The sequence below is a fragment of the Gobio gobio genome (genome assembly GCF_949357685.1).
Source record: "Gobio gobio genome assembly, chromosome: 1".
In the NCBI taxonomy this organism is placed as follows: Eukaryota; Metazoa; Chordata; class Actinopteri; order Cypriniformes; family Gobionidae; genus Gobio; species Gobio gobio.
In genome coordinates, this window is record NC_137097.1 from 61,205,985 (window position 1) to 61,327,880 (window position 121,896).

The window sequence follows — 121,896 nt, forward strand, 5'->3', positions numbered from 1 at the left end:
TATATATATAGGCCTATATATATATATATATATATATATATATATATATATATATATATATAATTTTTTTTTTACTTTTATGTTATTTATAGGTCTTATGCATGTTGAGTTATTCAACAACACCTTAGACAAATTTAAATACTGAAATAAAAATATTATTAAAAATATTACAAACAGAAAGTACCCCTAATAATTCTCTTTAATATTAATAAAAATGAATATTAGAAATTGAATAATCCAGGTCATCATCTTTTTTTATCTTTTTTTTTATTATTAGACATTTAGGACACACAAAAAAAACATCCAACATCTTTTTGGATGTCTCGTTATAGACAATAATTATTACTTAATGAAAGAAGACAGTGTAAACAATTTAATTTTTTTCTTTTTTAAAACTATTTTTTGTATTGATTGCAAACAGATGCCATTAATGATATACAACTTTGTATACAATACACAAAATGTATCAACAATATGTTCAATGTCATCTGAACACACACAAGAGAAGAAAAATGATTAGCTAAAAAAATAATAATAATAATAACAAAGGAAAAATAGGAGAAGATAGAAAAAAAGACCATGAGGGTAAGATATTATTTTATACATCAGTTAGAGTGTGCAAATTAAAGTCATTACAAATCGAGGTTGTTTTATTTGCTTGCTTATTTACTGAGGATCAATTAGTCTAGTGTTAAAGTACATTTTAAATTCTTTCAACAAAAAAAATAAAAAATTGGTTTGTTGTTGGTGAATTTAAATTTATAGAATTTGCCAAGGAAATAATAAATTATATTTATAACAAAGCAAGCTTTGTTTTTAGTGTGGCCAGAGTCAAAGTATCCAAAAATAATGTCTTTAAAGGCCAGTGATAGATCTTGCTTGATATTATCTTTAACCCTCAAGCCACCCTCGCATAACTGCCCTTAATCCCGCTCTCGTGGACACATTTGGGGTCACTAGTGTGATTCCAATTTTTTTTTTTTTATGTTATATCACCATCTTTGATAATATTAATTATATCAATTTATGCCTTTTTTGTGATTTTCGGGGTGTTAATGAATTTATTTACCTCCAAAAGTACCATATTTTTTTTTGTAAAATATGCTTATTTTTGTTATCTGTAATATTTCTTTGACTTCAGTAACATATCAGCAAGTCCAGAGAGCCAAAACCTAAAAACGTGGTGACTTTGGTGACATCTGGTGACCTGTGATGGTATTCATTTCTTTTTAAAGCTAAAATATCAATAGCCACTAGATGGCAATAGAACTCAAAGGCTGCATATGGGCTGAACTCTGTAAACCAATGTTTTAACAATTTTATTTTTTTAATTGCCCAGTTATTGGCTCATTTAATTCCTTTGTTTGTGTATGTGTGAGTGACTGTTTTTTATTTGAAAAAAATAAAAAAATAAAACTCACTCTGTTATATAGGCTTATTCAATGGCTTTCAATGCAATGCTTTTCTGGATGTGTGTGTGTGTGTGTGTGTGTGTGTGTGTGTGTGTGTGTGTGTGTGTGTGTGTGTGTGTGTGTGTGTGTGTGTGTGTGTGTGTGTGTGTGTGTGTGTGTGTGTGTGTGTGTGTGTGTGTGTGTGTGTGTGTGTGTGTGTGTGTGTGTTTGCCACATTGAGAATGTTGTATAGGCTCACTCCTTCATATGTGCGTATGTATGAACTGCATTGTGTTGGATTTATAGATTTTTATTGGACAAAATATTCGGAATTACAGTTTTTTCCATTCATTCCCATGGGTGCCCATTTTTGTCCACGAAGGCGGGATTAAGGACTTTTTTTCAAGCTCTTAAAGGAACACTCCACTTTTAAAAAAAAAAAAAAATAGGCTCATTTCACAGGTCCCCTAGAGTTTTATAGTTGAGTTTTACCGTTTTTGGATCCATTCAGCCGATCTTTGTATCTGGCGGTAGCACTTTTAGCATAGCTTAGCATACCATTAGCCATTAGCCATCAGTCCATTAGCATCTCATTCAAAAAATGACCAAAGACACTTTCAATATTTTTCCTATTTAAAACTTGACTCTTCTACAGTTACATCGTGTGCTAAGACCAACTGAAAATGAAAAGTTGCGATTTTCTACACCTATATGGCTAGGAACTACTTTCTCATTCCTGCGTAATAGTCGCAGATCTTCGCGGCCGTACCATGGCTGCAGCAGCACAATGATATTACAGCGCCTGAAAGTAGCCCCCAGCTAGGTAACTTTCAATGTGACCGGCACTAAGTTCGTGTAGTTGCAGAGAAAGTTTCAGGCTTGCAGCCGACAAATTGTGTTGTGGATTTACCTGTGTGATTAGCCATGGTTCTGTGTGTTGTAAAGGGCTGTGATAGTAAGTCGAAGGTGTAAACTACCACCATTTTTCACAGCATACCAACAAATAATTGCGCTGCTGCAGCCATGGTACGGCCGCGAAGATCCGCGACTATTACGCAGGAATGAGAAAGTAGTTCCTAGCCGTATAGGTGTAGAAAATCGCAACTCTTCATTTTCAGTTTGTCTTAGCACACGATGTAACTGTAGAAGAGTCAAGTTTTAAAAAGGGAAAAATATTGAAAGTGTCTTTGGTCATTTTTTGAATGAGATGCTAATTGACTGATCAGAATCAATGATCTATGCTAAACTATGCTGTGCTACCGCCAGAGACAAAGATCGGCTGAATGGATTCAAAAACGGTAAAACTCAACTATTTAACTCTAGGGGACTTGTAAAATGAGCCTATTTTCAAAAAAAGTGTTCCTTTAACATTGTAGAATCGAGTCAAATCTTTGTGTGTGTGTGTGTGTTCAGGTGGCAAACTTAGGAAAAGTAGCCAAATCCCGCTCAGATTAAGGAAAGTAGCCTATTTAAAAAAAAAAAAAAAAAAAACAGATGTTGCCCTCATTTGTCCAGAAGACGGCTTTAGGGTTAGTAAATGTGTCGATATTTTTCCGCAGGTCGTCATCATCATCAGTCCCCCGCAACTTGTCTGTTGTGTGACGTCACTGAAATGTCTGTCGCAATCTCGGCAACAGAGGGAGGCAGAGAGCAACAAAACAGTGCTCTAATCCTACAGGTTTGATATGCAGGTTAATAAATACATCACATATTTTCGTGAATTCAAAGACGTTCGTTTGACTCACGTCGTACATAATCACGTTCTTCCGTTTAACTGACGCATTAAAGGCATGGCGAAAAGATGTTAACTCTGTCATATAGCGACTCGTGGGTTTCTAAGAACGTCCCTTCCTTGTTTCTATAATTGGAAAGGACTTCTAGGAAAATAGTAACTGCCAGCTCCATATCCAGTTCCGCGTGTTTAACTTCGCCCCCTTTTAAAGCAAAAGAAAAGCATCAGGCGTCATGACAGTCGCACGTGAGCGATTTTACATACTGCCACCCATTGATGATCATTAATAGACTCGAGGATGTCAGCGAGGAAATTTAGCGCACAATTGGCGTGTGTGTTGCTGAAAATGGCATCTCCCCCTGCACGGCCCCTGCTTGGTGACCATGAAGCAAGAGATCTTAACATGCACAGAGACAGAGTCGGTCTGCTCCTCTAGACGCTTGCTCATCTCACCAGCAGGAGCACGTATAGCGCGCACTTAAAGAAACAATATCTGATTCAAATCAGCCAGATGTTTCTCTCAGTCCCTCAGTGCTTTGTTCGTTCGAGGTAAGTTTCAAGCGCTATTACATAGATGTGCGTTTTGCGCGTCTTTTCGACGGCAGGTGTGATTCGGAATCGGGGTAGAATACTTATCAGTTCCATTGATGATGTCATAATAGACATTCTGCTAACCGTTACAATGGGAATTCTGCGTTTGAATTCGAAAGGGACGGATAGAGATGGTGTGTGTGATGTGTCTTTCAAAGCGACAGCGTGACATTATAGGTGCATATCGCTGCTTTTCACGGATGTTGCTTCCCGACAGAGGCAGACAGATTGTGTCTGAGAGAGTACCTGAACTCTCCGGGGAGCCGAACACACTGTCTGGGACTCAACTGACGCCCAGTTGTCTCCTAACAAAAAGCTCTTAATAGGGGTTTTAAAAAAGCTTTTTAACGTCTTCCTCAAGCCGTATGCTTGAAAAGAACTGAAGTTCATGCGATAGCTTTTGTAGACACTGACATTTTTCACTTGGAGCCATGGCTCAGGAAGGTCGCTTGCTTGTTATTTAATGGTCAAATGTCTTAAAAACAAGCCTGAAATATCAAATGAATAAACATGCATGGCATTAGTGCTTCTCACATTATGCAGCTTCACTGGAAAAAGCACGTTTCACTGTTTCAATCAGGGGTTATTATCAGTCAGATATAGTAATATGTCCATATGGCAGTTATATGATAATGTAAGTTATGTGGTTAGTATTTGTCACTATTTGATGCTCAGAAGCTGATTGTAAATTATAGAGCAAATCGATGTATTAGCCTTTGTTTAATTGTGGTGTAGGTGTTTAAGTGTGCCCAAATTTTTCTGAATGGTTTCATGCATATAGTCATGTTAATAGTGTCCTATGTGTACAAGTTCTGCATTTATTTCCCCCAGGTTTTAGTTTTTTTTTCTTGAAAATCGTATTTGAATGTGCGGCAACTATAGTTGCCGGTGGGCAAATATGTTGTATGCACCCCTTCAATGTCAAATTTGACTAGGAGGAGAACATTTGGCATCTAACTCAAAATAACTGCTTTCAATCTTTATTCATAAACAAATTTATTGTGTATAAATGTTGAAGAACATTCGATGCAAACTCAAAAAAGCTGCATCTATCTTATAAGCTGTTGAATATGAAAATACAACAAACCACAAATACATTTGTCTTAAAGTGGTGGAACATAGTGGAGAACAAAATGCAGCCATGAAGTTGCCCTAACAGGGCATTGTGTATCAAAAAGTTAAATGACGAAAAATCTATATAACAAAAATAAATAAATAGTTCCATAGTATTCAATGGCTGACTGTAGTAGATGATTTCATATAATAATGTAAATGTAAACTCATTACTTGTCTGAATTTCCACATTATAATGGAATCATAAGCTGCTAGTCATAAAGAGAATTAGGGTCCTTGACCGATTAGAATGAAACGCATCCAAACTAGATGAAGGGTCCTCAATATTTTGGCCCTTACAAGACATAATATCATACAATATGATATTTTTCCCTATCGAATTAAGGTCTACTGTACAGTAGAGATGTCAGTTAAAGGGTTAAGTTATGTGTTAGGTGAGATATTATGAAAGCAAAAAGCACTAAAGACCAAAAATCTTTTATTAACCTGTTAACACAGTATACCCCATTTCCCCATTATATGTACTTACAAGTCATTTGCCCACCAGCAACTATAGTTGCCGCTTGGACTTTTGACTAATTGTACAAAAAAACTATAGATCTCTTGTAAGAATTGTTTTGTTTGGATGATTCTAGAGACCTTCACGGTTATGTAGATATATATATATGTCAACAAAAAATACTTATTAGTAACATGAAAATAACCTTTGTTTAGGAGGGTTTGCCTTGGTTATGCTTCCTGGAAGCAGGGGTAGGAAGTTGGTAGTCTCATGTGACTGGAAGGAAGTTAATGCCTTTTTTTTTTTCTTGAAATCCTTTATTTGGTTGTTTTCTTGCGTGTCATTGAGATTAAAAACATGGATACTATCTAGAAAAATACTTACAAAAGGAAAATGACAACTATACGGCAACTATAGTTGCCGGTGGGCTTAAATGGGTTAATGTTTACATTTATGAAAAGGCATTGTGATTTCAGTGACGGGACTTTGGGGGCAAGATGAGTATTGATCTCAATCCAACTGGCCCGCAAAGTCCCGCTTCTGGGACACGCTCTCACAGCATGGCAAGAGTAAATACACTAGTTATTTCTCCATCAACTGTTTCAATCACGGGTTCTCAATTTAAACTGCATTACGTCACGTCCACATGTTTGTGCCTGATGATAGCGAGTCAAATGGTTTTATTGCATAAAAGTTGTGTTAGTCACAAAATCAACACGCTGTGTATTGGAAATGCATGTGATCTGAAATGTAATGCCGCAGGGAGAATGAGGGGCTTTTGGGGGCACTTGTGTTTCAGTTTCACCATCATAATGCCCCTAAAAATCCTTATTGCTCTTGCACTGATCACCATTTATAAGTTAGATGTTTATATGCATATGTTGTGAAGGCCTAGTCTGCAGATGAATTTTGATTTTGGGCATAGAATGAGTTGTGAATTCCTACTGACTGATGGCCACAGAACACGTCTGCCTAAGCTATACATTAAATGGACATTGCTAATTTCCACTCGTTCTGTAATATCATACATTATGTTTGGTGCTCAATTATGTTATACTGCACCGAAGGCAGCTCACTAAATGCCTTAAGCATCTGCTGCATCTACTCAAGCGTTCTGTCATCCAGCTGATGGTGGCAACAATCGGGTTTCATTCTCGGTCTCCATTTTATGTCATGCACAGTTTTATCCTCTTGCCGAAACATTTAGAAAGGGCCCGTCCCCCGAGGGTCGCTCAAACAGACAGAACGGTCAAGGAATTGCTACAGTCTGAGTAAAATGTCTATGGAAATTATTATGTGTCTGTCATTGCGAAGAATGCTGGTCATGAATGGCTAGGAGTTTGACATCCTGCTGCATCCATTCATGTCAGTCATGATTTAATTATGAGACGCTGCCCAGAGCTATTGCTGACAAAAAAACGAACGAAGAGACAGGAGTAATGCTGCTATGTGCTTCGTGTAAACAATATGGGCATTTATATGACAAGGACATTTTCCTGTCAAGTCAAAAGAGCGATCGTCAAAAACACAGTGGAAAAAACGCAAAAGCAACTCCCTTTAGTGCACTCCAAAACATATCATGCCATGTTATTATAAGAACAAGGGGTCTATTGCTAGTTGAGGGAACAGGATGTGATTCCAAGAATGTGAAGAGTCTAATGCCACATGCGAGTAGGGGATAGTTTTGTTGCAACTTGCCAAACCTTCACATACTCTGTGTATTTTTAGTCGTCTTTATTAGAATTAAATGCTCTAATGATCACTGTATAGTAACATTACATTTGCAGGCGTTTTGGCGTGCACATCTTTCAAATCTCTGGGCAACGGGCTCAAGTCCTGCTGGAATTGGCTGTGGTGCTTTCTCTGTTCTGTGGCTCTGTTATGGCTCAACTCGTGGTAATAGGAGAAAGGGAGAGTTTCAGATGGGAAAGTAATTATTGACACCCCACAGAGCCAACAGTTCATCCTTCCTCGCTCAACTCACTTCACATGACACAGTCGTGGTGTCTGTGTCCGTAATAGACTTCAGTGGCACACGTTTCTGTATGTTAATGTCTATATGAATTAGAAAGTGAACACTGAATGATTTCCAGCCACTCTCAGAGTATACTCTTAGAAATAAAGACTCCAAAAGGGGGTTTTCGCGGTGAAAGCGGAATCATTTTGGGTTCACAAAAGAACCTTTTAGTTTATAAAAACATTTTAATAATCTTTTTTTTAACCACTAAGAACCTTTTGTGAAATGGGAAGGTTCCATGTCACCATAAATGCCAATAAATAACCTTTATGTTTAAGAGTGATATTTAAACTAATAAAATCTGTCAAAGACAAAGATCTTAAAAACTCGAAACCTCTCTTAAACAGTGTTGAATTTCTTGCAAAGTCACTCGCTCATTGTTCCTTCTGACGTCATTAAGGCTCTGAATCAGTTTTAAGGAATGCACTGGAGAGCCATTTGTGCTGAGTTGGCAGTTTTCATTAACAGTCTTACACGAAATGGTTTGGTTTGTCAAAAACCCCATGTAGAATCTTGCCCTGACAAAAAGAGCCTTCACGCTTCTTAAAATGGAGAATATGTCGAAATTCCTGGAAATATGTGTTCCCCCTTCGCCGCCCATGTTTGCTCTTGTTTTATTTATTGTACACAAATAGAAGTTAAGCTTGTTAGCAGCAGTGAAGCCATTGTTTCTGCATGGATCTGTCACCACTGTCAGTTTCAGTTATTTGATAAACGTAGAAAAGCCCATTATATCTAATTATCAACTAAGCCACTATAATAGCTTTATTTAAATAAATAAAAAACTCATTAAAAGATTGTATAATTTGCTCAAACAAGTGAACCTCTTGAGAAGTCTTGGGTTGGAGAATCATGTGAGAACTCACAGCTTATTCCATCATTTTTATTATGCTTTTTTTTATGTGCGTTACTTTGGAAACAGGCTGCAAAAAGTGTTCCTCTCTTCTGTAATCTACGTCTCTCACCTTTTTTTCTCAAGGTACAGCTGGGCTATACCAAAAAAAGGTTCACCTGTCTAGGATTTCAGTGCTAAGGTTATTCAATGGATTAATAAACGATAATTATTTAATGTGATTGACTATATAGAATGAATGTAATTTTGAAATGTACATAAGAATAATGTATTTTTTCAATATAGTCTGTTAGTTAACAGAATATCAGACGCTGAGAGGTTTGAACATAATGAACTGAATCCACTGGGAAATAAACTTGTCTCGAAACAATGAGCTGAGAATGCAATTATTACAGTTTAAAAACTAATGCAAACAACCAAATCATCAGTATGGCTCACAATAGGACTGTAAAAAAAATTTAAACAGTTATGATGATATTTATCGGTAGCCATAATAAGAGAAGTAATTCATACATGCAGCTTTCTTCATAAAAGTAGGAAATATACACCATTAAACATGACTGTTACACTGCTTGTAAATACTAATAGGTTTATCTTCAACGTCAAGTTATAAACATGTCATAATTCTTCTACTGGGGCACCAACTGGTTTGAAATACCATCCCGCGCGATGATTCTCACAGGTCTCAGCAGAGCAAGATAGAAAAATCACACGTGACAAGTTGCCGTTGCGCAACGCAAGAGGAATATGTTTACCGTTTCTTGCCCTACAGTTATATTTAGAAATCAACAGAAAGTTTGAACAGAAGAGAGCATGAGACAGCCCCTGGAGTATATCGAGCCATGAGAGTATATCTGTATCTGAGACTGATCAATCTGCAGCTAAAGCCTTTCAATTTCACTTTGATGTAATTTTGCTGATTATTCAGAATATGTCATGGTTCACGGGTGTTTGTTTCTCATTTTGTCTTATTTTGTGTTTCCCTCTTTGGCCTGGTTGGCTGTCAGCGTTGCTAGGTCAAATCATTGCACTAATAAGCTACCTGTTTGACATTCTTCAACACACATACACACACACACACACACACACATACATATATATATATATATATATATATATATATATATATATATATATATATATATATATATATATATATATATATATATATATATATATATATATATATATATATATATATATATATGCCTGTTTTTCCACTACTTTTTTGTCAAAATTGTATAGGGTCAGTCACGACCCGAGGTGTGCAGGATTGTACTTTTTTTTAATCTACACAATAATAAATGAATCTATAATGACAAAATAAGTGCAATTTAGCTTTATGAAATGTCTGATACACTATGATGAAGTGACGTTTCACTCATAGTTACCATATACGAAACAATGATAATAATAATCTGCAAAATTTGAAATGGCTCAGCGATTTACTGCAGAGCAAGTAGTGAATACATTCAAATATTACTGTCACTTGATGATGGATCTGGTGAAGGAAGCTGTCAGTGATCAAAATATTTAAAGTAAAATATTTTGAAGACGTTGAAAATTAGTTTTGAGAATATGTGTGAGATCGCCAATATGAGCCAGATGCTGAATATACTGGTAAATGAGCTCTGACGAGGACAGTGTTGATGGTATAAAACATCTGCTCAAACTGAACCCTTCCAAGCTCCAAAAGGTAACGAAATATGTTTTATTTTATTTTTCTGTAATTGTTACTCAAATATCAGGAGTTTTATATTTTATCGCGACAGGTAGAGATCTAAGGGTTAATTCAAGATGCATTTACTAAAGTAGTAAAATGCCATGAGATTTTATGACCTCGGGGTGGGGGGTGGGGTCTAAAATAAGTGAGTTTTTGCTTAGTTGTTGCCTCTGGCTTGGCGTGCTCAGTTGGGGACACTAAATTTTTCAACTAAACATCTAAATAAATCTAATTAATAAACTAAATTAACCATTTAAACTAAATTACTGATCTAATTATTGATCTAAAGCCCACACTGTCACTGTATGATAATTGAAATGAACCGATGACATCACCGTTTTTTCCAGAATGGCTATACAGCTGAATAAAATTATGCTGCATTATTTTCTTAAATTTTAAGTTCTTTGACTTAAAAGAAGCAACATTATCTACCAGTGGGGTAATAAAAATAATATTGTTTCTGTTTGAATTTTCTTCTTACCACATTGGCAGATAATTGATTTTTTTTTTAACAACAACTCAATTAATTTTGATTTATTTCCCCAGAAAACAAGACAAAATATCTATAATTTTTCTCATCTAAATACATGACTAGAAAAGCCAGATACCTGTAGGGGTACTGCCTTACTTCCCCATGCACACACTGGACAGCTGTGGTGGTTGCATAGTCAACATTTGAAACAAAGTATGGCTTTAGGAGAGACAGGGAACTACCAGTGTCCAACAGTGCTTTCAGACAATGTCCATCAACAGTTACATCAAACAAAACTTGACTCTCCCCTCTAGAGTCATTATCTGTGTCCTCTACCCTAGGGACATAACAAAATCGTGTCAACTTTACCTTTCGCATAGGACACACTAGCCGTGTTTCCACTGTCGGGCCAGTGCGATCCAGGGCTTTCATCGGGCCGGGCTAATAGCCTCGGACCTGTAGCACCAAGCCCAAAACCACTCTGCGTTTCCACTTTCGGGCTAGAAGCTCGGCAGCGCTTCACTAAAACCCGCCCGTAACACGCCGCTCTGGAACAACGTCACACAAACACTTAATCTCATCAACAAAAGGAAGTTTTATTAGAAAACTACTCAGAAAGAAATCACTGGAAACAAGTTGTGAGATCACAAAACAAACATGATAAAAGTGTCCTTTGTTGGCATTTTTGTTGTTTACTTAAATATTTAAAACCCAAGCATCAATGTTTTACAATAATAAGTGATACATTGATCATGAAAGATTAATCTGTCGAGATCGCACATTAGTCCCACAGAAATAAAGTGGTATTTACCGTTATTTCACAAAAGAAAGCGGACACGCATGCTTATTCAGTCGCGTCTGTTTCTGTTTATTTGTGGTCACAGGACAGTTTATCACATTTAGAAAGAACAATCACTTCTACATATTTTCCAATAAAAATACGACTGGAGCTTTAGCAATCTCTCCCGTGTCAGTGTCCCAATACAGTTATATTTTCAGTCAGAGAAACAGAGGAAGCTACATGTTTGTGCTTGTTTTATTTATTGTACACAAATAGAAGTCAAGCTTGTTAGTAGTGAAGCCATTGTTTCTGCATGGATCTGTCACCACTGTCAGTTTCAATTATTTGATAAAAGTAGAAAATCCCATTATATCTAATTATCTAAATAGCTTTATTTAGTTGCTTTATTTTATGACATGCAGAACTAAATATGGATATCAGACAGTTCGGTATAAAGAGACGCACTGACAGATAAAATAAATACATGATTGTGAAATGCATATGTATGCCTATATGATACTGATTTCTTCAAGCAGTCGTATCTACCATGTTTACTATGGTGGTTAGCGCAAATAGTCTTTTGCATGGCATATAAATAGTGCCTTATACATATAAATATCTCCCTTATACAGTGATCAGAATCCACATTGGATCACAAACAGAAGTTATTCAAACACTTGCTGCTGTCTGAAAGTGAGTTTTGAGCTAAAATGAGTTTAAAAGTCTTTAATGCTGATGCTCTGGTATATGAAATAAAGCGCGGCGCCAGCACTGCCGCCTCCAGACTCGGAAAAACCCCACCTTTATTCGTAACCACTCCTCAAGCCGGAGCTGGCCCGTTTTGGACCAAGGTATTCGGCGGGCCAAAAAACGCTGGCCTGCGATCAAGCCCCTGCTGTTGACAATAGAAACACACCAGTTCTTGTCTTACTGTAGATCAGTGGTTCCCAACCACGTTCCTGGAGGCCCACCATCAGTGCACATTTTGCATGTCTCCTCAATCACACCTGATTCAGGTCACCAGCTCATTATAAGTGACTCCAAAACCCAATGTGGGTGTGTCAGACAAAGGAGACATGTAAAATGTGCACTGTTGGTGGGTCTCCAGGAACGTGGTTGGGAATTTTGTTTTTTGTACACTGTTAATGCTTTCAGCTGGACCTGTACAGTTTTAACCCCAACAGTGTCTGGTCTCACATACACAGTACCTTTGAGTTGTTGAGAGCGTGGACTCCCGCGGTGAGCATTCATATACTGAAGAGCCAGCTTCGCTGCTACCATTCCTGTTGTCGGTTCATGTTCCCGTACCCAGGTTCGGCTGTCATAAGGAAGCACACGAAGCAGCTGCTCCAAGATGATGGTCTCCCCGATCTCCTCCTTAGTGGGAAGATCATGTCTCACCCAACGACAGTAAAGGGTCCTCAGACGGTTGTAAGTCTCCGTCGGGGTCTCACCAGCAGGAATCATGGATGCCCAGAATCGCTGTCAGTAGGTCTCTGGTGAGAGATGTTGAATTTCTCCAAGAGTGCTTCCTTCAGGTCAGCGTACACTCCTGCTTCGTCCTATTCCATTGCCATGTATGCCTCCAAAGCCTGTCAAGTCAGCAATGGAACCAGACGATAGCTCTATTCTTCCTCGGGCCATCCCCAATTCTTGGCCAGGTGTCCGAAGCGCTGAAGATAACTCTCAATGTCCTTCCCCTGTATCCTTGGCAGTTCACTCATTAGCCTTGGCTGGCTTGCAGCTTGACTTTCTGGGGTGTCTGGGCGGCGAGTGGGTGCATTTCTGGAAGCAGCCTGTGTCAGAAGATCCATCTGCAAGCTCTCGACATCGCTAGGGGTTTCAGCAGGTCTAACAGACTAGCCCCTGGAGTTCTAGCTGATGCTGCTCCTCATTTTGCTGCTGTGCATCGAGGAACTGACTTATCAGACTCAGCAGTCCCTCATTGGACGTTGAATCCATTGCGTCTGCTTTAATCCATGGTGTGTAGAACTCAGATGAAACTCTAGGAAACACCTCTGCCCCCTCTTCATCCTCCGTCGACTCTACGGTGTCCCAGACTGGATCCTCCTCGGCGACCGCTTTCACCTGTGAGCGTAATCCACCTCGGGTTCTTTTGCCTTTCGGCACCTTCTTGCGGGTAGCCATCCCACCGCTGCCACCAAATGTCACAAAGCGACCCCTAGGTATCTGCTTTGGATAGAGTGAAGGTTCGTTTGTGAAAATAAAAGATGGTTCTACCCACAACAGCACTGTCGTGCAAGGTGTAATTTATTTACAGCACCGAAGATAGATACAAAAGTCCACGCGTGATGGTATGAAGAGATATATACAGTGTAAACTTCAAAACCCCAAAATTATAGTGTCAAAGAAACAACAAACTGGAAAAAAAAAGATATACGTATACAAAATATACACAAAGTGTATCTTCAATATACTCGCTCCAGTAGATTGCTCATGGCACCACAGTTGCACGCTCGCATTTGACTTGGTTAACAAGTGATACATTTGAGTCTGGCCTCTCCTTTTATGGGCCAGACTCCGCCCCTTCTATGGACATACCATTTCTTTGGTCATTAAAATCATCAATAGTCCATCAAACTTCACATATATACAATAGACAGGTTTAAACACAAATCCTCATATAAACATAATAAAACACATAACATAACACGACTGACACTTTCTTCCTAATTTGTCAGTCTCCCTCCAAACAACACAAATGGTTTCGCCAGACTTTGAGCGTAGTGCGCCGGCGCGGCGTTAACAGAGACGTCATAAGCGTGCGCCGCTCAATCAATCGGTTTTGCCGGCGCCACAAACCAGTCCAATTACACCAAAACACCTGTGACACATGACAAACAAATCACAGAATACATGACACAAACGAGACAAACAAATAAATGCATGTGGTGTACTATGAATGATCGGAAAACGACTGTAGCAGGGAAATGGAAAATGTAGTGTGTGAAACTGTCCAGGGGCTATCGGCTGCGTGTGCACCCGTTCCGCCGAGAAACCAAATGGAGAGGAGGGGAAAACAGTGTGTTAACTATTTGTGTAGTGTGGTATACGTGTATGTGCGTGCACTGTGCCCAGCGGGAATGTATACTTTATCACAGATCTGACCAAGATGGATCCAGTAAGTGCTTTTGAAATGAGAGATATTTTGGCTAGCAACAATTCTCAAATGGAATGCCAAGATGAATAAATCATGGTGGCCGGTCGATTTGTTCAGGCTTTGGTAGCGCAGGTTGCCAAGTTGTCTGCCCAGTTCCAACAACTGAAGACCGAGACTGTGAACCCGCCCACTGCGCCTAACCCACCGTCCGTTTCCCCCACTGGAGACCTCACAGCTCATCATAGTGAACTTCAACTACCACCTCAAGGAGCCTATTCTGGTGAGCCACATTTGTGTTGTCCATTTCTGGCTAAGCATTCTCTGTTTTCTGCTCTCCAGCCATCTGCTTTTCTCTCTGAGGAGTCTAAAGTGGCTCTAGTTATTACGCTGCTGGCTGGTTCGATGGGGAACTGTGGTATAGGAATGGAAACGTCAATGCTGGTCCTCATTCCAGTCTTTCTCAGAGGAACTCGAGATGGTTTTTCGACCATGCTGTCTCCGGTAGAGAAGCGGTGTGGGTGCTGGCAGAGCTGCACCAAGGGAACCGGTCTTTGACAGAATATTCCATTGAGATTTGCACGCTGGCTGCAGAGTGCAACTGGAACGAGGAGGCGCAGTGGGACATGGGTTGCATGGGTTGGCTGACTGTATACAACAAGAAATCTCTGGAAGTACCATTTTCCTCAGATGATCTGGTTGATCTAGATTGGATCAAAGTGCATGCTCATCTTCAACAATGAGACCATTGTTCTCTTTTATGGACTTCACATTAGCCCATTAACTCAAGATCCCCATCATTCCTTTAGCTCAACCTATTTTAGTCAACACCCTCAGCAGTCAATCAATAACCTCCATTTTTCATTTTACCACACCGGTGAGTCTAACCATTTCTGGCAATCATACAGAAGAAAGCCCTTTTATGCTTGACACTCCTCTTGTCCTGGTAGTTCTTGGACATCCCTGGCTCATGCTCCATAATCCTCACATAAACTGGTCTCAGAATACTGTGTTATCTTGGAGCAATTATGGTCATGCTTCTTGTGTGTTGTCTGTGTGCTCCCCTGTGTCTTGTTCTGTGTTGCAGGATTATCCTATGGACCTGTGTAACGTACCCAAGAGTACCTTGACCTTGAAGAGGGTGTTTGGTAAGTCAAGAGCTGCTTCTCTTCATTTACACTGTCCCTATGACTGTGCTATAGACTACAGACTTGCCAGGTACATCTCCAGCCAAGGGCAGTTTATATTCGCTCTCCACTCAAGAGAGAGAGGCCATGGAGAAATATATTTCTGATTCTCTGGTAGCCAAACTCATCTGCCCTCATCTGCAGGTGCAAGGTTCTTTGTGAAAAGAAGGTTGGTTCCCTGGGACCTTGCATAGACTATCAGGGGCTGAATAACTTCACGGTAAAAAATAATTGCGTATCCTTTGCCATTGATTCTATAGTGAAAACCATAAGAGTGTGATCACACAAAATGTGTTTTTGCTTTTGTAAACCACACAATATCCAACTGCAGAGCCACAGCACTGATGAATGGAAAAGAAAAAGCAGCAAGGTGGCACAAGGGCAAAGATGTTGGTCTAGTATGCTTACATAGAAAAACATTTACATTAAAAAGCTGCTCAGTGGAACACAAAAACTGTATACTCTAAATGGACCCATTCACACCAAGTTGTAAAAATCATTCTGAATTTATGAACGATGATTGATCAAAATGTTGAGAGCCAATTAGTATCCAATAGACTCTAAAGAATACTTAATTTTCCCTGTTCTGCTTCTGAGCCTTTCAGAGTATACTCCTTGCCTGTGAGCGTGGAAAGATGTGTTTGAAACGTGGGCATTATCTAGTAGTGGACGTTTGGGTTAGGGTTATGGTTCACACTAAAAATGATGCACACCCTGATTTTGCGTAGACACATTCCTGGGCCAACATATTTTGTTGATCCTGGAACAACATTCCTGTCCGAAAATGTAGTTAATCAGAGGCAAATGATGGTGAATAACACTGATGAAGCACCTAACCCTGGTTGCAAGCCTAAACTTGACATAAACTGAAAACTTGTCCCTCAAATCTGATTGGTTGATTAGAATGTTGTTCCGGAATTGATCCACTAACATGTTACACTTGGTGGAATCAGGTTCTGAAACAATGATATGAATCTATAATAACGATAACTACACTGTAAAAAAAAATCAGGTCTCCAATTGAAAATTTCCTAGTGACCGATCACATAAAAATGTTTTAGTTGGCCAAATTGAATTTCCGTGAATTCAATTGCATCAATTCACAGAAATTCAATTTGGCCAACTGAAACATTTAGATGTGATCAGTCACTAGAAAATTTTCAATTGGAAACCTGAATTTTTTTTTACAGTGTACTGTATATGAGCATCCACACCTAGGGATTCTATTGTTCTGTTTATAATAAGTGTGCACTGCAGTTTTGTTGTCTCACTTCAAATGCTTTTTATTGTTCATGAGCTGGAAATTGATCATTCTGAAAGTCCAACTATATCTATGTAGATAACATTATAGTTGTGGTTTGAACTCTCCTATCCACCTCATTTTGCCACGCGGAAGCTATTTTCTGTGAAAGTGCGATACTTTTGATTAATTTGCCGCTATAGGAAAATAACTAGAAGAATAACAAAGCACGCTAAACAGTAAAACTATTTCCGCTACAAACTAGTGTGTTTAGGGTTATGATAATAAATTAAAATAATATGATAACACATATCAGTTTGCGATATAAAACGATATAATAGACTGTTTTTGTACAGGTAAAATATCTGGAAAGGGATGAGACTGGAAGCCTTGACGCATTCAGATTACAAGATATTAGAATTAGAAAAATGTTAGGCCTAATAAAACGTTATAGTTAAGATTTGAAAGAGTCGTTCCCTGTTTTCTGACTTCACTTGTTCGAATTCTAAACAGCCCACAGCGAATACTGAAATTGCTTGTATATTATCAAGACAAATGTGGCGTTCTAGCATTCACAAAGCTACTGCTACTATATTGATACATCTTCTCTGTTTTTATTGTCTTGTTTGTTGGCCACTGTTGTTAATGGCAAGCCCAAAAGCAGATAGTTTGCCACCACAACAGAGATAACATGATCATTAACAGTATGAAGCATTAAAGACAAGGGTTTACAAAATAAATATCTTTTAACAAACAAGCTATGTTGCCTTGCCATCTGGTGAGCATTTTAAAGAGATTACAGACCTGACAATGCTGGTTTTGTTGTTGATTTGCCAGTGGGCTCAGTAATGGATCATGCACTTTGGTTGGCTACACTGCCTTTGTGGTTATCACGAGCCCATCACACACTGGCTACATGCTCCTGTGATACAGCAAATTGGCTTCTGACTGCTGCTGCAAACATCTTATTTCTCTACCGTCTCTGCAATAGCCATGTTTCCACTGTCGGGCCAGTGCGATCCAGGGCTTTCATCGGGCCGGGCTGGGCTAATAGCCTCGGACCTGTAGCACCAAGCCCAAAACCACTCTGCGTTTGCCCTTTCGGGCTAGAAGCTCGGCAGCGCTTCACTAAAACCCGCCCGTAACACGCCGCTCTGGAACAACGTCACACAAACACTTAATCTCATCAACAAATGGAAGTTTTATTAGAAAACTAGTCAGAAAGAAATCACTGGAAACAAGTAGTGAGATCACAAAACAAACATTTTTGTTGTTTACTTAAAGATTTAAAACCCAAGCATCGATGTTTTACAATAATAAGTGATACATTGATCATTATTAATTAATTCGTCGAGATTACACATTAGTCCCACTTTACCGTTATTTCACAAAAGAAAGATGACACGCTTAATTATTCAGTCGCGTCTGTTTCTGTTTATTAGTAGTCACAGGACAGTTTATCACATTTAGAAAGAACAATCACTTATGCATATTTTCCAACAAAAATACGACCTGAGCAGCTTTAGCACTCTATCCCGTGTCAGTGTCCCAATACAGTGAAACAGAGGAAGCTCCCGAAATCCGGAGTTGCTTTATTTTATGACATATGCAGAGTTAAATATGGATAGACAGTTCGGTATAAACAGACGAGACACACTGACAGATCAAATAAATACATGATTGCGATAAACTATATGATACTGTGTGTCTGATTTCTTCAAGCAGTCGTATTTACCATGTTTACTATGGTAATGGTTAGCGCAAATAGTCATGGCACATAAATATTTCTCCCTTATACAGTGATCAGAATCCACATCGGATCACAAACAGAAGTTATTCTAACACTCACTGCTGTCTGAAAGTGAGTTTTGAGCTAAAATTATTTTAAAAGTCTTTAATTCTGGTATATGAAATCATACACGCCCGCGGCACTGTCATCTCCAGACTCAGCTGGCCTGCTTTGGACCAAGGTATTTGGCGGGCCAAAAAACCCTGGCCGTTGGCCCCGAGGAAGCCCCGACGAGGCCCAATCAAGCCCCGGAAGTGACAGTGGAAACGCGACTGGCCTTGGCACGCACAAGCATGGCCGCTTTTGGCCCGACAGCTAATGGCAGGAGTTTTTTCCCACAATGGATTATTCAAATTCATTTCCACAGAGCTTTCTCCTCTGTCATAGTGCGGCACTTATAGTGGAAGTGAATGGGGCCAAGACATGAACAATAGGAGTGCACTGTAAAAATAAATGTTTGTTTAACTTAAAAAAGTAAGAGTTCATTAAAGTTAAATATTTTAGTTAATTCAATGAAGGAGATTGATTTAATCAACAGACACTCAAAATATTCTTGTAGTTGATTTGACAAAAGAAAAAAAATCGTGATAAATCATGAAAATAATTATTTTACAGTGTGTTAACATAATATTGGTTAAAAAATGCTTATTAATTTCTTCTGTGTAAATAAGTTGTATCCAATTTTACAACTTCATTGCCATCTATTTAAAAAAAACAAAAAAACATAATAATTTAAACAGCTTTACAGCTCAAATAATATACAAGTTTTATCAGAATAATTAAAATAACCTTATATTTTCGCGGTAATTTACTGCTTTTCAAATCTCAAAAATGAACTTCGTTTACTTACATTGTAAGTGCCTCCATTTTTGTCTCTTTTTTTGTTGTCTCTTTTTGAAAGAAAATGAGGGATGAGATTAAATTATCCCGAATGCTGTCGATTGAGCTTAACTTGTACTATTCCAAAGACATTTCAAAATGGCATCCGGACTGAGCTCCTCACCTCCCTATATTACATAAAGAAGTACATGTTAATTACAGTACATGTGAAGTTATCTACTGAGAGGTGTTGTGATTCCCTTGATCTTAAAGTGATCTAGGGGTTGAGGAAAATGCTGACTGGCTCTATTGTCTATGATTGCTTTGCAAGACCTCAATTTTATGATCCATACATCCTCTTCCTGCAGGGGTATTACCGCGTGGCAAACCATTAGTCTGCATTCTTTGTATCTGTAATGCTCCTGTTGTGTGGGAGAGAAGTGTAGCCGTGCTGTCATGAGTCATGGGGTCAGGGAGAAGCAAGAGAGACACACACACACACACACACACACATTAGACAAAGCTGTAGCGAGCAGTCCAAGCAGTTCAGCTCTTAACTAAAACCACATGCCACCCCCTCATAGCCAAACCAAATGAATGAATGTCTATTTTGAATAAAAGCTGAGCCCAGCTTCATGCATTAAGGTGGCTGGCAGTCATCTGATATTCATTTGCTAGCGTGTTTGTCTCATCGCTGCTATTTTTCTTGTCTGTGTTCGCAGCGAGGAGCTGTTGGAAGTCTTTGGGTTTCAGGGGGATCTCGCTGCAATGATTCCCAAGTGGTAGTCCTTGAAGATTTACTTCCTGTGTGCTCTTGTGGCTCCTGTGTCTTGGGCCTTTTTCAAGGGGAAATGAGAAAGGAAGCCAGTGCACATGGCTTTTATTTCTGAGTCACATCCTCAGTGTTTCAGCCCACCAAAAGGATTTATAGGTTCAAAGTGAAGGATGAGATGTGCATAAATTACATGACAGTTTGTGCAACATCTGAAAAGACAGAGGGCAGTTATGGATCAGTTGTAGCGCTTGCCTATCTTTCATGTACATGTTTATATGACAAGGCCAGAGAAGACTTTAGACTGAAACAGATGAGACAGGTTAAGACTTGAGTCACTGCTCCCAGAGAAACAGCCAGTTGTTAAAAAAAAAGATTCACTGTATGCTATACAAGTCCAGACATTACTCTCATCAGTCAATTCAAACGAAAGAATCAATCACAGATCCATGTCATTTTCATCTATCTATTTATCTATATCTATCTATCTATCTATCTATCTATCTATCTATCTATCTATCTATCTATCTATCTATCTATCTATCTTTCTATCTATCTATCTATCTATCTATCTATCTATCGATCGATCGATCGATCGATCGATCGATCGATCGATCGATCGATCGATCGATCTATCTATCTATCTATCTATCTATCTATCTATCTATCTATCTATCTATCTATCTATCTATCTATCTATCTATCTATCTATCTATCTATCTATCTATCTATCTATCTATCTATCTATCTATCTGTCTGTCTGTCTGTCTGTCTGTCTGTCTGTCTGTCTGTCTGTCTGTCTGTCTGTCTGTCTGTCTGTCTGTCTGTCTGTCTGTCTGTCTGTCTGTCTGTCTGTCTGTCTGTCTGTCTGTCTGTCTGTCTGTCTGTCTGTCTGTCTGTCTGTCTGTCCGTCCGTCCGTCCGTCCGTCCGTCCGTCCGTCCGTCCGTCCGTCCATCCATCCATCCATCCATCCATCCATCCATCCATCCATCCATCCTCTAGCTATCTATCTATCTATCTATCTATCTATCTATCTATCTATCTATCTATCTATCTATCTATCTATCTATCTATCTATCTATCTATCTATCTATCTATCTATCTATCTATCTATCTATCTATCTATCTATCTATCTGTCTGTCTGTCTGTCTGTCTATCTCTATCTGTCTGTCTGTCTCTCTGTCTGTCACTATCTATCTATCTGTCTATCTGTCTGTCTGTCTGTCTGTCTGTCTGTCTGTCTGTCTGTCTGTCTCTATCTGTCTGTCTGTCTATCTATCTATCTATCTATCTATCTATCTATCTATCTATCTATCTATCTATCTATCTATCTATCTATCTATCTATCTATCTATCTATCTATCTATCTATCTATCTGTCTTACTTTATTTACAAATTTCTTTACGAGTGTCTTTATAAATCCTTTTTGTTTATTTTTTTTTTTTACAATCATTCTGTCCAATGTTCAAAACATTGCATTGTGCATTCATATCTTTAGAGAAACCTTGCACTTACAGAAGCATTGGTTCAAGCTAATTTATGAAATTCCATAGGAACAGTATTTTAGATCACCCACACACAAGATAGTGTAGTTGGATGTATAATCATTAAATATTGTAGTACCAAATATGTAATACATTACCTCAAAGTACCTCAAGCTTTTTAGTGTTTTTGTGAAGAAATTGTTTCCGAAGGCAAAGGCTAAGTCATTTGTGGCAGAGGCAACGATTAATTGAATAAAAGCTCTTCTAGCATATGAATTGGCTTCTCTGAGCTAGCAGTAGCATGTTGAATGAACAGCACACCAAAACAAACGTTCATTCACCCAAACCATCCTAACAGTCTTGCAATTTGAACAAAATTGATGGAAAACCCATGAAAAAATACAATTATACTTGAAATGTTGACTTTGCATGGCTACTGGCAAATAATCACAGAAAAAACATGGAAAATGTTAGTTAAAGTCATGAGACTACAGGTCAGCTGATACACACCATCTATACTCACTGGGCTGTTGCTTAGGGTCCAGGACCAAAAAAAAAGCTACAGATTCTTTCCTTGCGCCGGTTGCCAGGTGGGAAACAGTTAGAGGAGCTCCATATGCTAGCTATATTCTCCAGAGACGCCAATTAGATCCATCTCTCAGGGTGTGAAAGCCACAGCAATATGCTATCGTGTTACACCAATTAAGCCCTGGTCAACCTTATCATGTGATCATAATGCTTTCTAGACAGCCAAAAGTAGAGTTTAAAGCCCTTTTCTGGAAGGAAATGAGGAATGCTGGATTTCTTTGAAGAGTATACTACTAATGCCAAGCTCCAAGTAAACCCACTGATGCAACCAAAGGAGCTGTTCGAGTGCAGGTCATTAAACCTTGAGAGTAATTATATGACTTGCTGGCTATTATGAAGGTGATCATCTTGGCTGGATTACACATGGGAACTAAATTATACAGTATTTTTGGAAGAGAAGCAATTACACCCTTAGCAAAACTGTTGTAATATTACAGCGTTTTATTACCATCTTAAAGAAGTCACCACTCATGCTCTGTATACTGTAGGTTTCTAAATGTTTAATTTATTTTCTGTTGGAATACATTATTACTAACACAAACTTTGTGATCTCTAGATTAATTTAAATGTTCAGAAGAAGCCGGAGACCTCCCTGTTCTCCTTTGCCAGCAGCTACTTGTTAAAGGTACTTAAAGGGTCCGATTGGGATATTTCTTCCTAGTTTTCTAGTTAACTGTCAATTGAGTCCAGGTAAATGGGACCATTTCACAGTTGTACTAAGAATTTATGGTTATCTTTGCATGTTGCATTTCCCATGTGGAAATTCTTTTCCCATTCTTTTTCTATTTTAATACTTTATTATTGACATTAGTGCAATATGTCCATAATGGTATAGTTATTCTGTGTGAACTTGAGGGGAAATGATAGTGTTGTAGTCAAGACCACCTAATCCGAGACAAAAACCAATGTGTGTTGAGACCAAGACTTTGAGGGGTTGAGACCAACACCAAGGCAGGGCGAGACCGAGTCGAGACCAGCGCTCCTTAAATCGATAAAGATCCACATTACCGCCTGAGAAATTACTTATTTTTAATCAATAAATATAATTAGAATAAGACACTATATAGAGCTGTTACCAATCAAATGAATTTACCCAATTACATAAATGATGTTAACAAATAAATCAGACAATGCACTGGCAATTTATTAATATCCCAGCAGTTGTGGTCTTGACTGGTCTTGAAACAAATTCGAGTCCTCTAAGTCTGAGACCGAGACAAGACCCAGTACAAATGTGGTCGAGACCGAGACAAGACCAAGACCTTCAAAAAATGGTTTTAAGACCGGTCTCAAGTCTTGAGTACTACAACACTAGGAAATTACTTAAAGGGTTAGTTCACCCAAAAATGAAAGTTCTGTCATTAATTACTTACCCTCATGTCGTTCGACACCCGTAAGACCTTGAAGTGAAGAAATTAAGATATTTTAGTTGAAATCTGATGGCTCTGAATGGCCTCCATTGGCACAATGGCACTTTACACTCTCAAGACAAGCGCCCCATTTTTTAGGAATTCTTTGAAAACGATATACCCAAATGAAAATGTCTGCAGCTCTTAAACCCTATGGTCTATATTCATAAACCTGGTCTTATTTTAAACTAGACACTTGAAATATTGCTACCCAAGAGTCATAATAACTCAAAGTAATATGGGAACAGAGTAATATACATGTAAATATACATGTAAGTGACTCATGTTTTTTGTTTTTTGTTTTCACTTAGGGAAAAAAATATTATAATTTAATGTTAAGAGCCTGAAAATAACTTAAATATAAAACTGAATGTCTAATCATGTCATGATTCAAATATGAGGATGATTCTCTCAGTAATGTAGCTTCTGTGAGCTTTTATGTCAAGAAAAGTCTAGGCGTCATTTCAAAAAGGCCATTTATTTCAGAACATTTGCTATTGTAAAGAGTAGTTTTTCATTCAAATAAATCTGCAATAAACTGCAATATACTACTAATTATAATGGATAAACAGTTACTGAAAAACTAAAAGCAACTATTTACAGAGATTACAAAGTGTAAAAAACTCATTTAGCTGATGGGAAGCGTCTGTGAGAGACAGCGCGCTCCACTGCAGTTGCGCCATGGAGAACGCGCAGCCAGCGCAAAAACAGTATTCACCAAAGCCTACTTACGCAAACTGCGCAAGATAATGCCTTTTGATTGGTTACTAAGTCCATCAATCAAACCTTTGTTGGAAAGGCATTGGCTGGGCACCGAGTGCCTTTATCCAACGAAAACCATGGGCGCAATGATTGACAGCTCACCAAGCCTGTAAGGCGCTTCCTCTATATGATGCATCACAGAAGAGTCTCTGGCTGTGTCCCAATTCGGGGGCTGCATCCTTCAAAGGCCGCATTTGAAGGCCGATTGCGTCACTGCAGCGCGACGAAGGCTGTCCCAATTCGAAGAGGCCTTCAAATGCAGCCTGCCGTTCGTGTTGCCAAGTCCGCGTCTTTTCAGCCGAATTAGGCTACTTTTAAGTTGTTTCCGCGGGTGAAAAAGTATTTCCGCGGGTTTGTTTCTACCCCATAAGTATGATTTCGCCGCTCCAACACCCCCAAACGTACAACTCCAGTGGAGAATTTGGCCGCTCGATGGAGAAAATCGCATTGGCAGTTTTGGACTACTTTTGTTGCAGAGACTTGGCAACCCTACCCACCGTCCTTCTCCCAGGCCGCGAAGGATAGAACCATAGGATAGAACCAACCAGAACAAGTGGATCCTTCGCGGTGTATTCCTCTGCCCATCCCGCGGCCGAGGAATACACTTATAAATGTAAGTATTGTGTTTTTTCATTTACTCAAATAACCAACGAAACGTTTTAAAAGCCGGTGGTCTTTATTTCTGTATTACCACTGCACGGCTTTATTCGTTACGTGATCTGATGTAATATTTCGTTTTGTTTTATGGATGAAGTTTTATGGATGACAGCTTTATTAAAATGAGGGCAGCAAATGAGTATTTATTTACCGGGCCGAAAAACTCGGCCAGTGTGGATTGGAGTACGACCCATTTGTAGTATTTCCATAGGTTCTTGTGTAGGTAGGCTATAGGGAGGCTTTATCCTATACAAACCCCACAAAAAAAAGAATATAGAGTTTGAGTATCTATAAATATGATTTCTGGAGTATTTTGTATGTTTGTAGGCTACTGATGCATCATATTTTTTTAATTTTCTTAAGATTGCACCCCTGCCTTGCAGGTTAAAAAAAAAATTACAACTTAAAAACAAACAAACAAAGTAACGTTATGCAAGTTAACAGACACATCTTTACTGAAATGTATTGTGCTGTTGTGTTTGTTATTGAGTGACATGTTTATTTCCTCTGCCTTAGTATTGAAAGTGTCCTGGGACAGGTGAGGAATTGGGAAACTTGGCCATGGTTTGTCTTCATGAATGAGGTGTTGGGACAACCCCACTGTCCTCATTGCCTCCATCCCTGAGGACACACCAGGGCCAAGTTCAGCAGAGGATGACCAAGATGAGGAGCAACTCCACCAAGAGGAAACGAGACCGAGAGGATGAGCTGATGGAGAGACTGAGAGGATGAGCTGATGGAGAGACTGAGAGGATGAGCTGATGGAGATACTGAGGGAGGACATGAAGAGACAGACAGAGGAGAGCAGGGAGAGAATGGACTGATTGTTTTCTCTTCTTGAGAGATTGTTGAGAACTAAAATTTTGGTTTTGTAAATTAAAATGTGTAAATTAAATATTATCGTTCTACATATTATTTTTGTAATGCAAGTTATAATTTGTAAATGAAATAAATAATTCTGTACATTTATGTCAATTCATTTGTAAATGAAACAATGTTCTATACATTTTTATTTACAGTACTTTTTACAACTATTTACATAAGTTACGTTTAAGATTAGAAAAACAAAATACATTTTAAAATTAACAGTACATAAAACAGATGGAAGAAAATGTTTTTATGTAGTCTTTTATTGAGCTGGGCTTTATTGACCCTGGTGAAGCCTCTGTCAGCGGGACATCATCTGGGATCAGTGCATTTTCCACTGTCTACCAACAGGTTTGCAGTGCTGACTTATTCGACGGCTGCCATGTAGCTAATATGTTTTCAGAAAGAGGGAAGACTAAATTAAATTACCTCACATCCTCAAAGCAAACCATAAAATATTTTAACATGCATAACTGTTCTATGAGCTGAACTCTGACTGCAGAACAGCGGCCCTCCAAGACCAACGGTGCCTATCCCTCATCTAGAAGACATATTTATTTAAGATAGTGTATTTTATTTTTAGATTCTTTTTTAAACGATAACTAATAACGAAATCTAATAATCATGTGTAAAAAGTCAGTTTTTCATAAAACCACAATATTTGCCTCTGAGATGAAGTTGAATAAAAATCTGAGGTACTTCACAATTATACTCAAATACAGAGTAAATGCATTTCGTTACATTATTAGTAATATTTAGCAACTGTTGACAGCTGCTGTTGAAGAGAACTGAAATGAACATTTATACTGGACTTTAAAGTTATATTCAACTGCCTAAAAACAAAACCACTAAATATGTAGTAAACTATATAAAATCGTATGTTGGTAACATATTTAGTCAACATTTTATTTTTATCAGTAGATACATTAGATTACTGGAGTAAATTGAAACACAATACTAGCATTTAAAAGTGTAATCTGGCAATTTCTCTTCAAAAATGTGACGTCGCGGCGCGCAATGAATCCTGGGTTAGGCAAGGCTGCGAAGCATCCATCCAACTATCCTTCATTTCATGGGAAAAGAAGGACGCATTTGCAGGCCGTATTTTGAAGGATCCTTCGAAGGACCTACGAATTGGGACAGCCTTCGTCGCGCCGCGGTGACGCAATCCGCTATACCTTCCACTGTAAACGAGCCTCGGTGCGTCCTTTGGAGGCCGCGTCGGCCGCGCACTTCAAAGGACACGGCCTTCAAAGGATGCAGCCCTTGAATTGGGACACAGCTTCTGATTGAAGGAGAGAGACGAGGGAGGGTTTAAAATACGTGGGAGAAGCTATTCTAGCAGGGGGAGTTTGCCAGACACGGAATAGAATCGATATTTCATTGAAAATGGACATGATTGATCACGCTAACTCAAAACTCTCTTGCAAACAACGGAGGATTTTTAGTTTTTTCCCTATTTTTTCGTTGTTTTGGATTAAAAAGTGGGATGCATTTTGAAGAATGGACTCTTACACAGAGATGTATGCGGGTGTTTATTGGATTCGTCCGATCTGATCTGAACGACAGGAGATGAAAGATGAGTAACGCTGATATTATGCTAATGTTTACATGGACGGTCCTTTAGCGTTTCATTTAACCCTTTCCTCTCTGGTGTATTTATTGCAAAAACAAGTTCAGAACATGAATCTTGAGTGTTTTAGCTTTCAAATGATGCATAGTTTGTGATAGTTGATTGAATATTTTGTATAAAACAAAAGTAAATAAAAGTACACACCCCCCCACTTCCGTCAACCCCCCCGTCCACGATCCGATGCGGGTTAAGAAGTTAAAAGGTACTAAAGACATCGTTACAAAGTCCATCTCACTACAGTGGTTCTAAAATAACTTTATGAATCGGCGAGAATAGTTTTTGTGCGCAAAAAAACCCTAAATAACGAATTACATAGTGATGACGATTTCAAAACAAGGCATCATGAAGCTTCGAAGCGCTATGAATCAGTGAGCCGAAACATGATTCGGATCGCGTGTCAAAGGGCCAAACTGCTGAAATTTGGCGATTCAAACCGCTGATTCGACTCGCTGATTCATAATGCTTCGAAGCTTCATGATGCCTTGTTTTGAGATCGTCATCACTATGTAAGTCATTATTTAGGGTTTTTTTGCGCACAAAAACTATTCTCGCCGATTCATAAAGTTATTTTAGAACCACTGTAGTGAGATGGACTTTGTAACGACGTCTTTAGTACCTTTTAAGGGTCTTGAGAGTGTAAAGTGCCATTGTGCCAATGGAGGCCATTCAGAGCCATCAGAGTTCAACTAAAATATCTTCATTTCTGTTCCGAAGATGAACGGAGGTCTTACGGGTGTCGAACGACATGAGGGTAAGTAATTAATGACAGAACTTTCATTTTTGGGTGAACTAACCCTTTAATTCACTACTGTTCAAAAGTTTTTTTTAAAAGATTTACATTTATGCATTTAGCAGACACTTTTATCCAAAGCGACTTACAACTGAGGAATACAGGAAGCGATCCGTCATGAAGAGGCGAAGAAACACAAAAAGTGCCTGAAATACTACGTTTTGGACATTACTTAGAGTAGCATAAGCTAGAATAGGGAGGGAATAGAGGAAAATATCATTTTTATGCGGGTGCTGAGCTTGTGGTGGATCTGTAAGCAAGTGCCAACGCCTTGAACTTGATGTGAGCAGCGAGAGGTAGCCAGTGCAGAGAGATGAAGAGAGGTGTGACGTGGGCCCTTTTGGGTTCGTTGAAGACAAGACGTGCTGCTGCGTTTTGAATCATTTGAAGCGTTTGGATCGCACATGATGGAAGTCCAGCCAGAAGCGCATTGCAGTAGTCAAGCCTAGAAATGACCAGGACCTGGATGAGAAGCTGTGTTGCATGCTCTGTTAGGAATGGTCTGATCTTCCTGATGTTGTCTAGGGCAAACCTGCATGACGAGCTGTCTTTGCAATGTGGTCTTTGAAGGACAGCTGGTCATCAAAGGTTACTCCAAGATTTCTGACCGACCCTGAAGTTGTAATCAAAGATGAACCTAGCTGGATGGTGAAGTCGTGTTGTTGAGTGGGATTGTCAGGGAAGACGAGATGCTCAGTCTTTTCCCGGTTGAGCTGCAGGTGATGTTCTTTCATCCATGCCAAGATGTCCGCCAGACAGCTCGAAATTCGTGCAGCTACTGTGTGATATTTTTTTTTATTCAGCAAGGATTCATTAAATTTATCGAAAGTGACAGAGATGTATTATATTACAAAAGATTTCCATTTCAAATAAAGGCTTTTTTTAAACTTTATAGTCATCAAAGAATACTGAAAAAAATTACAGTATCCAAAAAAATATTAAGCAGAACAACGTTGATGACATAATAATAAGAAATGTTTCTTAAGCAGCAAATCAGCATAAAATAATTATTTCTGAAGGATCATGTGACACTTCAGCTTTGACATCCCAGAAATAAATACTATTTTGCAATATATTAACATAGAAAACGTTTATTTAAAACATAAAAAAACAACAACAAAAAACGCACTAACCCGGAAATTTTGAATGATAATTTACATCCACTAAATATACCTTGGGACCATGCCAGTTAAAGAAAAGAACATTTGGGAGAAAAGGCTTTTTCTTTTTTTCAAACCTTGCTATCTGCATTTAATCCAATGACATTAAAGAGTATTTAAGTGCCCCTTAAAATCAAACACATTGTGAGGCCACTGTATTTGGAGATTGTTGTGTAAAATCTATCAATATACTGTCTTATATTGTGTCAGAAGTTCTGCAAAGGTGATTGAATCCATTTTACAAGTGGAAAAATAAAGGTATCATGGTTCAAGCATGTTTAGATACCCCTTACCTTTCTGTCATTAATATTATCTTTACCCGGCCTGTACAAATGCATCAGTTGAAGTTGGTTTTGCTGTTTTTCAGCTTCCAGCAGCCAGATGCACTTTATGGTGATGGATAAAGAAAACCACATGCTCAAAGAGTTTAAAAAAGTCAAACAAGTAAGAGCATTGTCTACAATTTCAAGATGCTCTCAAAGGAAGTAAACAAGCTGACATGCAGACGTGAAATTGAAAACCCTCTTGTTTCCCTCCCTCCATGTGACTGCAGAGGCATATGACTTCCATAACTTCATCGCTCATTAACCGCTGATGGCAGGACACAATTGAGTGAGTGTTTGTGGAACTTGCCCCAGATATTCAGGTCTCAGTCCTGGCTGTTGGGCAGATCTTCTCCTGTTTCAGATAGCTTCACCCTGCCTGACAACAGACCGTGAGGAACTTCACATGAGAGTCCCGTGTAAGGATACAAAGGCCAGTTATGTCCATTTAAACCCCTTAACAAGCACCACAACAAACAAAAGACAGATTAGAGTGATCAATCATGCTGGTATGATTAAATTATATAATCTCCACGTGAGCTAACAATTGAGTTACTTTTACAGATGTGTGCAGACAGTGGAATAGCTACGAAGAAGCACTTAAAATTAATCTTCATTATGGATTTGCAGACTTTGTTAAGTCATGAACGGAGCGAGTATTGTTTAGACCAAAATGCAAAGCCTATGAGTCAGAGGTATCTTAAAAAAAAAAAACAATATTGCCTATTAGCATTAAGCGCATGCATGAAAAACGACTTTGGGTTAGTCATAGTCCGGGCTTCACTGGAATCTCATTAAAAAAAGCAATGTATTGTATAATATAATTTAGATATTGATTAGGCCTATATTATGGTGTGTATATTTTTCCAATGACGCTGATAACGATAAAACAATAAAGTGAAAACGACCAAAATCCTTTTGTTGTCTGTGGTTTGTGTGTAAATGAAAACTGATGCAATAATGCCACCTAGAGGTAAGTTTCATGCGACCAATGACCATCGTGATTTTTCCCTCCACTGCTCTAGTTTCATTCAGTTCATACATTCACGTAAAAAGACAACAAGCTCTATTAATGATCTTGATGTCATTTCTGCGTAATGCTGGAATGAGAGCGAGGGTAAGGACGCACACCATTTATGAGGAGACTTTTAAGGACACAGGGTGGGGGAGCTAGATTTCCTCTTTGGCCTAGAAAAGACAACAAAAGCTTTGCCAGCTTCAGAATTCTCATCATTCCCTGGATATTAACACATTCATTTTAGGTAAAAGAAACTGCACACCAGACCAGCTATGGTCATATTCGAAGCTCCACCATGATCCATTCATCTTGTTGTATGCTGGATCAGTCCAGTAACTCTTTATCATTACATAGAAGTTCTCTTAGACATAAACTGTGTATTAATGCTAATTATGTTCCTTTCTAGGACTTGCAATGTAATGAGAGTCTGAACGTATTCATGTCATATGTTAAGTAAGTTATATTTAAAGGTTCACAATCACATTCAAAGACTTTTCCAATATTTCATGATTTACTAAATGCATTTTTAAAAAATATATATATTTTAGTCACAATGTACCTGATAAAGTATTTTAGAGCCTGGCACAACTAGAAAAGTGTGTATTCATTATGATAATGCACAGAGATTTTGTTTATATACTTTAGGTTTAGAAATCATACTTCACACCAGGTTTTTCAAAGACAGTGTAAATCCAGGTTCTTCAAAGAAAAGATAAATGTTGTTTAGCAGGTGAATTAAAATAATATCCTTTTTGTTTATTTTTTTTTTTTTTGTGGCTTTGGCTTATTTTAATGACTGTTTTGCCCGTTTTAAATCATTTTAAACCATCTTAAGCACCATTTGGTAGTTTGCTGAGGCCCCCTAGTGGGCTCCAGACCCCCAGTCCCCTGGTTGAAAACCACTAGGTTAAAGGAATAGTTCTCCCAAATATACTAATTATCCCATAATTTACTCACCCTCAAGCCATCCTAGGTGTATTTTACTTGCCGTGTGGATTACTTTTATAATGGATGGATACACAATTTTGGGCTGCCATTCACTGCCATTATAATGCTTGGATTAGCCAGGACATATTTTTAATATAACTCCGATTGTATTCGTCTGAAAGAAGAATGTCATATACACCTAGACTTGAGGGTGAGTAAATCATGGGGTCATTTTCATTTTTGGGTGAACTATCACTTTTTTAAGTGTTATCTGCATGTTGATTTTACAAAATGTATTATAATTTCTTTTGGCATAAACAATGGTTTGAATTTTTGTTTTTTTTACCCTTTACATTATTGCTGTGTCATGAATTTTGTTTTATAGTTGTTTTGCTGTTGATTTTTTTCAGCACCAAAAAAAAGCCATTAAAGGGGCTATTCGTAAAGAATTCTCATGTATTAATCTTTTTTTTATTATTATTGTGTGAACAGCTTGTAACGAAACTTTAAAAACGAGACTTTCCTCGACCTCCTATCAACGCCTGTAGACTGATTTTTATGTGAAGAACTCAGGATGTTTTTGCCGGGAAAATGGTGTCATTATGGAGTGTGTGCATGAATGTGTGGAAACATTAGTAAGGGGTAAAGGGTGTGGATTCTGAAATCCACTGCCGCTTCAATATACCTATATATATATATATATATATATATATATATATATATATATATATATATATATATATATATATATATATATATATATATATATATCCTAATTAAATGTATAATCAAAGCATTAACCTCCTATATTATTATAATGATTTTGAATTATTCTTTCCAGTTATGATATTACTTAATCAATAGAACCACTGATTGTTTATTGTTTCTTCATATATGTTTTCTAAAGTTTGTATTTGGTCTCTAAGGAGTGACTGAGGATTATATTATATAGTAACAGTGCTTACTCACTTAGCCCGGATGAAATAATTGTCTTTCATTTTATATTAATTTCCTTTTACTGAAACACTAAAGAATAAAGATGAATATTGCTTGTACTTCTCTCTGAGGAGAAGAACATGTTATCTGTATGTTTTGGAGAACTATGTTGTTTTCAGTAGATGCAAGCCTTTGTATCTGTGTTTGTGCGTTAGGGTTCTGTATTGCAGATCAGTATTAGAGGTGTACAACGGGCATGTTGTTCTGGACAAGCTGGCACCTGCTCCAGACCTGGAAGGTCACTACGCGCCTAATTCTGGGGTGAAAGCACCAACAAGTGATCTGTGGGATGGCATCTGATTAACTGGCATTGTGTGGAAATTTACTATGACTATCTATTTTCTCTTAGCCAATAAGAATAATTCAATCTGAAGTAATGACGTAGCTAGACCTTGAAAACAGTATAACTGTTGGGAAATTGTATGTACGAAAACAGGTCGAGGAAGAGCGCGGCCTACAAACTCCTTGTGAGACTTGGAGCTGGCTTCTGCTGATGAAACGGCAAGCTATTCTTCAGTAAATATTTATTTAATTAATTGCACTCCTGACTCTTGGTCTTCATTCTTCACAATTGGTCTTGGGTTATTATACCCATCACAACTAAGTGCCTAACCTGATCCCTAACCCTAAACCTAATTATAACCTTATCCCTAAAACTAAGTCTTGACCCTCAAACAGGCCTTTAAAGAGGTCTCAGAAAGTGAGGACATTTTGGCAGGTACTCACTTTCTGAGACCCCTTTAAAGGCCTGTTTGAGGGTCAAGTTTTAGGGATAAGGTCCCCATCTCTGCTGATCTAAAACTCAAACTGCTCCTCACAAAGATAGTTGATAGTACAAAGATAGTACAAGTACACCCACCCACACACACGTGTTTTCATGTTTTAAGGGGAATTTCATGAAATTTTGTTCCTTAAAGTCACTTTGGATGCTAATTGTCTGCAAAATGCATAATGTAAAAGTGAATATCAGATTGAATTACACTGAATCTGTCCCAGATGCAATCAACTGCTTCTGTCTGTAAAGGTGTGAACCACTCCATACAATTGGAACATCAAAGGGACTGTTTCTCAGGAAGTGCCAGACCTTGTCAGATGTCTTGTGTATTGAAGCGTTTTGTGTATTGTAGGGTCTGCATGAGGAGGTCCTAACAAGTATGGTACTTATTGTTTGTGACACATTTGTCTAAAATGATTTAACGGGATAGTTCACCCAAAAATGGAAATTCTGTCATCATTTACTCACCCTCAAGTTGCTCCAAACCTGTATGAGTTTCTTTGTTCTGCTGAGCACAAAAGAAGATATGATTAACCCTCTGGTGCTCTTCGTTTAGGGGTTGCATTGGTTGTCATAAGTGACCGGACACCTACACATTTTTCTTCAATAATATTTTTTCTTTTTAATTTTGTATTTTGAGATGATTTGATGGTATTTTTTAATATGTGTGCAATAATTATGGTCTATTTTTGCCATTGAAAATAATACAAATTGTTTTGTACATTTTTTTTGTTTTTTATTATTGCAGTATTTCAGGTTAAAATAGAGACTAGGCCTTCAAAATAATTTTTTTTTTAAGGTAGATTAGCGCCCTCTTTTGGAATTATTTAAGAAATCATGCGACCATGGGTGTAATCACTAGAGGTCTCAATGGAGAGGCTTGAGAATTCCCAAGTTCTATTTGGAACACATTTAATGATTTTTTTTTTTTTTTTTTTTTGATGTATTTGATTATATATTTAATAAATCTCAAAGACTATTTATTATAAAGTTTTAGATATTTTTTTTTGGTTAGAAATATAGATTTTTCTCTGTGAATTTGTGTTTTTGCAGATTTCCCATTCATTTCCTATGGTGGTCATTTTTGACCGAAGAGCACAAGTGGGAATATTTTTTTTACGACCACTTAGCATGCTCGAATCAATCTTTTTGTGTGTTAACATACCTAATGCTAGAAAAGTCATCAAGTTTCATATCATTCTGATGAAGCTATGATTTTTAAAAATTCTAAATGTGGTTCATAGGTTCAGTTTTTCATAGGGGTGTGTGTGTATAAGTGTGTGTGTGTGTGTGTGAGTGGATGTGTCAATATCACACTCTTGATGTTTTAGAGTGTCACCCCTTTACTGCTGTGTACTTTTTTTTCAGCATCGTGGCCGACTTGTAGATTGTACACACAAATATTCGGAGAATTTTTGTGTTTTTGCCGATTTCCCATTCATTTCCTATGGTCGGTCATTTATGACCGAAGACAATGAACGCTACTTTTTTTTTTACGACCAATTAGCATGCTCGAATCATGACCCCCAATTGTTTTGTGTGTTTACATACCTAATGCTAGAAAAGTCACCAAGTTTCATATTATTCTGATGAAGCAGTGATTTTTAAAAATTCAAAACAGAAAATGTTCCGGTCAGAAATGACCGAAGAGCACCAGAGGGTTAAGAATATGGGTATCCAAACAGTTTATGGGCCCCAATGACTTCCATATGGGGGAAAAAACACTTTGGAAGTCAATGCACTGTATATAAAAAAATGCTGCCTTAAATTAAGTACAATCAACTTGGATGTTTAAACCATTTCAACTTAAATTACATTAAACAGTTGAATCTTGTATATCTTGTTTAACCTAGAAATACAGGTTTGGAACAACTTGAGAGTGAGTAAATGGTTCATTTTTGGGTGAACTAATCCTTTAATAAACCTATCCTGAGAAACACTAATGTGACAACTAGCCCAGGTCACCCCTACAATCTAAAATGGTGAAGTGTCATTCAGAAAACCCTGATGTCATGACTGTAATTTGGCTATATATAAAGGATGACCAAAATTGTGATTATTTTGCACAGATTTTAATCCATTCACTTTTGGAAGTCAACTATGTAAATATAAAATACATTTATATGTAGAAAATGGAAATCCTTTTAACAATATAAATTCAAACTAATAGACATCAAACATACAAGCTCTACAAGATTTGTTTACCAAATGTTGTCCATTAGTAAATGTTGCAGGTGGGATGAACACATCCACAGAGGAAATCGGGCCACAGGGTGTACTTTCGGTTGAACGGAGCTTTTCTGAGGCATCTGGCTGCTTCCCTGTCACATCGGCAGAGGATTTTCGCACATCTGTCATTAAGCGTATCTGCGTTGAAGACACACAAATGTAAATTGTCGGCTGTGTAAAATGAGCAGTTTACATATAGAGTGAAGGAAACCATCAATTAAAATGATCACTTTATGGCTCTAAACAATATACTGTAAATCTCATGAGTGTTGTCTATAGCACATTATGGTGTTTACCGCAGGAACGAGATCCTAAAATATCCCGTGGTTTGGTTAAGAACACTACCGTCTTTTTAGCCTGAAGTGTCCCATCTGTTATAATACACACCCTGTATTACTACTACTTCCTCAAGCTGAAGGAAAACAAAACAGATTCTTTTCCACCCATTTTCCTCTTTACTGACTTGTCCTGTTTCTCATTTAGATCAGGCTTTTATAACGTAAAAAGTCATTCTTAAAGAATGCAAATATGGCGTTTAAGATCTAAATAGCACATCATACCACAGTCAGCCTGCTCGTCGTCGCACGTCCACTGATACCTGTCGGTTTTTGTTTGACAGCCCGCAAATTCTGCATCCCCATAACAGCAGTCATGCTTGTGACAACACCTAGAGAAGAACACATCCCCTTGAGATCATCTTTAATGAAACGGCACAGAAGACCAAGCCCAGTTCTGTCTGGTTTTTAATTGTTTATTCATTATGTAACGTATAATTCAAGTAGACTTGCAAAAATACGACACAGACGACTGATAAAATGCTGACTCTGTAAGATTAGATCTATGGAATGTGCCGCAATAATAGCAGGTTTGTTTATTATTTTTCATCTCGCTGTCTTCTCCCGAAAAGCTCTTTCTCTGGTTGCAGTGAAATTGGTCTCTGCATCCTAAACTGAGGTTAAGGGAATCAGTTATTTTGTGTGTGGGAGAGCTGGGAGTATTCTTATAATACATCTTTCCAGATGCCTGCGGGAATGCCACAGAAATGGACACACTGTGACCGAGATGCATGGAGTAAATTTAAAAAAAGAACAGGCAAATTGATCCATTGCATAGAGAAGTGCTTGCAATCACAGCTTATTTGTTGGAGAACTGCATTGTTATTAGGTATCGTGGTGTCTTACCAGTCCGCTCGGTCTCTGGGCCACCCTTGACCCCCGAGACCGCAGTAACATCCGTACATCACATAAGATAAAGCCGATCGTCCCGTGCTGCACTTGATAACCCCAGCTAGTTCCAGCAGACCCCTTTTACTCCTTGAAGACCGCTGAGGCTGCAGGGAAGCCATACTGACTAAAAAAATATAAAAGGGTGAATTTAGCCTATTCGTTATAATGTAACCAATTTTGACCAACACTGAGTAAACAAACTAAGTCTCACAGTAAACGTTTATCTTCATGTACTTCTATTGTCCAGAGTTTCCCAAGGAAAGAATAGGACCATTTTTCACCAATGCAGTGTTAGATTCCACCGATTAAGTGTTAGATTCCATTTGTGTGGGATTTCTTAAAGGGTTAGTACAACCAAAAATAAAAATTATGTCAATAATTACTCATCCTCATGTCGTTTCAAACCCGTAAGATCTTCAGAACACAAATTAAGATATTTTTGTATTAAATCTGAGAGCTCTCTGACCCCTCCATAGACTGCAACATAATTGCCACTTTCAATGTCCAGAAAGGTAGTAAAGACATCATTCAAATAGTCCATGTGACTCCAGTGGTTCAACCTTAATGTTATAAAGCGATGAGAATACTTTTTGTGTATACAAAAGTAACCCCCTCCCATTTTTTTTTAATTAATTATTAAAATTATTTAATAATTTATTCTCTTCAGTGTCAGTCTCTATAACACTGTTCACATTGTAAACACAGCGCAGCGCTTCCGGGTTCTACGTCAGAACGCCGGCTCAGTATTGGCCGGCTCCTGCGTCACATGCATGTTGCCCGCATGAACAGCGTCGGAGATAGACACAGAAGTGAAGAAATTGTTGAATAAAGTTGTTATTTTAGTTTTTTTGCGCACAGAAAGTATTCTCGTCGCTTCGTAACATTAAGGTTGAACCACTGTACACTGTAAAAAAAATTCAGGTCTCCAATTGAAAATTTTCTAGTGAGCGATCAAATCTAAATTTTTCCGTAGGCCAAATTGAATTTCTGTGAATTGATGCAATTTAATTCAATTAAAATTCAAGAAATTCAATTTGGCCAACTGAAAATTTTAGATGTGATCGCTCACTAGAAAATTTTCAATTGGAGACCTGATTTTTTTTTACAGTGTAGTCACATGGACTATTTTAATGAAGTCTTAACTACCTTTCTGGGCCTTGAAAGGGGTAATAACGTAGCCTTCTAAATTCACGCTCTAGTCATAACATTTTTTTATTTTATTTTTTTATTTTTATTTGCGGAAACCACTGTGGTAGATTTTCTTTTTACTTAGTTTTGTCCACTCTGCATAAATAAATAAATCTTCAACTTACACTTTGTATCTTTAAAGTCATTTAAAAAATAATAATTTAAAGAGTAGCTAGATGCATTTTAAAAATTCTTAAAATACTTTCATATTTTAAAAAATACTAAATGCATTTACTCATTCTATTTTTAATAATATATATAAAAAAGTATCTAGGCTATTATATATTAATATGATATGTAATATTTACATACACACACTGCAGGTGTCTAGTGCTGCCCTAATCTCACTTTTTAAATTAGCTAAATGAATAAATGTAGATTATTTAAGAAGAAAGCAGTGAGAGTGTTAAAAGAGATGTGAGCAGCCTCACCTGTAAAGAGCAGGAATGTGTGATACAGCGCAGGCATTGTGCTCAGAGTCACAGGTAACAGTCCAGTCTCTATTCAGTCTCGGATAAACAGACTTCCTCAGTGCTGGGTTTATTTTAGATGCTGAGTAATCTCAGGACATCCCTCCTACTGTAATCCTCGCACTCTCTCTCACTCACACGCTGCTGGAGGCTGCTGTTTCCTCTTTCCTCAGGGTTAAAATTAAGCTCTGTTAAAGTTAAAGTCTGAGAATGTTGGATAATGTGCCCCCTCTGTCTGATGACTGGTTGTGTGTTCAGCTCGGGACCGCCCTATGGTGGCTGTGTGGCTCTTCCATACAAACAGCTTGAGCTGGATGAGCTGCCAACTGGAAACTAGTCATGATCGAACACGCCAGCAGCAGCAGCAGCAGCAGCAGCACGTGCGGTTATTTACTCTCTCCTGCATCTGTAAACGATTAAATCTATTCATAAACTCACCCCAGGCCACACAGTAGCCTCTGGATAACTGAAATCATTTTGATAATCTTAACTCTGTATACACCCGACTTAGTATTTTGCATGTTGTATACTCAACTATGGCTATGCTATATTGAATATTATGATTGGTCAGAGGCAACACTGAAAACTATTTCCAAACTTGTGTTCTGTCTTTTCAGTCACCACGCCCTCTTTCTTCTCACAAAATAATTTAAATCCAATTATATGATTTAAACGCATTTTAAAATTAATATTATAGGTCTGAAAGCTTGTTTCAGCGACACAGAATAAAACATTTAGACAATTGCGACGTTTTATTTCACACTTGAGCGTTTCTGTAACGAAATTCTGAGGATAAAAAGTCAGAATTGTGAGATAAAAAGTCGCAATTACCTTTTTTAATTTTGTGGCGGAAACAAGTTTCCATTCCATGCCCCTGAATTAATGTATTTATTTTTAGGTAAATTAGCACTTATTATAGGCAATTTAAACTCTTTATTATTAGACTCTCGGCTTGTTTTCTTTCGTTTTTTAAAAAATGTCTATTTCCTAAATGTATTATGTATTTCACAGTTGTCATGAAGGGCAAAATTAGCTATATAGACCAAAAGCACAATTTATGCCAGGCTGTAAACATGCTTTTTTTCTGCTGTAAAGTTGGGGCTCAATGAGATTCTGCTCAATGGGAGCCTGTCCCTAGTGGTCATTCGATGAATTGCAGATTAAGTCACTTCCGTGTTGGCTTCAATTGCTTTTCTTGGTTTTATATTTATTAATTGTTTTGTATGATTATTGTTTTGTGGTTATGTGTGAAACTTTATATGCTGCCGTCTTGACCAGGTCTCCCTGGAAGAGGAGATTTAATATCTCAATGGGGTCTCCTGGTTAACCCTTACAAATAAATACCGCCGTTTTTTTGAAGTAAAACTGCAGTTGTTACAAGTAGAAACATGCTGTTTTTTTTGGACACGAAAAAATGCAATATTGCAGTTTTACTGCAGTTTTACTACTTCATTATACTGGAAATCTACAGTTTTATCAAAAAAGTGACTTGAGTAAGTTGAAGTGCTCTTTAAGCACCACACTTAAGTAGAAGTACTAAAGTATTCAACATTTGTTGTACTTAAGTATTGCAAGTAGTTTATTTTAAAATGTTCTACTCAAGTACTGAAAGTAAAAGTACAAGTATTGTGTTATGTAGTTATTAAAGAAAGTAGTCAAAAGTTTGAACATCATATTGTTTTTATTATTTCAAATGATTAAGCTAAAGGACAATCACAATGTTGGTAGGTAATTTTTCTACACATTGCCATATAAATAACCTGAAAATACTGTAGTTCATTAAGATTAAATCGTACTATAACCACTCTTACTAAAATAAAATGGGGTAAGCACACTTATATTCTCATTTCAAGAGGTGTTCTGAGTAAATGATTTGTTTGTAACACTTTACGATATGGTTTGATTTGTTAACATTACATTAGTTAATGTATTAGACTAATAACTAACATGAACTAACCATGATCATACATTTGTTACTGTATTTATTAATCTTTGTTAATCTTAGTTAATAAAAATACAGCTGTTCATTGTTTGTATATGTTACTTCACAGTGCACATTAACTATGTAAACAAATAGAGAGCAATTTGAGCGCAAGACGCTCGTGTTGTTTTAAAGACAGTGAATGCGCGCTCGCGCGGGGCTCTCTCTCGCACTCTCGCCCGCGCTCTCTCTCATAAGCGGTAATGTGGGTTTGGAATGGAATGATTCGTAACATTTTTATAATTGTAACGAGTAACGATGCAGCACATAAAAAATATCGGAGTAAAAGTATTAAACTAATCGAAAATATGTACTGAAGTAAAAGTGGAAGTAGGAGAAAAAAATAATACTCTAATAAAGTACAGATACTGCCTTTTAGTACTTAAGTACAGTAGTGAAGTAGTTCTACTTCGTTACTATACATCTCTGCATTGTACTGCAGTTATACTACTAGCAGGGCTCTCAAGTCTCACGCATTGGGCGTGAGACACACGCATTTCAACCCGTTCACACGCTCACACGCCACACCTTGTATTTCTCACGCAGAGAAATTTCCAGGATAATGCCCACCAAATTGCGCTGCTATTAGAGGAATCAAGTGACTTCCACATATAGAGCTCAGAAGGCCCTGCCACGCACCAGCCAATCAAATAAAAAATACAGCTTCCGAACAGCCAATCAGAAAATAGCATTGCTGTATCCGGGTAAGATTTAGATATTCCCGCAACAACAAAGTTTACATTCTGCCACCTACTGGTGGTTTAGTTTAGTGTTTTCTTTACAACATTTCTTAATTGTATATTCAAAAATATTCTTAATTTTATATTCAAAAATATTTAAAACAATCTCATAGAATTTTTCAGTGTAAATTATTTAATTTGATTGACAACAGCCCTACAGTGTCTTATTAATAGATCAAATTTAAGTATATAAAATGAAAACTGAAGCATAGCCTATATTTAATAAGATTATGGGAAAATGCCCTTCATAAAAGGTAAAAATATCAAAAAGATATGCAGATTTAAATATCTCAAATCTGATTGAACACTGGTGAGACTATTGCTTCAGAATAAATTATATTTACAACACAGTAAATTCTGCAAAAAAATATTCCAAATTATTATGGATTATTAATTTACCTCTTCCCTGACATCTTTCTTTGAAATAGAGAAATGCAAGAATTAATACTATGCGCACGCACGCACGCACACACACACACACACACAGAAATGTTAAATTAAATAAAATACAAATATTATTTATTTATTTATTTATACAAATTAGTGTCATTTTTCAGATCAGAACCCCCACCCAAACCCCTGCTGCCGTCGCCAAAATCTCACTCTGAACTCAGTTCAAAACTTGAGAGCCCTGTACTACATTATACTGCAGTTTTACTTAAATGTACTGCAGTTATTGTTTGTAAGGGAAATAAATGATAAATAAACGCAGGAGATCACGCCGGCTGTTTTCCTTCAATGTACTGCAGTTCTTGTTTGTAAGGGAAATAAAGGATAAATAAATAAATAAATAAACGCAGGAGATCACGCCGGCTGTTTTCCAGTGTGTCCAAAAGAGGGCGCTGTAACCATCTTCAACTATTAACCGAAAAAGTGAACAAGACGTCATGAAGATCACGTTGCCCAAAGAAGAGGCAGGGTTGACGAACACATGAAAACATTAGTGATTGTATGGAACAGTCTTTTTCCTGTTGGTAATTTATCTACTTAAGGTGAGTGTTTTTACAGTAGTAATAAATAGAGTTGTTCGCCTACATACATATGCTTGGGCGGCCGCTGCTCAGCCGAGTGAGTGGGCAGAGGTGCGCGGTAAAATGCTATCATGCTAGTTTACCTAGCGACTGTTCACACAAGAGTTTGCACGACCAACCGTTTGGCTAGCACACATGATCTACGTGTTCCTGACTTCACGGAAAAACAGGTCAGAGCCTCGGTGCCAGTTTTACAGCAACAAAATACCCATTGGAATTTTCAGTTTGTGACAACATTTGGGCATTACAGTGGCTGTGTTTCAATACCAAGTGAGTCTCCTTTCTAGACAGTAACTTACATTTAACGTTAGTCGTCGAGGAAACCTTATGGACCGCCGTGTAGTTAGGCGGCTCACTTGCCTTTGAGACACAGCCAGTTTACTTATTTCGAGAGCTTTGTAATGCTACTTTTTATGAACTATGTGAGAAGTTTCAATTTGGTTAAATCAACCAATATCGGACGCCGCTTCTCAGTGACTCGAGTCATGGATCCCCATGTCTGTCGCCAAGTGGGCTTATGTATGTTAGTTAAGTATGTTATTTTTTTATACCGAGTGCCTTATTGTTTTCTCTTTTGAGTAACGTTAGGGTGTTTTGCAAAATCGGACTAAACGAGTCAAACTCGACAAATCTTTGAACTGTTATTTATATCTGTCGTTATGTAGGCCGAGAACCGACGAAAGAGCTAATGATAACAACATTTCAGTAATGGCCCTGGTATGTAATATGTAATTTTAGCATTGTTTGTATTGTAAAGACTTTGCAATTAGTTCTAAACGACACAGATGTTTTATGAGCTAAATTACTCTTTCAAGAAACTAACAATCGAAAATATGCTTTAAAGGGATAACTTAGTTCACCCAAAAATGAAAATTATGCAATTATTTACTCATCCTCAAGCCATCCTAGGTGTATATGACTCCTCTTTCAGCCGAAATGGAGTTCTATTAAAAATATCCTGGCCCTTCTAAGCTTTTGAAGCCCAAAAAAATGCATCCATCATCACTAAAATAATCCACACGACTCCAGTGTGTTTATAAATGCCTTCTGAAGCAGAGTGATGGGTTTTTGTAAAAAATGGCAATTGTTTTAGGAAGATGACGATATTTAAAACTTAATAAACTATAATCTCAGGCTTCCGGCAACGGTCGTAGTTTCGGCGAAAGAGTGAACTCTGACCCGACGTATGGCGCAGACGATAGCTTATGCTCAGGTGAGAATTGACGAAAGTGGAAGCGCAGAGGATAGAACAAAACAAATCGCTGGTCATGAATTAAAAACGAGACATTTTAGAGAAAAATATTCAGAGGACTTCGATATAAGAGAAGAGGAGCGATGTCAGGTCAGAGGTCATCCTTCCGCCAGAACTCGACACTCGTGAACGTGTACGACTGTTGCCGGAAGCCAATGATAAATTATATAATTTTAATTTTTGCGTGAACTAATCCCTGAAACGGCAACGTGTGTTGTGTAAACCTGTTGGAACATACACATGAACACTTGTCTGGCTATCACCAGACCAAGCTCAATTTAAGATTGAACATTGGTCTGGGGAGTCTGCTCTGTATTTTCTACTGCACAAGAGGCGTGATAAACGATATCTGTCATCGTGTTAAACCCGCCAAAGCGCGCCAGGTGGATTAGCCAGTTTGTGATTGGTTCCCGCCAAAGTGTAACAGAAGCAGTAGAAATGAATGTACAGGTTTCCAGACTGAGCTGCAGGGCGAAATCAAATCGCCGGATACATGAACACCTTTAGAACATGTTGTACGTCATGTAAATACGCCGTCGTTCAGTTGCTGAATCCGTTCTTCGAAACGAACTGTTCTAAAGAATCAATTTGTGCAAATAAGTGAAGCAGCACTAATGTGGTGGGTGAGAATGCAATTTTGGCTCTTAACAGAGAGTGGAACAGAAATACTTTTCCATTACTGTACTGTTGTGCTATAAGATGCAGGCGTCAATGCATGGTACTAATACAAATCTGCCTTAAATCAATATATCTGTCTGATCTCTTTATATAAATGCAGGCGTTGACCATAGTCAAGTCCTACAGGCACATGGGAAGATGTCAGCCATATGCCAGGACCGAAGCAGCCGGTGGCAGGACATTCAGAAAGGCCTACAATTCATTCAGTAAGTGTTCTGCTTTTAAGTCTTGGTATAAACCTGTGAACACCAGTGGGCTTTGATCATGAAGAAAAGGACAGTTTGTGTTCTAGAGGAAAAGCGAGAGAAATAGTTTGGGACTGACTTCATCCACTGATGGCTATTTCTGTCCTATGAAAAGAATTTGGTTGCAGTTCAAACAATTTATGGAATGCAAATTAACCACAACTTTGTCACCTAACCCTTCACAATGAGATGGGGGTTTTTTTTCTCTCCGCAAATCTATCATTGCTCATGTTCCTTGCACCTGTGTTTTAATAGTCTCATGTTTTCTTTATCTTCTGCTTAATTGTAGATCGACCCTGCCTTTTCCTGGCTCTCAGGAGCAGTATGAGGTATGTGTGTCTCACTCACAATCAGTCCAGCATTGATTGCAGTTTTGCATTAGATGTTTGTGTCATGCATCGATTTATTCCTCCAGGTGTTCATTCAGAGTTTGGTGAGGAATCTGTTTGGCGAGGCAAATGATGTGTTCCTTGAAGGCGAATGGGCACGTTCTGTTGAATTATACACAGAGGCCTTAAACATAGCAGAGTATGCAGAATCGGAGGACATCATCATCCCTCTAGAGATAAAGGAGAAGCTTCATGCGAACCGTGCTGCGTCCTACTTGAACATTGTAAGGATATGCGTTCACTTGTATGTATACAGCTATGCGACTTTTATTTAGCAAGGATGCATTCAATTGTTCATGATTTCTATTTGAAATAAAAGCTGCTCTTTAGCTTTCTATTCATGTAAGGATCATGGGGAAAAAGTCGTAGTTTCCACAAAAGTATTAAGCAGCACATCCACATCTGTTTTCTACATTGATACTAATCAGAAATGTTTCTTGAGCAGCAAATCATCATTAGAATAATTTCTGAAGGATCATGTGATACTGAAGACTGTTGCAATGATGCTGAAATTTCAGCTTCGATCACAGGAATGAATTGCATATTGAAATATGATAAAACTGTTCTTTTAAATCTTAATAATATTTCACAATATTACAGATTTTTGATCAAATAAATGCATTCTTCCTGAGCTATCTTAAATGTTGGGTTCATTTAGCCTGATAAGCCAGACCGACATCAAGATGTTGGGTCTGGGAACGCACCATTGGCAGGGCTCAATCCGAGGGGCGGGATAAACGGTTGTCTTTCAAATTCCCTCTGCACGCAATAGGATAGCGCTACAACCAACCAGAGCAACGAAGAAGGTGAAGCGGAGCTAGTTGAGAGATTAAAATTTTGCCGTATCCGGTCGGCAAAACTCTGAACACATCTTCCTTTCTTAAGAATGACTTCAGTGCCGTTCTGTTCTTTTCTCAAAGAAAAGCCAGAGTAGCGGACAAAGCCGATTCGAAAGGCCGCTGTTCGCTAGCTTCTTTGTTTACGAGTAGCAAGCGGAACCGCCACAACGCCACTATGTTCAGCCTGACCAGAGTTTGTTTTTTCCAGCTCGCAAGGCAACGGAGAGTTGCTAGATGACCCTGGCTGCAAATTAGATTTGCTGCCGCTAGGGTGTGTCTAGATTTCTAGACTAGGGTGCATTGTTATTATTAATGAAAAGCAGCTACTACAAAACAGTACAATGACAAACTTAAAACAGAACTTTTCATTAACAAATAAGCACGGCTTGATTGTGTGTGTGTGTGTGTGTTAGTTAGTTAGAAGTGTTACATGCGGATGCTGTAACGCTGAACACCGTGTAGCACCGATTATCGCAGCAAGCCTACTAGAGGTTCTGACAAAAATATGTTTATTTAAAAATATTTAATTTTAACTATTTACAGAGAAATCGGTTCGAATTAATGTTTCAAGGACTTGCTCATGAAGACTTCACTTGTTTCATTGCAGGATGAATCAGGGTTTTTTTTTTTTTTTAGGAATCGTTCGAATGAATATTCAATGACAAATACCTTTTTAACAGTCACTTATTGCGTGGAACAACGTAATTGTAACGATTTAATTGATACAATAAAAGCATCAAGTTACTTTCGAAAGGCGATTTAGTCTATTTTGTTAACTTGTTGTTGATCGCATGGTTGTTTGAATCGAGATTGCGATTAATCATGCAGCTCTATTTCATAAAATATTTGGTAGTATACAAACAGTGTATTATTTCCATTAGTGTTTGACAACTGCGTATGCTGCAAAGTTAATTGTCCCATTTGTTTTTTTTAATTCACTGAAATGTGTTTGTGGTTATTGATGCAGGGGCTGCACGATCAAGCCCTAGAGGACTCTGAAAAAGCTCTTCAACTCAATGAAAGCAACTATAAAGCACTTTACCGGAAAGCTCGATGTCTGAAAGAAATGGGAAGACATCAAGAGGCTTATGAGGCAGTTGCTAAATGCTCCTTGGCGGTGCCTCAGGTCAGAGAACTTTACATTGAGGTTTTAATCAAGTACTTTTTGCATTACTTGCCTTGGTTCCTCATGTTTCATTTGCTTTGCAGGACACTCGTGTGATTGAAATGACCCAGGAGCTTGCCAAAATGTTGGGATTGAAAATCCGTAAGGCTTATGTGAGAAACAAGGTAAAAAAATACATATATAATTTACAGAGAAAAAAACCCCCAAACCAAAATAATCTTGAGGCTTGTCTACTTTCTATCTTTATCAGGAGGAAAATAATTGAATTGGTTAGAATTGTGGTAGAAAAATGTAAATCTCATAATCTGTAATTATTTGGCCCTGACCAGTCTTTTTTCCCCCTTTCTTTTTCTTCTTGAAATCAGCCTGCCTTAAATGTTTTGCCTGGTGCAAGTCTATCAGGTGCGGTTAATGATAAGGTGAGATGCTAAATGTCTGTGTGTGTTTTAAAATGAAAATAAAAATACATTTCTGCAAAACATACTGAGCTGCTTTTTTTCCTAACAGCATTCTCAATGCTCTGCCTCTGTGGAGGATATTGAAATGGGTAAGACAGTGTATTTCTCATATTACTGTTAAAAAGTTTGGGGAGATTAATTGAATTTATTTATTTTAAAGAAATGTATACTTGTATTCAGCAAGGATGCATTAAATTGATCAAAAGTGACGGACTTTTATAGTGTTACAAAAGATTTCGGTTTCAAATAAATGCTGTACTTCTGTTCATCAAAGAATTCTGAGGGAAAAACGTATCAAGGTTGCCGCAAAAATATGGGGAAAAAAACAAACAAATAAATTACATTTTAATGTATATTGAAAACATGTATTTTAAATTGTAGTAATACTTCACAATATCACTGTTTTTACTGCATATTTGATAATAAATGCAGCCTTGGTGAGCAAAATAGACTTATTTCAAAAACATAACATCTTACAAACCCCAAATGGAAGTGTATATAATAAATTTTTGAATCGGTTGCAGTCAGCTCATTACCGCCTCCTTGTCTCCATAGAAGTGGGCCAGTCTATGCAGGGTATGGACGTCCCAGTACCAGTCAGCATGCCAGTGTGTTCTAAAGTAAGTGAGATGGAAGAAGTCGAGTCTAAGCCACCCGTCGGTGTCATCTCACCACCAGTCCCAGTTGAGACCCATCACCCAGAACCTATTCCCATGCCATTACATATGCCTATGGTTAATGGAACCAGGCCTCATGACTCTTATGGAGTACCAGACACCCACATGGACTATGATACAGATATTATTGGGGATGATCTGGATGAGCTGTTGGACAGAGCAAGTCCTTCTAATTCTTTGGTAAGATAAAGGACTGCGTTTGTGCGTTTGTGCATGCGAGAAATCATGTTGATGTTTGTCTCTTTTACCCCAACCAGGATATTCCTACAGTGGAGGGACCTATTCCTTTACCGACCAGTATTGCCGTCAGTAGTTCGTTACGGAGTCCTCTGCTCATGCCTTCCCATCTGGGCCATCCGTTTTTGAGTATGGCTCCACAGTGCACAATAAATTTGCCTGCACCATACCACAAGCCAATTTCATCGTATTCTCTTGGTCTGGATACATTTTCCTCAGCATTGGATTCATTGGATAGTTTGTCGATTTCAGAGTCTCAGACAGGTGTGTTGCTCAGCGGTCTTAAAATGAAAAAAAAGGGTCCAAAATTACAGTTTTGCCTCACCTGCAAATGCTGATTGAATTCGGATAATTTACCAGCATCAATTGTGTGTTACCAGTAATTAAACCGCAAACTGTCACTACAGTGCTGCAGGAATGAGTCCTAAAATCCAGGAACGAGTAAGCTGGTTCCATCGTCACAAAGTCAATGGATTTTTGGCTAAATGCCTGAAATATGGTCTGTTGAATGTAAGCTCAAAATATTGTCATGGCTTATTCTACAACATTAAGTACAAATACCTCACTCAAGATTTTATTAAGCTTTTACGTGTCTTGAAGGAGGTGGTTGCTAAGTGCAGGGCCGGCCCGTGGCATAGGCGGAATAGGCAAATGCTAGGGGCGCCACACATCCATAGGGGCGCCAAAATGTATTACTGGTACTATTTTATTCATATTAATTTGAAATATTAGCTACCAAATAAAGCGCAAAAAAACTTAACTAAGTCATCCGCATCTTCCCGGTCCGCCTCATCAATCTCCCCCGCCGAGCTACTTGAAGTGCGTCAGAAATATAACGCGCGATCAGTTTAACGTTGGGAACTTGTGTCGCGTCGCCTCTCGCCGCATCTGATGTAGACAGGATTGCTTTTATTTTTTAGGGTGCTTGGCCGCTCGCGCCAGTTGTAGACACGGTGAAAGTTTCCTGATAATTTATGACAGATGGCCGAATTGTAGTGTCATAAAAAACAGAAGCCCTCTGATGCAGGCAAGATAAGGGAAACGCTGCAAAAATGCTCTTATTTAGTATTTTTGTCTTGTTTCCAGTCTAAATATCTAAAAATTCTTAAACCAAGATGCATTTACTAGATAAGTAAAATAATTTTTTTTCTTAAGTGAGTTTATGCTTAAAACAAGCTAGATTAACTGCCAATGGGGTGAGAAAAAAAATCTTGTTTCTGATTGAAATCTTGTTTCTTGTTTCTGTCCCAAACAGAAATAAGAATTTTTCTCACCCCATTTAGCAGATAATTGTGCTAGTTTTAAGCTAAAACTCACTTAATTTTGATTTTTTTCCCCCCAGAAAACAAGGAAAAAATTATCTAATGTCATTTTACTAGTAAATACATCTTGATTTAAGAATTTTTTGATGTTTGGACTGGACACAAGAAATAATTACTAAATAAGAAGAGCATTTTTTGCAGTGTTAAGACAGAGGTAAAGTGATGTAATGAATGAACAGTTTATTTAATTGCATAGTAGTAAAATACTAATGTATGCTAATTAATTTCAGTTTTACCTTAAACTATATGCAAGCAGCTGTTCTGGGTTCTCCAGTGGCCACAGATAGTGTATTTAAAAAAAATATATATATCATCTCTTTTTTTAAACGCATGTAATATCACTTTTTTAATAGCCTAATGTTTTTACTCTACAGTTGTGCAGTTTTAAGGGGACATATGGACATTTTAAAATGTATTTGCCGAAATTAGAAATGATATTTATATACAGGTTTATTTAAAATAGCAACATTTTATCTAAATTTCTCAATTTAATTCATGGTGAAAACATAATTGTGCATATTAGTGGAAGTTTGCTGCCATCTACTGGAAAACAAACACTTTTGCTAGTTCTCAATAGTTTGTGCATGAATGCTAGATGCAATTACTTTTTATTTGTGTTTAGGCTGTAATGTGGCGTAGGTGCTATTTTTGTATAGTTTAACTATCATCAGCCTTTTAAAAAAAAAAAATAATAATAATATCATGAACATAATGACGGGGTAGAATGGACTGAACATCAAATAAAACAACAACAAAAATTAAAAAACATCAATACATAAAAAAAAAAAAAACAGTACCAGTGTTTCCGCAACGTAGACTGAAAACATGTAGTGCTAAACCTTGATACACGGGGCACCAAGTAAAATCTTGCCTAGGGCAGCAAATTGGTCAGGGCCGGCCCTGGCTAAGTGTCTTAATGTTGTCGGATTATAAACATCACTTATTATATTCATCACATAAACATCACTTATAATCCGCTTCAAACAATTCTAATGTAAACTTTCAAATTATAGACTTGATATTGAAAGAGTTGTTGGAAGCCAAGTCCTGTGGTGCGACCGGGGTGTAGCCTAGTTCGTTTATAGTTTTTTACTTTTTAGCGATTTGTATTTAGATTTCAAAATTCGTAAAAGTTGTTCATTTGTGAAGATTATCATGATGAACAAACGTGCAAGAATCAAGCTTTTGTTGGTCACAGATATTATTTTCTGTAAGCTAAAAGCCAGTGGAAAACCAATTGATTGTTATTAGATGGGTTTGCCTACAATTACCAACCCATTACACGTCTGGGTTGGCCTACAAAAATACATCATTACTGCATTACTCCATGACAGTGGAATTATTGAGCACAGTTCCTGGTTTATTTGTGATGAAACATTGTGTCTCTCACCGAAACTTTAATAATGCATTGTTGCAGATCCTTGTAAAGTGCCATTTCATTAATCATTAAAGCCACTTCCCTGAAGTTAATCCCTATTTGGTGTCCTGACAAGTGTTAATTTTGGACCCTGCTGAAAAAAAACTATTTTTCATTTATTTATTTTACTTATAATTTATGATTTCCCTTTCTTGTATTTTGTTTTTTTTATCTTTATGGACCAGATAAAGCCTTTAGCCAGCATCATTTTATGTCGGTAAGAGTTAATTTACTTCAGTATTTTCCTGAATATTCAGCTCTTTGGTTTTCTTTGGTTAATCTGTTGTGCTCTTTCAGCTGGTTAATAGCGACATGACCGTGCCAACCATTCCACCCATTGGGATGGGTTTCAGTACATCCGATGGGACATTCATGCAGGATTATCCACCGCAGCTAGACCTTGCCAAGAACCCACTTGCTGATACACATGATTTTAAACAGGCCTGTTCCTCATGCTACATTAAAACCGGTAAGTGTCGGTCATGCAGGAAGTGTTGCTAGGCAGTGCACGACCTTTTAAATATGCAAACAGTGACGTTTTTGCATGAGGTTTTTTTATGACTGTATTCACAGGACCGGGAGTTCTGGATTACGCTTACCATTCAGAGGACCACAAATGCAAAAAAGATTTGCTTTTGGGGAGAACCAAACATGCTGAACTTCCAACGTGGAAGCTTATTCGCCCGAGACCCACTAAAAACCAGTACATGGGGCCTTATTATGTTTGCAAAGGTGCTTGCATTGTTTTGTCTTGCCGTTTAGCAGATTTATCATTTTTATGTTTTTTTTTTTTACTAAAAATCCTCAAATTGTGCTTTATAGATGTGGCGATTGGACAAGAATGTCGTTATCTTGGCCACTGTACCTTTGCTTATTGCCAAGAAGAAATTGATGTGTGGACGCTAGAACGCAAAGGCTTCATCTGCAGGGATAATCTGTGCGATCCTTACGGATATAGACCTAAGATCAATTTGACCGTGCCCAAAATCCTACAGGAGCACCATGGGATATTTATGTTCCTCTGTGAGGTAAAGTGTGCCATTGTCTGAATGGCTTGCTCATTGTAGCTGCAATTACTGACTAATCCATGATACACCTAAAGTCAGCTGACCAAAATGTTTTGCGTTTTTATGTTTGAGTTTGACTGTTCTTGTTTGAAATATTGTTTTCAGCAGCTGACTGTCTGTCTTTTAACACACCCTCTCATTTCATCTTTGAACTGGAATGACCGGTTTTCAAAAGAATGGATTTTCCGTTTTAGTGTTTGTGTTTCGTCATTGCTGAAATTTGCATTGGTTGAGAAAATTAAGGAGCTGTAAAAATAACATGTGTGACTTGGTCTGTAGGTGTGCTTTGATCACAAACCCAGAATAATCAGCAAAACCAATAAGGACAACCCCGGTCTATGCTCTCACCCAGTGACAAAGCATGCGTTTGAGGAAAAGAAGTAAGCATCTCTTCTTGTGAAGACATGTCCAGATACTAAATGTGCAGATTCATGCTTTGCAGTGAATGCAGTTGGTCTGAATTACATCTGATCAGGGCTGGGCGATATATTCAGTGTTTATGCATTTTAATATTTTACTGGTGAAAATGAACCAACTTTCTGTAACTTTATTTGCCCAGTAAGTTTCCTAAACTGTGTCCGTAGATCAGGTTCACACCCACACATGACAAAGATGTTTTTTAATTGTGTCTATGATTTAAACCAGTGGAGTTGTGAAGTTTAATTCATTTGGCAAACTTTCTCAGTGAATCAGCATGAATCACAGATTCATCATAACTCTAAAACCTAGTGTTGTGATATATATATATATATTTATATATATATATATATATATATATATATATATATATATATATATATATATATATATATATATAAACCATCAACTATTAAAACTATTATAGCATAGCATAATATATAATAGTAAAATAAAAATGATTAAATTAAACAATTACATATTTCCTTATCTGTTTTTTTTATTTCTTTTATTAAATATTTACTTTTGTGTAATATGGAATTGAGCTTGATTATTTAGTAGATGGTGTCTTTTCACCGATTTAAGCAAATACATAATTATCAAGACACAGTTTAGAGCTCATTATAAAAAACATTTTGCGTAAAGATGCTGCTGTTGACCAATCAAACCAAAGCGTTCCAGAGAGCCATGAAGTAGTCTATATTGCCTGGCCCTAGGTGAGATCTTTTATTACTTGTATAGAATTTTAAAACTAATAACATTTGTTTTTCAGGTGCCTTGTACACTATTTAAGGGACAAAACCATCAGGTACTCCAAAGTTCGTCCATACATCCCTCTTTGCCAGATGGATCTCTGTAGGCATGAGGTAAGATACGGCTGCCAGCGTGAGGATTCCTGCTTTTATGCCCACAGCCTCATCGAGCTCAAAGTGTGGATGATGCAGAGTGAACGAGGTGAGCAGCTACTCCGGTCTCATGAATTATCAGAGGTTGATGGGGAAACGCTAAGTTTTATTTTTTTTATCTTTTTCAGGTATCTCACACGAAGGTATTGTTCAGGAGTCACAGAAATATTGGAATATGGATGCTGCTCTTCAAGCCCAGGTAGAATTTATACATGCATACTAATAGAACTTGTGTATATACCCATGTTTCTATATGAGATTTCTTATGTCGTTCTTGTGGCCATTCCTTAGGAGATCCCACCAGCCCTGCGCAGATTTGGGCCAGCCAACCTGAAGATGCAGTTTGTATGTGCTCAATGTTGGAGGAATGGCCAAGTCAGTGAGCCGGACAAAAACAAGAAATACTGCAGTGCCAAGGCCAGGCATCCGTGAGTCCTTCTCATACGTACATCCAAAAATGGAAATTCTGTTATCATTCACTTGTATTGTGTATCAAACCCACACAACTTTTTTTAGTGGAACACAAAAGGAGAAATGTACTGCTCTTTTTTTTATATATGGAAAGTGAACAGAAGACTGTGAATCCCCACACACTTTCATTTCATGTGAAAAAATAGCTTGTACATTCTTCAAGACTTCCTTTGTTTCAATGAAGAAATAGTCATACAATTTAAATGCGAGTAAATTGAACTATCTTTAAATGTAAGGTAACATCATTATTATTATTATTTTTTTTACTTTCTTTAGTGTCTAATGTTGCCCCTTGTGCATGAAAAAGTTCTGCAAAGTTACAAAGCACAAAGTCACTCCAAAGGGAGTTATTCTCGATATCAATAAGAACTGTTTCTGAACTCCCTCAAATGCCTCGGTTGTCATTTCAACCAATCACAACACACTTGTCCAGCCGACTTAGCAGAGCACATTGGAAAGAGGGGCTTCATAAAGACCGGGGGTGCTTCTCAATTCTTATTTGTACATCCTCGTTTCCTTTCCTCGCCTCCTTTCCTTGCGTTTTAGCTCCACCCCTTCAGGATGTGAGGGAAGGACGCAAGCAAAAGAGGTGAGGACGGAGGGATTTAATCAAGTGAAATTATATATCCTCACTCCTTTTAGCGTCACTTCAAAGCGTCGTCAATTAATGATGACTCTACACCGCTGGATTTAGCTTGCACGTTGGGATTCTTGAACATTAGAGATAATTATTTATCTTTCAACCTCCACAAAATACCACATTTGTCCATATTTATTACATTATTAACAATGAATTATTCCCAGTTATGAACTGCTTTTTATTATTTTATAGTATTTATAGCAACTGTCCAACTACAGTTGTTGTAATTTCACATGCACTTGTACACATAAACAATAATGATAATTATAATAAACTGGCAAGATGTGAAGGTGGAGGAGAATTTATACATGCGTCACGTTTAGTCGATAAAACATTTCCGCAAAGGATACACCCGTGTATCCTCGCTCATGACTCCTCAGGAAGCTTCCTGACTCCTCGATCCTCACCTCCTCGCGGTGCAATTAGAGAGTTGAGATGTCCTACAACAGAGGTCTTCAACACTGCTCCTGGGGACCCACTGTCCTGCATAGTTTAGCTCCAACCCTAATTAAAGACAGGTGAAGCTAATCAAGCTCTTCAGGATCACTTGTTGAAAATACACAGACAGGTGTGCTGAAGTAGGTTGGAAATAAACTTTGCAGGACAGGACAGTGGGTCCCCAGGACAAGGGTTGAAGACCTCTGTCCTACAAGATGGCTGAGCTTGATCAGTTTCCAGGTCATAGGATGGAGGACAGAGGAGCGAGGAAACGAGGAGGGATATTGAGATGCACCACAGAAATGACAGACCGGGAAGCATGAAATCCTGTTCTAGTAGAGGCCGAGAACAAAATCATGACAGAAAAGGGCATAATAGGTCGCCTTTAATAATATTGCTGATAATAACTCATGATTTGTCACTTTCTGTTGACTAGCTGGTCTAAAGAGAGACGAGTGGTTCTGGTTAGTTCCATTGAACGGAAAAAGTGGACTACAGTTCGACCTCTCCCAACAAAAAAGCCTGTTCCTGCTCAGTTTGAAGTAAGTGTCGTATTGTTTTCTTTTTTTATATTCTAAAAAATAGGCCATCTTCGTCAATATGAACAGAAATTGATTGTTTATAAATTGTCACTGTCTCTTGAATAATTGTGAATCATGCATGTTTTTAGATTTGCTTGCATGTGGCAGCAGGCAAGAAGTGTCAGTACATTGGAAACTGCACATTTGCTCACAGCACAGAAGAGCGAGATCTATGGACCTTCATGAAAGATAACAATAGTAAGTCCATTGTGCGTTTGTGTGCTAAAGTTACATGACTTGCATTTAGGGACATAATTTAGCTTCATCTGTCATTATTTTAAGATGATGACAACCAATACAGAGAGTGGTAGTGTTGCACGATATACCGGTGCTAGAAAGGTATTGCGATACCCTGATATTAAAAACAGTACGGTTCCACATTTTATAAGTTGTAGGTACTTCAAGAATGAAAACATTCGAGTAATTTCTTCATGTGCATCGATGTGTGACCACAGGACTTGGAGGAGTTGGCTCTGCTTCCACTCCATGCATGAAGTAAAATACATCTGTGCAGCACATGATTGGTTAAAGTTATTAACACTTTAGAAAACAAAACATGCATGCATGAGAATGACGCACAGGAAGTGTTTGTTAAAAAAGTGTTAACTTCAGGGTCTGCCGGGCTCAGACCGAAAGTACAATCACAGAAAGCCGCCTTTCAGACAGAATGTGATCTCGAATTCAGTTCTCTTTCGCGGATTGAGCTTGAATGGTCAAAAATGTCATAGTATTCACGAGTATTCACATAAACACAGTCTGGTATGTCTTAAGTCAACGTAAACAGTTGAGTAAAAAAATCAGGTCTGTTCCAATGTCTTAACGTGACAGCAGCCTAACAAACCTGTGATTTTAATGTTAAGCAAAAACAAAAGAAAGAAAATTAAAGTAGGATAGAAAGAAGATGGAAAATCACCCACTGCTCGAACCGTAACAAATTTAACTTTTAATATATTAAGGATCAGTGTATTGTTAATTTATAGAATGAAGTGCTTTTTTACATTTGATGTATATAGACCTACTGTAGCCTACCTGACAAATGTAAAGCACTTTTTATTTAATTTGTATCTTTTTTTTATATTGTATTTGTAATTTGCATATTTGATTATTTTTAATAACAAAGATAAAATGTAAATTAAATAAATATATTGTGATTTTTCTTTTTTTTTAAATAAAATTATATATTTATATATATTTTTAATTACTTCATGAAAAAAGATTCTCGTTATATCAACCACCCCATCCCAACCTGTTCAGAATTGTGAGAGGTTAGCGAATGTGATTGATAACATGATTGACAATGTGATAATTGCAAACATCTCTGTAAGGAGATGTGTTCACACTGTGGCATGTAATTATTTTTTTTAAATAAAGGAGAGGGAATGGTCAAAAAGCAGGGCAGGAACATGCTGGTCAAGTGAGTTTTTAAATTTTTTTTCAGAATTTTAAATTCTGTCATTCAGTTACTTTTTCTGTTTTAGTTTTTTTGCCTCAGTATTGGTATTGAAATATTTTAGTCGGGTATCGCAGTCATGATGTGACAACACGAGAGTGGTATTATGCACCATTTGTTTGTTTAAAGCAAATTAACTTGGGGTTCTTAACTCTGGGCCTCGAGATCCACTTTCCTGCATATTTTTTGTTCCAATCCTAATCATACACACTTGAACAAGCTAATCAAGGTCTTCAGGATTACTAGAAAGTTACAGGCAGGTGAGTTTGATCGTTTTTGAAAGTTTGGAGCTAAACTTTGCAAGAAAGTGGACCTCGAGGGCCAGTGTTGAGAACCCATCTAGCGGTTGAAAACGAAACTGCATGATTTTTTTTCTGCACATTTTTTTTGTTGTGCTTTGGCTCTGCGTGACGGATGAATGATTATCCTACTGCTCATAAAACATTCACTACTAGGCTTAAGAGATTTACGCAGTTTAGATGGAAAGGATCTCAAGATGACTAGCATAAGACAGTAAGCCGCCTTGATTGATTCAATGTTGATTCTTGTTTTATTACGAGCTCTGTCACCACCTTCTTTTTTTGCCAGCCGACTCTCATCTGTTCTGCATTTATTAAAACAGGCTATTTCCCCAGAGGTTCAAGATTTAGTGTGCTAAAATATAAACGTTTACTGTATACTAGGCTTACCATAGTGAATCAGGGTAAGTCGAAACGTTATGGATGGATGTATTGATTCATTATTTAAGTTCTGTTAATTTTAAACAAAAAGTTTACATAGTGTACCATGGAAAGTAATATTTAATCAAAATAACTTCCCCCCTCAAACAACTTTCCTGTTCTACAGACGTCAGTCAGGCCAGACAATATTAATCATTAGCCAATTAACTGCATGTTTCTACATGCACAGGCTGCATTTATTGGATCAAAAGTACTAATACAACCAAAATATTACAATTTAAAATAACTTTTCTATTTGAATATATAAGCTTCATTACTCCAGTCTTCAGTGTCACATGATCCTTCAGAAATAATTCTGATTTGATCTTTATTATTATTATCAATGTTGAAAACATTTGTGCTGCTTATTTTTTTATAAAGAATTTGAAAGTTTGACATTTATTTAAATATAGAAAACTTTAGTAACATTATAAATGTCTTTAGTGTCACTTTTTATCCTTTTCATACATCCTTGCAAAATAACATTTCTTTCAGAAAAGCCAAAGACACCCTACTGACCCCTAACTTTTGTATTTTGTGTCTTAATATGAGTCCATCTACTCATTTTATAATCATATCACCCAGTGTTGACCGATACTGATGTCATGCACCTCTTATGATGATTTCGTGTATGCAGTTGCAGACATGGAGCAGCTGTATGAAATGTGGCTGCAGTCTCAGAAGCCGGGCTGGAGCGAGGAGAGCACCAACATTGCAACCCGAGAGAACGGCAAACAGATTCACATGCCCACGGACTACGCTGAGGAAGTGGTATGGAAACTTGAGCAGTATTTAGATTTCCAAACCTCGTTATCACATCTCTTGTCTGACACAACCCTGGTCTATCTTAGACCGTCTTGTACACAAAAGCAAGGATATTACAAAATACGCACTGTCAAGGACACGCACGGCTCTATTTTGCTCATGTTTGCACATCTTTGTCTGTCTTCGCCTACTTGGACCACAGTTTGCTGTGTCAGGTCAAAAAAAATGTAAACTCTAAAAAATTCACCTTGACCCCTGCAATCCGTTTTTTTTAGCCCATTGTGCTCCTCTAGCTTTTTTTGAACACTAAACACATCCTGTATGTACACCTCATGTGAAATTTATTAGGTAAGGTATAGTGAATGAATATTAATTGCGTCATATTGCTTGGTAACCTAATGGGAGTGCTGTGTCTCGTAACTTAATAAATATTCATGAATCATGTTAAGTCACCAATTGATTAGCACATACACACACACACAACAGCATCTGCATTGCAGCTTACTGGCCAAATGTCAATGCAATTAATATTCATGAGCAAATCCTTTACCCAACATACAGATTTAAAGAAAGAAAAACATGTGGTTCATGTGTGTCCTGCTCATCATGTTATTACTTTATGACTTTTATTAATACATTAATAAAGATATGCCACATTTATATAATACATAAGATTTGAATTAATTTGAAAAGGTTAGGTCACCCAAAAAAGAGAATTTTCGGGATTTTTGCTACCAATATGTATTTTTTTCTCGTCATGATCGGCTGATACCGATCCCAATCATTCAAGCTCTGTTGAATGTCAGTTTTTCTTTTGCACTGCCTGAGTAGCACCGGCGGTGGTCGGCCAAAACACTTTTGTATGTGAATGCTGTTTTACGTGAATATTATGACACGAGTGAAGCACAAAGCTTTATTTACAAAATAAATAATAGGTTCGCGATTTAAATGTTACATAGAGAGAACAAGAGAGGTAGGCTTTGTGAGGTGAGCCAAATTTAAGCTTTGCGTTTTGCGATCTGTTCACCCGATTTTCCACAAATTTAACAACAGGCTTCCTCCATTTTATTCCACTGGACATGGAATGTCTTTTGCCAAATCTTAATTTTCGTCTCACAGCGGATTAAACGTTTCTTCCTTTTGTTTGCTTTTAATTAGGAGTATATTCCCATCATTTACTGTGGTAAAGTAGAAAACGATGTAGGACCGATACATTATACTTCTAATTCTATTTAACACAGTTTGTGCTTGTTATTAGACTTGAGGTGCGCCAAGTTTATTTGTATAGCGCATTTCATACACGCCGGAGATTTTTTTTGTTTCGCTTTCTCTCGCAGCGCATAATCAAACAAAGCCTAAAGTTGTTGACCCTGCAGAAGATAAATCCCCTCTTCACATCTTTTGCTACAATCCATTTTCTAATCTAGTTTTGGAGCATCAGGAGAAAACATGAAGATATTAGAAAAGCAATGCTCTTCCTGCTTGTTTCCCATCCCTTTCAGTGCAAAGCGGAACACACCTCTGTAGGGAAATATAAAACAATTTTTTTTTTAAAACTAATATTTAAAGGTGCACTATAACTTTTCCGTCCACTTGAGGTTGCCTGTTCAAAACAAAAGCGTAGTTTGATGACGCCAAGTTTGAGCACAGACTCTTGTGACTTTTATTATGAAGTCGCCACGCTTTTCTGGTCATGAGTATGAGGTAACGCAGCTCTGTTTATCATGTTAGATACATCTGAGTGTGTTGAAAATTGTGACACTGTGTTACACTGTGCGTTCGCTCGGCGGATGCTATGACACTAATTCACACTGCAGTGAGAGTAAAGCGTTTCTGCCAAAACCAAGGGTAACGCAGATATGACGCCATCGACAGGCGACTCTCACACGTCCCGGTTCCTTGGTTAAAATACAATATCCCAAATGTTTACAACTATTTGTAAATTGTGAGAAATTGCTAAGTACTCAACTGCACAAAATATATGACACTGGCCTAGTGGTTTTTGGATATTTTACTGAAAAAATGTTACATAGTGCACCTTTAACTTTATTATATTGTTTATATTACTGATATTTATTTAAATGTTTTACAGGCTGTAGTATGTTGTTTCACTGACGAAAGTACTAAAATAAACAAATTTGTGAATGGTGACATCTGCAGTAATTCACTGCATAGTGAGTGACGTGATGTGTAGGCAAGCAAGATGTCCCATGCTCGGAATTTGTGCTCTGCATTTCACCCATCCTAATGCACACACATACACAGCAGTGGGCAGCCATTTGTTTTGCTGTGGCACCCGGGGAGCGATTGGGGGTTAGATGCCTTGCTCAAGGTCACCTCAGTTGCGAAAGAGTTCATTCACTCCCCCACTTACATATCCTGCCGATACGGAGATTTGAACCCATTAGGCCACACATTCCCATCATGAAAAATACCACCTCCTCATTTGAAACACGTCTTCATGAATGCAATCCTCGTCTAATCTCTCAATTCTGTTTTGTCAGGCTGGCAACCATTGTTGGTTGTGTGGGAAGAACTGCAACAGTGATAAGCAGTGGCAGCAGCACATCACCTCCGAGAAGCACAAAGAGCGAGTGTTCAACTCTGAGGACGATCAGAACTGCTGGCAGTATCGCTTCCCCACGGGCACCTTCAAAGTCTGCGAGCGGTGAGCCTAACGCTAACGTGTATCGCCACTCGCATCACGCAAACAGTTAACTGTTGTCGCTAACGGATTGGTTTCCATCCCTCCAGGTACCTCAAGGGCACCTGCACAGAGGAAGAGCTTTGTAAGCTGGCGCATGGAGACGAAGAGCTGAAAGAATGGATGGACCGAAGAGAATTCCTTTTGATGAAACTCGCCAAAGCCAGAAAGGATCACTTGATAGCACCAAATGATGATGACTTTGGCAAATATAGTTTTCTGCTTAAAGATATTAAGTAATGTTTTAATTAATCTGAATCTGTTGATGCAGGGTGTTCTGGAACTATGATGTCTTGAGTTCAGTATTGAATCGGGCGAGTCCGTGGAGAAGGGAGGACATCCACCTTCTGGGTTTTCACGGAAAGCACAGAGCTGGCCTTGTGTTCGAGTAATCACAGCTTTGTTGCTTTTATCACCGGTTAAAAGTAAACGCACCATCGCCTTTTATCTTTCTCTTATTAAATAGCACACAGCGGATCGCCTTTCAGGAACTGGATTTTGTTAATGCAACCCAAAGCAGAAGTGCAGTATAGGCATGGCATGTAGTGAGAGAAGCCCTCTGAGAATCCCTTTGAATGTTTCTGTGACGAATTCCCGCCTTTTTTTTATTTTTTATTATTTGTTTTGGAATGCTCGGTCCTGTATCTATTCTACATCCGCACCAAATTACTATGTTGTCTGCTTGCTGTGTTAATGCCTGTTGGTATTATATGGACCGACATAAACACAATAAAGTCTTCATCTTTTCGGCGTCCATAGTTCCTGAAAGCATAACAGTGAGGGAAGTCACACCACATCAGTGTATTAATAAGAATCGACTTTGTGACTTGGGGGTAATGTCGAGACATGTTTTAGCCACGAGGGGGAGATCATGTTTAGGCGATTATCCTGCCAGCTGCACCTGATGGGTTATGGGTTGGATCTGCTGTGCATTTGTTATAATTATTTCATTTGACTTTTGCTTGTTTTGGTTCTAATGAAACCGCTATATGCTAGTGAGCCTTTTTTTAAAAAAAAAAGATAAATTAATACTTCTATTCAGCAAGTATGAATCAAGTTGTTCAAAAGTGCCAGTAAAGACATTTATAATGTAACAATTTCAAATAAATACTGTTCGTATGCTCTTTCTATTCATCAAAGAATCTTTGATAATACAAAAGAAAACTTTGATAATACAAAATGTTTCTTGAGCAGCAAATCATCATATTGGAATGATTTCTGAAGGATCATGTGACACTGAAGACTGGAGTAATGATGGTGATAAATTCAGCTTTGACATCACAGGAATAAACAATATTTTCAAATGGGAAAGTTTTTGCATTGGTCTAAATGGATGGATTAAGCAGGTCATCAGATTGATTGTTGGTTTTGCACAAAAACAGGAAGTTTCCAACACTATTACACACCAGTATGACTAATAAATGCCATACCCTAAAACTAGGGAATTCCACGTTTGTCAAGTGCTTACCGCGCATGCTCAACATCACAAGATTTGGATTTACATTTAAAACAAAACTCAGGAGCAGACATTTCCCTAGTACCAGAGGAGTTTTTATTGTTCAGTACAGTCAAACACTGGACAGACACACTGGCTGGAGTGATACAAGCAATATATTAAGCACTTTACTGATAAAAAGTAGCTTATTTTCCTCAAATATGCAGATTGTTAACATGCATGTACTGCCCTTGTTTTTTCAGTATATTAAACAGCACATCATTCAGAAAGAAAAAAAAACATCTGTCGACTTCAAACGCGCGACAGAACCCTAACGATTTTGGTGTTAGTAACATCAATGAAATCATATAAGCTGCTTTTTCAGGCTTCATCTTTCTCTCTAAATGCCTGACTGACATTTGCATGAATATCGTATAAAAATAAATCATTTCTCTCACTTTCATCGTACATGTACAAACGGCAAACATGATTGGAATGAAATAATACTGTGTGGAAACGGGATAAAAACAACAATGACTTTTCAGTATCCAGCCATCTATAAAAATGATATTTACATTTTCATATGACCCCCTCGCTTAGTAGAAATGTGCTCAACCATAAATAAAAAAAACCAAAGCCTCTGGGCCCACAACCTATTCAACAAAAATAGACAGACCTCAATCATTGGCTTTCGTTCTTTTAGTGGTTTCCTAGCACTTTTAGACCGGAACCAGCTGATATAAAATCACTTGTACATCACATGAAAGATAAAAACGCTAATGAAATCATGATTCTAAACATGACAATGTAATGTAAGAGCTTTCAAAAGCCGGTTTACATAATTTGGCAAGTCATGGTATCCTGAAGTGCTTATTTGTAATGAAAAACGACACGTTCCTTTTTGTATTGCGATTCAATAAAGCATTTCTATGGAAATTCTAAAATATTTTCCTGAAGAAAAAACAAAAACAATTTAAGCTTTGACATCAGTCCATTGAATTTTCTAATACCAGAGCCCGCTCTGGATGAAACGGCAAAGTAAAAATGCAACCAAAGAAGCCGAATGAGTCTTGATATAGCTTCAGAACTCAGCTACAGCTTTACAAATAAACAGCATTGCACAAAACGCCTACAGCCGTCGATTTCACATTATAACAGGGCTCCACCACCACAAAATGGGCGAGCAAAAAAAAATCAACAGTCAAAGCGACTAGACAACTGCATGCACTAGGTTTGCCTTCGTTTATCAGCTTGTTTAAAACACGGCGTGGTTTCATTTCGGTGTTGAGTGATGGTGTTAAGGTTGAAATTCTTTGAGACTGACATAGTATGCATTGCGAAGGCAGATGACGGGAATTAGGTGTGGCTCTCGGTGCCGTTAGGAGTGAGCTTGGTCTTGTGTTCCACCCGCGGGCCTCTGGCCGAATACTGGACCATCAGGAAGGGCTCCTTGGTTTCACCTTCTCCGACGATGCTTTCCTCATCTTCAGACTGACCGATGCGCTGCAGCCGCAAGTAGCACCAACAACCAAGAATTAAAGCCCCCAGTGCGGCAACGGCGATGAGTATTACAATAATGGTGACGACCCCAGTGGTGGGGCTATGATCCATGATAGACATCCTGTCAGTCGAGGGAAACTCAGCTACTGGCCTTCACAAGTCCACCAGAGGCAGTTCTGCAGGGTTTGTGTAGGTTTGGCTGACCGCTACTCCTACATCTGAAAGACAAAAAAAGGATGATTCTTATACAGTAAAACTAAACAATATTGTAATTTTAGCTGTAAAAGGCTAAACATACTACAGTAAAAACCTGGTTAAAAGTGCATTCCCTTACAACATATGGGGCAACACTAATAACCCATACAGTAAAATACTTGCAAATGCACTATTTTTTGGAAGTAAAAAAAGAACAAATCTTATTAGAATCTGCAGTGAAAATCCTTAAACGGTTGTTCCCTGTCTGACATTTCACATTGCAATTAAAGGTAAAACCCCCCCAGAAATTAGTACCGTAAAGGGATAGTTTACCCAACAATGAAAATTATCCCATGATTTACTCAAACTCAAGCCATCCTAGGTGTATATGACACTCTTCTTTCAGACGCATACAATCTGAGTTATATTAAAATTATCCTTGCTCTTCCAAGCTTTTTAATGGCAGTGAATGGCTGTTTCTGTTTTGAAGTCCATAAAAGTGCATCTATCCATCATCCTCGGAAGCTCAGAGGATAGAGCAAAACAAAGCCTAGCATATTCTCACCGGAGCATCCTACGTCTCTCATGAACGCGTGTATGACAGTTAGCAGAAGTTACAGATTTAGTTTGTAAAATGTATGGATATTTTTCTAACACAAACGCATCGCTTCAGAAGGTCCTTATTAACCCCACTGAGCCGTGTGGAGCAGTTTTATGATGGATGGATGCACTTTTATGGACTTCAAAACAGAAACAGCCATTCACTGCCATTGTAAAGCATGGACGAGCCAGGATCATTTTAAATGTAACTCTGATTGTATTCATCTGAAAGAAAAATGTCATATAGGCCTACACCTAGGATGACTTGAGGGTGAGTAAATCATGGGCTAATTTTAACTTGTGTGTGAACTATCCCTTTAACTCAATAGAAAAGGGCTGTTGGATTTACCAGTTTAAAATATAATCTTACTGTAATCTTACAGTAAATGGTCAAATTTAGAAGCTGTCCTGTAAAAGTGTCAATTTTTACAGAAACATTCTGGAAACCACAGCTGCAAGTTGTTGTTTTTTTTTTTTATTATTCTGTTGTTGTTGTTTTTACAGTGTACATCACCACATTCCGAGAGACTTCCTGAAAATGTTCTGAATCTTGAAAAATGCGACAAACATGCCATGTAAACTTCACCAGAGTCAACGTTGCATTGCATGCCATGCTTCCTTCGTGAAGCCACAGGTTATGCAACGCATTTATGAGCATCTTGGCGAAGACTTTCCATTTTGCTTAACGCTTCCAGTGCTTGAATTAATAAGAGTGGCATGAGGCCTTTCCGGTGGCACTAACTGAAAGACCTTACGACATTCATGCAGCACAGAGCTATCTACAAAAACGAAAGCAAGTATCGCTGCCGCCGTTGTTTTATTTTTGTCCAAACAATGCTTTTTAAATGGAAAAAATAGACATTTGCACACAAAACAGCGATTTTATCCGACCTAAACGACATACACAGCTTTTCTCGTGTAGACGTACTGATATAAAAAGAACAGAAGGTAATGTAAAATCAAGCTTACCCAAACAAGGCCGATTTTTTTTTATCAAAGAATAACGCTTATGTACGTTTTGCGAACCATTTCGTGTATCACGATAGTTCACGCTCGTGCGCGCAGACAGCTGCAGAAACCCAGTGTATCCAGCCGTTGTGTTAACGTTACATCTAAAACCAGTCGCTTACGTTTCAAGTCCGAGCGCATATATAAATAAATAAATACATACAGCTTGTCACTGTACAGGAAATGAGATCACAGCTGCAAAAAAGGCAAATATCCAATCAAATAAAAGGAATGGTGCTCACAGACAGGCGGATGCAGTACAGAATGACTTCCTATGGGGGTCATGTTTGTGTTGCACTCACAGATAAATGGAAAGAGACTAACTAATGTAGGCCTATTTATTTTTTTGTGAATATAAAACTTCATCTGCATCTTTCTATACCTCACCACCTACAGACATGCACGTATACTCTCTTCTGTGGGAGTCATTTTCTCAGAATAATGTGTGCACTTTCTTTCCAAGTCCTATAGGGTGAGAAAGATAAAAATAGAAACAAAGCAAAACACACCACAGGGTTGTTGACAAGACATGTTATTTTCACTGTCACGCTAGATAAAATGTATATTATTGGTATCGTCCTCATTTAAAATGCAGTAAATGGCTAAACATTTCTTTGTCTTACATGGACCCGTTGTTATAAAAGTGCTTTGTCTTTCGATTTGTTACATTTTTGAGCCAAATCTCTAAATGGTCCTATGGTTTAACTGTCTCAAGCGTGGTTTAATAAATTACTACGTTTATAGATAAAACAGAAAAGCATACAAATGTTAATAAATACCTCAGACACAATTTTACAAGTATCTATTTTAGTAAATGACAATCATTTATAGAAGTGTAGGAACTTGATACAGAGCCCTGGCTGTAGCTGGCCCAAAGTTATGGAACAAACTGCCTTTATCTATCCAAATTGCACCAACAGTCTCTGAGTTCAAAAGTCTTTTGAAAACCTATCTGTTTTCTTGTGCGTTTAATGTCTTGTGAATGTTTATTTTTAAAAATTTCAGTAATGGACATAGGTATTCTGTACAGCACTGGTCAACCAAGGTTGTTTTAAATGTGCGCTATAAATATAATAAACTTGAAACTTGAAACATTTTGTCACTGAAAACCATGTCCTCCGGTGTGACACAATATCCTGATATTAAATTGGGCAATTCCACTGACAACAAATGTAATTAGTTGAAGGAGATTTTGTTTCAGAATTGTTCAAATATTTAACTTTTTTGGAACCACTATAAAAAGTGTTCATTTATGTTGTCCTTTGGTGTGACAACCCTATTTTCTTAATTATATCACACCATAGGACACATTTAAGCAAATTTTTTTTTTAAAAACCTGAAAAATTTACAAAGTTAGTGACGCCTTATTTTCTCAAACATCAGACATCACACCACATAACAATATGCAATTTTTCTTAAAAAGTGATGTTTTACAACAAAAAAAAGCGAATTATTTGTTAACTACCCATATGTACAGACGAATGCTCAACAGCTAGAGAATACCCATAATGCACTGTGAGGGTCATGCTAAAGGAATTCCTGCCTCTCACCAGAAGATGGAACAGGTGTTGTGCCGAATTCTAACCCCGTGCCAGATTATTACCCGGTAGATTTAGGAGTAGATGTGGGGGGCGGGGTTTGGATTAGGCAATCAGGTATTGGACTTCAACGAGGGGGGTAATAATATGGCAGGGGGGTCAAAATTTGCCACAACACCGGCAGATTAATCATCCATCCATCCATTTACCAAACCACTATAAATTCCTTTGAAATTGATTATTAAATTGTTTAATTAAGGTTTATACTGGCTAGTTTACACAACATAGTTCAAGATAAATCTTTTCATTACTACTTGAGCTGCCCGTTTGCTAAGTTTCAAATGATTAGTATGCGAAAGCGGGTGCTCTCAGAGTCTGTTCCATAAGGAATTATGCAATGCTCTGAACAACGTCACATTACAATAACCACGGTTCTTATATTTACTAAAAAGCTTTTGTTGTTATGAATTTGAAGCAGCAGTCAAGGCGATGGCAAGCACACCTCCAACACTTCCACACCACAGCAACACTTGTGGGACACCCGCCTCCTCCATCATATGAGGAGTCTGGGAACAAACCCACAGTACCCACCAGGGCCCTATGCTCCAGCTGATATGAAGGCAGCTGTGCCTCCATATCCAACACACTACGGCCAGCTGTATCCACCACCACCCCAACAAGGTCAACCTGTCACCAGTCCTGTTGGTAATGGCTTTTACTCTTTTTTTTCCAGGACTTTATCAGACCACACATTTTTAAAAGGTTGTACACATCACTCAAACGGTAAGAATAAGGTAAAGATTTGTCTTAAGGCAGATCTAACATGGTTGACTTCTGCTTCCCCACTAACTGGTAGTGCTGTTGATGCATAAACCAACTTGAACCAGCTAAAAACAGAAGCTGGTTGTATATGGTTTTTTTAGCTAAACGCTGTCATATTCAGAATTGTTTTTTTCCATTTGAAACTAGTTTAGGAGGGTATTTCAGAAAACGTCCAAGTTGTGTGACGTAGGCCTACCTGGTTATAAGTTGACCGATATGTATACATACTACAAATATAATTATATGCACGTTTTTCTTTTTATTTAATGTCTTTCAAAGAAAGGTGAATATATAAATATAAAATATTATTTGTTATGTACTACTGATAGGCTATTTATATATTCGTGCAAACGCAAATAAATATAAATAATGAAAAGAGTAATTCAAGTAGGTCCTATGTCCCCCCGAGCTAAATATATCCTTAGTACTGAAGTGAACACTAACAAGTCTCACGAGGGACGCACTGCCTGTAACTCATGTGACCAAACACGGAACTTGAGGGAGAAAAACGTACCGTTTTTTGGTAAAAGTCCTCAATTGCTACGTGTCTTTACTATACCATATATTGACTTCGTAGAGCACATATGATCGATACTTTCCATGTTCTTCTGATAATCTTTTAACAGAGTTCAGCCCACCCATCTGTATTGCGGAAGCGCGTAACAAAACTAAGAAACAGGAAACGTTTTTTCTTATCGTCCGCGAGTCGCTAGACTGTTCAGAAGAAAACGAAACAAAGAGTACAGTAGGCTACGTGTTTATTCCTTTCAAGTAAGTGTTTGTTTTTCTGAACGATTGTCGCTCTTAGGTTACAACTCTGACAACTTCTAGCTGAACATTTGTACTACATAGGCTATTTTAGTTTTGAAGATGTACATGTATTCTCAGAAAAGCGAAACGCTGTTCCATAAGGAATTATGCAATGCTCTGAATCACGTCACATTACAATAACCACGGTTCTTATATTTATGGATTTGAAGCAGCAGTCAAGGCGATGGCAAGCGCACCTCCAATGGAGACAGCAACACTTGTGGGATACCCGCCTCCTCCATCATATGAGGAGTCTTTGGGAACAAACCCACAGTACCCACCAGGGCCCTATGCTCCAGCTCCAGCTGACATGAAGGCAGCTGTGCCTCCATATCCAACACAAGCCTACGGCCAGATGTATCCACCACCACCCCAACAAGGTCAACCTGTCACCAGTCCTGTTGGTAATGGCTTTTACTCTTTTTCCACCATGACTTTTATCTGACCACACATTTTTAAACTCAGAGAAAAAGGTTGTATACATCACTCAAAAGGTAAGAATAAGGTAAAGATTTGTCTAAAGGCAGATCTAACATGGTTGACTTCTGCTTCCCGACTTACTGGGAGTGCTGTTGATGAACCACATAAACCGACTTTAACCAGCTAAAAACCGACTTTAACCAGCTAAAAACAGAAGCTGGTTGAATGTGGGTTTTCTAGTTAAACACTGTCATATTCAGAATTTGTTTTTCTTTTTGCAACTAGTTTAGTAGGGTATTCCAGAAAACGTCCAGGGTTGTGTGACTTACCTGGTTAAGTTCACTCCGAGTAAGCTGATAACCTCAACTTTCGGTTCCAAAACCTGAGGTGACTTTCAGGGTATTTAAAGGATTAGTTCACTTTTAAATACACTTTTGCTGATAATTTACTCACCCCGTGTCATTCAAGATGTCCATGTCTTTCTTTCTGCAGTCGAAAAGAAATTAAGGTTTTGGATGAAAACATTCCACGTATAATGGACTTCAATGGGCTCCAAACGGTTCAAGGTCCAAATGACAGTTTCAGTACAGCTTCAAAGGGCTTTAAACGATACCAGACGATGAATAAAGGTCTTATCTAGCGAAACGATCAGTTTCTGCGAGAAACCGAGCAGTATTTATGCTATTATTTTACGTCTTATCGGACGTAAAGTGTCATTTGGACCTTGAACAGTTTGGAGCCCATTGAAGTCCATTATATGGAGAAAAATCCTGGAATGTTTTCATCAAAAACCTTAATTTCTTTTCGACTGCAGAAAGAAAGACATTGACATCTTGGATGACATGGGGGTGAGTAAATTATCAGCAAAAGTTTATTTAAAAGTGAACTAATCCTTTAAAGGGTAACTAAACCCCTGCTCAGAGCTTAACTCCACCCACTGGCAATTTTCAAAAAATGCTGGAAAAGTGGGCAGATCCCGGCGGACACAGAGGGGACAAACCGAGGGCGGGGCTGAGCGGAGGGCGTGCACCTGAGACCCGCAGGGACGGGTTGATTGACAGCTGTCAGACTCGCGAGTCGCAAAGATGGAGAATGACTGGAGTGACGCCAGCTTTGCAACAGAGCGGTCATTTCTCCTACCTTCACCTGAAGTGGAGGAAGGTGGATTGTCTGTAACAGACACAAACCCGGAGCCTTATCAATGCGAGCCGCTGCTCAAACTGCGTTAACTCCCGATGCCGACGATGCTAGTGAAGCAGCCGCGCAAGAGAACCGACCTAATCTATCTGCGTCCGCGGCAACCACTTGCGTGTCAGGGTTTGAAAGCGCGTCTCATGTATGAAAATTATCTGTACAGATGACGGGCGGCAATAATATCGCAAGAAAAGCCTGACGTGAACTGACAACTGCATTATTTAACCGTATTTTCTTCAATACAATGTTAAAGCAAGTGTCAAGTGAGTTTCATTCATAATGTTTCCACTTCATGTAATATGAGAGTTCATACTGGAGTGAAGCCGTTCTCATCCTGTGATTGGGGAAAACATTTCTGAGGGCGTGGTGAGCTCGTGCTAGGGGCGCGGATAGTGAGCCGTTGGAGGTACCATCCTACGTCACGATGTACCACAACGTCCAATAGGAAAATTCAACTGCAGTAGCCACCGTTCAACCTTAAGAGGGCAGCACTTTGGCGGTTTTACACCATATTTTATAGAATTAAAACACTTTATACTCAAATGTCAAAACATTTACTCGAATCAATGAACAGCATTAATAAAGCCCCAGTATTACAGATCATTAACTAAAAAAAGTTGGTTTAGGGTTTAGTTACCCTTTAAGGAGCCATAGCAACTCATTTTCTTACTTATTTGCTCTGGAGCAGGTTATGTTTACTTCAGAGGTACGTATGCCATATTGATGAGGCTCGTGTGGGTGTGACAGATTTTGCACAATATTATATATTCATGTTTTCATTATGTTTTCAGGCCATCAAGTTGGATTTTGATGTGACATAAAGCGGTGTTCATTAACGCCATCATTTTGTTAATTTAGCCCAATTTGCGATTGTGCACGGAAACGAGAACCAATCATATCCAACCATAACGCGACAGAGGAATTGCCTCCTCAAGCGACTTTCTCCCATTCATTTTCATTTACCCCCCATTAAACTCACTGGATGCTTTAGGGCAGGGGTTTTCAAACTTTATGACGCCAAGGACCCCCAATATGATGAACCTTTTATGAGGGACCCCATATATTTTTTTATGTATGAAAAACATTAAAAACTGTTAAGATAAATAGTAAGGGTGACATTATGAATACTACACATTGTTTCCAAACTTAAATTGGCTATATTTGAAGGGATAGTTCACCCAAAAAGGAAAATTATCCCATAATTCACTCACTCTCAGGTCATCTTAGGTGTATATGACATTGTTCTTTCAGATGAATACAATCAGAGTTATATAAAAAATGTCCTGGCTCTCCCAAGCTTTATAGTGGTAGTAAATGGCAGCCCAAAATTTGAAGTCCATAAAAGTGCCCCACACAGCTCTGGGGGTTAATAAAGGCCTTCTGAAGTGAATCAATGGGTGTGTGTGTAAGAAAAATATCCATAATATTAAAAAAAATTCTGGAGAGTATGTAGGCTATACAGCAAGACACATTTAGATATGAAACAGTTGGAATGTTCGTTAGACTTTAACCATTTTTGCTTTGTCTTTTTTATTCTCTGGAATTTCCTGGGGACCCCATAGAACCTTCTGGAGGACCCCTGGGGGTCCCGGACCCCAGTTTGAAAACCCCCGCTTTAGGGTGTCTGTTAAAAGTCAATATGCTCAGGGGAGGCAAGCCTCCCGCTGTAACTTTACCTGCTGGTGTCGCGGTTGGACAGTGTTACTTTAGAAAAATGTGTGATTTATACACTTTTTAATGTCACATTTGTAATGTTGGCATTGTTTAATTTTTGTAATATTATTTTCTCATCTAATTTTTGAGAAGACACCACCCCCTATGCCTTCTCTCGGAGGAAAAGCCCCTGCTATGAATGTAAACCGCCATTAAACTTCGGCTGTCTGAAATCTCCCATTCCCTACATTAGTCCACTAATATATTCCAGTTGAAGGAGTGAATGAAAATAAGTGAGCCAAAAATCGGACTCTGAGAGCGCCCGCTTTCGCATACAGTTAATGCTTGATTTTTAATAATCATTGAAACTTAGCAAACGGGCAGCCCAAGTAGTAATGAAAAGATTTATTTTGAACTCTGTTATGGAAACTAGCAAGTATAAACCTAAATTAAACAATTTAGTAATCAATTTCAAAGGAATTTATAGCGGTTTGGAAAATGGATGGTTGGATGATTAATCTGTTAATCTAATCAGTTCCATCTTCTGGCGAGAAGCACAGTGCATTATGGGTCAGTTATACTATCAGTTGTACGCTCGTTATTGCGGTGCATTGTGGGATTGAATTAGTGCACTCGGTAACACCCACTATGGTTTCGGGCACAACTACAAATGGCTGTTCCCTGAAATAGTGCCCTATTGGGGGTGATATCGGACACAGCCTACTTTTTAGCGTCCACTTTCATGGTGTGGTCACTCTGGGTTGACTGATCTTACTCCAGGTTATCCCAGTTTTGAAACCTGCATACCTCGAGTAAGCAAGGTTTGGGTTAATCAACCGAGAGGTCAGGGTATATGTGATGGTAAGTTAACCTTGTTTTCTGGAATACCATATGAGATTTATACTTGTCCTGCTGACCCCAACATAAAAATATTTATTTTTATTTATCATTTATTTGCACATATTTCATATAAAAATATTGAATTATAATTTATTTAAATAAAACATTTTAAAAAAATTATTATATTTAACTAGGACAAATATATCTTTCATTAAACACACAAATGGGCTGCGTCCCGAAAGCTTAGGCAGTGACTTTGCAGGCAGCGTTTGCGCAAGAAGGTACCTCACGAAACTGATTTTGGACAGACTTCTAAAGGCAGTGTAAAGATTTAATGATCTAAAGCTAAACAGAGAGCGCTTTGGTGAGAAGCAAATTAATATTTAATTACTACTACAGTATTCATTTCTAGCTAGAAATATCAAAAGTGTAAAAAGTTAGCCAAAAATGTACATTTACACACACTGACCACCAACCAAGTTCGTGCTATAGCTCCACTGTCACAGAGTGGAAAGCACAGGATTGTGGGATATCAAAGGCAGTGAAGGATACATATGCTGCCTTCAGAAATTCATCCTTATGAGACAGGAAGTGAAGCTAACATTGGATTTGGATGAGCCTTCCTACCTTGGAATACAGCATTTTTAAGCTTTTGGACGCAGCCCTGATCAGGAATTTTCACTAGCCTTACTGTTACTAGGGTTGGGTACTGTTCACATTTTAATCCGGTATCGGTACCCGGCACTTTAGGGATGTTTACATCAATAACTGTAAAGAACCTGTAAGTCATTTATAGAAGTGTTATTGACATTGTGCTAGAGCTGCCCTGGTCTCTCTCTGCCATTGTCTTTGATGTTTGATTACTGTAATATTTACTAGTAAATAGTAGGCTACTAGGTACTTAATTTAATTCATAAAAACATTTTTTTTCTTCTTTTATATGAAAAGATTCCCCACAATCAATATGTTGTGCATTTTCTGGTAATCAAATGAAGACAAAATACATTAATTTAATCTATCTTGTAATTTAATTAAACTTTTTTTGTCAAACAAAAAGTGCTGCACAACTGAGCTTTATACAGTTAAAATTAAAACATGAAGAAAATTTGTCATTTATTGCTTAAAAATAAAGTTTTGATAATTTATTATTACATTAGTGTTAGCATTATTAGTACATTGAGACATATCTAAATTCTACTGTACAACAATGTATTTGTCAAGTTAGGCGAACTTTTATTTTGACGGATTGCCGTGAAGACCTTTGACCTGTGTGTTTATGATATGACGGTAGCTTTTTTCTCAAATCCCCGCAGAGATGGAAACAAGCAAATTTTGAGCTATGGTATTGCTTATTCATGTTTATTTTTTTTTTCTCTTTATTGATGTTTTTCGTAATTATTGTAATGTTCTAATTTTGTTGTACCATAGTGCAAACTGAATGTTCAAATAAAGCATATTAAAAAAAAGATGGAAACATGCGACCGTCACACGCGATTCTGAGTGAGTGTGTGTGTGGTAAACCGCACGTATACGGCATTCATTCGCACAGAGACACGCAGGATTCATATTTAAATATTATTTTTGCGGTTTAATATTCACAGACATTAGTCTATATCACCAGATGCGTTCTCAGGTACCAAAATTTGGTACCGATTGATTTAATGTGAATCGGTACTCGGTAGTACTGACGTAATTCGGTCGGTGCCCTTAAAAGTACAGAGTTCGGTACCCAACCCTAACTGTTACTGGCCATGTTAATGTGTTTTTTTAATTCTCTCACACTGTTCCCCCAGTACATCTTTTTGTTTTTGAATCAATCCCCTGATACTTGAATGGTTAATGTAAGGAAATCTTTTACTTAGAAATACTGCGCTGCATATGTTAATTATTATTCAAACAAGCATTCTTGTTATTGTCCTTCAGTATCGGTTCAGACTGTGTACGTTCAGCCTGGTCTGGTTTTCGGGAATGTTCCAGTGCAGGCACACTGCCCAGTATGCCTACAGAACGTGATAACCCGTCTGGAGTATACATCGGGAGCATTAGTCTGGCTCTCTTGTGCGGGCCTGGCCATTTTTGGGTAAGATAAAGCATTGCATGATATCCAGTCTTATGTTTTTTTTTCTTTTCTTCTTTAGCACAAGGACACTCGCCCGATTGTTGTGTTCATGTCTCTTGTGTTGTAGTTGTATCTACGGCTGCTGCCTGATTCCCTTCTGTGTAGACAACCTGAAGGATGTGACACACCACTGTCCGAACTGCAGCAGCGTTTTAGGATCCCACAGGAGAATCTGAAGCTTCTGTGCGAAGCAGTTCCATATCAAAGGTGAAAGAGTTAGGAACGATACCTACTCTGTATATATAATGGAAGAACAGTTACAGTGAATTCATCATTTAGCAAATGAGGCGTTTCAGTATATGGGCCGCCGACACAGACGTAGTCATACATATATACACACACCTTAACATACTCGTCTTTTCTTTGTAAACTGATTTAATTGAAAAATATATTCAATTTTTTTTGCAATTGTATTATTTAATGTCACAATTGTAAAGAAATCTCTGTAACCTGTGATTTGTGCATACTAACAATGCACAGTTCTTCTATCTGTAATCAAACTGACTTAGAAAAATATATATATACGTATATATAAATATGTCTATGCTTTCTCACTTTAAATGCCTGTCGTGAACATGTCTTGCAACTTCAGTTTACTTGGCAAATATTGTGACAGTGCCAAAGTAAACACATCAGTGAAAAAGGATTTAGGGTAAAATCTGCTGGAGATCTTCTACTTCATAGATCCAGTTTTTCCGGTGAATCAACGCATTTTCAGAGAGATCTGCCATCTTCACCGCACGCAACACTGGCTCTGGACTATGAGACTGGATGACACCCATAACCATGACGTATTTACCTGTGGACAAAACGAAAACATTCGATTTGTTTTCACTGTAAAGTCTGACAACTCTATGCAAATGCAAAAATAAAAATACCTCAATAGTGAAAAGATTTTCTTTGTGGCGCGTTCACTGACGTAACCCAATTAATATTCACGAGTCATACATGTACATTGGCACAAAGGGACATAAACAGTAGAGTTGTGTCCCAAATGACTTAATATACACTATGCATGACTATGTACTCATCTGTCTAGTATATGAAGGGACTCGTTTTAAAGGTCATCAGCATCGTAAATCCTTAAAGGGACAGTACACCCATGAAAGACTGGGAAAGCATGCATAATGCCAAGATGTCTGGTGGAGGACAATTACTCACTGAGAGGACACTTTGCAGACGACGTCACACTGAGTGAATCAATGTCTTCCCCCCGCCCCCCCTGGGTGTGTAATAGTGTCTGTAATTATCAATGATTTACAGTTGTTCAAGATGCGTTTCCCTTTAAAAAAAAAATTTAAATGCATTAAGGTGGAATGTAAGAATCTTAAAATAAATTTCTAAATGTTGTCTCTTTCATATTTGTATATGTTGAATTTGTAATCAGTTAAAGCATGTAGGCCTAGATAGATAGATATGAAGAAATAAATTATCCGATAACAATACACATAAAAAAAATAATAGGCAGCATACCAACGTTCAACCTCCCCAATGTTCAAACCAAATCTACGCCCTTGCCCCCGAGAATATACCATTCTCATCTCCGTGCGTGCCATAACTGTCTGATGCACCCACCGCTAGCCTAGCTTAGCACAAAGACTGGAGGTAAATGGCTCCAGCTAGCCTACTGCTCAATAAGTGACAAAATAACCCCAACATTTTCCTATTTACAAGTTGTGATGTGTACAGTTACATGTACTAATGCTACGTTCACAACGCGAATAGAGCGCCTGGCGCGAGTGGTTTCAATGTTAAGTCAATGGAATGTTAAGTTTCGCGCGAAGAACGCAAATCTGCCTCATTCGCACGAAGGACGCGAATTGAGCGAATGATGCGCGAGTGGTGCTTTTGTGCATTCACGCGTTTGAAGTGAATTCGCGTCTGACGCCCGAGTCAATTCGCGCCACGTTAACCAATCAGGAGACTGCTGGCTGCTGTCACGTGGTAAAGTGACGTGATGAGAAACCCTGCATAATTAAAAAATACTACTATTGTGTCACAAAATGTAGTTTTAAGACGACGTCCAATTCACTGTGGACGCGCAAATGGATTCAAAATGTTCACGCGTCAAACTAGACGCGATTTTGACGCTCTATTCGCGTTTGGTGTGAACGCAGCATAAGACAGATGGAAAATGAAAAGTTGTGATTTTCTAGGCCGATATGGCTAGGAACTATACTCTCATTCTTCCGTAATGTACAAGGAACTTTGAGCCATACCATGAGTGCAGCGGCGCAATGATATTACACAGCGCCTGAAAATAGTCCCAGGCACTCTCTCTGTGCAACCAGGATGTCACGTTGATTATGTAGACAGAAGTTAGCCTATTTTCAGGAGCTGTGTAATATCATTGCTCCGCTGCACACATGGTACGGCAGCAAAGTTCCTTGATTATTATGTAGGAATGAGAGTATAGTTCCTAGGCTAGCCATATCAGCCTAGAAAATCGCAACTTTTCATTTCCATTTTCGGTTCAAGTTATTTTCCCCGCTACATAAGCAATGTTTCGTTCTGTCTTTGATAGCACATATACTGTAGGACAATTTTTGAAATAACACCATTCTAAACAAAATTTATTTCAAATTTAATTCAAGCACTTTCAAGGACCTATATTTGTTTTCAAGTACTTTCCAGGCCTTGAATCCATGTGTCTGAAATTCAAGTACTTTCAAGAAGCGTGGGAACCCTATCCCATTGTTAACATTTGAAAGAGATTTCGGTCTCGGTCTGAGCAATATAAGGAAGTGTGACAAAGGGCTCAGGGCTGGATACTGTAACGAGTGCAGCCCATAACGTGGGGCGTCTATTATGACGCTCCGTGTTATGTAATATTCAGAAGTCAGGTATCAATATCTTATTCTTTACTGCAGAGTAGTTGATGTTATGTATGGATCATCTTTGAATTGATTATGTAATTGGCATTATACATTTACCTGACTGTCACATTTGATCTATTTTGACTTGATCTGGAATTATTAACCATCTCTAGTAGATTATGAACGGGCATCATTTCAACAAAGGGTTAAACAGAATTATTAAATGTGTGATTAACTATTAAATATAAATGACCAAACAACCAATTGGCATTCTAACCTAAATTTATGATAAATGGAAAACTCACCCTCATGTCATTCCAAACACAAATTAAGATATTTTTGATGAAATCTGAGAGGTTTCCAAACCACCTGAAGGCTGCAACGCAATTGCCACTTTCAAGGCCCAGAAAGGTAATAAACCATTGTTAAAATAGTCCATGTGACTACAGTGGTTCAACCTTAATGTTACGAAGTGGCGAGAATACTTTTTCTGTGCAAAAAAAACAACAAAAATTATGACTTTCAGCAATTTCATGTATCATTTTCCTGACAGCGCTTCCAGGTTCTTTGTAGAAGAAGCCGACTCACCATTGGCTGACGCTGTTCACGTGAACACAACGACGCATGTGTGTGATGCTGACGCAGGAGCCGACCAATGAGCCGGCGTTCTGATGTAGAACCTGGAAGCGCTGCGCTGTATTTTCTACATGAATAGTTTAGGAGAATGCCGTTGAAGTGAAGAGATTGCTGAATAAAGTTGTTATTTTTGTTTGTTTTTAGCACAAAATGTATTCTCATCGCTTCATAACATTAAGGTTGAGGAGCCACTAGACTAGCGGTTCTAGACCCTTTTTAGGTGGGCTTTAGCCCAGACCTTAAGTCTGTCATGCAAGCCCCCCCCAAAGCGATCAACTATCATGGTATCAAAATGTATTGAAAGTGTCATTTTTACTTTTTAAAATAAAAATGACAATAAGAAATGCAGGGCATGTTGATTAAATAAAGACTTTGATTCAAGTTTTTTTTACTTATTTTTTTTATTCTCGTTGCTTTTCTGCGCATGCGTGTTGTGATAGCTCTACGTCAGAAGTGCAAAACTTGTGCTGCATGTCAGCCGGAGGCAGGAGACGACGTAAACAACTTTCATGACGTCTTGCGGCACATAGGACGTTATCAGGGTATCTGCAGGTTTCACCAAGTCAAATTTAAGACTTTTTAAGACCATTTTGAATTAAATTTAAGACCTATATCACGCAATAAAAAAACGTACAAAAGGAAATGCAGAATCACAAAATGACTTGAAAAGCAAATTAATTTATTCAAATTGAACAAAGTATTAGTAAACTTGCACTTCTTCATAGCTCAATCCCACCAGGATTAATATACAAACACACTACCGGTCAAAAGTTAGAGAACGGTAAGATTTTTTTAATGTTTTTACAGAAGTCTCTTCTGCTCACCAAGGCTGCATTTATGTTATTAAAAATCCAAAAAAAGCTGTAATATTTTGTGACAGTTCTGTTGTGAACGGTTCTCTATTTGAATATAGTAAAGTGCAATTTATTCCTGTGATCAAAGCTGAATTTATCATCATTACTCCTGTCTTCAGTGTCACATGACCCTTCACAAATCATTCTCATCAAATGAGGATTTGATGATCAACAAACATTTATGATTATTATCAGTGTTGAAAACAGTTGAGTAAATCATTTCTTTTTGGATTCTTTGATGAATAGAAAGTTTTAAAGAACAGCATTTATCTGAAATAGAAAGTTTAAAAAAATGATTTCTGAAGGATTATGTGACTCTAAAGTCTGGAGTAATGATGCAGAATATAAATACAATTTTATATATATATATATAATCACAATAATACTGTTTTTGCTATATTTGGGATCAAATAAATGCAGCCTTGGTGAGCAGAAGAGACAAACAGTAAGTTTAAAGGGTTTTTTTTATTTATTTTTTTATTGCAGAACTTATACATACAAGATCAGGGAAATGAAATGAGGTTGTAAATCTTACAATGAACAATAACAAGGAACAAAAAAACAAGAATGTTCGGGATTTGCATACATCACAATAGACAGAGAAAGAAAAGCATAATGATAAGGTTGAGACATATCTTTGAATAAATCTTCATAACGCATCAAAAACGTTTCACTGTTTTTGTTATTTATAAGTTTAAGGGATGAAATAAAAGAGTTAAATTCAGCAAGAAAGAGAGGAAAGCTTAAAGGAGACATTTTGCCATTTTTGCTTGTGGATGAAGAATTTAGCATACAAGATAAAGAAATTAACGGTATATTCAAGGGACAGCAATTTGGGGTTTTCATAATAAAAGATAACGTTAATCTCTTGGTGAATTAAGTTGTGGGTCGTATTTGTGGGGCTAAAAATAAAATAACTTAATTAAGTCCAAAAACGATTGGTTATATTACAATCACAAAATAAATGGGTTATTGTTTCTTCGACAAAACCACAAAAAGAACATGTTTCGTCAATATCAGAGTATTTAGGTAAGTTTAAAGTTAGTAAACATTGTGACTTTTTTAGTGGGCGGAGCTTAGATCGCTTCACTAACACATCAGGAAAAAAGAAAGTCTAAATAAATATTACAGAAGCTGTCTTAAAAACATTTGAAAAGTGACTAACCAGGACTCAGGCAGGGTTTTCCTTTCGGCACGCTGTTGATGCCGCTGACAAGAAAGTTCCCGGTCTCGTCCAGAATGAGAACGGTGCTGTGGTCGGATTGCACCTCCAACACGGTCCCCTGCATCCAGACCACTGACACCTTTAACGAGCTCTGTTCACCCGCTCCCAGTCGTCTAATAACATACTCTGGTCTTCCGCTTGGTGTTTGGCACTCTGTCCCTTCGCGCAGCTGGCTGGATAACACTTTCACCGGGGGACTGCGAGTTTTGTCTGCACAGAGGAAGCTTGCCCCCATCATCTTCTATGCTGCTGGTAAATATCGCGCTATTTTTTCCAAACGAAGGAACCGGATGTGGCTTTATTTCAAAATAAAGGCTCAGCGTTTACTACAGAATAAGATACCGGTAGCTCAAAATGTAACAAAAACATTGTATTGATATTATGTACTGTAAAATTGATGTACTATATTGCTGGGTAGATTACTTAGAAATTGTTGTCGGTTACTGATTCCAAATATTTTTTTAGTAAGTACACTACATTACATAAATATTATAAATATAATATTATATAAATTATATAAACGACTTTTTGAGGACTTTGACCTAATTAGATTTTTAATAGGATAATCTTGTACCATATTACAGTTTTTCTCAGTCGCTTTGGTACATTTCTCGAATCATCCTCGACATTTGCAAAACAGTAAGTGCATTTCTCAAAACAATTCGTACAAATAGCAAAACACCATGGATTACCTGCAAAAGCCAGTCTCTTGCTCAAAATCCTTTGTTCATCTCTCAAAAGTAAATATCTGTGTCATTGAACATGTCAGTGCCATTAGAATGACAAGTCCTTGTGTCATTGTGTACGGATAAGACAGTCAAATTGCTTAGTCATGTTGTCAATATAACTGTACTCTGGAGGGATGTTCTGATGGAAACTATGGCTAAAGTTTTGATGACAATTATTGTAAATTGTAGGTTACACCTTAGTGTATATGGGAGTTTGAATGCAAGAGACTGGACAAGATTCACATTTACGCTTTTACTGTTTGTACTGTAATTTGTTGACAGACCATGTCATTGCGATACAGAGAGAAAACGACAAAAAAACCTGAAAAACAAAAGTATGAAATATGAACGTCTAACGGAAATGTATAGAAATATGCTTGACATTTTATGATAACTTGTTCAACCATTTTGCATGTAAAGACTTATGCTATGAACTAATGCCTAAATGTTGTGGGGGGTAAGACTATCCAACAGAGACCCATTATAATACATTTTGATCAACATGACATAAGCAACTGATAATGTAGGAAACAGCAGAGAATTGTACATAAACATTTGCATGGATGTCCACAAGCATTTGCAACTTGTTCAAAGAAATGAGAAACTGCTTTTTTGATGTGCACAAGTGACACAATGATGTGAGAATTGAACAAGTAGTTTTGAGAATTTCAATTCTGATCTGAGAAATGTACCAAAGCGACTGAGAAAAACTGTAATATAAAAATACAAAGTTAGGAAAACACATTTTTTATCATCAACAACATGAAGTGCATTAAATATTACATTACGTCAGGGTTTCCCAGACGGGTTCCTGGTGGAACTGCAGGGGGTTTGTGCAGTTTAATGGAAACTATTAATTAAAACATAAAAGTTTACTTGCATGTCATGTCACGTCGCTATTAACTGAACTCAGGGAACTGTGAACTTAATTATTATTATTATTATATTAACTTAAAATCTCAGGGTTTACTTCAAGTATAATTATTAGGTCAGACCCCATTAGGTTGGGGTCAGTAATTTCTTTATTTCTTTTTTTTTTTGTGAAAAGTTTATATTTTTATTGAGTAAGGATGTGTTTAATGTATTTTAAAAAGTGATAGTAAAGATTTTTATTGTTAATAAAGATTTCTATTTTTAATAAATGATGTAACTTTTTATTCTTCAATGAACCCTGAAAAAAGTATCACAGGTTCCAAACAAATATTAAGCAGCAAAACTGTTTCCAACATTGATGATAATTCATATTAGAATGACACTGAAAACCCGTGTAATGGCTGATGAAAATCACAGAATCACAGAAATAAATTATATTTTACAGTAGGGGTGTTCGATTCCAGGTTTTTTGGAATCGACTCCGATTCCCAACTCCCACTGTAGGAGTCTTTGGAATCGACTCCTCGACTCCATTTACTTTACTTCAAAACAGGGTCAGAAATAAGACAAAATTGCAGTTGTTACACACTTAAATTATTTCTCCCCCTGACACAAAGCCTTAAAATCCCCTTATTAAAACCTCGCTCCTTTTAGCGTGATCGTCCAAATTAGTCAAATTTAGCGATGACTTGATGAGTGGCTATCAACATTTCTATCTAGCTGTTGCCAATACCTAATTTTACAGAGGAAAAAAAAGTAATGAAAAAAGCTGTTGTCGAGTGATGGGGCTAAACGCACAAGATCATTGTCTTAAAAGTGAATGTTTTCTATTTCTAAAGTAAGCACTCAAATAAATGTGTGTGAAATTTTCTGCAACTGCGATGTTTTACGTCAGTGTCTGAATTCCTCGCTTTATTTCATTCACTCCTTGCTTATAATGCACTCAACTGAGCGATTTCGGACACAGCAACAGAGTCGACACCAGAGTCGGGCTATTCAGAGTCGAGGAATCGACTCTTTTGGAGTCGACTCCCCATCACTATTTTACAGTATATTAAAATAGAAAAACATTATTTTCAATTGTAAAAATATTTGACAGTTTTAATGTTTTTTTTTATTAATTTTTTATTCTGTATTTTGATCAAATAAATGCAGGATTGTTGAGCATAAGAGACTTCTTCCAAAAACATTAAGAATAGTACAATTTCCAAACTTTTGACTGGTACTATACACCGATCAGGCATAACATTATGACCTATTCCTAATATTGTGTTGGCCCCCCTTTTGCTATCAAAAAAGCCCTGATTCATCGAGGCATGGACTCCACTAGACCCCTGAAGGTGTGCTGCGTTATCTGGCACCAAAGATGTTAGCAGCAGATCCTTTAAGTCCTGTACGTTGCGAGGTGGGGCCTCCATGGATCGGACTCGTTTGTTCAGCACATCTCACAGATGCCAAGTCAACACCTGAAACTCGTTGTTGTTCTCCTCAAACCATTCCTGAACCTTTTTTGCTTTGTGGCAGGGCGCATTATCCTGCTGAAAGAGGACACGGCCACCAGGGAATACTGTTTCCATGAAAGGGTGTACATGGTCTGCAACAATGCTTAGGTAGGTGGTACGTGTCAGAGTAACATCAAAATGGATGACAAGACCCAAGGTTTCCCAGCAGAACATTGCCCAAAGTATCACACTGCCTCTGCAGGCTTGCCTTCTTCCCATAGTGCATCCTGGTGCCATGTGTTCCCCAGGTAAGTGACCCACATGCACCCGGCCATCCACGTGATGTAAAAGAAAACGTGATTCATCAGACCAGGCCAGCTTCCATTGCTCTGTGGTCCAGATCTGATGCTCACGTGCCCACTGTTAGTGCTTTCAGCAGTAGACAGGGGTCAGCCCCATACACAACAAACTGCGATGCACTGTGTATTCTGACACCTTTTTCCTGCTTCTAACACTTCAACTTTGAGGACAAAATGTTCACTTGCTGCCTAATACATCACACCCACTAACAGGTGCCATGATGAAGAGATAATCAGTGTTATTCACTTCACCATTATATATACAGTATATTCAATATTTTAAGCTCATCTTGATTTTAAAGTTAGGAATAAAGATACCTATAGCAACCTATGCATTCTGATGAATTGATTCTTAACAATCTTCTGTAGAATCTTGCGAAGAAAGAATAAAACCGAATAACTGTAAATTTGTTCATCATAGAGTACCGTTTATTAATTTCTGTACGACTACATTTTACATGATCAGGTTTGATCATTATCATAAATAAACAGGTACCAGTCATAGAACATTTCAAATTTTTTTTTGTATATATTAAAATAAGGAAAATCTCAAGGCATTCATATAACGATCCTAAATATTTGAAACACTTAAATATAGAAGCTTTATTGTGTAAGACAGTTGTACAAGTATTTCAATCAAAATGCTGTATATCCCTGCTTTGACTATTAGTACAACAGTCCTCTTTCCATATATGGCAGTTACAATATATATAGGATGATTATGAATAGGATGAATTATTGAATAAGACAAATGTCAAACTTAGAAAATGTGTGATTATAAACAGATTAAGTAGACTAGATTTGAACAATTCTATATATTTATATTGTCTCATAGATCCATTATTTGATCAAATGACTGTGTGGCCGATTTGGGGTGAGTACTGCTATATAATCTCCACTTTGATGATGGTAAAAATGAGTACAAGTATGCTGAGTGAAACTGACCATCCACCGCGTCCAAATCCTTGAAAGACAACAACAAAAAGTTATGATTTCTAATACACTTCAGCATTTTAAAACATAAAAGGTTAGTTCACCCAAAAAAGAAAATCCTGTCATAAATCATTCATGTTGAGAACACAAATGAAGATATTTGAATGAAATCTGAGAGATTTCGGTCCCTCCATTGAAAGTCTATTCAACCAACAAAACGAATGCATGTGAATGGAGCGGTTTATAACGAGTGTTCTGAAAAGATATGGTCGCTTTATATGATTTTAAACAGATTGAATATAGGCTTTTATTCACATGTAAACATTTCTGTCTGGGGGGACAGAAATCTCTCAGATTTAATTAAAAATATATTTGTGTTCCGAAGATGTAATGGGTTTGAGTAAATGATGGCAGGATTTAAGCTTGCTGTTTATAACACATAGCTTTACAGTGTGCAGGACACCTCACCTGGAGCGCCTGAAGTAGGTTTGATGGTGGCAGTAATCGTAGCCATCGCAGTCGTTTCCGGGGTAGCAGTTGGGACTACTTTTGCTCCCGTCAGACCGAGACCCAGTTTATCCAGCTCAGACTGAGGCTGCAGTGAGAGCCAGGTCTGCACAGCTGTTTCGTTTTCAAATGTTTTCAGATCCTGCAAATTATTACCAAGAAGCCCCATAACCTCCAGCACAGTGAGGCTCTGTAACGTAACAAGGGGAGGTTGTGATGTCAAGTTAAACGTTAAAATTAAACAGGAATAACACAATATAAAATGCTTTTCTTTGCTTACCGAGATCACGTTTGCATCCAGATTTATGAAAGTGGACAGGCTCATGCTGACATTATATGATGACAGATTCCTAATGTAACCTATATCTGCACCTCCTACAAACAAAACAATAAAAGCTTAACGTGAACTAATTGTTTGTCAGTCTGTGTGCAAACCAGAGCTGGTATTTTAGTGAAATGACGACTGACATCATTCTGAATTATACGTCATGTGCACGTGTATTCGGTGGGCTTGAATTAAAAATCGAAGGGCTCCCTTACCAAGATAGGCTTCGATGAGCTGGAAGGTTGACAGGATGTCACTCTGGGCTCTGACAGATGGCATGGGAAATGCTTTTTTAGCGATGGTGAAGAGTGCTTTCTTGTTGTCAGATGAACATTTTGACACATCCAAAGCATCTGCCCCCCTGTTTTTGAGGATAATACAGAGAAGTATTGAAATGCAATAACTACTGTATGTATTGTCAGGAAATATACATACACGATACCGTTCAAAAGTTTCGGGTTCTGCAAGGATGCATTAATCAAAAGTCACACTAAAGGCATTTTAATGTTATTATAATAGATTTCTATGGTTTAAAAATCTGAATTCGCCAAACAATCCTGAAAAATGCATATTAATCAGTTTTTTTTAACATTGATAATAATAAGGAACGTTTCTTGAGCATCAAATCTGAAGGATCATGTGACACATGTACTGGCGTAATGATGCTGAAAATTCAGCTTTGACCTCACAGTTATTTAAAATTGTAATAATTTCACAATATTGCTGTTTTCACTATATTTTGATCAAATAATTGATCCAAAATTTTGAACAATAGCGTGTGTGTGTCTGTGTGTGTGTTTGTATAGAACACCAATAGTAAACATTTCAGAGTACTACATCTGGTTAAAGTATTTACTGTATGCTTTCAGGCGATATTGTTGACAATGTGCTGGCATTCAGGGAGCAGAGATTGGGTCCTTTCACTGCATTCAGCTCAGTGGTGGTCAGACTGTTGTTAGCGCTTAGGTATTTGGTAATGATTTGTTTGCTCTGGAAGATAAATAAATATATGAATACAAAACCAAATACTTGGCATCTGTAAAATGAGTACGATTGGCCAGAATATTCATGTCAAATTCTGCACCTGTGCAGAGGACCATTCGCCATCATTGGCATTCATCAGTGCAGCCAGCGTGTCGGCTTTAGTGATGTTCCATTTGCTTATTTCATCTGCTGTTGCGTTCCTGGACACCGACTTCAGAAACGGGACCTGATCCTCTGAAAGGCCATTTGGCGATATCTGATGGACAGGAGCAACGCATCTACATTAAAACTGTCCTGATCTCCTGGAAGATTTGATCGGATCTTAATACATGTCACATTACCTCATTGAGTTTGTCCAGGATGGTTCTCTGGAAGGTGCTATCCTCGATTTTTTCACACAGGCTAGCGAGGTTGTCCCTCACTACATCAGCATTCAGACAGTTGCTGAACTGCGACTCATCATATCCAAAGGGGAAGGCGTCATCGTTGATGGTAACACTAGTGATAATGGCCTTGCTGCAGGCAGCCGCTTGAAACACAAGTGAATATATGATTTAGGAAATTTTGTGTTGTTGATAATATACAAAACAAAAAAGGAAACTGACATTTTATTGTGTAATTCTGACTTTATAACTCCAAATTGTGAGATATAAACTAGCAACTGCGAGAAAAAGTCACAATTGTAATTTAAAAAGTCCCTTATTTTACATAGGAGCGTGCGCCATTTGTAACTTGAATCTGATCAAAAACAGTCCGTTATGACCATCCAACTGGTGTTTTTATAATTTTATTTAAACTTATTGCAATCATAAACTGGTTTCAATCACAAATCACATAATCAATCAGTGATGTATAAAGTACTCCCATATTTGAGTAAAAGTATAGATATTTTGTTCAATTAGTTAAAGTCAGTGTTTAGAATATTACTTGAGTAATAGTTTTAAAGTATGTGATATTTATTGTACTTAAGTATAAAAAGTATTTTTTTCATATTAAACATACTTAAGTATTGAAAGTAAAAGTACAAGTAAATGCAAAATACAAAAGGATCGAAAAAATGTTCAGCAAGATTGTGTTCAGTTTAAACTTTCTTTTGTTTTCTTTGAATAAAAAAATGGCAAACTGGTTATTGTAAGTTTTAAATATAAAAATGATTAATATATGAATTATACCTTGATCATTCATGTTAATTCATAGTACAGTAAATAATGTGAGACGACTTTAAAATGTTTTAATCAACCTTAGTTAATGTTAAAAATGGACTCTTATTGTAAAATGTTATCATTTCATATAAATCCCTTCACACATAAAGTCGTAGCATTGAAATTAGACACAGTATATGTATATTATATGTATATTTCACACTTTATTTGCTTCTACTTTAGAACACTCGATGGTTCTAATCAAAATATGTAACAGTAATGATAAAAAAACATTCTGATTTGTTGATATGTTTCTGTCGGCTGCATGAGGATACAGTTTGATTTCTAATCACTAGCTTCAAATATGCCACTTCGCTGCATAACGACTGTATAAAAACGTCCAGATGGATATAAAATAATGCAATTAGATGGTAACAAATGTGACATTCAAAATTTTGGTCAGACTTGCGTGTTTTTGTCACATTGTTTTAACCGCTTGAGGTACTAATGTTAGCATCCTCTCAGCCTCGATGGCATTAATACAAGTCAACAGATGAATTACTTTATAGTGATAGGAAAACATGTACTGTAGCGTATAGCATACCATTTTGTTTTCTATGTTTTAAATCAGTTTAAGAGTGTCCCGCTCTGTACAGAGCGCAGCCTCACGCATCAGTCGCTATAGCAACGGATGCACGGAAAATAAAATCAGCCGCGGTTGCGCGACCACTTGTTTGCACGTTTGCTTGCAGTCTTCTGAATATATTTTGTATTAAGTAACGAAAATGCTTTAGGGAAATGTATCAGAGTAAAAGTATACATTTTATGTAGGAAATGTAGTGGAGTAAAAGTAAAAGTTGACAGAAATATAAAATTTCAAGACAAGTACAGATTCTCCCAAAAAATACTCAAGTGCTGTAACGAAGTATTATTACTTTGTTACATTACACCACTGTTATCAATTACACTGGTTTGTGGCACAAATACTTTTACCGTTTCTTAAAGTTATTCACCTATAGCAGCTAATAAATCTGAAATCTTGCACATTCACAGAAAATAGATTACTTTGAAAAACAAGGTGGATGTTAACTTGTGTTTATCCAGTAATTTCACACTCTCAGTGCTGAATATCATTTCCTGAGGCTAAATCACAGCTGATTCGGTATTCAGGACAACATTGTGGATGGGAGTGTGACATTGTTTAAATGTAAAAAGATGAATATATATAGATGGCATACCTGCTCTCTTGGCTCTTACGGGTAGAATGATTGCTTTGAACAGCCTTTTCAGTTGTGGTTTAGGTGTGTTTCGTACACGCACAAATTTTAAGAAGCTTTTCAAGAACTTGTGTGAATCAATCTGTTTAAAACAAAAGGGACATTTAAAATAATACAGGTTTAGTCTGTGTTTACTGAAAACTGGTGTAGGTTTTACTCTGAAACTACTTTTGTGAAACACAAATAATTACAAAGAAATGGCAACACATTTAACTAAAAGTAAAATTTACTAAAACTGTATTTTCTTGTACAATGTACTAGCTTCATTTATAATTTCAACAAATCTTGTTTTACAGTGTAGCTCAACTGTGCATGATGTTCACATGTAATGTACCTCACTGAATGATCCCCAAAAGTTTTGTGAGAAGTACAAAGGCAGAATTCCCAGGTCACCAAGCGTCTTCTGATTCCAATTGCTTTGTGGTCTGAAAAAATACAATGAAAACCTTTCGTTGCAAGACGATTCTGACCAGTGCACTTTTTTACTAATGAACAGAATCAGGACTGAAAATAAGATTCTCTGCATAATGAGAAGTTGACTCCAAATCCTTTAATATCAAAATAACTTACCCATATTTTGAATTTCCCTTCATTAGAACAGCCTCCATGGCTGATATTTGCACATCTGAGAGGTCATTGCAGTTCTTCAAGTTCTCAAGGATTTCTGAGTCTGAGTTATTAATGAAGTCACTGTTCGCAACACATACCAGGTTGCCCAGCACTGCCAAATCCTGTTTCTTGATGCTTGTTCCATTAATGCCCTAAATAGAATAATATGCAAATTTTTAATAACATAATATCTACAGGTCGTGACGCACCAAGCCAACATTCGGCCATTGACGGCCCGTTGTTGAGCTAATTTTTGCAGTGTGTTCTACACCGTTGGCAAAAATCAGAATAGCGTTGGCGGCTTTTCATGTTGAATCTGCGATTGAGCCCATCAGTGAGAGCGATCACTCTGATTGGCTGTTCAGCTTAGTGAACCAGTGCACAAGAAGAAAAAACGGAAGTGATGGTTTCACGTTTTGGAATGACAAATACTGCCATCTGCTGGTATGGAGTTATTTCCTCTCAAGCAAGTGCAGAAAGTACATGCTAATTGGCAGTTGGCTATAGTCTTTGCAGTTTGTTCAAGCACAACATTTTGGCCTTGATGCAGGCGACACCAGAGTCAGGTCTGCTAGTCTGATGTCAGTTTGGTGTGTCTGAGCCTCAAAGGGTCACGAAACCCCCTGTTTCAACAGCCGTCAGTTCTCACCACAGTTTTGAAAAATGCTATAAAAGTGGGTGAGGTTAAACTGCAGAGCGGAGGGGGATGAAGGGAGACTTTTTTTGAGCCGTTTGATCAGTTAATGGGCCGTAAAGAGCGGTTACACTCACAGTGTCGATCAATTGCGTTCGTTTTGAAGATTCAGGTTCTACTGAAGAGAACTTATGCGACGCAGAAACTCTTACAAAGCAAAAAAAAACACTTGTTTTTGATCCATTAATGCATCTCTTACTGAATGCGATCTCACTCTTTGAAGCGCCTGTCAATCAATGCGTGCTGCTGTGTTAAGCGAGGCATCTCCTCATAGAATAAGGACACGCAGACTCATGAATAATTATGAGACACCGATGAGTCATCGCCGTACTATAGTATGAGAAAACGTCACATTCTGTGGCGTTGATAGAAAGATGTAGATGAATATAGCGCAATTTTTTTTAAAATAAACTAGTTTTCTCCAACAGTCAAAACGAATGGATGGTAACATTGACTTCTGTGGCGCTCAACACTCAAATCTCCGAAAATTTGGGGTTTCATGACCCTTTAAATGATCGATATCATTGGATGATACTTACAAAGCAATCCACAGCATTGTTCCACAAGATGTTCCTTCTTCCTCTCAGCGTGCTTGAAAAGATTGAGAGATCTGCAGCTCCGACCTCAGCAAAATATGCCTTGCAGAAGTTTTTGTTGATATTTTCATAACTGAGAAGGACAACAAAGTATTTTACAACTTTTGCAAACAATACATTTAGTTCACAGAAAAGTGTCTGAGCATGAAATTACAGTTAGAACTTACTTGTAGTACAGCAACATGTCTGGATGATAGCTGGCAAAATCCACAGTTGACTCGTTTCTAACAAGGTTGTACATGCAAGTCAGCTAGAAAAACAATTCGAAACAAAGCATGTTCATTGTTCCCGTTTTGACTTCAAGCTCATCCGAACACATTTTTGAATAGCGTTTTTGTCGGCTCTCACCTGAGTCTCTCTCAGTACCACCTTAGGTCTGTTACCTCTCCGTCGGCAGGCTTTGATCAGGCCTCGGACTTTATTTTGGTTCATTGTCTGTACACGGGAGCATGTAAATCCTTGCAAAACATCCACTGACAGGCTGTAGAAATCATGCATTTACCATTGTTACTTTCAATGCATATTTATAATGTATTTTTGCTAGTGCTGTCAAATCGTTTAATTTAAATTAGATACATTTTTATGTTAGACGCGATTAAACACGATTCATCGATTTGACAGCACTAATTTTTGCATAAACCAGTTTAAAAAAAGTTTGCAAAGATACTTACTCATCAGGTTGGTCAAAAGCATTCGCAACAGTATCAAAGAACAGAACTGCCTATAATTAAAAATACGCCATTAGGAGAAAAATAATCTACATAGGAAAACTATATAATGCATGTTTTTATTTTTGTAAGTTCTAGTACCTGTTCAGGTTTCCATTTTTTATTGTTAAACTGTTTCAGAACTGTTGCATTTAGAGTGGTGGGAATAATCATAAGGTTTCTTGGAATTAGAAAAGCCATTTCATTGGGAATGTTTGTCATTAGTTCAGCCGGTGACGAACCCAGTTTGATTATCTAGAGATAAAAAAAAAACCCAAATTTGTATAGTTTGCACTTGAAATATCTCTAAATACACATGAATGGTGGTCACATACTTGGGTCACAAAGGTCTTCTGAACAATTTCTGGGGCACTCAGCATGTTTTTTACAAATTCTGTGTTTTTAGATGTTAAAAGAATTTGTTCCGGTGTTATGAATATCAGTATTGTTGAAGGGATCCCTCCAATCAGGGATCCAAGATTCAGCAAACTGCTGGAATTGTTGAACTGCAGAAAGTACAAAAAGTCATTTCTTTTTTAGGATTTTGAGGTTCTGCTGAAGAGGTTATTTTGAAAAACAATGCTAAAATATAACTAAAAAATATCTTGCTATAACAAGAATTTTCATATGGTAATTTCAACAATTCCATTAGACTTAAATTTTACCTTATATGCTCCACTGATAAGCACTTTTATGATAGCCGTGGCTTGTCCGAAGCTCCATCCAGACGCATTGCTCAGTGCTGAGAGCCCACTGATAATAACCGATGGAGGTGCTGAGTTTATTTGTGTCGGTGTTAAGCCAACAACTTCATTTCCCAAGTTGCCGATAGTATTAGCATTTATGGTTTTGATGTTTCCCGCAAGGGCTGTAGATATCTGATGATGAGTATAAGGAATATCAGTCAGTTACAACACAGTTACATGAAGAAATGACTTGACTTTAGGTTTGAATGGAATACTTACCGCAGGATCCACGTTAGAGCAAGATGACTTAAAGTTTTCAAGAATAGTATTAGTTTGACTCTCGTTTAGTTTTGTGAAGGTTGATACTGGGGCATCGCACTGCAAAACTGAAGGCAAGCTAGAGCACAGAGAACATGGTTAATGCTTTGACAGAACTCAGAGAATGCTCCAAGATTTTGATCTGGTTTCTGTTCAAACTTACTCAAACAAATCGAAGCTGGGGCTTTGGAGAAAGACGAGTTCAGTGTAGCGCCTGAGCACGTTCTTCGGAATTGTCTTTTTATTGAACAATTTTATGTTTTCAGGGTTCACGGTGAAGATCTTTATCTGCAAACAACAAAATGGGACAGGAATTAGCAATATGTATTCATTTGCTTTCACCAGTATAATGTCTCAAAAAACAAAAAAGAAGTATTGATGGTCTATCTATGCGAACAAGAGGATATAGTTCATACCATGCTCTCAGGACCGAAAGAGTAGAGATCGTCCAGACTCAGAAAAGTTATAAATATACCAATGTGGTTTACAAACCACGCAGTTGAGTTAAGTGCTGCGTCAGAGACGTTGTAGCATTTTGGAGCAGTGTCTGAAATGTAATAAATGTAAGTAAATTTACATTTTGTTATTTTTGATTTTATATATTACAGTAAAAAAAAGTTATATTGTGAAATATTATTACAGATGAACATTTTATTAAAATAACGGTAGACAATTTTAACATATTTTATGATATATATATATACCTGCTTTCAGATATGTCTTGATGGTAGTATACACGTCTTCCCTGGAAATCTGAGAACCATTTAAGTTGGAATCGTTGCCTAAAACATTGACCCTAGAAGGACAAAGAAAGCACTTTAAAAGACTTTGCATTCAAACTTCTGAGCAAACAAATTTCACCTTAGCCATTTGCACTCACATTTTCCTGTATGACAGGCAGGATGCACTCAGTGTGTCTTTTGACCCTAGTATATCTTTGTTCAGGAACTTCAAGTAAAGCCTCAATCTACGGTCAAACCACAAATCAACCACCGTCTGATTGTCGCTTGTCAGTGCCAGAGGCCAGACACAGGGAAGGATGGAGCTTTTAAGATTATCTGGAACCTCTTCCTGCAAAATAAGAAGAAAAATAAAACGAAGCAATTAAAACGGTGAACTGGACTATTATTATATGCAAGTTTTCCTTACATAAATGTCTTTTGCACATTGTATTATGTGCTAATAAAGCAAAACTCACAGTGTCCAAGAACTCAGGAGTTCTGACGAAGTTGTTAAAGACGACACAGATTTGGGAATCATTGTTCACCACTTCCAGCTGTCTGAGGTAGGTTCCCAGCTCAGAAGGAGATATAGAGTTTATAAGCTGAAATACACGAATAAAACACCAGTTACAGTTACATCATCTACATTGAGCATCACAACTGTAGACTTGATTTGAAGCGTACCTCAGATTTCAGAGGTTGTGGCATCAGAGAGAGGAAGGTGGTCAGATTTGGAAGCGGCCCAAAGCCGAACAGGCTTTCGTTTAGGAACGTGATAAAGCTGTTGTTTCTGTAGCACCTCAGAGGCTGTGGCCCTGCAAGAAAAAATAAAAGCAACCCCTGGTTTTATAGACAAGGCTTAAGTCTAGTCCCAGATTAAAAGGCATGGTTGAGCTGTTTTAACTGAAAGCAATGTGCACTGACATATCTTAAAATATGTCAATGCCATTGTTTTGTCTCAAGATGCACACCAGCCATGTTTTTTCTAAGACACATTCATAAAATCTACTTAAAAGCCCTAATCCTGGCTTAGTCTAAGCCCTGTCTTTGAAACCGGACCTATATGTTGTATCTCATCTGATGTTAAGTGAATAAAACAAGATACTGATAAAATATATTAAAAAAATTCTAAATATTATATATAAGCTACTTAAAATCCTTTTATAATACAGTATAGAGTTCTGTCATCACACAGGGACGATGGAATTTATTTCAATGACTTTTATGTGATGGTTACTTATGTCAAAGACATGAAGAAATACCTCGGAAGGACTGAAGAATGCTATTGTAGATTGCATTTGTGGCATTTGTGGGTACTGAAGATCGAACAGCGCCTAACAGGCTCAGTCTGTAAATTGAAATCAAACAGTGTATAATGTCTTCTCTCAACATATTTCAATGTACACTCACATAAATGCAATGTACTGATTTAAAAATGTCTTTAAAGTCCTGTGTTCTTACGCGGATTGAGTGATATTGCAGTCCCTTGTGCTGAGGATGGTAAAAAACGGAGACACAAGGCTTTCTGAAAAGTTGCCTAACAGAGGATTTAGTCTATCCCGGAACCAGACTTGAACTTCCTGATTCGTGATACTTAGATTAGACAGACTGGCTCTGTCAAATATCTGTTTTATCAGTGCTGCTTTTACATCTGGTGAGAGGAGTTTGACCTGGACAGGAGAAAACAATATTGCAGAATGAACATAGTTATTCATGATTTTATTATGTTTTAAAAGTTTTATTAGCATGAACATTCTGTTCGCACCTGAGCGTTCGGGGAAAAGAGGTCAAAGAAAGCAGGGAGCTGGCAATCCTTAACAAGCTGCATGATGTTGATGACACGTTGAGGATCCGTTAGCGCACCAGGAGAGACTGAAAACTCAACTAGTTGTTTTAGACTCAAAAGAGGTAGAACTTCCACCTAAATTGACAAACAAGTTGACACGTTTGTTTGGTTTTACCATGAGGACATTTGCATAAATTGCGTCATTTAACACTCACTGCTGTGAAGTTTCTGTTCAGTTTCACGAGGTCCGTTAGGTTAGCTGACTGAACGAACGGCCCAAAGTTTCTGTTGACCCACTGCGTACTGTTGGTTGTATTTCTAAGGCAGCTGGGATCTGGAGGAGCCACAAGAACATTTTCATTGTGATTCATTGTATTAATTTATTTTGAACCCAAAATTTGTATGTTGTCTCGCTCACAGATTATGTTTTTTATGTTATGATCTTTTAAACGAGGCATGACATAATATTTGTGCAAAGGATTTCGTATTGTGAACATCTGCATACTTTATAAAGACAGAAAAGAGGGTTAAAATATTCCAAACCAACCATCAGTGTCTTTGCGAGAGAGGAAAGCATTCATGAAGTCTGTGTAGATCAGATCCTGTTTCTGAGTGGCACTGGGCTGCAGTGGACGGCAAACGTCTTGTCCATCTCGTAGAGTTGCATTCACAAAAGCCTCAGTGCTGAAAGATAACAAACATCGTATTTCATTTGCTATTTTAGTGGCTGCAAAATTACAGTGTAACTTCATACAATGTAACTAAGACCAACTTACATTGTGCTGTAACTTTCACAGGTGAGGTTTTTTTTGGTGCTGAGACAGGACAGGACTCTTTGAGATACTGATGGTAAGAAGGGTTTTAGTCGCCCCTGAAACCATGAGCGAATGAAGACAGGATCTCTCAGTCTCTGGGGACTAAAGCGATCGACCCGGACGTCAACAAGCACATCCAGAACATCAGACAAAGACACGTTGCTAGGGCTGGGAGCCTGGAACATAAACACATTTTATATAACACATTAAATAATAGAATATAATAAATATAATGGGGATAGCAAGACTTCTGGTTAAAATAAATGTATATGTACAATACATTTCAAAAGTCTGGGGTCAGTAAGATTTTCTTTAAAAAAATATACTTTTATTCCGCAAGGACTCATGAAATTGATCAAAAGTGACAGTAAATACATGTATAATGTTACAAAAGATTTCTATTTCAAATTAATGCTAATTAATCACAGTTTCCACAAATATATTAAGCAGCACAACTGTTTTCAATATTAATAATAATAAGAAATGCATCAACACATCAAATCAGTATATTAGAATAATTTCAGAAGGATCATGTGACACTGAACACTGGATGATGAGTATAAGAGACTTCTTTCCAAAACGTTATAAAATCCATATTAATTTGAACAGTAGTGTGATATAAAAAAATAGGCTTCATACCATGTTGGAAAACTTTAGCAGTGCATCATCAAGGTTTGAGCTGGTTTTGGTGAAGAAAAGCTTCCAGGTCTCTTTTCCCACATTGCTGGGCTGTTTGCAGGCCAACACGTCGGCCACTTGTTGAGAGTTTAACTGCGGCAACTGATGACACAAATAAACTAAATCAATGACACAAACACTGACTAAAGAGCAAAGTGTTGTTCTTCAGTGTAATATTACCGTTTGTCGACAGGCAAACTGCAACACAGTGAAGTTGCAAAGATTCACTGTTGCATTTGGAGCCGCTTCTTTCAGGAACTGATCCAAAGCAGAGCTGCAAACCAGAAGAACATGAAACATTTGTCACACACCATTGTGTCCTCAGTGGTTTATCTCATTTGAGTGCAGACAGAACAGCTCACCTGTTGACACTTGCACAGAGGGAAGACTCTGAAAAAGGACAAGAAAACACTTTTAGAAACAGAACTGACATCTCAAATCATGTCATACATAGTCAGTCACTTACCATTTACAGGAGTTGTTGCGCACTGCAAGAGCGAGAACAAATGTTTTATTACAAATGGTTTTTGAAAAATAAACAGACACAATCTATGGAACATGAAATGGATCTTGCCCATCATTACTTACTTGACTCGCTCTCTCAATGCACTCTGGAGGGAAATAAAACACAATTCACAGTTTTAATTTCCATTCAATCATTTGGATGTGATCAACATATTTAGGAGGAGCAAGTGTTATTGCTCGATTCTGCCTCACCATCGGGAGGAATCATCATCACTGAGTCTCTGATCGTCAGCAGGGCTTCAGATTGGTTAGGAGGGGCTACTAATAATATCTGATCCATCTTGTCAAAGCTGATTCACATAGAAGAGACAAAACAAATGTGATCATATTCAGATATTTATCCAGATCACCATTTTGTCACGTCTTACATGCACTAGTCACTTTGTTTTTTATTATATTACGAGGTTTTTATGGCTATTTTAGTGTTTTTAAGTTTAAATTAATTTTAATGGACATTGTTTGAAGAGCTGAATTTTAAAAGAGTGGATTTTAAAAGCCACTTACAAGATTTTGTAGTTTTCACAACTGAAGTTTGCCTGCAAAAGAGACAAAAGAAAGATCATGACATTGTTGGACACAAACAAAATGGACAATAAACTTTGTTGTAAACAAACAACAACATCAATAATAGATTATTATGATTATGAATAAATAGCATGGATTTTTGAAAATGGCCTTTCATGTAGTGTGTAACATAGTTCTAAGTGAATGAAAACATCCTGCAAAGTTTTAAATCTGAAAGTGCACCGTATATAAAGGTATTGTCTCTCAAAAGTAAGAGTCGACTCAGAGTCAATTAAATTAATCGTTTTTCAAATGAATCGCAAGCCGTTTCGTTGCGACGTCAAGTCGAAACATTAACATATTGCCCGTCCACTTATTGCGAGGGAAAACTTGAACCACCTCAAACACTGCAGCGGATACTGATAGCATCATGTGGAGAAGACGCTGTGCTCTACAATGTGTTTATTGTGTTTCATATTGTGTAGGTGTCTGGCTAACCGGCTAATTCACGTTATTACTGTCTTACTGAAGTACTACTGTAAATCAGCTGTGGAAACATCCTGCTCAAGGTTCGGGGTGAAAAATAAGTTCTTCCAATGTTTCACTATCGATTTAGACTCATCAACATCATCGTTACTAGAGCTGGAGTTGAGTTATGGTAATGGCCGTTTGTTTCCGGAATACTCGCTGTACGCGGTAGACCAATCACAACAGACTGGGCCATCTGAGGGATTTAGAGAGACTGATTCATCCATCAATTCTTTGAGAATCACTGAACATTGTGGTGATGTGCAATGTATATTATGAGAAAATTAAACTGTTTTTTGACCTTTGATGCACGTAAACCTGTTGTTGGAGACCTCCAAAACTAAATTAGGAAACTTTAAAATAGCATAATAGGGGCACTTTAAATAATATTATTAAAAACATTAATTAAATCAAGTATTTCTACACAGGCTACATTTAAAATGTGGCATTAGACACCTTTCTGGCCTGTGTCTGAAGAGAGGCGAGGAAGTTGTTTAGTTTGTCTCTGTTGGATTCTTGAAGGAGGAAGTCAAAGACTCTTGTGAGGATGTTCGGTCGGTCTGCTGGTGAAGCGGGAGGACTGAACACCAGTTCATTCAGTTGCGCCGGTGTGAGAACAGAAAGCACTTCCACCTGCAAATGACATGAGACAAAAACTTCACTGACGCACATTTACAAAGCTTTTATAAATGCGTCCAGTCAGTCTTCTTTACTCGAATCATCACTAACAGTATAAACGTTTGACTCACAGCTGAAAAACTGCGGCTCAATTTTGAAATCTCTTGAAGCTGTGCAAACTGAAAGAAACCGCCAAAGTTTTGCACGATGAAGTCCGAACTGTTTTTAAATTGCAATGTGCAATCGACACCTGAAACGACAACATGAAATACTTTATTATATGGGGTCCTGTAAAGTATTATGTGTCAAATAAAATAAAAAAAATAAACATTCCTCTTGATGTGTCTGTTAAATAGAGTATTAAATAACATCTACCTGTGTTTTGATGTTGTGACAGGAAAGGAATAATGAAATCGCTGAGGATCCACTGCTTTGTTGCACTGTCCAACAGTCCAGAATTATTATTGATCGCCACAAAACTGCAAAAATAAAACAGAGAGATGTACGAAAGTATTTTTGACAAGCACATTACTCAGGGGCATCACTAGATCCCTGTGAAATACCCAGTAAAATATTAATTCATAAATCTTTGTCTGTCAATGGAGATTACAGTTTACTGACCTGAGAATAATTTAAACTTAATTTTAAAAATCATGTCATGTGTGTTTTCAGCTGTTTAGAATGTGAACTAGCAGTGCCAGATTTGCAAATGAATCACAGTTTAGATCTATTCAGTCATTGATTCATTTTGATTCATTCGGAAAGTTCATACACAAACTGAATCGTTTGCATCAGTTTCTCACACAAGAAACAAGATATTTTATAAGACAGAAAACACACAATACCTTGTTTATAATAGGTTAATTTGATAATCATTTCGGACCCACTTTATATTAGGTGGCCTTAACTATATGTACTAACATTTAAATTAATAATTTGATACAATGCACTTATTGTGTACATGCATGTTTTTACATTGTACTTAGATTTAAAAAAATTACCAACATGTAATTAATTTCTGTAGTTACATTTATAATTGCACTGTTGACACTTCCCTTACACCTAACCCTACCCTTAAACTTACCCATAACACCACACCTGTCCCTAACATCACCCGTCTCCCACCTCAATATCAGCAAAAGTGTTTTGCAATACAATATGAACACAATAAGTAAATTATAAGTATTTTTGATGTAAGTACATAATAGTTAGGGCCACCTAATATAAAGTGGGACCATAATGTCTATTGTCACTATTGCTATTACCTTTTTTATTTGTATTTTTTTAATTCATTATTTTTGTTTCTGGAGCCACATGCAACCAGGTAGTTAGTTCAATCTCAAGCAGAATCTGAGTGTTAATTTATCAGGTGCAAATCAATGGGTTTGTGATAACCAGTTTTTTAGATATCAGCTGAGGGGAATGTGAGGAACGTACAGTGCGTTGTAGGCCCGACAGCTGAAGTTACGTGTTCGGAGGCAAGACAGGAATTCTCTTGGAATTTTGGGCACCAGAGGCTTCATCTTGGTTTGGAACCAGAATCTCATGAACTCCACATCATCAAGATTTCCAGGTGTGAAGCTGTCCTCTGGCAGTTCTGCAAACAAGGCTGTGAGGTTGCTCTGAGATGAGTTCGTTACCTGAAACAAAAATAAATCTCTTGTCAAAAAAGGCAGTCGTTTGAATATAACACACACGCACATTTTTCTTTTTGTATCCTTACGGATTGCTCCATATGTGTCTGCAGTGGTCTAGAGAGTTCAGTGATCAGAAGTCGCAGGTTTTCCTCAGTGAAGCTCAGATTTGATTGAGCAATACACTTCACCACTTTCGCCAGACTCTCTCCATTCTGTGATATCTGCAAATGACCAGAAAGTAGCTTTATACCAAAACTGCAGTCAGCTGATATCTGGGCTGTAAATCAGTTTGAGATATTTGTATCTTTTACTAGGTGTTCCAGTTTTTGTACAAGCGAACAAAACCACATTGTGCAGTAGTTTTATTTTTCACATTCTTTAGATGTGTGACAAGCAAAATGGCTTGTTGGACCTGATTAGGGTGAGGTTAACTATGCATTAGAATGAAAACTTGTAGTTTGTGAAACACTCACAAGACAGGAAGTATTATTATTGCTGGTGACTTTACAAATGTCGACAGGATCTGCAATTTGAGGTTCTGGAGCACTGAAAATGTATAAAGAGCACAGCATTTGTTAAAACAAATCAGATATGCCTTGAGGAATACACTGCAATCATTTTCTTAATTAGTAATTTAGTTTTGTTTTTCAGTAAATGTTTGTCTTGTTTTACAAATATTTTATAATCCTTAGAGGTATTTCTTATCTTTAGAATCCTTAGAGGGCAGTAAGTTTAGATTTGTTATATTTATTAAATTTAGTCTTTTTATTACGCAAATAAATATGCGGATAATTTGCTGTGGCGACCCCAAAAAGGAAAGCAAATGTTTGTAGTGTTTTTTGAGCATAAATGTAACACTATTTAATGAGGTTTATGCTTAAACAAAGAAGAAGAAAAAACATTTTCCAGTGAGTACAGAAATATAAACTCAAAGCTACACTATGTAACTTTTGAGAGAGTGCAAAAACAAGTCCAAGTCTTTAAATATACTATGATAAACCTATAATAATGATCTATACTTATGAGGCTTAAAGTTTGTTATCTAAACAAGCGAGAAAAAAGTATCATTCAAAAAGGTAAACCTCTAGGGAATTACATATACAGAGGAGCAGAGCCTTTTTCACGTTTTTAATAAGATTTGCTATTTGGAGAACAAGACAAAAACACAGATTAAAAAGATTTTTGCGCTTTGTTGGCATTCTTGTATAGCCTTTCAAAGAGGTGAAAAATTATCTGCAATCACTGTTAATGTTTACCTCTTGTTTCTTCTTAGGGTTCTAATTTTATAATGCAGACAGAAGTGCTACTCACAAAACAATGGTGGATATTGCTGTGACATTGTCAGGTAAAGTCTGGTTAATTTGTAGATACTTCTTCATCACAGGTATAACCACAATATGGAACCATTCACTTAAGTTGCTGATGTTTAAAGTATTTATTGAGGTTTGGTTGGTGTCAAACTTCCGGGTCCAGTTCACCAGAAGCTGTATTGTTTCGTTTCTGACACTGCTTATATTGGCCTGAAAGAGAACAGAGCCAGAAAATATGTCAAACAGGTTTATGCATATTAGGGTAATTAAGTTAAGCAAATAAGGCATCTTAAAAATGTGATGCTTGTGGCTCAAGAAATACAAAGAGAGACAGTTAATAGTATTAGGCTATGTACAATGATACGGAAATAACATGAACATTATATTGACTCTAAAGCCACATTTTTTACCCTCATTCCTTATTTTCATTAGCCACAATAATGTAATGTCTTTGAAATATTCATTTGGGAATCATTATATATATACACAAATAATTGTATTAATCATTCAGCATTTTAAGCTATACATTTTTTCAAAAATGTAAGGACTGACATCCCTTAATAGACATTATTACACACACATACGGCTGGTTCACTATCTTTATGGGGTCTCACCATACACAAAATTATTTTTATCCTGTACAAACTGTATAGTCTATCTTCTTACACTAATCCACCCCTAAACCGAACTATCACACAAAACTTTCTGCATTTTTACATTTTCCAAAAAAAAAAAACACAACTCATTTTGTATGATTTATAAGCTTATTTCCTCATGGGGACCTCAATTTAGGCCCCCACCATGACACGAGTCCCCATGAGTCAGTGTGCATTCAAGTTGAAGTCCCCATTAGGATAGAAAATTAACACACACTTACTGTCTGAGCAATAGCTACACATGATCTGATGAATCTTCCCAGTGGTCTCAGATATGCCAGGAAGTCTGTGAGATTCTGCACACAGATGTGAAAAGAATTAGCATCATCTTTGTCTTCATTCATGCTTCATCACTAGATTTATTCATAAGAACCAGTCCAGCTACATCATCATCATCATCATCATCATCATCACATACAAAACTCGTATCTAACAACCTTGTCCAATCCAACTGAAGTGACACTGGTTATGTTAAGTGTCATATCCGTGAGCGGCAGCAGGAAACTCTGGAAGATCTTATCGATGGCATCAATAGTTAGACTAGTAGTTGCTTCCAGCTGAAAGATCAGCTCAGCTTTCTGCTCTGGACTGAGTTGATCAAGGACAGCCAGCTGCAAAAGAAACACAAAGATTCAAATGAATCACCTCAACAGTTCACACCAAGAACAATAACTATAAAGATAACTATAACGACATCTATATTAGCATCCACACCAATGGACGACAGCTATGTCATATACCGCTCTACAAGCTTGAGCTAGTTAAAGCAGTATGGATTCTGATTGGCTGTCATTATTTTTATCGTTCATCAGCTGAAAAAAAAATTTTTTATAACCCTCATCCCTCCCTCGCACTTTGTAACAAATCCTTCCCTAGCGGGTCAAAATGACCCAAAGCAATAAAAAAAAATTTGTTCCAGAAATCTTATTTCATTTCGTTGTTATCATTTTTCTATATTTTTTCACTAGGTGGGCTTTTAATAAACACCCAATTCAACTGTTGCAGTCTCTACTAATGAGCTGATGAGTTGAATCAGGTGTGTTAGATGAGGGAGACATGCAAAATGTGCAGTGGTGGGGGGTCCCCAGGACAGGTTTGATAACCAATGCATTAGAGACACATGTAGACAGTATAAAAAAATTTTTTTTTGGTAAAGTTTTCTTTTTTCTTTTTTTGAGCATTTTTAGGTTTTTCGAAGTGTAGCTACTGAAGCATTCCTCACGTTCCATTCATTCATATGTGGGTCAAATTGACCCGTGATGGAAGGATTTGTTACTTTTTTTAATCACAAATTTTTTTTCACAAAACTCCTCGAATCCAGTCAATTTTTTTGTGTGTATTCATGGTTCAAGTACAACAAAAGTCCTAGGGTATTGGACCACTCCGATCTATGGAAGCTTAAAAGTGCAGTTGTGAGTCAGAATTTTTTCTCGCAATTGCAAGTTTATATCACACAATTCTGAATTTGTATAATGCAATTCTGATTTTATAACTCATAATTCTTATTTTGTATTCTGTGGCAGAAACAAGTTTCTATACCGATGAACACTCAATAAAAAAAAAAACATTAAAAATGAGCTTGAAGGAAGGATTAGTGAAGTGATTCCAAGTCCAACGATATCGTCCCACCCATGCCGTTATCGTTTTAGTTGTGGTGTGGAGTGGACTGCACTATTGTTTTGAATTTAGAACAAATTTTCTATTCACTTACCCCATTGAAGTTCTGTTGCAGAGCTTTGAAATCTCTTAGACTTGCTCTAGCAGAGAAAGTTTGGAAGTTCTGCAGAAACCATTCTGTGATGTTGTTTGCACTTTTAACACAGCCAGCTTTAAAACAAAAACCCAAAGTCAGCGAACTCATAGCCAGAACCTCGTCTGACTGAATATTATTGCGCAATTACATACCGTCCGTTGGATTTCTTGCCAGAAAAGGTTTTATGAAGTTCTGATACACCATCCCTTGTCTTTCAGGACCGATTATCACGCTTAGGTCTTTTACCCTGTAAAATGAGAATTAAGTTATTGTTCTCCCACAACAAATAGCTAGTACCTATTAGCATGTTTTGTGTAGCCTACGGATATATACACACAGTGCTTGGAAGCTCAGGCATGAGAGGCTGCTTTGACTCAGGCAGGAAAGCTTCTCTCTGGACAGTGATGACAGGAATGGACTGAGCTTCACTTGGAACCAGAGCCTTGCGAAATCCACATCACTCAGTGCATCCACTTTTGTGACATTTGACCTGGCGTTATTGATGGAGCTCACGACAAGACTAACGTCAAGTCTAGATCTCTGTTTGGATGATTAAAAAGGCACTGAATACTACGGGACTTCGTTTTAAAAACAAGCAGTTCTAATATGTTAGAAATACGTTGTTATATCTTACCAGCAATGTGTACAAGTCAAAGGTAGAGTCAGTAAATGCTTTAAGGTTACTGAGAGTCCCCTGCGATACGTCTGAAAGTTGTATCCCTGAACAGGTGAGGATGTTGTTGAGCGTTGAACTTGAGAACTGAACGAGGAATGGGGAAACAAGCGAGGAATATTATCATCGACATTCTTCACATAAAAGTGAAAAATAATACTGCCCACATCATATCAAATGATAAAAAACAAACTCACTGAAGAGCATGTGGAACCATTATTGGAAACTGTGCCTGTAAAAATAAATAAATAAATATGAAGGGGAAATGTATGGGGGAAAAAAGTAGCTGACTGGATTATTCAGTTTTGTGGCAAAAATGATTCAAAACGCACCATTTTGAAACTCCACCACACACTGAAGAAACAGAAAATAAAGAATCAAAACTGTTCAAATGATTCATCATCACAATCAAGCAAGTTTTCTTTCTATTGCCTCGTGATAAGGTGTGCAAGCACACTTTTAAAACAAGACATTTAAATCAAGCAAAATTGATAAATGATTCAAATTTGAATAGATTGAATACATTTAAGCAGCATCCACAAAATAATGTGCAGAAAGTGCTAAATACCTGTCCATTTATCAGTGTGATGAATAATCCTATAAAAGAGAATGTGTACCTCATGAACAGTGTTTCTTAAAATATCTATTTGAAATAAATAATTTCTCACATTATGTAATTATTTACATTAGTATATATAAAAAAAACAGCTTCTCTTACCTAAACAAAATAGCACCGAAAGCTGAAAGTGTGTCATTGTCACACCGGCACCCCTGATCTTAAACACAAACAATGCAACAAGGGCATTATTTCAAACTGAACTTGGGAAAAATTGCAATAATGATAAATTAAGTGTAAAATTATGAATAATTATCTTCTTCTTTACTCTAAATATATATACATAGCCTATTTTGTCTTTTCAAGCATCAAACCCAGTCATGCGAGGAGGCCAGAAGCACTTACCTTGCAGGAGTTTCTGTGTGTGTGTCAGTCAACAGCCCAGCAGGTCCACTATTAACTAAGGTATCAAAAGGGTGTGGGACTATATGTTCACCCACGTCAGCAAATCCAAAACAAGACTAACGACTTCTTCTCGAAATGGGCAAAACAAGAATGTATTACATTCCTTTGCTATCACATTTAAAACAAAAACTGCAAGCATCCTTTCGATTTTAACTGTGATTCATCAATTATATATGTTTTTTTTAGAAGAGCAATGTTTTATCTTTCTTTGAAGATTAATTGGACCCCCTTTATATTAAGTCTCTTTAACTACATGTAACATTTAAATGAATAAAATGCACTTGCATGTTTTTTACACTACTTACTTAATTACATCTGTAATTAGGTCTATGATTACATTCTTGACACTTCTCTTACCTCTTAACCAACCCTTGAACCTAACCAGACCGCCAAACATGTCCCTAACCTTTACCCACATTCCACCTCAATAGCATGACAACACGAACACAATAAGTATACATTGCGCCTAATAATTTTTTTGTTGTTGCTGTAAGTATATAGTAGCTAATGACATATAATATAAAGTGTGATCGCTTCATCTTATGAATTGCGATCATATTGAATTATGTTAAGTTCAAGTTCAAAGTTGGGTCTGCAGATCTCATTTACATGATGCATGCAGTGCATTATTTCGACATATTTGGGTCAAATATGGACATAATTTGCACCAACGGTTGGGTTTGTCCATATTTTACTCAGTTTAACAGTGTAATATTAACTAACATTGAGCAACACATTTCTTATAGAATTAATACATTTTTGTTAATGCTTATTAATAAAAGTGTTATTTTTAGGCTAGACCAAGATCATTAAATAATAAGACTTTTGATTTTAATAATGTATTGTGAGTAAATGTTCAAATTAGCATGAAACTGAGATTAATAAATAAAGTATTTTTCATTGTTAGTTCATGTTAACTTCTTGTAAAGTGTTACCAATAAAACATTGCCAACAGAATTGTGAATGTTAATGCTTCTGTTTAATAATCTATTTAAAACATTAACACGCTCTACTTCAGCATGAATATTCTAAACAGGTCAATCCCATATATATACAGTAGCTAATAAAACAACTGAACCCTGTTTCGCATCAGTAGTAGTGTATAAACAAACATACATGAAGTGCTCTATTGAATGTGTTTAAGTGCAGCTTCATTTTTAGATTTTACTTCACACTTAGTTACAATGATATCTGGATGGTGTTCAATGAGGCAGGTATCATTATAACCATCAATTAAACAGACTAAACCTGTTTAGATTGTCTTTTCAGTCGCAACCCACTTAAACTTATACAAAGAAGCCTTTAAAACCCAGTGGAGGAGAATCGTTGATGTGTTAAATGAAATGTCTGGAACAGGTGTTTTTACAACATCCTCTTGCACAAGATTATAACAGAGAACATTGTTTTGGTAGTTTGGAATGTTGTTCCAGGATTACCAAAGAAGTTGATCCAGGAACATGTTGTTCTTCACTGAAAAAAAAAGAGTTTTACTGCTTGTTCAAATTGCTTAGTTAAAATGAGCTAAATCATATGGGGCGCTTTCCCAGACACTGATTAAGACTAATCATAGACTAAATTGGAGATTTAAGCTTAATTGAATTTCTCAGACATGGTTTAAAATAGTCTCAGACTTTCCCTAGTCCTGAATTACTAAATCTGATTTCCAGAAAACTAGTCTAGATTTAAGTAAAGGCTTAAACTAAACCTGGCCAGAAGCAGGTTTAACTTCAGATTAATTGATGTTGGCCTCCAGATTGACTTTAGCAATAGAGGAAAATTGATTACCTGGACTATTTTAATGATGATGAAAGAGCTCCATTTAGACCAGACAGAAGGGTGGTTATGGACAGGAGCAACCCACTGCATGATTTTGATGAAATCAACTTTCGTGAAGCGTACAAAGCAACTGCAGCAGACATAATTATTCTGCTTGAGACAAGGCTTTCATCTGATTCTTTTAGGGGAATGCCTATCCCTCCTTCGCTACAAGTACTGATCACCTTAAGGTTTTTGGCATGTGGAACCTTCCATCGTGAAACAGGCGATTTGTGTGGCATAAGTGAACCAACTGTGTGCAAAATAGTCCACAAAGTGTGCAAAGCTATATATGAACTGAAGGATGACTACATCAAGTTTGCTGATGCTGCTGGCCAAGCCAACTACGAGGTGGAGTTCTTTGAATATGGAAACTTCCCTGGAGTCATTGGCTCTACTGCAGATTCGGAGGAGTACAGAAATCATAAAAACTGGTTCCCAAAAAATGTACAAAGTGTGTGCACTCCCACTATGCAGTTCTCCAACATTGTTGCACGTCGGAAAGGTGCAACTCATGACTCAAGAATTTTCCAGAACTCCTGTCTGTACGCTCAGTCTGAAGGTGGTCAACATAGTGGAATCATACTTGACAGTGACAGTGGGTATGCATAGACCAACTTCTTATTCTCCCCTTGCCTTCATGCAGTCACACCTGAGCAGCAGCAGACCAAGCTCTATCTGTACCAGAGGTACAGTGGAGCGCATGTTTGGTGTATGGAAGAGTAGTTCCCAGTGTCTCAGAAACACATTGCGCTTTGAACCAAGAAGATGCTGTATTGTCATAATTGCAACAGCAGTGCTTCACAATGACCTCAAACAGCATGGCTGCCCAGATCCTCAAATGGAACATAGGGATGAACCAGATCTTCCCATGGTTGAGCCAGACAATGACAGGTATGGACTGGCGTGCAGAGATGCTTTTGCTTTTGCTGCACTTCTCACAATAAAGTTACCTCCGATAATTGAAGACAACGGGACCCTGAACTGGTGCTGGTTTCAGTAGAAACTACATTGGTAATGTTTCTCTCTTCCTCCTTCATGGCTAACTCAACATCTTCATTTCATGTTCATCTTTTAAATACTTGAATTTGTGCTCATGGAATTCCATGGCCAGTTTCTCGTGCATGGTCAGCCTCTTGGTCCTTCTCATCTGGCCAGAATTAGTGATACCATCTTCCCTCCAGGCTGCTGCTGCAACTGTAGTGGGCTCAGGACCTCCAAGCTCTGGTGATCATCTGAAAAGTATTATATTGCAGCATTAGTGAACAATATGTGTTTCTGGTTATAGGACTGCAAGAAATGACTGACAACAATACATATTCCCTGAAGTTTAAGGATAGCACATATTGAATTAATGTGGCCTACCAAATGAGGATTGGAACGGGGCCCCATCTGAACTGTCCAAATGATCATCATCAGGGATACCTTCCAGGGGCTCAACAAGTCTCCTAGGTCTTTCTGGGGGTCCACCACCAGTCTTGAAACGCTCCCTACGTGCAACAGCATTTGTCTTCTTTAAGTTTATTTGTATGTTTTTCCACAGGATCTTAGAAAGATGAGACAATATAAAAAATAAAAATTCTGTATGATGCTGTTTGCAATATACTTGGATCAAAATGAAGCAACATTTCAAAGTGACTGACATGTAAAAGTAGACCAACAATAATACAGTAGCTTACCTGAAATTGTTGAAATGTCCTGTTGCTTACTTTTTCATTCGAGTTAAATTCATTGCAAATCAAAGTCCAAGGATTCTTTTTCTTGTTTTCTGTTGCTGAATCATGCTGTTTGTTCTCAATAATTGGGTGGTTTGACACAATTTGCTTCAAAAGGGTCCTTTCAAAGTCACTGAAATTCTTTGAACGTTGTCTTTTACCTTTGTCCATTGTTTGGTTGGGTGATTTACTCTTATGTTTCTTAAGGGTCCAACCCTGGTTTTTGAAGCAATCTCAGGTCTGCACCAAGTGCACAACATTACTCTAATCGGGCTTCACAGAGAGTAGCTAGTCTTTATTAACCTATGTGCAACTCCCTAGTTGGGTACTACTTAATCTCAAATAAAGCAATGTCTCGGAAAGCCATTTTTAAAGTCCGTATTAATTTAAGTAGAATTAGCCTAGTCCTCATTTATTTTAAACTCTGTCTGGGAAACCGCCCCTATAAGTGCTATATATTTTGTCCTAACTTAATTTGATTGTGTTCAATCCACTTAAATACAGGGAGTGCAGAATTATTAGGCACGTTGATTTTCTGATCATATTTTTTTTCCAGGCACATTTGACCAATTCCAAACCACAGTAATCCTAATAACTACTATTGATTTAGTATTTAATAATGTATAAGTGATATATAATTGTTCATGAAGGCTGGAAATGAAAATCACCTTATATTCAGGTGTGCAGAATTATTAGGCATGTTTTCTTTTAGAGATAAATTGAGCCAAAAAAGAGATTTAACTCAGACTGAAAAGTCAAAAAGTATTAAATGCCCATGAGAAGGATGCAATACTAATGCAATACTAGACATTGCAGTTAAGGCATGACCATTGGACAGTGAAATGCTCGTTGGGTCAGCAGGATCTGACAAAAACAGGTGGTGAAGAATAGACACCTGTTAACTGCAAAAGAATTAAGAATTAAGGTGAAGAATTAAGGGTGAAACCATCAGGAACCCTTTAGTCTCCAGCGCCACCATTTTCCAAAGCTGCAACCTACCTGGAGTCTCCAGAAGTGCAAGGTGTCAGGATCTCAGAGACTTCAGTTAGGTAAAGAATCCTAAAAAATGACCCCCACTAGATAAGAATCACAAGCTGAAGTGTTGTAAAATACATGAAGAAAGGTTTTTTTATAGGCTTTATGGACAGATAGGTTGAGATTGACTCTTGAAGGTCCAGCACCACATCCTCTAGTACCACTGTTTGAAGAATTCATCTTCCAGAATCTGGCAGTACGTTTTGGGAGTTCATTTTTAGTCCATCTCTGCAAAACGGACTTCAGGATGGACTAAAATGAACTCCCAAAACGTACTGCCAGATTCTGGAAGATGAATTCTTCAAACAGTGGTACTAGAGGATGTGGTGCTGGTCCTTCAAGAGTCACTCTCAACCTATAAAACCTATAAAGTCTATAAAAAAGCAGGCTTCATGTATTTTACAACACTTCAGCTTGTGATTCTTATTTAGTGGGGGTCATTTTTTAGGATTCTTTACCTAACTGAAGTCTCTGAGATCCTGACACCTTGCACTTCTGGAGACTCCAGGTAGGTTGCAGCTTTGGAAAATGGTGGCGCTGGAGACTAAAGGGTTCCTGATGGTTTCACCCTTAATTCTTCACCTTAATTCTTCATTCTTTTGCAGTTAACAGGTGTCTTTTCTTCACCACCTGTTTTTGTCAGATCCTGCTGACCCAACGAGCATTTCACTGTCCAATGGTCATGCCTTAACTGCAATGTCTAGTATTGCATTAGTATTGCATCCTTCTCATGGGCATTTAATACTTTTTGACTTTTCAGTCTGAGTTAAATCTCTTTTTTGGCTCAATTTATCTGTAAAAGAAAACATGCCTAATAATTCTGCACACCTGAATATAAGGTGATTTTCATTTCCAGCCTTCATGAACAATTATATATCACTTATACATTATTAAATACTAAATCAATGGTAGTTATTAGGATTACTGTGGTTGGGAATTGGTCAAATGTGCCTGTAAAAAAAATATGATCAGAAAATCAACGTGCCTAATAATTCTGCACTCCCTGTATAAATCAAACTGAAATTTACTTAATCTGTTAGTGTTGACATTACATGAATGATTTGTGTTGCATTAACTGAAACTGGGCGGGGCTTGTTAGTTCCCAGCATGCTTTGCATATGGCTAAATCAAGAGAGAGTAAATGTTGTTATTTTATGTGTCAAAGTATGATTTTATTTATTTTTGAACAAGATGGGAAAGGGGGAGACTTGAATGTGTTTAATATACAATTAAGTTGGAATTATTAGAACAATTTAAATTACAGTGGGTTACCATTGTGGAGGAGTGTGGAGGCTGTGGACTACAACCGTCATAACAGCTTTGCCAAAGGAGTTTTTAATGCTTAACATTTAAGATGCTAATGTGTGCTATTGCTAGCTAAAAGTTTGTCAACCAGCTAGTGCAGTATTTTAATTCAGTTGTGTGACATTAAAATATATGAAATTGAAGTGGATGAATGAATATGTGAAATTGAATGCCTGAATCACGTCAGGGAGCCGTATAAAATTCACCTGGAGACTAATCTTTATTTTGATATTTCCTCTTTCTTCTACTGCTAAATATAACTTACTCATCACCATACATTGTTTAAAAATTGCCTATCACGTTAAATTTGACATCGCTAGCTTTTAATCTAAATCACCATCACACGTTAGCATTTTGCTAGCCTGTTAGCTTGTTATCTCTGCACCCGGGCCTCCCTTTTTCTGAGTTCATAACTTGGATTAGTAAATTGTGTCCAGCAAACGATTGTGGTAAGTGGTAAATTGGATTAATCAACAAACACGGTAAGTCATGTCTTCTCCTGTCATTATCACCTGCAGTGCATGCCACATGTTCAGTATAGGCTTCTCCGCTGGCGAAAAGGGCTTCACATGTGATAAATGTAAGGAGATAGTTAGGCTGACGGAGAAGATTTCAGAATTAGAAACACGCATCCATACTTTATCTGAGAGTAGTGAGGATGTAACAGCTTTAGACACTGATTTGGATGCGAATAGCTTAGTGAACTCTGTACATTCTTCGGTTCCGGCTGCAGGGCCCTCGCAGCAGGGAAACTGGGTAACAGTGAGGCAGCATAGTCGCAGACCAAAGAACCGCTTTTCCGTTCCGGTTAGAACATCAAACAGGTTCTCCCCTCTCAGTGAAGCACCCACTGAGTATCCTGTTGAAAGTGCCCTAGTCATTGGCGATTCTATTACACGGAACGTGAAGATAGAGACACCAGCTACCATAGTCACTTGTTTACCGGGAGCCAGAGCACCTGACATCAAAGCAAATTTAAAAGTGCTGGCTAAAGCTAATCGTAAATTCTCTAAGATTATTATTCACGTCGGCACTAATGATGTTCGACTTCGCCAGTCGGAGATCACCAAAATTAACATTAAAGAGGTGTGTGAACTCGCTAGTACGATGTCTGAGGCTGTTTTTTGTTCTGGACCGCTCCCGGTAAAAAGGAGTGATGAGATAGTTAGCAGACTATCATCACTCAATGGCTGGTTGTCTAAGTGGTGTCTGCAAAATAACATAGGGTTCATAGACAATTGGAAAAGTTTTTGGGGCAGACCTGACCTGTTGAAGAAGGATGGCATCCATCCCTCTTGGGGTGGTGCCGCTCTTCTCTCTAGTAATCTGGCACATAGTCTTAGAGCTAAACCTTGACTCACTAGGGCCCAGGTCAGGAAGCAGACAAACTGGCTAAACCGACCGTCTGCTAGCTGTCTCACGTTACCGGAGTCAGATAAATCCCAGCACATAGAGACTCTTTCACCTAGATATTATCATATAGAGACTGTGTCTGTTCCCCGAATTAGTAAATACAAAAAAACATCAAAACCATTCAACAGTAAAAATTTAATTGACGTCCAACAAATAAACAAAATATATAATACAGATGAACAATTGATAAAGCTTGGGTTGCTGAATATTAGATCCCTTTCCCCAAAAGCGCTTATTGTTAATGATATTATTACAGATAATAATCTAGATGTGCTCTGTTTGACAGAAACCTGGCTAAAACCTGACGACTACATTACCTTAAATGAGTCCACCCCCCAAGATTATTGTTATAAACATGAGCCGCGTCTGAAAGGTAAAGGGGGAGGGGTCGCTGTAATTTATAATAATATCTTCAGTATTACTCAGAAGTCTAGTTTCAAATATAATTCCTTCGAAGTTTTGGTGCTTTATGTAACGCTATGTAGTGTACATGATAAAACCCGTTCAACATTTGTGTTAGCTACTGTATACAGGCCACCTGGGCATAATACAGACTTTATCAAAGAATTTGCTGATTTTCTATCAGAGTTAGTACTGGCCGTAGATAAAGTACTAATTGTTGGTGATTTTAATATCCATGTTGACAACGGAAAAGACGTATTGGGATTAGCATTTAAAGACACACTAAACTCTATTGGAGTTAGGCAACACGTGTCAGGAGCCACTCATCGCCATAATCATACTTTAGACCTAATATTGTCACATGGAATAAATGTTGATACCGTTGAAATTCTGCAGCAGAGCGATGACATCTCAGATCATTACTTAGTATCATGTATACTTAATTTAGCTAAGGTTGCAAAGCCGCCCCCTCGCTTTAAAAATGGCAGGACAATCACTGCCGCTACTAAAGATTGCTTTTTAAATAATCTCCCTCATCAGTATCATCTGCTCAGCATCCCAGATAGTATAGAAGAACTCGATGTTGCAACAGAAACTATTGACTCTCTCTTTTGCAGTACTTTAGACACAGTTGCTCCTCTGCGCTTAAAGAAGATTAAAGAAAATAGTCCAACGCCGTGGTACAACGAGCACACCCGGGCCCTTAAAACAGCAGCCAGAAAAATGGAGCGCAGCTGGAAGAAAACAAAATTAGAGGTATTTCGTAATTCGTGGAAAGAGCACATGATCACATACAGAAAGGCTGTAAAAACTGCTAGATCTGCTTATTTCTCAACTCTCTTGGAAGAAAACAAACACAACCCAAGGTATTTATTCGATACAGTGGCTAAATTAACCAAAAATAAAGCTTCAACTTCTGATGATTGTAAACAGCACAGCAGTAATGACTTTATGAACTTCTTCACATGTAAGATTGATAATATTAGGAAAAAAATTTTAACCATGCAGCCGTCTAATACAGCATCACATCAGACAGAGCATTGTAGTGTCACTGAGGAAAAATTACACTCATTCACTGCTATAGGAGAAGAAGAATTGGCTAAACTCGTTAAATCATCAAAATCGACAACATGTATGCTCGACCCTATACCAACTAGGCTATTAAAAGAGATGCTACCAGAGGTCATAGATCCTCTTCTTAATATCATTAATTCATCTTTGTCATTAGGATATGTACCGAAAACTTTTAAGTTGGCAATTATTAAACCACTTATTAAAAAAACCGCAACTTGATCCTACAGATTTAGTCAATTATAGACCAATCTCAAATCTACCCTTTCTGTCAAAAATACTTGAAAAGGCAGTGTCTTCACAATTATGTTCCTTTTTAGAAAGAAATGGTATCTGTGAGGATTTCCAGTCAGGATTTAGACCGTATCATAGCACTGAGACTGCTCTCGTCAGAGTTACAAATGATTTGCTCTTATCATCCGATCGTGGCTGTATCTCTCTATTAGTGTTACTCGATCTTAGCGCTGCATTTGATACTATCGACCACAACATTCTTTTGAATAGACTCGAAAATTATGTAGGTATTAGTGGAATTGCATTATCATGGTTTAAATCATACCTATGCGACCGTTATCAGTTTGTAGTAGTAAATGAAGATATGTCACACCGATCGCAAGTTCAGTATGGAGTACCACAAGGCTCAGTGCTAGGACCGCTACTCTTCACCCTGTACATGCTACCACTGGGAGATATCATTAGGAAGCATGGCGTTAGTTTTCATTGTTATGCTGACGATACTCAGCTCTATATTTCTTCACGCCCTAAAGAAACTTACCAATTCACAAGATTAACGGAATGCATAGCTGATATAAAACATTGGATGACTGGTAATTTCCTGCAACTCAATTCAGAAAAAACTGAATTTTTAATTATTGGACAAAAAAGCTCCACAAGTAGTAACCTAGAATACTGTCTAACACTTGATGGCTGTTCTGTCAAGTCCTCGTCGTCAGTGAGGAACCTGGGTGTGCTCTTTGATACCAATCTTTCGTTTGAAAGCCACGTTTCTAGCATCTGTAAAACTGCTTTCTACCATCTTAAAAATATATCTAAATTACGGCACATGCTCTCAATGCAAAATGCTGAACAGTTAGTTCATGCGTTAATGACCTCAAGGTTAGATTATTGTAATGCTCTACTGGGTGGTTGCCCTGCTCGCTTAATAAATAAACTCCAGCTGGTCCAAAACGCAGCAGCTCGAGTTCTTACTAGAACCAGGAAGTATGACCATATTAGCCCAGTTCTGTCAACACTGCACTGGCTGCCTATTAAACATCGCATAAATTTTAAAATCTTACTTATTACTTACAAAGCACTAAATGGTTTAGCTCCCCAATACTTGAGCGAGCTCTTAACATATTATACTCCATCACGTCTACTGCGGTCTCAAAATTCTGGCCAGTTGATCATACCGAGAATATCCAAATCAACTGCAGGCGGTCGATCGTTTTCCTATTTAGCACCTAAACTCTGGAACAGTCTTCCTAACATTGTTCGGGAAGCAGACACACTCTGTCAGTTTAAATCTAGACTAAAAACACATCTCTTTACTGTGGCATACACATAAAACACTTTTTCAATGAAATGATTGTTAGGCTGCATTAACTAGGTCAGCCGGAACCGGGAACACTTCCCATAACACCTGATGTACTCGTTACATCATCAGAAGAATGGCATCTACGCTAATGTTAGTCTCTCTGTTTTATCCCGAGGTTTACTGCAGTCAGCTGGATCCGGGCCGTATCCAGATCAGATGGTGGACCTGCGCCCAGAGAAGACCAACACAGGACCCCGAAGTGTCTGAGAGACCGTGATTAGACTCCCCCTGAAACTGCCTCATCGACACGGCATCTCAATAAACCCGTCTCCTGCGTGTTGCCTCCGATCATTCGAATATTGCACTTTAATAATTATTTAATCAACATCATCCTCAATAAACCCGTCTCCAGCATGTTGCCCCCGGTCCCTCGAATATTCTGATCTATTATGACCTCCGAGCTGTAAAACTGCCAGAATAATAATAATAATACGCTGTTTGTTAATTGGCCAGAGGAGAACTGGCACCCCGACTGAGCCTGGTTTCTCCCAAGGTTTATTTTTCTCCATTAGGTCACCTAATGGGGTTTTGGTTTCCTTGCCACTGTTGCCTCTGGCTTGGCGTGCTCAGTTGGGGACACTAAATTTTTCAACTAAACATCGAAATACATCTAAATAATAAACTAAATTAACCATTTAAACTAAATTACTGATCAAATTATTAATCTAAAGCCCACACTGTCACTGTATGATACTTGAAATTTTTCCAGAATGGCTATACAGCTGAATAAAATTATGCTGCATTATTTTCCTGTTTAACACTGTAAAGCTGCTTTGAAACAATCTACATTGTTAAAAGCGCTATATAAATAAAGTTGACTTGACTTGACTTGACTACTTAATTGGGTCACTTAAAATGTCTTCATTCCATGATGCTGAAGTTACATGAACAAATTATGTTTGTTTAACTTAATTGATTCATGTGGGACCGATGTACACAACTAAATCATGTAAATCCAACTCACTTTTTTTTCAGTGTTGGTGAAATCATGTTTACCAATAATCAAGTATAGACTACATAAAAGACAGTGTAACAAGGTGGACATAATTGAAAACTATTGTGGAAATATCAGTGAAACTAGTGCAAGAAACTATTTGAATTATTCACACAATCTGTGATGGAATCTGTTAGTAACCCAAATGAATGTAGTACCAAGGGCAAGCAGTCTTACTTTTTTTTATATCAAATTAGACCATTCTTTTTTATGTAACTGATTTTACAGAGTTCTGAAAAAGAACAAAATTGATGACTATAACTTGTAAGACTATTTTTAGCAGTTTATGCAGGACTTAGATTAAGCCAGGATTAGGCCGGAGTTCAATTCGCTTTTTTAAACACTGAAAAAAAAAGTTTGTTGGATTTACATGATTTAATTGTGTACATCGGTCCCAAATGAATCAATCAAGTTAAACAAACATAATTTGTTCATGTAACTTCAACATCATAGAATGAATACATTTTAAGTGATCACAAGTCTCAAAGTGAATTTTATATGGCTCCCATGATTCAGACATTCAATTTCACATATTCATTCATTCATCCACTTCAATTTCATTTAATTTAATGTCACACAACAGAATTATAATACTGCACTAGCTAGTTGAAAAACTTTTAGCTAGTAACAGCAAACATTAGCATCTTTAATGTTAAGCAATAACAGCTCCTACAGCAGAGCCATTATAACTAGTACACTGAATTATTCGTTGAATTTACAAAAATGTTTTATCGTAAGTGGTTGCAATCAATTTATTTAATCTCAATTTAAACAAAAACACATGCGATTCCCATAAAACCAATTCATTTTTTTAAATTAAAATAAAAAACTACATTTAAATTAAAACGAGCACAAATTAATTATGCTTAATTTAATCGGGCCATAATACATTTTTTCAGTGTAGTTTTAGTCCACAGCCTAAACAAATGCTCCACTCTTCAATGGTAACTCACTGTAATTTAACCCTTAAAGAGTTTCTGTATCTTGGAGGATACAGACATTTAACAGGCTGTAGGGGGAAGGGCCATGGGGGGATGGGCATTATGTGGTTGCAGTTGATGAGAAACACTAATGGGAGGATGGGTCATGTAATCAGGGTCATGTGACTTTATGCCAACATTCCAAACATTTGTATCAAAATCCAAAATGGCAGCATACGTGAAAAAAGACACTGGCCATGAGGTAAGTGTTTTTATATTTTCACAATTATGATATTTTAGAGTGATTTTGTTTTAGAAAATAGTTTTTTAAGGATAGTTTTACATGTTCTTGTGCATATTTTTAAAATAATCGTCTCACAACTTTGATTATCAGCCATTGAATGTCTGTATCCTGGGGGATACATTGCCCATATAAGGGTATTTAACAGGGCTGATCACTCACAGATATTCTTATGTTATGAGGCCTAAATGTTAGTAAATGAGTGGAGGGAAGAGGGAAGGAACCCCCCTTCCCAATACTTTATTTCACACACACACACACACACACGCGCACACACACGCACATACGCGCGCACACACACACACACACACACACACACACACACACACACACACACACACACACACACACACACACACACACACACACACACACACACACACACACACACACACACACACACACACACACACACACACACACACACACACACACACACACACACACACACACACACACACACACACACACACACACACACACACACACGTATACCCTGCATAGGCATCTTGGGAGAAAAAGTTCAGTTTTTTCCAATTTTTCTAATGTTGCATGGATAACATGAAAAAATTTAGCTAAATAATTGTTCATTCAATGTTTTAAAAGTTTTCATATGAACTATAATAAAAAAAGAATACATGTTACAATGTAACCCTAAATGGGCAATGTATCCTGGGAGATACAGACTGTAACTTTGAAAATAAAGGTCATATTTTGGAAAAAATTTATGAACTGTGTCATTTTAGTCTAGATACATACAAAAATAGCAATGAATCATTTTTCCATCAAATTTATTTATGCTTGCCCCTTTAAGGGTTAAAGTGTTCTAATAATTCCAACATAATTGAACATTAAACACTATTAAACGCAATCAAGTCTCCCCCTTTCCCATCTTGCTCAAAAATACATAAAAATCATACTTTTACATATAAAATAAAAACATTTATTCTCTCTTGATTTATCCATATGCAAACAAGCCCGTCCAGTTTCAGTTAATGCAACACAAATAATTAATTTAATCTCAACACAAACGGATTAAGTAAACTTCAATTTGACTTATATTTAAGTGGATTGAACACAATCAAATTAAGTTAGGACAAAATGTTTAGCAATTGTGTTGCTTTAGCTCATTTTAACTAAGTTTTTTTTTTTTCAGTGAACGTGCCTTCGAAAAAAACGTCTCGAGACTTTGAGATCTTTGTCTATGAAACCATCATAAAAAAATTATCTGTCCAAAAGTATGGACTTTCCATTCTTTCAACACAATACATGTGCACTTGTGCAGAAAGACTTCTCGTCAGAGTGACAGACAAAATCTGTGATTATATAGGGAAACCACCAAATCATCTTAGAAATGTAAGGAATCACTGTCGCATTGAGTGTCAGTGGCCCAGAACAAAGAAAATGATACCACACACGCCACCTAAATAGGAACATGAAGACCTTGAGAAAAAGAAACTGACTACTTTTAATCACTGATTTACAGACATGCTTCTCAGTCAAACTATGACAGAAACTCTATTCATGTGTCTTATATAATAATCATTCAAGGGAGAATTCACTTTTCTAAATGCGCATGTATCTCCTTGTAGCGGTTAATAATGTAGTGATCACACAAACATCAAAGTAGGAAAGTTATGTGAATTTGTCTGGGTCTGTGACTAGATGCGCAAGTTTGCATGAATAACGATGACTTTAGGCAATCAAAACCTGCTGTGCTTGAATTTGTTCAAGATACCGGTTTTAATAGACTGTCATCTGATAATGCTGGGTTCTTATGACTAAAATGTATTTCTTAACCCCTTAAAGTCTTAAGCTTATTTTGGATTTCCACCTGAAACTGACAATATTTCTTAATGTGTACCTGTACTTCAAATCCTAAAAGTATATTTTTTTTAAAAAAAACTATATTTGCAGATGATGTAATATTAATGTTTTTTCCCCTTTGTAATAATGACAAAATTAAAAGTTTTACATTAGAGTACATTATGTACATTGTTTTAACAATCTTTTGTCATGCTTTAAAGATGCTGACACACTAAAGCACATGTAAAGTACTTGATTCTAATTTTAACTGTAGTGTGTTAGTCAATATTACATTAAAGTTAATATAATTAAATGTACTAAATGTTAAACTTTTTCATTATGAAGGTGTAACTACCAATACATTGAAATATATTAAATACAAGTTTCAATAGATATGACAAACATTTCTTGTCAGTCATTCGGCAGTACACTTTAACCATATTTCAGAGATAGTATTATGAAATTACATATGAAAATGCACTTCAACTCTGAAGCAGTATAAGCTTTATTGTGACCCTGCAGTCCGCAATGCATCATATATACAGTTTGGAGTAAGGAAAAACCTAAGAGACTACATTTATTTACTGCAAAATAAAATATAGTGCTAACATTTGGATATTTGAGATATCTTGTTGTGTTATTGTTTGTATTGTACTATCCATTGCATTTTTCTCTTTTGATTAAATTGCTAGTGAAAAAAAAAAAAAAGTGTTATCTTTTGTATTACTAATACTAATTCCATGAGATATTTCTCTTCATGCTCCCCTGTAGTAATAAATGCGTTGTCCTGTTCCTTTTACTTATTGTCCTTTGTTAAAAGCTGAAGCTGGTTAAATACAATATAAACAATGTAAAAGTCTAACGATTTAAAGTCATTAGTCCCCAAACAATCCATTAAAACCACTACATGCCAGGTCAGTAGTTGGCAATGTCACTTTGTAAAGAAACACTAAGTGCCTATTAAACGTGTATTACGCATGCGCATGACATCACCATTTTCACAAATTTGACAATAACAGAATTGTTTTCAAAATTTTGCACTTTGAGCCCAAAACGCTGCTGTTGTGTAAATGAACGGCCAAAATTTTTTTTTATTAACTTGGACTGAAACACAAAACAATCATCATAATACTATTTTTAATGTGTAAATGGCTCTGGGTAGAAGCAAAAACTGGATAGAACTAGCCAATACCGCCAAAAGAATTGGGACCACCACTCCAAATAATTGAATGCAGGTGTTCCAATCACTTCCATGGCCACAGGTGTATAAAATCAAGCACCTAGGCATGCAGACGCTTCTACTCACATTTGTGAAAGAACTTTGTGGAAACAGTTTGGGG

At 37.5% G+C, this 121,896-nt stretch overlaps 7 protein-coding genes, 1 long non-coding RNA gene and 1 pseudogene across 17 annotated transcripts; 4 read left to right on the top strand and 5 right to left on the bottom strand.

Moving 5' to 3' along the window:
- Positions 1-3,253: 3,253 nt before the first annotated feature.
- LOC307139132 lies at positions 3,254-30,642 on the top strand. The gene is made up of 4 exons (XR_013818092.1): positions 3,254-3,672; positions 15,339-15,399; positions 29,778-29,854; positions 29,964-30,642. It is a non-coding gene; the product is annotated as an uncharacterized lncRNA (long non-coding RNA).
- A 5,025-nt stretch (positions 30,643-35,667) lies between these two features.
- Positions 35,668-38,560, bottom strand: pla2g10 (phospholipase A2 group X; the record flags this gene model as incomplete). The annotated part of the gene is made up of 4 exons (XM_079818689.1): positions 35,668-35,816; positions 36,239-36,345; positions 36,860-37,028; positions 38,524-38,560. 4 exons carry the CDS (start codon positions 38,558-38,560, stop codon positions 35,668-35,670), a joined length of 462 nt encoding a protein of 153 aa, XP_079674815.1.
- A 3,583-nt stretch (positions 38,561-42,143) lies between these two features.
- zc3h7a (zinc finger CCCH-type containing 7A) lies at positions 42,144-62,665 on the top strand. Of its 2 annotated transcripts, none has more exons than XM_079838074.1 (23): positions 42,144-42,275; positions 44,345-44,450; positions 44,779-44,818; positions 44,905-45,102; positions 46,685-46,843; positions 46,927-47,007; positions 47,209-47,262; positions 47,351-47,390; positions 47,857-48,158; positions 48,236-48,479; positions 51,140-51,171; positions 51,252-51,423; positions 51,528-51,686; positions 51,777-51,982; positions 52,301-52,401; positions 53,211-53,392; positions 53,472-53,542; positions 53,635-53,771; positions 55,329-55,434; positions 55,563-55,671; positions 58,280-58,413; positions 60,912-61,075; positions 61,162-62,665. In XM_079838074.1, exons 2-23 carry the CDS (start codon positions 44,383-44,385, stop codon positions 61,349-61,351), a joined length of 2,949 nt encoding a protein of 982 aa, XP_079694200.1. In that variant the 5' UTR covers positions 42,144-42,275; positions 44,345-44,382; the 3' UTR covers positions 61,352-62,665. The 2 variants fall into 2 exon arrangements, with proteins under 2 accessions (XP_079694200.1, XP_079694201.1); XM_079838075.1 differs by lacking the exon at positions 42,144-42,275 and adding an exon at positions 42,411-42,484.
- Positions 62,637-68,842, bottom strand: snn (stannin). 2 transcript variants are annotated; one of them, XM_079838969.1, is made up of 2 exons: positions 68,724-68,842; positions 62,637-64,264 (listed from the first exon to the last, which is right to left on the bottom strand). In XM_079838969.1, the coding sequence occupies exon 2, from the start codon at positions 64,164-64,166 to the stop codon at positions 63,903-63,905; it is 264 nt and encodes an 87-aa protein (XP_079695095.1). In that variant the 5' UTR covers positions 64,167-64,264; positions 68,724-68,842; the 3' UTR covers positions 62,637-63,902. The 2 variants fall into 2 exon arrangements, with proteins under 2 accessions (XP_079695095.1, XP_079695094.1); XM_079838968.1 differs by lacking the exon at positions 68,724-68,842 and adding an exon at positions 65,811-65,951.
- On the top strand, positions 65,389-76,602 carry litaf (lipopolysaccharide-induced TNF factor). 7 transcript variants are annotated; one of them, XM_079838264.1, is made up of 5 exons: positions 65,389-65,638; positions 67,866-68,092; positions 69,193-69,423; positions 75,050-75,206; positions 75,313-76,602. In XM_079838264.1, exons 1-5 carry the CDS (start codon positions 65,604-65,606, stop codon positions 75,419-75,421), a joined length of 759 nt encoding a protein of 252 aa, XP_079694390.1. In that variant the 5' UTR covers positions 65,389-65,603; the 3' UTR covers positions 75,422-76,602. The 7 variants fall into 7 exon arrangements, with proteins under 7 accessions (XP_079694390.1, XP_079694393.1, XP_079694394.1 ...); XM_079838267.1 differs by having other exon boundaries at positions 65,466-65,634; positions 69,190-69,423; XM_079838268.1 differs by having other exon boundaries at positions 65,479-65,634.
- On the bottom strand, positions 73,493-81,052 carry rmi2 (RecQ mediated genome instability 2). Its single transcript, XM_079838853.1, has 2 exons — positions 80,717-81,052; positions 73,493-76,044 (listed from the first exon to the last, which is right to left on the bottom strand). The coding sequence occupies exons 1-2, from the start codon at positions 81,012-81,014 to the stop codon at positions 75,893-75,895; spliced, it is 450 nt and encodes a 149-aa protein (XP_079694979.1). The 5' UTR covers positions 81,015-81,052; the 3' UTR covers positions 73,493-75,892.
- Positions 81,053-83,516: 2,464 nt separating this feature from the next.
- Positions 83,517-97,692, bottom strand: mslna (mesothelin a). The gene is made up of 34 exons (XM_079839876.1): positions 97,633-97,692; positions 97,320-97,347; positions 97,138-97,231; positions 96,919-97,059; positions 96,241-96,455; positions 96,012-96,148; positions 95,680-95,798; positions 95,444-95,599; positions 95,140-95,348; positions 94,941-95,026; positions 94,363-94,493; positions 94,155-94,280; positions 93,837-94,027; positions 93,661-93,752; positions 93,373-93,503; positions 93,120-93,244; positions 92,918-93,035; positions 92,618-92,830; positions 92,288-92,458; positions 92,055-92,207; positions 91,917-91,966; positions 91,594-91,726; positions 91,413-91,495; positions 91,189-91,318; positions 89,917-90,107; positions 89,681-89,771; positions 89,308-89,428; positions 87,269-87,456; positions 87,028-87,183; positions 86,800-86,933; positions 86,159-86,304; positions 85,899-85,993; positions 85,580-85,808; positions 83,517-85,142 (listed from the first exon to the last, which is right to left on the bottom strand). The coding sequence occupies exons 4-34, from the start codon at positions 96,919-96,921 to the stop codon at positions 85,063-85,065; spliced, it is 4,203 nt and encodes a 1,400-aa protein (XP_079696002.1). The 5' UTR covers positions 96,922-97,059; positions 97,138-97,231; positions 97,320-97,347; positions 97,633-97,692; the 3' UTR covers positions 83,517-85,062.
- On the bottom strand, positions 96,947-106,160 carry LOC307122755 (uncharacterized protein; the record flags this gene model as incomplete). The annotated part of the gene is made up of 25 exons (XM_079810939.1): positions 106,123-106,160; positions 105,880-105,937; positions 105,730-105,758; positions 105,494-105,515; positions 105,359-105,393; positions 105,123-105,248; positions 104,826-105,028; positions 104,641-104,735; positions 104,447-104,562; positions 103,173-103,346; positions 102,957-103,031; positions 102,081-102,289; positions 101,243-101,315; positions 100,856-100,990; positions 100,570-100,772; positions 99,508-99,611; positions 99,264-99,382; positions 98,971-99,147; positions 97,987-98,018; positions 97,675-97,772; positions 97,546-97,568; positions 97,424-97,445; positions 97,320-97,347; positions 97,149-97,231; positions 96,947-97,059 (listed from the first exon to the last, which is right to left on the bottom strand). Exons 2-25 carry the CDS (start codon positions 105,914-105,916, stop codon positions 96,947-96,949), a joined length of 2,331 nt encoding a protein of 776 aa, XP_079667065.1. The 5' UTR covers positions 105,917-105,937; positions 106,123-106,160.
- A 1,864-nt stretch (positions 106,161-108,024) lies between these two features.
- Positions 108,025-109,000, top strand: LOC307122763 (putative nuclease HARBI1; annotated as a pseudogene). The gene has a single exon. The product of its transcript is annotated as a putative nuclease HARBI1 (transcript).
- The last annotated feature ends 12,896 nt before the right edge of the window (positions 109,001-121,896 follow it).

What these genes read in the sequence shown, in the direction of transcription:
- zc3h7a (XM_079838074.1), top strand. Translation starts at nt 44,383, where the DNA reads ATGTCAGCCATATGCCAGGACCGAAGCAGCCGGTGGCAGGACATTCAG. An exon ending in CAAGTCCTTCTAATTCTTTG is followed by an intron (nt 48,159 to 48,235) that starts GTAAGATAAAGG and finishes TACCCCAACCAG; the next exon opens with GATATTCCTACAGTGGAGGG. An exon ending in GATTTCAGAGTCTCAGACAG is followed by an intron (nt 48,480 to 51,139) that starts GTGTGTTGCTCA and finishes TTTATGGACCAG; the next exon opens with ATAAAGCCTTTAGCCAGCAT.
- snn (XM_079838969.1), bottom strand. Translation starts at nt 64,166, where the DNA reads ATGTCTATCATGGATCATAGCCCCACCACTGGGGTCGTCACCATTATT.
- litaf (XM_079838262.1), top strand. Translation starts at nt 65,604, where the DNA reads ATGCAGCACAGAGCTATCTACAAAAACGAAAGCAA. An exon ending in TTGTACACATCACTCAAACG is followed by an intron (nt 68,171 to 69,189) that starts GTAAGAATAAGG and finishes ATGGATTTGAAG; the next exon opens with CAGCAGTCAAGGCGATGGCA. An exon ending in ACCTGTCACCAGTCCTGTTG is followed by an intron (nt 69,424 to 75,049) that starts GTAATGGCTTTT and finishes ATTGTCCTTCAG; the next exon opens with TATCGGTTCAGACTGTGTAC.
- rmi2 (XM_079838853.1), bottom strand. Translation starts at nt 81,014, where the DNA reads ATGATGGGGGCAAGCTTCCTCTGTGCAGACAAAACTCGCAGTCCCCCG. An exon ending in AAAACCCTGCCTGAGTCCTG is followed by an intron (nt 76,045 to 80,716) that starts GTTAGTCACTTT and finishes TTTTGTCCACAG; the next exon opens with GTAAATACGTCATGGTTATG.
- mslna (XM_079839876.1), bottom strand. An exon ending in TGTGAAAGTTACAGCACAAT is followed by an intron (nt 96,149 to 96,240) that starts GTAAGTTGGTCT and finishes GTTATCTTTCAG; the next exon opens with CACTGAGGCTTTTGTGAATG. An exon ending in CTCCTGAGTTCTTGGACACT is followed by an intron (nt 94,028 to 94,154) that starts GTGAGTTTTGCT and finishes CTTATTTTGCAG; the next exon opens with GAAGAGGTTCCAGATAATCT.